Source organism: Acipenser ruthenus, chromosome 46, assembly GCF_902713425.1.
Source record: "Acipenser ruthenus chromosome 46, fAciRut3.2 maternal haplotype, whole genome shotgun sequence".
In the NCBI taxonomy this organism is placed as follows: Eukaryota; Metazoa; Chordata; class Actinopteri; order Acipenseriformes; family Acipenseridae; genus Acipenser; species Acipenser ruthenus.
The window spans coordinates 1208936-1330831 of NC_081234.1; the positions used below are offsets into that span (position 1 = coordinate 1208936).

Sequence of the window (121896 nt, forward strand, 5' to 3'; positions counted from 1 at the left end):
GGTCAGTGGCAGAGCTTGGTTTAAACAAGTTAATATTTTATTCATTCAGTTTGTGAATAACAGAAATCACCTTGTACAGTGAGTGACACTACATACAATCCATTATATTATTATGTTTAGTTTCCTTATTCAAAAACAGAATAGAATAGGCATGCTCCAGCAGTAACAGGCTCTAGCAATATAGCAGGTTAGAAATGCTTAAGTGGACTCTTATGCACTGATGACATCTGCATGTCTGTCCAATAAAGAGTTAACAATCGGCACAGCAATCGCAATAACCCAGGGATGGAAATGAGGCTCCCGTTGCACAGCAGTTTGATCCATTCCTGGTTTTACTAGGAGTTTAATCAGACACTCCTGAGCTGGTTACCTATACAGTGGGGCTGATCAAGTTCGTATCAAAGTCTTATTGCCATCTCCGTCAATGGCTTGATTGATCATGTTCTCCTGTAGCCCGTCCACATCGATCTTTGGTATAAATATATGCTGTTGATTTCACACAGATGTTCACTTTGAGGAGCCAGTGTCTGTGCTTGCGCAGGTTAGATGCGTCTTTAAACACAGGCAGCATTTTAACAGGTTTGTCCATCAGCACAGTTCGGGAAACTCGATTATGTTAACACTTTCTCTTCTCTCCATCCCCCTAAAATCTGTTCTGCGAAATGCAATCAAATCGCCCGAGCTGCATTTTTAAACTAATTACTTTGTTGAGTAATTAAATTAAGGGAAGAGAGAAAGAAAGTGAAGGAGAGAACAGAAAGAAAAAAAAAAACACTGGGTTACAATAACATCTAAATGTCAAGTGACCCTGCTGGGCTAATTCCTTAATCTGCTTTTTATTTTCTGCAGCATTCCATTTTCTCTCTCTCTACACATGAACTTTGAGGAAAGGTTAAAATAGTTAAATCTCTTCAGCCTAGGAAAAAAAAAGAGTGGACTTGATTGAAGTCTATATAATCCCAACTGGTCTAGATAGTTACCCCAAAACACGACTTCAGATTTAGCACAGAGAGAGAAGAACGAGAGGGAATAAATGCAAGCGGAGTAAAAATATGTTTAGAAGAGAAGGGAGGAAGCACTTTTTACACAGAGAATTATAAATGCATGGACTAGCCTACCAGGTGATGCATCTAAAATACTGGGAACATTAAAATACAATTCGATTCTGTCCTGCGCTGGCTTCCGGTTCAATTCAGGATTGATTTTAACATTCTGCTTACTGCCTGGAAGACCCTTCACGGCTCTGGGTCTTTATATTTACAGGCACTGTTGCACCTCATGCTCCTGGTCACACCTTGAGATCAGTGAATGCTGAACTTCATGTAGATCTCAGAAGTTTAAATTAGGAGGGGTGAGGACCTTTAGTTGCTCTGCTCCCTGCCTTTGGATCTCCGTCCCGAGTCACATCAGGAACGCTGGCACAGTCGAATCAAATCAAGTTTAAAACCAGGATTAGTTTGCTTTGGCTTATTCTTGAGCTGGATTGAATGGCCAATGGCTTTGAGTTTTCATTGCAAAGCATCCTGGGATGCCCTGCTTCAAGATCGCTATATACAAGCAAACTGCATTGCATGTTCCTTTTCCTCCCTCTCTCCTCCTTTGCTCCCCTTTCTCTCCCTGTTATATATATCCTGAATGTCTGTGATGAGTAATGACCTGTAATCTATTCTTAGTGGTAACAGACAGGGGAGAGATAGAGAGATGCGTAATAGAGCTGGCTTATTGTAGTGAAAGGCCAGGTCTCCTTATCTCTCCATCTTCTAATAAGGGGGCTGCCTGCTTACTGATGTTTTCCACACAGAGAGCAGGTGCTGGTGAGTCAGTGATGGCGAGAGGCCGGGAGAGTGCGTCTGGAAGGGGGGGGGGGGGGGGGGGGGGGTAATAGAAATCAAACACAAAGCTCCAGTCTCAGTCCAGGATTACAGCTTAATAATAAAACACAATTAAAATTGAGATTTTAAGGTGTAGCAAGCAGTGTTTGTTCACTCAAGAGATTTTGTATACTTTATTTTGCTTAAACATTTTGAAGAGAATAGCGGTATGCATTTGGGGTGCATTTACTGTATTGCTGCCGCGGACGAAGGATTTCAAACAATTCGTGAAAACAGCACACTTAGAACTTCGTTTTGCTCCCCGGAGTTTAAACAGGAATTCCAAACAGCATGGTGTTGATACCTTAACCTCCTTCTGCTGCACGAAGATGGAGGTTTCGCTTTAGCTTTTAGGAGGGTAGCAGCTAAGGCCCTGTCCACACTACATACCCGATCTTGAGAACCATACCCATGAATCCAGCTCTAAAGCGCCCACACTGAAGTACCGTTTCGTGTTCGGTCAGTATTACTGCGGACAGATGCTATTAAAACAGTTCAGTTACAGTTCATAGCAGCACAATGGACAGCGGGACTTAATACGATAGTATCCCACCATGCACTGTATTTTATGTTTACAACCCCGTCAATTTGGAGCCCGTGCCGATGGAAGACAGAGCCTCTTAGCATGAACGTTCTGGCTTTGTTTCTTAAACACACAAGGTATCACAGCAATGGAGAGACCAGCAATGGTCTCGCCATCAGCAGGCTTGTATCAGCTGTTTGAACACGCCATAAATATACTGAGCATCAAAAGAAACGGATCACTTATATTTGAGCATCAAAAGAAACGGATCACTTGTATTTGGATACAATTCACTAGATGTGATTGAAAAATGACAAACTCCATTTTAGAGCAGGTGTAGTGACTTTTTATTGTGCTGATTAACAATTGACATCACAAAGACGCTGCAAAATGATCTGTGGATCTTGGGCAGGTGTTGTGACTCTTGGTCTCCCAGTTCATGGCCTGTCATTGACAGAGTGAGTCTGGTTATACCGTCTCGCCAGGTTTGAAATTGCTGGCTGTGAGCACCCAAGACAGCGAGCCACAGCACGCTGCCCTAGTCCAGCCTCCAACATGCCGATCGCACGAAGGCGCTGCTCTCTTGACAGACGTGGCATATTGGGTTTTTTCTGTGATTTTCTGTATTGCTTTTATTCAAGCTTGCAATTCAACAGCTGAAATCACTCCATATCCAGCGTCCAATCAACTGTCTCACTAATTAGGTGAGACGGGCAGCAGTGTGGGCTCTGGACTCTTGACTGGAGGGTCGTGGGTTCAATCCCAGGTAGTGGACACTGCTGCTGTACCCTTGAGCAAGGTACTTTACCTAGATTGCTCCAGTAAAAACCCAGCTGTATAAATGGATAACTGTATGTAAAAATAAATGTGTAAAAAAATAATGTAATTGTATGTAAAAAATAATGTGATATCTTGTAACAATTGTAAGTCGCCCTGGATAAGGGCGTCTGCTAAGAAATAAATAATAATAATAATAAAAATAAATAATAAATATGCTTCAGTCATAGTCATTCAAGCGTGTCATGGTCAGGGATGACTGATCGAGTGATTAAAAAGAAAGCAAAAACATTTCGTCAGTGTCCATCATTTATATACCTTATTTTTTTCCGAATATAAAAACGTGTTATAATAGTGATAAGTTTCTTTGATGCTTGGTATATATGAATTTGATGCTACAAAATACGCTTCTTTGGGCTTGTGTTACGATTAGCCCTGTCGAGCGATCCATTTGGGTTAAGCCAAGAGCAGGTGTGTGGGGAGGATTTGCAATGTCCATGCGGCAAACATCAAGAGAGCATTTTGGGATATTGGAGGATACACAGAACATGCAGTTCAGTATTACATAATCCACACTTCTGACAAACCGCACTACCTGATCCAATTTAGAACCGGACTTGAGACTGGATAGGGTCTAAAACTACCCAATGTAAACTAACAGGTAAGTAAACAATGTCTGGGAGCACATTAGGCTAAACTCTGGCATCATATTTTACAGTGAAATTGAACTGTGGCACCACAAAGGGTTAAGACCAAAGCTACTATTAAAATACTTCTTACCATTGCAGTATGAAACCTGTCTAACCCAGCCCCTCTACAAACTGCTATTCTGTAACAGTCTGCATAACATTTGGGTCCCGACCAAATCCCCATTGAAATGAACGGTGTGCTCCCCTCTGCAAGCTGTTCTGGAACCGGTATGGCTTGCAAGTCTTGTCTGCCTAGTTTACAAATCAGGGATTCACATAACTTAACATTAGGTTCTCATGCAAGTACCAGCAGAAATTATTTGGTACCAAAATTAGGGGTCATTATCCAAGTCACTGTGTATCTCCACCCCCTCCTCCGGCAGTTCACATGATTGGGATGGCCATGTCAGAGACCACAACAATAGTTTATGAAAGTTTAAGTCCAGATTGCTGGTTAATATAATTAACAAGCCATCACGCATTCTCTATTTATTTCAAACTCCTACCACCCTATTGCCACCCTGGGCATTCAAAAGCAAAACCCCAAACACTTTGTCACTTTATTAGTGTTTTTGAACATATACATTAAGAAAAATGGTTAAATGTATATTTTTTTTGAAACTCGCATTTAAATGTAACAGCTTTCTAACAAATCGACACCTCGTCTCACCTCCGCTCAGTTTGGGAAGCGAAGCGTGAGTGAGCTTGCTTAATGCCACTCCCTGTAACTGCATCCCTCTTCTCTGATTGGACGGCTTACAGAGCCCTGCTATCATTGGTTGTTCCATTAAAAGAAAAGCTCTTATGAACTGAAGTGGTTCCACCTATCACTCTCCATTTTTTTTTTAATAAACACTTGAAGCAGCCAACAATAGCGCTAGCAGGAAGGGGCTGTAGTTAATTTGGAACTCTCCTGAGATCATGACAAAACTCGGAGATCCTGAGTCCTGAGAAAAATCCAGGAGGTTAGGCAGGTACGGCTCACCTTGCACGCATGTGCACCCTCGCTGCCTTTATGAAAAACGCTTTCCTGTTAAATTTACTGACGCTATGCCTTAAACAATATGGGAGTCCACATTTTACTTTATTGGTTCACATGCGTACCTGCGTACCAGTTACATGAACCCCTGTTTATAATGTATAATGTGGGTATGGCACATCCATGAACTAATACTGTATGAAGCAGAACAGACTTTTTAAAGTGCCTGTCGTTTGTACCTTGTGATGACGGATTAGACAGCTTTTACTGTACAAATTATAATTTTTTACATTCCTTCTGCTAAATTCACTGCTGGTTTCCCCTGATTGGCTGGTGGGCCCGCCAGTCATTCAAGGCCCCTCCCTCCCCCATAGAGTTAGGCTGTGCTGTGTGGTTCGTTACAGAATGCACTTCACTGTCAGCCATGCTGGCTCTGAATGCTCCATGCTGTACTGCACAGAGCCACAATGGCCCCAGCTGCACTCCTCTCTATAGCTGGGCTCAGCTGTGCTGGCCTGCTTGTGCTTCCTGAAGCACAGGAAGTGGAGGAGGAAGGGAGAGCAGTGACCCTGACCCATTTGGAACAGAGAGCAGTGTTTACAGCATGTGAACCCATTCTAGAAATGTGCCACAGATAGAACACACAGGCAGAGTGCATACTTGTACTGTCTCAGTTATTTAAAACTATATTCTTTACATTAAAAAAAAGAAACACATGGATGTGAACTACATATATACATACTCATACAGGGATGGAAATAAGACTCCTATTGCATAGCAATTTAACCCGTTCCAGGTTTTAATACAAGCTAGTTAAGCCATAGTGTTTATGTAACAAGCTCAGGTGTGTCTTATTAAACTCCTAGTAAAACCAAAAGCGCCATGCAATGGGAGTCTTATTTCCATCTCTGTTATAATTAACTTTATAAAATACTCCTCCACAAGTAAGACAGAAAGTAGTCAACCTAATCTATTTGAGTTTTTGATTGTGCAACGGTTGAAAAAAAGAAGAAGTGACAATTGATAAGGAGAGAGGGACAGAGAGAGAGAAGGAGGGAGGAACGAGAGTGGGACAGGTGGGAGGGAGAGAAGAGGGTACAGGAAATTAAAAAAAGAGCAGACTGGCTGTGTGATACTGTGGTGAACTGGAGAGAGAGAGAGACTGAGGTCAAACCTAGAGAAACGACACAGGAGGGAGGGAGGCAATGAGAGCGAGAGCGAGCCCAGAGCAAGACAAGAAGGCATCATTACAGCAGGGAGGGAGAGAGCGAGAGCGAGAGCGAGGCAGGGATGAAGACAGAGAGGGCAGGTTTGGAGGGAGGAAGGGAGGTATAAAGGTGAGCAGGGAGAGAGTGGGGGGAGCGAAGGAGGTCTTTACTCACAGGATAGAACGACTCCGACTGTTTTGATTCGTCGTCGTACTTCCCGTCGGCCCCGCCCCCTGCCTCCGCAGACTTGGTGTTCTTGCCGACGCCCATCGCTCAGTCCGTCTCTCCGAGCTCGGGTACGAAGCGGCTCGGAGTGGGTGAACCCTGCCTGCCTGCCTCCTCACTCTCTCTGCTGCTGGAAGAGGAAACCTGTCACCGGGCAGTCCACTGTCACATGATCCCAGAACTACACACCTCTCAGGAGGGAAACACGCCCTGATGGAGAGAAAACAAATCCATTACATTAGAGATCAGTCCTGGGGTCAATTACAACGACAGCAGGACTGTTTGCTGTCATTGGCAACTACAATGCTATTGCGGTCAATTACAATTACAATTAGGCAGCAGTAATTACAAATTACACTAAAAAGTTACATAAAACAACTACACACATTAACATGTTACTCTGTGTATTCAATAACAAACAATAAGCACAGGTGCAAATACAGAAACATAATAGGCAGGCTAAGTCAAGCGTCCCCATCATGCACGTTCCAGCTGGACTACACCATTGCACCCATAGGAGTTACCGCAGCACAGAATAAAGAGAGCGCAGTTATTGGAGAGGTCTTTCAAACCCCTACACCAGCCTAGCTGTATTTACCAGAATTATAAAGCACGGTTAATTCAGAGCGTGTTCCCCAAAGACACCAGCTGCAAAACACTGGAATACCCCCCCAAAACTTGAACTGTTCGCAGGGGGACACCTGCTGTGATGTCACAAAGCCAGGCCACGTGTCAGAGCTCCGGTGACATCACACACTGCTCAGTCACCGTGACAGAGATTCCAAATATAAGGACCCAGCTCACGGCTATGAAAAACGAAGGGAGTCTGGAGAGTCCAGCCTTGCCCCAGAGCTTGGCACATTCCCCGCCACAAAAACAAAACCAACCAACAACCCAACATTCATCAGAACTTATCCTTAATAATAACATGACCGCAATCCTGCAGGGATCACCAGAAGGGTTACTTTTCATAAAAGTGCTTACAGTTGAAAATAAGCCTACTGGAGAATGTTTTAATAAATACACTTTACATTTTTGAAAAATAAAAAATAATTCACTACTTTGTAATGAAACCTAGTAGCTACTAGAAGCCTGCTATACCAGACCAGGGGATTTTAGGATTAGGGTTTCAGGTTAAATGCACACAGGTGCCTCTCTCTGTCAGTAATCCTGTCTCCAAAGTGCATTATTCTCCAGCCTAGACCATTATCCCCGGAGATGAGTCCTTATTTATCTGTGTCCCAGCTCTCAATACTGCTCCCTGCTGCAGCGCTGAGTCCAGCCAAAGCTCATAGAGCAAAAAAGTGGCCCCATTGGAGGTTCAAACACGGGCAGCGCTGCACAAAAAAACTGCAAGGAGCCTGGAGCGAAGATGGCACAGGATGGAAAACAGTTTCATAACCCAGATATATAACTTGCACCCCGTGACTGTTGCATCATAGAGGAGGAATGACCTCCTTCTCTTCCCACCCCGCTTTCAAGAGCAGCTCGGCACGGGTGTCGAATATCACGCGCTGTGGTATTATTCTTCTGGTTTAGATTCACTTTGTTTTTTCCTGTTTTGGTTGGCATCACATCCTGTGTACTATTTCATTTCTTTAAACTGCAGAAGTTTAAAAGCTCTTACCGGTTACACTCGTTGAGATGAAGGCTGCTTTCAGATGCCCTTGCAGGTTGGGCAGGATTCTGAGAGCTCGGGGGCTCTTTAAAACGCCTCTGTTCTTTCAGCGTCAACTGGCAGCTTCTTCTTTTAAGTTAAATATCCCTTTGAATAAAAAACACTGATAACTGTTGGCTGATAGTTGGCAGGCAGGAGGAGGTGTCAGATACAAAGTTAGCTGAAGCCCTTCTGCACTGCAATGAGCAGACATTACAATACTGAAAATAGCTGAAAAAAAGGAGTCTTTCCCATTGCCTTATATAGGGAAAATATGGCATCCTCATATGAGGGCATCATGCATTTGCTTGCTAGTCTTCCACATGTACCTGTATATATATACAGACTGGGGTCAACTATGGTTGTAATTGTGCAATTGTGAAGGTATTGCTATTACAATGTAATTGTGCTATTACAATGTAATTGTAAATGACCCTTGGCACACCTGCAAAATTGTAATTACACCACATTACAGTTCAATTACACATGCTTGTCATTCGATTATCATCATCATTCTTGTATTTTCAACCACTTTTAGTGACCCCATTGAGAAAAAAATAATAAGTTAGAGTGAATTTCTGTGTTTGTAGCTGCGATTTCTGCTGGGTTGTTTAGAATAAAGAGAGGAAGCATGTCACTTTGTATTCTAATTGCCATTCTAATTCAAATTGCTGCAGCATAATTGTAACTAAATTGCAACTGAACAAAATTGCATTGTAACTGTAAATTGCATTTTCAACAAACATGTCTGCTGTAACTGAAAGGCGCGTGCGTGTGAAAATGCACGAGTGATGTATGGACAGGTTCCTGCATGTATCCACCGCAGTCTCTCAATTGTAGGTGGTAACCAAGTTGCGTGACATTTGGGAAAAACAGTTCTGTAGATGCACGTAAAGACAACACACACACACACACACACACACACACACACACACACACACACACACACACACACACACACACACACACACAGTAATTGGGGTTCCTGAGCCACTGTGTATTGGATATTACACAACCACTCTTGAAAGGTCTGGCACTAAACAACTTTATATTCGGTGCTGCCGGGAAAATTAATGTTTCTCTCATTTCTGGATTGGCATTCATTTAAATCCAATGCCAGCCTGACTGGGCAGAGAACAGCAAATTAGGCTGGGCTGCTACACATATACCAGGGTTGGGAATAAGACTCCTGTTGCATAGCAGTTTCACCCATTCCTGGTTTTACCACGAGCTGGATCAGCCACAGTGTGTCAGTAACAAGCTTTAGTTTCATCATCATCATTATTATTATTAATATTTACAGGGCTCCAGTCTGCAAATGTGGCAAAAAAATAAATAAATTGTAAGCAGCTTTTTCGGGGTTAGGCGCATTGGTTTCAGGCCTCTCCCTTCAAAAGCACGTGTCAATATTTACGAATGCGCCATGACGTCGGTCTGTACAGGGGAAAAAACGCAGATCACGTGTTTTAATAAACTGAAGTGTGAGAAGGACGGTAATAAATAAACTAACAACAACAACTTCACCGAATACAAATGCTTGTGTAGCGCAGATAGGTGCTGTATTAACACCAGTAGAATATGGTAACCCCAGTTTCATGAAACAGTTGCGACGGAGACCAAACGTGAGCGAGTGTTTAGTATGTCAATTCAGTATGCAGTATCGTAAACAGCAGAACCAATTTAAACTTGCTTTTACTACAAAATAAACGGTAACATGTAATCATAAGAGCCGTCTGTGTTACAAGCGGTCAGACTTCACTAACACGGAGCACGGGCGCTGCAGCGTGCGGTACAACTGTACACAATCACAGGTGCGGCCACCAATTACACACAACACTTGCAAAATATTGAAACTAGAAACATGCCGAGTTCATTTCAGTTCTCAGCTGCAAAGATTTAACCACTCAGCAGAATGAGGCAACAAATGAGTACAGACATGATGTTACTGTTTTCGCATCACTTTAGTGTCTCAGCAAGTTATTGTACTTTAAGCAGTTGAATATGATAGCAACCAACTCGCTCCTGAAGTGGCTCTAGCAATTGGATTTGGCGACCTTTTTTTTCGGCCTGTGAGCCATTGGCTCCTAAGGCAAAAACTTTGTCTGCAGCGCTGATTTGTAATTTTGTTTTAAATACATTTATTTTAAAAGAATAAACAGGAAACAAAAGCAAAACATGCTGTGAAGCTTACTTGACCAAAAGTGCTTTACCAATGCTGTTGCAAACATTTGCATAAGCAAATGAGACACTTGTAATTTTGTATCATGCTTCATTTCCTGTTTCGTGATATGTATCGTATGGCGACCCTCGTATCGCGATGCGTATCGCGATACTGCCGATACCCAGCCCTACTGCAGGTGAACCACACCACAGAAATCCGGGGATGTTGCTAAGGTGACGATTGCAAAACAACGGTCGGATTTCAGTGCCTAAGTTAAACACAAGCGTTGGCTGCATGTTCAGGTTCTTCTGAAAAGGACAAAGCAAGACTGACTGCTCTCTTAGACACCGACATTGTTCAAACACAAAAGCAACTGAATCGATCCTGAATCCGGAACACAAGTCCGTGTTTTACCTCCAGGTAACATATTCAATGGCAGTTAACCCTATCCTGGCCAGCTATTTGTGACGGATTCACACACTTTATTAGGAAATACATTAGACGCTACAGCTAACTGTTCAAGGTCTTAAAAACTGCACCTTTTTTCTTGTGCAAACTGGATTTTGTAGCAAAAGGTCCCGTTGAACCTAGCACGTGATCGCATGTGTAGTATAGAAGTCTTTCAGCTGTTAGCTGGCTGTAAAATGATCTGAAGCAATTACTGGAGTTCTATAGAGGATTGTTATGCAAAGGAACCAGACTAAGGGGCATGTCAAGCCATCTACCGCGTAGTACATAAGGCCTTGAGCGGTTAGTTGGCAGCCTTCATAAGGTTTATCGAGTGGAGAATGGGTGTATCCCAGAATGCAACTGAAACATCCTGCAAATGTAATTCTAAACGCTACCCCAGGAATAGGATACGAACTAAAAACAGTATAGAGAAAGATAACGTTCTTGCACCCTCTGTATTTCCTAAGGATACACTGATGTCACGATAAATATCACGATATGCAGGTCGTCATGCATGTGCTGGTCCGGATGGCCGTGTACAACACACAGTAAGATCAATTGATCATATAATGATGGAACCATTCGTTCAGAGACTAATTAAATAGGGCAGGGAGACACACAGCAGATTTTTTTTTTTCTATTTTCAATGTAAGCGAACGAGAAATGCACCTCAAACCAGCGGCCACAAATACCTACTCCAGTTGAGGCGTGAAATGATTCGCTTCGAAAGCAATTTGTGAAACTATGAGGGAAGCACCTAAAGCTACAGCTTCCTCTTTCTGGATTTCCCTGTATTTGATTTGATTTCCGACAGTCTTTGCGATTGCTGCCTGGCAGGATATATCTAGATATTCAGGTGCTACAGCATTAAGAAATTACATCCGGAAACCAAAGGCAATTAAGCAATCAATCAATCTTTATTTTATATAGCGCCTTTCATCGCGGACCACCATCACAAAGCGCTTTACAAGATGCAGTAACAACAAGAAAACCCATAATACTTTAAATACAGAGAAATGCAGAATACATGATATACAGTAAAAAAACACTCCTCACACGGTTGCGCAAACTTATTGGAAACCGACCAAATCCACGAAAAAAAAGTCAACGTTTCAAGGTCCATACATGAATTAAATGTGTTAGTTTAGTCTGGGTAAGGATAATAAGGTTACGATTGACAATAACTTACCCCCCCACCTCTCGACAATCAATCTAGTGACCCCCCCACACCCCTCCAAAATAAAAACAAAATCGATGTGTTTCAGCTCAATGCTGTTTCGTTTAAGCCGGTTTTATTATGACGTGTCCTGTACTTTATAATGCTTAGGTAATCGCTTCTTATTACAGTGTATATCGGTCTAAAATAAAACAACCGCATCCCCCTTTAAATAAATATATACCTATTCACTGTAAATATAGTTTACGCACTGCACCTGAACACGACAGATGGTCAAAAGCGTGACATGTGGTGATGAATTATAAAATACAATAAACTCCACCATTTTTAGGACATACAAAAATATCCGCGCTTCTCTCTCGCCAAGTCTATAGAGGATCAGTATGAAACAGTCATAAAATCAAAAACGACCTCTGATCCGTCTATCGCGTCAGTGTGCTGTTTTAAAAACACAGTTAACTTGAAATTACTTTTTTAAAAAGCGAATTATATACCGGGCGGCTTTTACATGTTAGCACACACATGGAACCACATTCTTTTCCGCCATACCGTATGCTGATGGTATGAGTTTTACTGTGTATGGTCGTTATGTACAATATGATGTAACTTATATAATGTTTTCACAGTGCGTATCAAAGCGGCTACACGACACGATTACATCTACTCTGATCTCAGAATGATATCACTCAGTTTCCTGACTAGGGCCAATTCATATTACAAACAGTACAAGGGACTTGGTATACAGACACATTTATGAAGAACACTACAAAGGAACGTTAGATACGTATACACACATTATCTATCTATCTATCTATCTATAATTTTAAAACGGCCCTCCTTTTTCCATCCGGCTGAAGGACTTGTAGTCTTAAATATATAATACATATTACATATAACACATAATGTGTGTTTTATATATAACACGTATTATGTACAGTGTGTTTATATAAATACGTATCTAGCGCTCCATTGTATTATTCTACATCAAGGTAGATGACATAACACGCTTATAAAACACATACCATAGCTGTGGGCAAAACAAAATAACGTGCGGGGGGGATTCAACCGTGCTCCCTCCACACAGCAATCGTACTGTAAATACGAGTCCAAAACCACAACACACGCGTCGAACCCACGCACACATCGGGTCGGGATCCAGCCTCTAGACTCTCAATCCCCCGAATTACAATGAAATACATAAACACTCTGCGTTTCGATAATATTAATAGATAAATTAGTCGTTTTTAAAATGAGCAACACAGGGAAAAAGAGAGAGACAGGCAGCACATATAATCTAGTGGTGTTGACCCTTATGTAAAAGAATTAATCGGCACATGCCTTCGTTTCCTATATACTCTGCTTACGCAATCGCACACAGTGCATCGCATTTCTCTGCATTGTGTTTTTTTTTTCCGTATGCTTTTATTTTTGAAGAATGAGATCAAGTCAATGCCCGTTTCGCCGTGCTACATTATATACTGCAACACTCGCACAGCCTCACCATTGTTCAAAGACAGCGAGAGCCCTTTAGCCAAAATAATATAAACACACATTAAAAACATATCAAATAAAAACACTACAGCAACAAACATCTTACCTGTATTCTACAACAACGACAAAAGAGTCGCTTGTGCAATCCGCAGCCTCTGTGTCCGCCTCCTGCCTGTATGGTTGTAGAGAATATTATCACGATGATGCCAGGCTGCCTGCGTTTGGAAATGCAGCCTTCAGCGACACACTAGCAGCACTGCCTGTGTGAGCGTGTCTGCGTGCGAGCGTCACAGCAACTGTGCAGCCAGCGCAGGGAGGTGCGCGTCTCGAAGCGGAATGCTTACACAGACACTGCAGGAGCTGCTCACTCATATAACGGGTTGCTCGGGTTTAGTGCACCGCCCACCTCCCTCCGTGAGCCACCGGATAGCATCACGAGATCCGCCCGTCCTCTTTTTTTTGTCGCCCTAAAGTGAGCGACGTATTTTTTCCTCTCACCCTCTTCCTCTGAAAATTAAAACAAAAAACTATGGCGTCTTTATTTTTTTTTCTTTTCCTCGACCCTTGCACGTTTCGCCATCTAGTGGACTTTATAATAATACAGCCCCACACAGCAGCTGACCCAATAAAACCATTTTTTAATTAATCTGCCCCACAACTACGTAACATCCCACAGTAACATGTGTTTTGTCCCCGATAGGGTTAACCTAACAGTAGTTTTACACTAACGCATGATTCATTAACACCTTGACTTTGGGGTTAACAAAATTAGAGTAGGTTATCATAACAACATAGTAAAAGAGAACGTTTAAATAACAGGTAAATGCCAGTTAAAAACGCGCCAAAAAAATGACACAGTTAATGAGGACAACGGGGCACTTCATGAGTTCAATCCCCTAAACTCCATCGGCGCGCATTGAATTCAATTTGGCGCCACCTAGTGGCGAATTTATCCAAACGCAGGCAAGCCAACCAGAAGTGTGTCGGTTCACGGTGGTGTACTTTTGAAGCATAAATTTGACAGCGCTTCTTATGGGTTGTTTACTACTGTAGTGCAGCGCTGTAGGATCACCACTGCATAGTAGAATCAAACGTTTAATGCGGTCAAAAGAAAAAAAAATAATCACCCGTTTGCGTTAATGCAAAAATAGTTTACCACAAGCGTTTATATAGCTGATAATCTGTAACATTTCACATCTGTTGGTGTGCAGTCTGTATGCAGCACATCTGTCGTATATATATACGATTCAAAAAAAAAATTAATTGAATTAAAATAAAAAAATTGGCGCCTTTTGATTCCCCTCCTCCCTCCCTCCCTCCCTCCGTCCGTCCGTCCGTCCCTCCCTCCCTCCCTCTCTCTCTCTCCCTCCCCCTCCCTCCCTCCCTCCCTCCAAACCTCCTTGTTCAGCCGCTGTCAACAGCAAGGCGTATAACAGTAGTGAAACCGGCGACATTTTGGCTCTAACCTCCAACAAGAACCTATAGAGCAACCGGAGCCAAAATGGCCTCCTCAGGGAAACAGTTTCATTCATAAAGGGAGGCGCGTCCGTGACGTCAGGAAACTCATTAAATAACACGAGGGCGCGCGCGCGCCGGGCTCAATTCTTTTGGCGCGAGAAGTAGAAGGAGATGGGAGTGAGAAAGCCAGCGCGAGCCTCTCAGTCAGTCACTTTCTCATCCTCTGCAGCAGATAACGCGATCAGCAGTGTTATTATTATTGTTATTATTATTATTTCTCGTTAAGTTTTAAAGTTACACCCCGTGCAAAGATGTTCGAGGCTCGGCTGGTGCAGGGTTCGATCCTGAAGAAGGTTTTGGAGGCGCTGAAGGACCTCATCACGGAGGCTTGCTGGGACATCAGCTCCAGCGGCATCTCTCTGCAGAGCATGGACTCGTCTCACGTCTCGCTGGTGCAGCTCACGCTCCGCAGCGACGGCTTCGACTCGTACCGCTGCGACCGCAACCTGGCCATGGGGGTCAATCTGAGCAGGTACGAGGCTGTGAGGAGAAAATAACAACACACTGACTGCTGGCGCCTGCACACGCTGCAGTGCACGCACGGTGCCGGGCTGGGGCGAGGGAGAAGCGGGTTTACGGGGACTGATGCACCGGGAGACCAAGTGCTGTTACAGCGGGAGATAGAGAATCAATCCTGGGTGGGGCTGGAGCTGGGGGGGGGGCAAGATAAGGCCGGAGTTCAGTCTGCTTTGGAGAGAATGGGATGCATGTGGTTAATGTCTTATTTCTGTGACCCAAGTTAGTATTAATAACAATATTATGACGATTTAAGTCCCGGTTTCTAGAATTGTGCTATATATATATGCTTTGTTCAGCTGGCTTAAGTTACGCACACATGTCTGAGCATTCAAAGCAGTAAGAGCAGTATTCGGCCCATGCTTTGCACAGAACAGAGTGGTGCTGATGTTGCTCTGTTTAACACAGGGAACTATAATTGCAGTAATATATCATACGTGTATAAAGAACGCGTTTGGTGTGGGACAGGTTTGTTTTGCGTGGTTCATTTTAGCTGCGTAACAAATGCAGGCAGGAAGTGGGGTCCTTTTTCAAAAGCTCGAGCCGACTGCGCTAGAAAACCGCCTGCAATTTTAAATACGTAAGCTTTTGTAAATAATCGTATTTCTGATAGCCTTACAAATTCGCGCCTTTTAAAATCCATTTTGCGACTTCCGCCTTGCGGAGGATATCAATTTTTTCCTGCCACCGGCCGAACTGTACAGGCATAAAGAAAAGGGCGCCAGTCAAACTTGCTGTCTTACGTCATTTCGGCGCGAAAGGAACAAAAGGGCGCTGGTGGCGGGAAATCACAAACACTGAGTCTGTGCGCACTGTACTGCAACAGGGCCCGAACTTGGGGGTGGTGTCAGCATGTTTTATAACGGTGAAAGTGCTTTTTCTTTAAATGCAAAGGACCGCGTACGTGCCTTTTTATTCCAAGTTTACACACGTACATTTTACTCTGATATTTTACTGCAGATATAGGACTAATGTATAAGTAACAATGCATTGCAATGTGAGAAATAAATAAATCTGGTCATCCAGTCCTTGTGAAAAACAGCTGATGCAGGAACCTCTAGTGCTGATACTGGGGGGGGGGGGATATATGATCCGGAATAACTTCAATCAAACAAATTCTCTCAAATACTCTCCTGCTTCGCTGTCTGACTTGAACATACAAAAATAGATTGGTGAACTGTAAATATATAACACATGTAGTGGCATGTGTTAGGGCAGCAGTGTGGAGTAGTGGTTAGGGCTCTGGACTCTTGACCGGAGGGTCATGGGTTCAATCCCCGGTGGAGGACACTGCTGTTGTACCCTTGAGCAAGGAACTTTACTTAGATTGCTCCAGTAAAAACCCAACTGTATAAATGGGGAATTGTATGTAAAAATAATATGATATCTTGTAACAATTGTAAGTCGCCCTGGATAAGGGCGTCTGCTAAGAAATAAATAATTATAATTAATTAATTAATTAATTAACTGTGAATGTGGCCAAACTGTGTTTTAACCAGACTTGTGAAATAAAGCCAGCACAATTTCGAAAAAAATATCTGAAATTGCACACGTTAACCTGTTTGGTTTGCACCTTTTTGTCTTTTGCAAAAACTCCTTCCACTAGTTCTGTTATCTAGCTGTAGAATTAGTCACAAGCTGGCTGAGATCGTGACCCTCTCTCTCTCTCTCTCTCACTCTCTCTCTCTCTCTCTCATATCCTGTGTTCCCTGCAGCATGTCCAAGATCCTGAAGTGCGCAGGCAATGAAGACATCATCACTCTGCGCGCGGAGGACAACGCGGACACACTGGCGCTGGTGTTTGAGACGATCAGTGAGTTCATACCGGGGCGGGAGGCACACCTTACAGCACTGTTCACACTACCTATACAATGCATGACAGGGATGGAAATGTGACCCCCATTGCATAGCAGTTGGATCCATTCCTGGTTTCACTATGGGTTTAATAAGACACACCTGAGCTTGATCACATGTCTAATGTGGATCAGGTTTAAAGCCATTTTCTGTGTTCCCTCTTTCCAGACCAGGAGAAAGTGTCTGACTACGAGATGAAACTGATGGACCTGGATGTGGAGCAGCTTGGAATCCCAGTAAGTACCAGTTCAGGCTTTCAAACTGGACCTGGTCAGCAGACCAGTCACTTACCCCGAATGAGTATCGGACGCATACTAATCAGTAATCTGCATTGAGAACACTAGTATTCAAAAGCAAACCGGTACTAATCAATCTGCATTTGAGAAAACTAGTATTCAAAAGCAAAGAGCTAATCGGTTTATTAATTTATTGAAGCTCATAAAATAAGACATGGCGATCACTAAATGTAGTAACGGTTGCATCTCTAGTGGCAGCCAGTCCTCTGGGTGAAGGGATTGTGGATCTGTGTGGCTGGGCAGCAGAATGTCCAAAATCTTTGGGGCACAGACTCCAAACTTTCCAGAACCAAAGGCTTAATATTTCTATTTCACTTGGAATCTGATGAGAGGTTCGATGAGCTGTGTAAGAAACAGCTAAGGAGGAAGGTTTCCGGTAACAGCTGATGATCCTGTTGGCTCCCAAAGAATTACAGCTGAAAGAATCTTCAGGTCCCAACCAGATCCTGCCGCGCACGTTGTGTGCGAGTGTGGAGCCCTGCTGCGTGCTTCCTGACCCCCTCCCTCTTCCCCCTCCCTCCGCAGGAGCAGGAATACAGCTGCGTGGTGAAGATGCCCTCTGGGGAGTTTGCGCGGATCTGCCGGGACCTGTCCCAGATCGGAGACGCCGTCATGATCTCCTGCGCCAAGGATGGGGTCAAGTTCTCCGCCAGCGGGGAGCTGGGCACGGGCAACGTGAAGCTGTCCCAGACCAGCAACGTGGACAAAGAGGAGGAGGCTGTGAGTGTCTGTGTGTGCTTCCCAGTCTGTGTCCATGTTCCCAGTGTGTGTTTGTGTCCCAGTCTCACTTTGTGTGTCCACAAATTGTAATGCTTGCGTTCCCACCTGAAGAAGTCCATTTACTTTTTTTGTGCATACACACATATAAACATAGATCTAAAAAAATTCTAATGTCAAATTATTATGGCTAGGTCATTGAGGACTGGTTTCGGAGACCCCGATTTTAGCGGGCGTCTCAGACAATCTCCACTGTTGATTGAGGTAAGGGAGTCTGTGAAACCAGCCTGCAAGACGACCGCAATCCTGTGTGTGTGTGCTGTGTATAGAATGAGCTGCCCCTTGTGTGCACAGACAGCAGGGCAGCGTTGCTGCTTTTCATCATGCTGATGGGTCCCGTGTTGTATTTGCAGCTGTGGAGCAGGGCATGCATGTTACTGCCGTTAGTGACAGGCTTGTTTAGTTTAGTGAAGGGTGAGGGACTGTGGCTCAGAGCGTCCCAGTGAGCATGTCCTGACCCCCGCTCCTCCTCCTCCCTGCAGGTGACGATCGAGATGAACGAGCCGGTCCAGCTCATCTTCGCGCTCAACTACCTGAACTTCTTCACCAAGGCCACGCCTCTGTCCAAGACTGTCATCCTGAGCATGTCCCCTGACGTACCCCTGGGTAAGACCTGCGAACAGGCTGGAGACAAGACTCCCCGTGCAGGACACTTTGATCCATTCCTGCGCACAGGGATGGAGACAAGACTCCCCGTGCAGGGCGCTTTGATCCATTCCTGCGCACAGGGATTGAGGCAAGACTCTCCCTACAGGACGCTTTGATCCATTCTTGTGCACAGGCTGGAGGCAAGACTCTCCGTGCAGGATGCTTCAGTCCATTCCTGGTTTCACTATGAGTTTAATAAGACACACCTGAGATTGCTACTCAAGCTGGTAGTAAAACCTGGAATTGGTGAAGTTAGGAATTATATGCATGGGAATCGCTGTCTTTCACAAAAAAATACATCTTGATAATTTCTTGCTATTTTTATTGATTTCAGTTTGATCTCTTGTTTTGCAGTGGTGGAATACAAGATCGCAGACATGGGACATGTGAAATACTACCTTGCCCCAAAAATCGACGAGGAGGCGTCATAACCCGGCTCTCGCAGCAGTGTGTGCTCTGGTTACCTCTGTGTGACCCAACAGCATTGAAAGGAGTCTCTTGTACATTCATCCCCCCCCCCCCCCCAGTATGCCTCAGTATTTCCTTACCCAGTATGCCTCAGTATATCCACTATGAGAATTGCACTCTTCCTGTTTTCTATGGAGTGGGCATGTTGAACATAGTGGGGGGGAAATATATAGGCTTTTCAGTCCATCCCAGTTCTTTTGTGAAACCAGTTGCTAACCAGTCAGTCTCAAAAAAGTGCAAACACAGTGAGTGGTCTTTGTGAATGAATTGTTTTTAGAATCCAGTGTTCTACACAAATGCTCAGATGAGTGTTTGCTACCATTTTAAAGGCACTTAAACTGTATGTCACTGATCCTGGATTCCCCTGCCTAGATTAACATTGGATAGTCCCAGATTATCGGGGTCTGAAACCAGCTGGTGGTGTTACCATGTAGAGCAGGTGGGACCACTTTAACTGAAGCAATATTAGCTGGTCCACAGATATTAGTGAAATCAGGCATTTATGAGATCTACAGGGGAGGACAATGTACGTGTGATGATTTTATAAATTGAGATTATTCAAGAAACGTTTGCTGGACTTGCATACAAGCAGCTATTCATTCATTTTGCTCCTGCATCTCAGTACACAATGCATTTCACCCCTAGCTTTCCCAGTGTACAGGGTCCCTGACACTGACTCCTCAGCTGTCTGCTTTCGACAGCACTTCTGAAGATGTTTCTTGTGGGTGCTTTAGTCCCAGCTTGTAGATAAATTTTTTTTTTTTTCTGTAAATATGTTTTCCAATTTTGTTATGCAGGATATAAATTTCTCCTTTTTTTTGTTTTGTATTTTCAAGCCCAATAAACATTTAAATAAAAAAATGGAGTGTTTTGCAAGCCTGAAACATTTATTCTGGTGATGCCGTGGAACACTCGAATGGGAAAACTATATCTGTTGTCATGGCAGTGCTCAAACCAATATCCATTCATCCATCCATTATCATTAACCGCTTACTCCTTTACAGGGTCGCGGTGAGCCGGAGCCTAACCCGGCATACACAGGGCGCAAGGCGAGACTACACCCTGAACGGGACACTAGTCCATCACAGGGCACCACACACGCACACACTCACACAGAGGGCAATTTAGAGTGACCAATCAACCTGGACAGCATGTCTTTGGACTGTGGGAACATGCAAACTACCCTAGGCCGGATTCGAACCTAGGACCCTGGCGCTGTGAGGCAGCATGTCATTGTAATATTCTGTTTTGAATTGCCACAGTGTCTTTGTCTACTGGGTTAGCTGAGAGGGATTTCCCAACCTGCATATCTGCTCAAGACCAGAAGAGGTTGCTAATGTACCACAGTGCTTCACTGACCCACCTTATTCATCATTTAGCAGATGCTTTTATCCAAAGTGACTTGAGACTAGGGCTGAATTATGCATCACAATTGCTGCTGCAGTCACTTGAAAGGTCTTTGTTTTTACATCTCATCCAAAGGACAGAGCGCGAGGTTAAGTGACTTGCTCAGGGTCACACAGTGGCTGGGTTTGACAGTGTGATGGGAGGGTCGGGGTTAGGGTGAGGAACAGGTGATGGTTTTGGGGTTGGAGTACGGGTCAGGTCTGCTCACGGAAGGTGATGGGAGGGTCGGGGTTAGGGTGAGGAACAGGTGATGGTTTTGGGGTTGGAGTACGGGTCAGGTCTGCTCACGGAAGGTGATGGGAGGGTCGGGGTTAGGGTGAGGAACAGGTGATGGGTTTGGGGTCGGAGTACAGGTCAGGTCTGCTCACGGAAGGTGATGGGAGGGTCGGGGTTAGGGTGAGGAACAGGTGATGGGTTTGGAGTACGGGTCAGGTCTGCTCACAAGGTGATGGGAGGGTTAGGGTAAGGAACAGGTGATGGGTTTGGGGTCGGATTACGGGTCAGGTCTGCTCACGGAAGGTGATGGGAGGGTGGGGTTGGGTCTGTACTCACTGGGATTGAACCTGGCACCTCCTGGTAACAAGCCCCTTTAATCGCTGGACCCCCAAGCCTCCTTACTGCTATCATGAGGACTGCTTGAGTGTTGCACTATTCTACCAGCAAATGCAGCGCTTCCCAGTGACACCACCAGTGTCTCAAGAAAACTACACACTGGTGCTAAAAATGCAGAGACACTAACAGATCCTGCAGAGCTGCACAACTACTTTTTCAGTTAAACTTTGGTCAAATAAAATAATCATAATAGTCGTTATGGGTTTTTATTTGCATTTAAACACTGATTTTCAGGTATTATTTTTCTTTAAGAGAAGCTTGATCCGGGTATGGAACATTAGTTCTCAACCAATGTACAGCTCTGGCCAAAAGTTTTCCATCTCCTAGAATTTAAGGATTGAGACATAATTTTAAAAAAATGAACATAATTTAGATATTTTCTTTAACATCATGTACTCAAAGAAACTACAAAATGATATCGCACAAGTCTACCGGAAGCCATAGTAGTAGTACAGTATTTCATGTTAGATTTGCAAATGTAATAAAAATAAGAAAAATGTCAGTTTTTCATTAAGTATATGGACAACTACAAAGCGGAGTGCAATTCAATATGTTAACATTATTCAGCAGGTTACATTCGACTTTATGAAGCAAAATTATAATTCTATAGGGTGATGCCGCTGCTTCTGTAGTTTTGATTTGTTGTTCAGATGAAATCAAACCACTGTAACTGGAAATCTTGGAAAAGTGTAAAAATAAGCAAAATTAGTGATTGTCTAATTTAATTGATGACTTTAGTAAGATAAAAGGAACACACAGATACAAGTGGAAAAATGCAGGAGGCTTTTTAGAAGTTGTTTAAGATGCCTGATTAAAGCACAAAGCGGACTGACATTTTCACACGTGAGTGCCTATTGTTTCTACTGACGGAACATTGAAGGTTTCCACACATTTGCACACCGTTGTATTTTAAAGGGAAAGTGTATTTAATACTATTTCTTTTTTACAAAGTACCTTCTGTCTGCTTTTTAAAGATTATAAACTCATTTTGTTATCATTTGAATGGTTGTATTTTAAAGGGGTATTTTATCATCTTACTAATTTCTCAGAATGGTCTGGTATGCTGTTCAAATTGCAGTTGTTTTTATCTGTAAAGCGCTTTGAGACGATTCCTCTTGAAAGGTGCTATATAAGATATCAAATTGATTGATTGATTTTGACTCTGCATCAGTCTACTCCAGTCATCACATCCGGGTGGCTTTTTAAAAACTCAGTTGCTTTTTAAATACCTTCACAATCACACTGCTAGGAGTGGCACAGTCATTCCTCTCAGTCTGCGGCTGAGTGTGTGTGTGTGTTTGTCATCTCCCTGGCAGCAGACCTAGGCTCAATTACAATTGAGCAGATCCTAATTACACTGTAAATGTAATTGCATTGAACATGGGCACACTTGCGTAATTGTAATTAAACCATATAATTGATCAAATACAGTTCAATTACGCATTTCTTTGTCATTCGATCATATTGTATTTTTAACCACTTTTCATGACCCCATTTATAAGATCCTAAGTATAAGAACATAAGAACATAAGAACATAAAAACATAAGAACATAAGAAAGTTTACAAACGAGAGGAGGCCATTTGGCCCATCTTGCTCGTTTGGTTGTTAGTAGCTTATTGATCCCAGAATCTCATCAAGCAGCTTCTTGAAGGATCCCAGGGTGTTGGCTTCAACAACATTACTGGGGAGTTGGTTCCAGACCCTCACAATTCTCTGTGTAAAAAAGTGCCTCCTATTTTCTGTTCTGAATGGCCTCCTCTCGTTTGTAAACTTTCTTATGTTCTTATGTTCTTATGACTCTCTTCCATCTCCCTGGTGGCTTTCAGTCTGCTAGGGGTGCAGACTTCCATGAATTGTGGGTGTGTCAGCTCCTCAAGCTCCTGTTGCTGTCTCATTTCCTCCAGCTCCATTTCAAACAGACTTACTCATTGAAGCAAGTCCTGGATCGTGCAGCACTTTACACACACTTGGTTGAGCTCTGTTGGTTTTTCTCAGATTTCCCACGTCATGCAGTTGTCACAGATTACTGGCTTGAAGACCATGTTTTATGTATTTATGTTTTTTTGGAAGTTCAGGTTAGCTTCTGCAGCTGTCAACCTGCTTTCAAACTGCTTCTAACTGCGCTGTACTTGTCCACTCGTACTTCTCCCACGCTGTCGCCTCACTCGCTATCGCAGTGAACACTGGCTGCCTTTTGTTTGTCGTTTTGCTGGCTCCGCCCCTCCCCCGTGTCTCAGAACGGCGCGGAATTTTGATATGTGTCTGTACTTGTACCTGTGAGTAGTGCTGAGTCATTTCAGATAGAGTAAACATGTTAATATGTTGTTCATGTTACTCTTTTAGTATAACTGTAATTATACTCGTAACTAGAAGTTGCAAGCAACTTTACGGCTTCCAAGGAGTTATTGTGAAATGTAATCATTTTGATTGGTTGCCATTCAGTCAGTCGTAGACATCAGCGTCCATATGGGTTCCTATCTGTGTTCCACAATAACCATGACCCTATCTACACTCTGTAATGAGTTATAAGCCAGTTTTACATTTGACCTTAAGGGGAGGTCAAAGGTCAAGGTATTTTTTTTTAATAGAGCATACATTAATTCCCATTGGCCTCCACTACTCTGTGAAGTTTCAAGAGTTTTTGTTCAACGGTGTTCATTTTATGCGCAATATAAGCAAATAGAGCAATGTTGAAATTTGATTGGCCCTCGGCAGCCATGTTTTTTACTGTGGCAACTTCGTTTATGCCAAGTTTTGCTTCGATCAGATTAGCGGTTTTGGAGAAGAAGACATTTGTGTGTTAATTAGGTTATCCAACATGGCCGCCATACCACTGAACCAATCAGCTTCATGCATCTTGGACAATCCCTGACCATGCATACCAAGTTTCAGAACTCTGCGATAAGTGGTTTCCGACAAGAAGATGTTTGTAAATTGTCCAAAATTTGTCGTAAAATCCAATATGGATGCCAAACCATGTGACCAATCGCATTCATTCAGCTGCAGACATTAGTTCCCATTGGCATCTACAACTCTGTGAAATTCCAAGAGTTTTCATGCAACGGTTTTCATTTTATGCAACTTTTAAAGTTTTGTTGGCAGAAAGAAAAATAATAATAATCTTAACAAGAACAATAGGCTTCTCAGCCTAATTACTGTCCCATAATTGTAACTGTGATTGTAATTAAACAAAATAACACTGCAATTGAAATTTCAGCAAACAATTCTGCTGTCATCGTGATTGGATTTCACCCCAGTTTGAACTGCACTCTCTCATCTGCTCGGCTTTGCGCTGTAATCCGGTCCTGAGCATCTGGTTGACCTCTGAACTTCATCGTCCAGCCTGAAGAGAACACAAACCCATCACTTACATAATGCACTCCGCGGCGCAGGACTGTATTAGTTCTAATAGACCTGCTGATCTGTAATACTCCAATGTCCTTCAACTCACATTGCTCTTGGGAGTGTTCCACAACTGCACGGTGCTTCAGTGTGGTGCAGATTCTATTTTGCATTTGCAGAGTAAAATACATTGGTAATCATATGAGACAAAGCGTGTTGGTAATCATGAGAGAGGAAATGTATTGATAATCATGAGCGAGGAAATGTATTGATAATCATGAGCGAGGAAATGTATTGATAATCATGAGCGAGGAAATGTATTGGTAATGTTAAACCAGTTTGTTGGAGGGGACGTTTGCACAAGCAGAGTTACTAAGGTTTAAAAACTACACCAGTACTGCACACTACAATACAACATCAACGTATACAACACTATACAGTACAGCAGGACACAATATAACACAGCATATAGACTCCACGCGCTGAGAGAAATAAAAGAAAAGGATGCACAGTCCTCCACTTGACGCTAGGAACCACAGACACTCACACGTGACAGAACGGCTAACAATAACCATAGAGTCCACCAGGGCAGAGGGCCAGAGCAGCAAGCTGGGAGGACTACACTGTGGGACAAGGAGAGACAGACAGACTACATGCAAGAGAAGGGAGGTGGGGAGGCTGATAGACATGAACCAGGGGGAGAAGAGAACACAAAATAGTTAACTTGCTTGAACTGCTACTGAAGAAAGTTAGTTTTATCACTGTAAAGCTTTCAAAGCAGCGCTCTGCGGGTCTTATCATTAAGAGTTTCAGTTTTATATGCAGCGGGGAATCGTGCAGCAACAAAGAGATAAGAAGTAATTAAAAAAGAAATTAACAGCTTTGGAAAATGAACTGACCCCGGCTCCTCGCGTCTTCCAGTTTGGAGTGTTCTCGGAGCTCCAGGGAGCTGTGGGTGAGTCGTGGTCCCCATCGGAAGCTGATAAATGCTGAGTTGTTCTAATTAAGCCATCATTCAGGGCTGTCAGAGTGCGCTCCTCCTGGGGCTCCTGCCTCTCCTCACTCTCTCTGAGCCTGTCATTGAGATCTGACCCCAGAATTATCATTCTGCTGCGCTTCAGGAAAACAAAACTGAGTTGCATAAAATGTCTTCTGAAGGTGATCTGTCAAACTGCAATATTATGCGAGCAATTATGATAGGATCCGAACCTGCAACCGTCAGCCCCCCGATCTTACATGCTGCAACCCAGCGCTTTCTCTACTAAAACCCACTGCCCTCCACACTGCAGCCCAGCGCTTTCTCTAACCACTGAGCTACTCAAACCCACTGCCTTCCACACAGCAGCCCAGCGCTTTCTCTAACTACTGAGCTGCTCAAACACATTACCTTCCTCGCAGTGGGTTTGAGTAGCTCAGTGGTTAGAGAAAGCGCTGGGCTGCAGTGTGGAAGGCAGTGGGTTTGTGTAGTTCAGTGGTTAGAGTGCTGGGCTGCTGTGTGGAAGGCAGTGGGTTTGAGTAGCTCAGTGGTTAGAGTGCTGGGCTGCAGTGTGGAAGGCAGTGGGTTTGAGTAGCTCAGTGGTTAGAGAAAGAGCTGGGCTGCAGTGTGGAAGGCAGTGGGTAAATAATAGACAGCATAGCCAGTACATTGCTTCTGCAGCGTATACTGTACTGTACTGTATGATGTATAGCGTGGATTCATAGATTATTCCGAAGTTATTTTTGCACGTGTTACATAACGGATAGCATCACCCCTTCGCCCTGCATGCTGTGTAATGAATTATTCAGTGAAGGGGATGGTATCGCGAGCACCAGCTCACATGGTGGATGCCCTTGCAAGCTTGTGCGTGCGGAATGTGAACAAACCCATTCAACCACCTGGTCATTTCACTGGAGCAACCCTCCCTGAGCACTGCATTTCAGCTCACAGCTCAGCAATATGCTGGGCAGTCACTCTGATTCAAAGAGAGAGAGACACCCCTGAGAAAAATGTCCGACAGTAAAAACATAGCAGAGTGTAACAGAGCACAATGAAAGCATTGTGAAGCACAGAGAGGTCTGGTAAAGCATATTACAAATAAGAAAAAAAAAACATAGTAAACTGTGCTAAATGCATTGTATACCATAGGACAACTGCCAAAATACTGTGAAAAGGTAATGTGGTAAACTTGTGTAGGGGACCTGCCATAACACTGTCAATAGCCTGTCAGAAAGCCAGAGGAAATTGAACCTGGAAAGAAACTCAAGGGGGCAAAAGTTTCGTCCCTTCATCATATGAAGCGCCTTCGGTAAAAGAAAGCTGACCTCATTAGCGGTGTGTATTTTCAGCATGTCACTTTCTGACTTTGAAAAGCTTTTATATACTACAGAATGCATGGCAGGGATGCTGTTTGAGGGAGAGGGAAAGAGACAGGGAGCGAGGGGGGTAGAGAGAGATAGTATCGAGGAAGGGGTAAAGGGTGAGAGAGGGGGTAGGATGGACTGAAGGAGGAAAGGAGAGGAAGAGAGACAGGAGAGGAATGAGAGAGGGAAGGGAAGATGGAGAGAGAGAGGGGTAGGAGAGGAAGAGAGACAGAGGAATGAGAGAGGGGGATGGAGGATGGAGAGAGAGATGGGGTAGGATGGAGTGAGGGATGGAAAGAAGGAGGGAGGGAGATAGAGCAGGAAAGACAGCTGAAGAGCCTGAGAGAGGGGTGGGAGGTATATACTCTGCTGCTGCTGTCCCAGGGTCCCAGTGCAATCACTGTCAAAAACTTACGAGAGCAAACTAGTCCACAAAGCAAGAAGGAAAACAGAAAACATGCAGCCTCCTGGGAGCCCAGGACCGGGCTGAGTTAATTTATTTATAGAGCAACTAAATACACAGATCCGTCCGTCCTGCCTCCCTGCAGACAACAAGGCCAAAGCATCTCTCAGTGTCAGGAAACATACAGGCCAGGACAACTCATTATTCGCATTAAAACACAATACAGTACAATACAATACAGTAGAGTACAGCACAGCACACCGCATTACAATACAATACAATAGAGTACAGCACAGCACACCACATTACAACACAATACAGTACAATGCAATACAATACAGTAGAGTACAGCACACCGCATTACAACACAATACAGTACAATGCAATACAATACAGTACAATACAGTACAGCACACCGCATTACAACACAATACAGTACAATGCAACGCAATACAATACAATACAGTACAGTACAGTACAGCACACCGCATTACAATACAATACAGTACAGTACAGCACACCGCATTACAACACAATACAGTACAGTACAGCACACCGCATTACAACACAATACAGTACAGTACAGCACACCGCATTACAACACAATACAGTACAATGCAATACATTACAATACAATACAGCACACCACATTACAATACAATACAGTACAATGCAATACAATATAGTAGAGTACAGCACACTGTATTACAATACAGTACAGTACAGCACACTACATTACAATACAATACAGTACAATGCAATACAATACAGTACAGTACAGCACACCATATTACAACACAATACAGTACAGTACAGCACACCACATTACAATACAATACAGTACAATGCAATACAATATAGTAGAGTACAGCACACTGTATTACAATACAGTACAGTACAGCACACTGCATTACAATACAATACAGTACAGTACAGCACACTGCATTACAATACAATACAGTACAGCACACTACATTACAATACAATACAGTACAATGCAATACAATGCAATACAATACAGTACAGTACAGCACACCATATTACAACACAATACAGTACAGTACAGCACACCATATTACAACACAATACAGTACAGTACAGCACACCATATTACAACACAATACAGTACAGTACAGCACACCATATTACAACACAATACAGTACAGTACAGCACACTGCATTACAATACAATACAGTACAGCACAGTACACTGCATTACAATACAGTACAGTACAGCACAAGTATACAATACAATCAAATTTAACACAACTCAGTATAATACAGTACAGTACAACATGTTGCAATACAATATAATGGAGCACTGCAGACTACAACACAATACAACACAACACATTACAATACAATACAACATAACACAATATAATGCATCACTACACAATACTGCCCACAACAACACAATACCACACAACACAACAAAATAAATATATAACACAACATAACACAACAAAATACAATATATAATACAATACAACACAGCACAATACAATATAATGCAGCACTACACAATACTGCACACCAAACTACAACACAGCACAACAACACAACACAACACTATACAGCAAACCATGAAGCAATAGAACACAGATTTAGAATATAAACTAGCTCACTCCTCACGTCGAGAGAAAGAACATTCAAAAATGAAAATAAAAAAAAAAACCTAAGAAAAATCATGGGGTCAGTTGCAGTGTACCAGTGATTTAAAATGTTGACTAGAAAATCCTGCAAATCTGTACTAAACTAATCCTGATTGCAGCGCACCAAACACACAATCACGGGAATTAGTTTAACTGATCGGAACAAGAGGAACAAGTTAGACCGATAATGAGGACTAACCTGCAACTCAGGACAAACGTTTTGCATCGCCCTCTAGAAATGACACGCTGTGCTTCATAAAGTCGAGTGAAACTTGGAGAATAATGTTTTGTTAATACAGCTAGTTTTCTATATACTTAAGGAAAAACTGACAAAAATACAACATATCATACTGTAGCCTACAACTATTATGGCTTCCGGTAGACTTTTGCGATATCATTTTGTAGTTTATTTGATTACATAGAAAATAATAGATGGGTTTCAGTGAGTTACAGGAAAATAATTCCATCTAGGGTTTCTGTGACGTCATAAACTACAAGACCGCCAGGTCGAGTTATAAACTGTCACAGGAACCCGAGATAGAATTATTTTCCTGTAACTCACTGAAGCCCATCTATTATTCCTTATAATACATGGATATTAGTATCTGTAATTAAAAAAAAGACAATAAACGGGTGTTAAGGTTCAAATTGCAACTGAATTTAATTAATAATAATAATGTAAATTAAGACAAAATTAAAGAATCTTAAATATAATTTTCTTTTTGATAATTCAGGAATGGTGAATTTTTAAGGGAGAGGTGTTTCAATGGGGTATGCTTTTTTTGTTTCTTAGTCGCTGTCAGAGTCAAAGATTATTTTTCTCTCTCGCTTGTTTGGTGCTCCCGTTGGTGGAGGATGATTGTAAATGTGGAGAAGGAGCGGGCTCTGGAGGCGGGGGAGTGGAGGGGGGTACAGCTAGTCTGTCAGAGGTGGAGGAGCGGAGGGGGCGAGAGGGGGTGTAGGGAGAAATGATAGTCTGGAGATAGGAGGGAGCAGAAAGGTCAAGACAGCGATAGGCGAGTACAAGAGTTTTGAATTGGATGCGAGCAGCGATAGGGAGCCAGTGCAGAGAGCGGAGCAGTGGTGTAGTGTGGGAAAAATGAGGAAGGGAAAAGACAAGGCGAGACGCAGTAGTCAATGCGGGACAGTACCAGGGCCTGAACTAGGAGCTGAGTGGAGTTGTCGGTGAGGAAGGGGTGAATTCTGCATATGTTGCTGAGGAAGAAGCGACAGGAGCGTGCCAGAGTAGAGATGTGCTGAGAGTAGGAGAGGGAGGGGTTGAGGGAGACACAGGGGAGGGAGAGAGAGTGGAGGATTCAAGAGGAATAGAGATAGAGAGATCAGCTGTGGGGGAGGAAGAGAGTGCAAGAAAAGGAGGTCTGATTTGGAGAGGTTGAGTTTGAGATGATGCAAGTGCATCCGGGAGGAGATGGCCGAGAGGCAGGTAGAGATATGGGAGGAAATGTCAGAGTGAGAAGTGGGAAAGGAGAGGAAGATCTGGGCGTCATCAGTATAGAGGTGATATAAGAAGCCATGGGAGGAGATGAGAGGACCCAGGGAGCGGGTGTACAGGGAAAACAGGAGGGGTGGCAGAGGGTGAGCCACGCCAGGACACCGGGTACGTGCGATCAGTGAGGTAGGAGGAGAACCAGGCAAGAGCAGTGCTGGAGAGTCCCAGGTCAGCGAGGGAGGACAGGAGAGTAGAGTGGTCAACTGTGTCAAAGGCAGCAGAGGGGTCAAGGAGAATTAGGAGAGAGGAGAGGGAGGCGACACAAGCAGAAAGTAGAGAGTTTGTGATAGAGAGAAGAGCAGTTTCAGTGGAGTGTGCTGGGTGAAAGCCAGATTGGAGGGGGTCGAGCAGAGAATGTGTCGACAGGAAAGCAGAGAGCTGGCGGTGTACTGCTCGCTCGAGGGTTTTAGAGAGGAACGGGAGGAGGGAGACAGGACGGTAGTCCTGGAGGGATGAGGGATCAAGGGAGGGTTTTTTAAGATGGGGGTGATGCAGGCTTGTTTGTGCGATACTTTACTCTCACAGATCTGTACAGAATTGTACAGAATACAGTTTTCAGATGTACGTGTCATTTCAGGGGAAGAATGCAACTGTCTCTGCAAAACATTGTCAGCAGTAAATGCATAGGACAAGCAAGCATACTGAGTTAGTCTCATCCTTCACAGTACTGAGAGTTAATCCACTTGAACAGGATCATCAGGAATCTGATTTGGCACACTGCTGCAATCAGGATCTTGTTTAGTCTGATTTAGGAGATAATCCACCTGTGATGATTCACTTCTGGTACGCTGCAATCGGGATTAGCAGGTCTACTAACTCCAATCAAGTGGACTAAACCTGCTTAATCCACTAGTTAGACACATCAAGTGGACTCAGTTTGGTACGCTGCACTTACTACACTGTGCGGGACAGGGAGACAGACAGACAGACAGGCAGGTGGGTAGACTGATAGGTATTTCTGGTTCCTCTTTGCTGGACTCTCTCCAGGGACACAATGTCCTTACGATAACGGAGAGACCTGCTAGACAAACAGGAAGGTCAATATCAATTTCAATTTTATTTATATAGCGTCTTTCATACCACGGTATCTCAAAGCGCTTTACATGTCGGCTAAAATAGAAAGATGCCTGCAATATCAAGAGACAGTAAACATTACAAAATAATAATAATAATAATAATAATAATAATAATAATAATAATAATAATAATAATAATAATAATAATAAAACAATTGAAGACAACAGGAAATGAATATAAGCATTTTTATTATTAAAATAATAAGCAAATAAAATAAATAAAAAAAAACACAATTATATTTGCAAGTCATTATAAAAAGTCTAAACTATAAAAGCTAGTCTTTAATCTTGAGTTAAAAACATTGCCTGAAGCAGCATCTCTGATAGAAAAGGGCAGTGAGTTGCACAGTCTGGAAAAGGCAGTCGCTCGTGTCTCCTATGAGTCAGGAGGTGGGCTGACCTCCCGGGAAAGGGTTAAGTCCGCACAGCAGCTCTGCCTAGCAGGTAAGGTGACCTTGGTCTCCTGTGTTTGCCGGCTGGCATCTCTCAACGCTGAGCACTCCAGAGAGCTGGGGCTGCAGCGCTCTAATCCGGGAGTGGCAGAGCGCCAGGGAGGGGGGTTCACTTCTCCATCGTCCAGCACTTCAAATACAGAACATGAGTGAAGTGCAAACCACATAGTCTGTGCAAGAATCAGATATTCAGTTTATTAAGGAATCAGCTGTATTCAAAACAGTTTTCACCTTCTAATGCAACAATAAATAGCCAACTATACAAAAGAAAGGGACCAGAAAAATGTAGCCTTTACAGGGGGTGTCCTTAATACTGATGGTACCGAAATATTTGTCGAACAATGTTACTGCTAAGATGTTATTTATTTTAGTCTTCTACGATGCGAACGGCTCTGAGTTGGTAGTTTACAACACATTTAACAGGGGCTTGATATGCTTGGGAAAGTAGACAGTGGGTTTAATAAAATCTATTATTCCCCAGACCCACGTGTTGTTCTTGTTATTTGATCCCCGTTCCCATCTTGTTTCTGGTTTTGGTCATGTCTTTCATTTTTAAAGTGTTGCGCTCCCTCCAATCCAGTCCAGGGCAGGCTTGAGGCATGAAGACTGGACTGCTCCCTCCCTCAGCCCCTAAGAGAAAGGGTGCTCCCTCCAGTCCAGGGCAGGCTTGAGGCATGGAGACTGGGCTGCTCCCTCTCTCCCTCCCTCCCTCACCCCCCTAAGAGAAAGGGTGCTCCCTCCAGTCCAGGGCAGGCTTGAGGCATGAAGACTGGACTGCTCCCTCCCTCAGCCCCTAAGAGAAAGGGTGCTCCCTCCAGTCCAGGGCAGGCTTGAGGCATGGAGACTGGGCTGCTCCCTCTCTCCCTCCCTCCCTCACCCCCCTAAGAGAAAGGGTGCTCCCTCCAGTCCAGGGCAGGCTTGAGGCATGAAGACTGGACTGCTCCCTTCCTCAGCCCCTAAGAGAAAGGGTGCTCCCTCCAGTCCAGGGCAGGCTTGAGGCATGGAGACTGGGCTGCTCCCTCTCTCCCTCTCTCCCTCACCCCCCTAAGAGAAAGGGTGCTCCATCCAGTCCAGGGCAGGCTTGAGGCATGGAGACTGGACTGCTCCCTCCCTCCCTCAGCCCCTAAGAGAAAGGGTGCTCCCTCCAGTCCAGTCCAGGGCAGACTTTAGTCATGGAGACTGAACTGCTCCCTCCCTCCCTCACCCCCTAAGAGAAAGGGTGCTCCCTCCAGTCCAGGGCAGGCTTGAGGCATGGAGACTGGACTGCTCCCTCCCTCCCTCAGCCCCTAAGAGAAAGGGTGCTCCCTCCAGTCCAGTCCAGGGCAGACTTTAGGCATGGAGACTGAACTGCTCCCTCCCTCCCTCACCCCCTAAGAGAAAGGGTGCTCCCTCCAGTCCAGGGCAGGCTTGAGGCATGGAGACTGAACTGCTCCCTCCCTCCCTCACCCCTTAAGAGAAAGGCTTGGAGACAGGAATACTGAAGTTATTTATAAAGTTCATCTTTAAGTGTCAATTCCAGGACCGCAGTAACAGCATAAAGTGGAAGTGAGTGATTTTATTTGAACATTTCTGTCTGCAGTTCCTCTTACTGGGGATGTTGCCCGGCTGTACAGCAGATGGTGAAGATGAAAATAGCCACGCTCCATCAGAGACACTAAGCCCTGTGATGAGCAAGTCAAAATGATTATACACATTAGAGCACAAGCGGGACCCTGCAATCACATCATATACGAGGATATCTCTAATACAATTGCAATAAGAGACAACCCCCAAGGAGCTATACACTTATCTACAGCTACTGTACAATTATAGATGAACACACTTTGTATCACATCGGCTAATGCAGGTGTTCATCCCAGATCCCGTTCCCTTTTGGCTGACAGATGAGAGTTCTACAGTTTGCAAATGAAGAACCGCATGAAAAAAAGAAAAAAAAATGTTAAGAACATAAGAACATAAGAAAGTTTACAAACGAGAGGAGGCCATTCGGCCCATCTTGCTCGTTTGGTTGTTAGTAGCTTATTGATCCCAGAATCTCATCAAGCAGCTTCTTGAAGGATCCCAGGGTGTCAGCTTCAACAACATTACTGGGGAGTTGGTTCCAGACCCTCACAATTCTCTGTGTAAAAAAAGTGCCTCCTATTTTCTGTTCTGAATGCCCCTTTATCTAATCTCCATTTGCGACCCCTGGTCCTTGTTTCTTTTCAGGTCAAAGAAGTCCCCTGGGTCGACATTGTCAATACCTTTTAGGATTTTGAATGCTTGATCAGATCACCGCGTAGTCTTCTTTGTTCAAGACTGAATAAACTCAATTTTTTTAAGCCTGTCTGCATACGACATGCCTTTTAAACCCGGGATAATTCTGGTCGCTCTTCTTTGCACTCTTTCTAGAGTACAAAGAGAATTTTGTATACATAACATGTACAATAAAAAAAATTGCCTATTCTGTGAATTGATTGATAAAAGTGTACTGTAATACCGTGCAAAGATCCCACTGCAAACTTTTATAAGGGTAACTGCACAGTCAGGTCATAAACGGTGATGTCACAATCAGACACCGATCTCAGCCTCTTAACGGTAGACTCTTCATAGACCTGGTCTGTCTTTTCAATGCTGATTAAATGAAGGCGGGTCATGAACAGAAAACAAACAGAGCTGGGTTTTGTAAAGCAGTATATGACAGAGATGTAGGACATATTCCCTCCTATGCACATGTTCACCGTTCTATATAACTAGCCTGCAGTACAGCAGGCAAGCAGTTTTCTGAATTGACTGGCTGCTGATCTAATTGCCCTCCCTTTTCAGTCTTTAGAGATTCTATTATTTCTTTATCAGGCATAATTCTGTTTCACTTGCACACCCGCTGCCTTCACTCTCGTTTCTCTTCTTTCTCCTATCTCCCTTTCTCTCTTTTCCTCCACTTTCTCCCCTCTCTCTATCATTCTGTCTCTCTGCTTTTCTTTTTCCCTTGTTTTTGCTCCCTCCCTCTCTCTTCTATCACCTCTTTTTCTTTCGAATAGAGCTACCCTCTCCCCCTCTCCCTGCCTCTCTGCCTTGTTTTCCTGTCTCTTTCTCTGCAATCCTTTCTCCCCCTCTTTCCCTTCCTCTCACGTCTCTCCACCACTCTTTCTCCCATCTCTAAACCCTCCTCCTTCCCTATCCCCCATTCCTCCCTTCTCTCTTTCTCCCTTCCTCTCCACCTCTCTCACTTTTCCCCAGCCCTCTCTGCACTATCCTTATTTAAACCCCTTTTTCTCCCTCCATCACCACCCCACACTCCCATTCCCACTCCTTCTCTGTCAGCATCCTTCACTTTGTTGCTAAGTGACAGTTGCCCTAGTTACCTATCCTCTGTCTTGCTCTCTTTTCCTGGGACAAAGTGATCACACTGCACTGTCACTGTGCCCCCCCCTTATTGAGGATTTCCCAGAAAGGATTGGGGGCTTTAGAGCAGGAGCAAAGGCTGAAATCACACAGGATACAGAACACTCTTTGCATTTAATTAATTATATATGTGTGTATGTTGGTATGTATGAATGGACCATTATGCATCTATGAGGGTATAGGCACGTGAAAGCAAAACCGTATTGAATCCAATCCAAGTGTAATGCATTGCAAAGCACAGTCAAATTGGTAAAGCATGCTATAAACTATACTCAGATATAAATACATTAATACATTTTATTTTTGTTTGTTTTTGCTTTGTATTTTGGTGTTTTAACCCCTATTAACAGCAACATGAATTATTAGCATAAGAGCTTGGGAATAAAGTTAAACTGCATAAATCACTGTGCAAATGTGCATCTGTCAGCCTTTAAAAAGAGTTCCATTGATCTGATTGCAAATAAGAAATACAGAGTTTTCTATAGAACTGTACTGGGGAAATGAAAGACCGAGCGACTCCAAGACAGGCAGCACATAGAACAACAGATAATTACGTCTGTATGTATATTTACTGCTAATTAATCTTTCAGCCCAGTCGGTAACTGGTGTCTTGCCTTGATCAATGGCAGAGGGAAAAATCAATCTGGGCTGCTTGTTTTCTGATGAGAGCCCTGGAGCTTCAGTAAAGAAACACAAAAACAATCCTGCTGCAATCTCGCAGCTGGCAGGCAGCCTTGCGGAGCTGCTCTGGTTAGCTCTGAGAGGCTAAGCAACACGGGGGCTGGTCAATACCCTGGCTTTCCATGTTTTATCTTTAATATGCTTTCTATACCTCTCTGTGCTTTACAATGCTTCCCTATGCTTTACCAGACCTCTCTGTGCTTTACAGTGCTTCCCTATGCTTTACCAGACCTCTCTGAGCTTTACAATGCTTCCCTATGCTTTACCAGACCTCTCTGTGCTTTACAATGCTCCCCTATGCTTTACCAGACCTCTCTGTGCTTTACAATGCTTCCCTATGCTTTACCACACCTCTCTGTGCTTCACAATGCTTGCCTATGCTTTACCACACCTCTCTGTGCTTTACAATGCTTGCCTATGCTTTACCACACCTCTCTGTGCTTCACAATGCTTCCCTATGCTTTACCACACCTCTCTGTGCTTCACAATGCTTCCCTATGCTTTACCAGACCTCTCTGTGCTTCACAATGCTTCCCTATGCTTTACCAGACCTCTCTGTGCTTTACAATGCTCCCCTATGCTTTACCAGACCTCTCTGTGCTTTACAATGCTTCCCTATGCTTTACCAGACCTCTCTGTGCTTTACAATGCTTCCCTATGCTTTACCAGACCTCTCTGTGCTTTACAATGCTCCCCTATGCTTTACCACACCTCTCTGTGCTTCACAATGCTTGCCTATGCTTTACCAGACCTCTCTGTTCTTTACAATGCTTCCCTATGCTTTACCACACCTCTCTGTGCTTTACAATGCTTCCCTATGCTTTACCACACCTCTCTGTGCTTCACAATGCTTCCCTATGCTTTACCAGACCTCTCTGTGCTTCACAATGCTTGCCTATGCTTTACCATGCTTCCACGTTGCTGTATTACTTTGCTATGTGTTTACTGTGTATAAGGGAGTAGGGTAGTAACAGGTGCCTCTCTTTTCTCTCCGCATTTCAATTGGTCTTTCATGGTCTTGGTCCATCTGAACTTCATCAGCAACACTGCACCATATAACGCCTATCAAGACCAGGCCCCCTGTGACACCTGTGTCTGTGATCCGTGTAAGACACGCTTTACAGAACCGCTCTCCACAGTAGACAGTATTTCAGGTTCACCGAGGCTTTATTTCAATGATAACCCCGATGCCCTCAAACTCATGAAAGGTTTTAACTGCCTTGCCCCGTTATCTGGTAGGCGCGTGCGCTGCTACCTCTTTAATGAATGTCATTTTAAATTCGTTTGTCGACGGTCGAATAATGTTGAAGAACTGACCGTTTCTATTGAGAGTAGATCTAGAAGCGCACTCAAACAAACCGAACCGCTGTGTCATGTATTATTGACCTGTGTTGAGGTTTATAAATAGACTTACTGGATCTGTAGCGTCAATGGAGGGAGCGTTGCATTGGTTACGCGCTAAACTCTATTCTAACTCTATTCACAATGCCATTACGAATTTAAACTTTTATAAATAATTATTATCATTAAAAAGAAATGTCATAAAACAAACACGAAGGGGTCTTAACTTCAAAAACTCCCACATTTAATACGTGTCTATTATTAAGCTATTATACTCCGTTTTGAAGTTTACTTACTAATATTTTGTCAGTAATTTTAGGGTACGGTACTCAAACATAACTAATCGAATCGTAATTATTGCAATTAGCAGCAGTTGCTAGTTCTCACAAGGTATTGGGCTTGTTTAAGCGTTTCTTTATTATTATTATTATTATTATTATTATTATTATTATTATTATTATTATTATTATTATTATTATTATTATTATTATATTTCAGTTTCTGATAGTTTAAGGACAGCATTAGTGAGCAGTAGGCCCTACGAACAGACAAAATAAAAAGATACGCTGGGGTCAATCAAGAGTTAAATATTGAGGCGGGATACACTCTCCCTCTCTCTCTGTCTCTGACTTTAAAAGCCAGAGAAAAAGACTTAAAAATAAAACCGTTATCTCGCGTGCACTCAGCCGTCAAAACAGAAACGGTAAAGAAACCATTACCGGCTGCTCTCTCTCTCTCTCTCTCCCCCCCTCTCTCTCTCTCTCTCTCTCTCTCTCTCTCTCTCTCTCTCCCTCTCTCCCTCTCTCTCTCTCTCTCTCTCTCTCTCTCTCTCTCCTCTCACACACAGACTTACAGTCACAGAGACATAACACAGCTGCCGATTATTATTATTATTATTTTAATTAAAAGCCGTTGTTTTCTGCGCGTTCATCGTTCACTACATCTATATTTGGAGATAAGAATAAATCACAAGAACAACTCAACGATGCAGGTAATTAATGATCAACAATACTAGCATCATCGTTATTAATAGCTGTTAATGTATGTGTTTCTTTAATGCATTTTTATTTTGCTATTTCGTATTATTAATAAATGCATGTAGCCTGAATAATGTAGCATATATATATATATATATATATATATATATATATATGGCTGTGGTGGTGTGTACACTCAGGCTATATTTGGTATGTGGGTGTCACAGTCTTGAACGACTATATTAATAGCAACAGTGCCGTTATTTTGTGGGTGTCTTCTTTATAATTAAAAAAAGTAGCATTTCATCACCGATAGTAACTGCAAGTCATATCACATTTAGACGTGTCCCCTCCGTTAGTTAAGTTTATGACTTTTTTGAGAAACGAACTTGTTTTTCTCGGGTACGTACTGTCATATCAACGGGTGTTTATTATAACAGAGCGCGGTGTTTATTATGACAGAGCGCGGTGTTTATAATGTTTGCTACACTTTCCAAGCTGTTGTGAGTTGGGACTTTTTTGTTTTCACTGTGTTGCTGTCACTTTATCATCCGCTGTTGAAAATATGAGCTCTGTTTTTTTTTTCTATATACGTTTCCAGCAGTATAAAAACACCATTTGGAAGTAAAAAGGAAATCCCTACTCTCTCTGTGTTCTGCACTTTGATGCAGGTCCCAGGATGGAAATAATTGCACAGGAGTTTCACCCATTCCAGGTTTTACTACGAGCTTAACAGACGGAAGAAAAAAAAAACAGCAAAAATATTAACTGTGCAAAACACTGTTAAAACAAAGACGAATGTGGTTTTAACTCAAGCCCCTCACTCTCTGCAGGAAAATGACCCAGTAATGTGTCTGCCCAGGCTTATTATACCAACATTGATGAACTTGTGACCTGCCCAGCTTTGTCAGCTCCCTGCTCGGGTTCTTTACAGCAGGCAGGCTTTGTTCCTGGTCCGCTTTGTTTAACCTGCCGTTTCCACTGCCCGCCCCGCTGCTCCACCACCCCAGGGGTCTCTTGGCTCTGGCATGTAAACTGGGCGTCCCTTCCGTGTCTAGCTGCTGTTTGGCCCTTGCTAAATTATTTAAAGCAGCTTTTGCGTTTGCTTGAGCGCGGCATTGTTGACTGCGGCTGGGATTACGTTTTGATTATGGCAGTGATAGCTTTACAGCGTCTTTGTTAGAGTGCAAAATTACAGGGGCACGAAGAGTTTAAGGCTTTCACAGTTTGAAAGTCAACCAATCTGTAATGAACCACAATTATTATTATTATTATTATTAATTTCTTAGCAGACACCCTTATCCAGGGCGACTTACAAGATTGTTACAAGATATCACATTATTTTTTTTTACATACAGATACCCATTTATACAGTTGGGTTTTTACTGGAGCAATCTAGGTAAAGTACCTTGCTCAAGGGTACAGCAGCAGTGTCCCCAACCTGGGATTGAACCCACGACCCTCCGGTCAAGAGTCCAGAGCCCTAACCACTACTCCACACTGCTGTCACAATTAATATTGCTGTCGGTTTGATCCATTCCTGGTTTCACTAGGAGTTTAAAAGACACACCTGAGCTTGTTACCTCCATATTCTGTGGCTGATCAAGCCTGTATTAAAACCTGAATGGGTGAATCTGCTGTAATGGGAGTCTTATTAACATCCCTGAGGTTGCGTCCCTTGTGCTGTGAAAAGCCTCACTGTGCATCAAATTGAACCCAGGATTTATTTAGTTTCTCACAGTAAAACAGGATGATCCTGGGATAACCCAGGACAGGGGGAACCCCTAATCTCACTCCGTTAGAAACCAGTGGTGCCAGTATAGCTGACGGTTTCCAGTACACTGTATAATGCAGAGACTACATTCAGGACTGATGATCAGTGCATTTGTCTTGCAGTGGAGAACTGGTCTTGAAAACACAAGGCTTACCTTTATTGATCTATGTCAGTCGGTGTATGTGTGTATATGTATGTATACATATATAGTGTTTCTTTTTTCAGGGGACTTCTTTGACCTGAAAAAAGAAACAAGGATCAGGGGTCACAAATGGAGATTATATAAAGGGGCATTCAGAACAGAAAATAGGAGGCACTTTTTTACACAGAGAATTGTAAGGGTCTGGAACCAACTCCCCAGTAATGTTGTTGAAGCTGACACCCTGGGATCCTTCAAGAAGCTGCTTGATGAGATTCTGGGATCAATAAGCTACTAACAACCAAACGAGCAAGATGGGCTGAATGGCCTCCTCTCGTTTGTAAACTTTCTTATGTTCTTATGTTCTTATCCTAAAAATCACAAAAAAGCTTCAACATTCACAGCATCTTTAAAATCAAAGCACATGCTTCATTAGGGCACTTTCAGTAGTGGAAAGCTCAGTAGAGTAAATAAAGAGCTTTCAAGTTAAGGTGGGAAAAAGCAGTAACTATAGAACTATGGGCAATTGGGATATGCAAATATAAGCATTACAAGAGCCAATCAAATCGCGTGAAAGTTGCCGAAAGGCTTCCACATTCACAGTGTTTTAAAAGTCAAAGCACAGTAACTGTTGACATGTTTCGCCCTGCTTAGAATGTATGTACATATAATGTCTATTCATGTGTGTATGCATATATGTACTGTATGTATGTATGACTCATTTTTATGAAGGCGGTGTGGGTGGTTGTTTATCAAAGATTTCAAAACACAATAACTACCTTCACATTTCATGAATCATCCCCAAACATGTGTCACACGTAGGCTGCTTCATAGAGACCCCCTGATACACAGTACGCTTCAGGAAGAGAGCAGGCAGGGGTGCACAAAAAGCCCTGGTTCTAAAATAGAAGAGTTACAAACTCCTTCCCAGTGAAGTTGCCACGGCAACAGATCCTCGCAGAAGGAAGGAGTTGTGTGAGAAGGATTGCCTGTCTCAGCCCAGCTGTCTGTCCATTCACATGCTTTCAATCGACTTCAAATGCCAACCTAGAACACTGCCACCATACCCGAGACTAGCTAACAGATACAGGGGCTATTAATGAACTAGACAGGGACTGATCTGAAGACAGTTACTCTTGAATCGAATTATATTTAATTATATTAATCTGTCTAGTGTGTGTATATTATATATATATATATATATATATATATATATATATATATATATATATATATATATATATATATATATATGCATGAGAGTATATGTATGTATGTTTGTATGTGGTTGCTGTTGCATAGCAGTTTGATCCATTACTGGTTTTATAATAAGACACACCTGAGCTTGTTACCTGTACACCGTGGCTAATCAAGCTCATAATAAAATCTGGGACGGGTGAAACTGCTATGCAACAGGAGTCTTATTTCCATCCCTTCTGTCAAAACGGAATCGAAATAAATTATACAGCGGCCAAACAATGTGAAAGATACAAACTTCTTTTAATGGATTCTTCACAGATGGCACTTGTGTTTTCTAGTTTTCTTTGTCAAGTTGAATGTAAGGCTTGATTTATTATTATTATTTATTTATTATTTATCCAGGGCGACTTACAATTGTTACAAGATATCACATTATTTTTACATACAATTACATTATTTTTTACACATTATTTTTACATACAATTACCCATTTATACAATTGTGTTTTTACTGGAGCAATCTAGGTAAAGTACCTTGCTCAAGGGTACAGCAGCAGTGTTCCCCACCTGGGATTGAACCCGACCCTCCGGTCAAGAGTCCAAGAGCCCTAACCAATACTCCACACTGCTGCCCCTGAAGTGATTTGCAGCCTCGCTCCCTCCCTGCACACAAACACATATCTAGAACAAGACGCAGCCCCACACTGAAGCAGGCACGACACACAGATCAGTGTTGCGTGTTCAAAACATGTTGCACCATCGTGCTCTCAAACCACAAACAAAAAAATCATTTCTTCTTTTCACACACAGAGATGTGAAACTGATCTCAGGATCTGCTACATGCAAATATGTTGAAATATGAGCTCTAGTTTTTTCTATATACATTTCTAGCTGTATAAAAACCTTTTGGATGTAAAAAGGCAATACATTATTTTTCTGTTTTCTGCACTTTGATGCAGGTCCAGGGAAATAAGACTCCTATTGCATAGCAGTTTGACCCATTCCAGGTTTTACTAGGCGCTTGATCAGCCACAGTGTACAGGTAACAAGCTTAGGTGTGTCTTAGTAAACTCGTTGTAAAACCAGGAATGGATCAAACTGCTATGCAATGGGGGTCTTATTGCCATCCCTGGGCTTTATTAAAAAGGAAGTATATCTACCCTTTTTTTGATTTCTTACAGATTTTTTTAGTTTTTAGCAACATTTTCAAGAACATTAGTTTCTTCAATTTTCACTTGAATTTGAAGGTTTTCGTGAATTTTAATTAGTGGTAGACAGGTTCTCAACTGCAGAGAAACACACGCATACATTTCATATGTGGACAGACAGACAGACAGACAGACAGACAGACAGACAGACAGACAGACATCAGATTGTCTATAACTATTAGACACTAAAAAAAAAATGTGATAAATGAAATGACTAACATTTCGACTAGAAGTCTCTCTCAATGTTTTTCATGTCAAAGTTTATTACGTTTCTTTCAGTATTTCTAAAGAGAGACAGATCGGTCGAGATCTTTTCTATTTCAATCAGCTCTGGAATCAGACAATAAACTCAGTCCACATAATATACACTTCTAGATCATCTGACTTTTCTAACAGTTCTGTCCTTTGCCCCTCGTTGGATTATGGATCTCAATGCTTTTATTTTGTCATCCTCAACATTTCAGTTGTATTTGAAAGCCATTGTGAAGAGTCTACATTGTCTCCCTTCTTTTAATAATGCATATTGACTGATATCCCTATTCACAATAGAATTCCATACACATTTCTAGTTGTGTTTGAAACCTTTTTCAATTAGCTTCTTGCTGTTGAATACTAAAGTGCTCTCGATTGTATGGATTATTTTATTGACGATGGCTCTCTGTCCGATATTGGATTAGGCTGCTGATAATTGCCCCCGTACGGGTTGATTTCAGTGACACCAGGGAGGGTTAAGGCAAAGGGGATTGGCTGGGAGAGAACGTCAGGGCGAGGTGGCTGCAGGTACAAGCCGCTCGCTCTCCTGTGGTCACTGAAGAGAGAAGAGGCTCCAGCCCCTGAGGTGAAGCTCCCAGTGCAGTGACTGAGAGGCACTGAGAGCTCTGTGAGGGAATTGAAGAGCCCTTGACTCAGTGAGATCAATCGGGGAGAGAGAGAGAACAAGTGAGGGGCCGTTCAAAGAGAAATCACCTAGAACTGAAGTGTCTGACAGCACTGAGAGCCCTGTGATAGCTGAGAAAATAGCGTGCTGGAAAATGAATGCACATGGGTGTATGTATGTATGTATGTATCTATCTATCTATCTATATATCTATGTATATACACAGCAGACATACCGCTCTGACCACATGTTTTGCTTCACCCTCTAGAATGAACACATTGTGCTTCATAAAGTCGAATGAAACCTGCTGATTAATGTTATGTTAACATATTGAATTACACACCGCTTTGTAGTTTTCCATATACTTAACGAAAAACTGACAAAAATGGAAACGTGACATTTTGAAATCTATCATGAAATACTGTATACTGTTATGCCTTCCAGTAGACTTCTGCGACATCATTTTAGGGTTTATTTGATTGTATGATAAATAAAAAAATCTAAATTTTGTTCATATAGTAAAAATAAAAGATGTCTCAATCCTAAAATTCTAGGTGATGCAAAACTTTTGGCCATAGATAGCTGTAGATAGATACGTGGAGTGTCGCAGAGTGGAGTGTCGTATGATGCAATTTTAAAGTCATTTATAAACAGAAAAAAAATGTATTGGACTTGCCTTTCCTATACTACGAGAGCTGACAGGAGCTGAGACACATACTGAGACACACACACACACACATAGCACATACACACACACACACACATAGCACACACACTGAGACACACACATGCTGACACACACATAGCACACACACACACTGACACACACATTGCACGCACACACACACTGACACACACACACTGAGACACAGACACACGCGTAGTACGCACACTGAGACACACTCGCACACTGATATACACATAGCACACACACACACACTGACACACACAGAGACACACACATAGCACTCACACACACATAGTGCACATTGATTGTCTGTTAAGTGCAGTTTAGCTAGCAGTTCTGAAATCTTAAAACAATAACAATAATAATAAAATCAATGTTGATTTCATTTCACACTTACAATGAGCATGACCGCTGTCTCTGCATTCTGAGAAAACAGGAAATAAAGACGCGTTCGTAAGGGTATGAAACCCATTTTCTTTATTAGATTCCATTCCACACCATTTCCATTCCTAATACATTTGTTCTTCTTTAAAGGTCTCTGGGGTGCAACACTATAAAGCTTCCCATCTCATACATGGTGCTCCACACCAAATAGCGCCCCCTACCCCCCTCTATTGCTAATTAGCATATTATTGCAAGTCCTGTATGCAGTGCATGGGTTTAGATACTTTACATGCCTTTTTAAATCACAACTGCTGTACAGAAACGTTTTTTTTTAAGTTGAGAAAATGTTTTTTGTACTACCACAGATTTTGCTTTTGCGCTTGCTTTAAAATAGGATCCCTGTTTTTTAAAGTGTTAAAAAATAACATCAAAAGCAGGGCAGAAGTATCTAAAGGTCTCTCAGAGGTCGGAATACGACTCCTATTGTATAGCAGTTGCACCCAGTCCAGGTTTTACTATGGGCTTGATTAGCCACAGTGTATAGGTAACAAGCTCAGGTGTGTCTTATTAAACTGGTAGCAAAACTAGGAATAGATCAAACCGCTATGCAATGGGAGTCTAATTTCCATCTCTGATTCTGCACTTACAATGAGGTGTCTGGCTGCAATATATTGTGCAGATATCTCTGCTACCTTCTTCTTTTCCCCTAAAAAGACTACATCTCTCTCTCTCTCTCTCTCTCTCTCTCTCTCTCTCTCTCTCTCTCTCTCTCTCTCTCTCTCTCTCTCTCAGGACAACGGGAAGGAAGTGGATGGCAGTCTCCTAGGAGACGCCAATGGGGTGGAGCCGAGCCCAGGGGGGCACAAGGACGGTGTGAAATGGCAGAAGCCCCGTCTCTCCAGGAAAGCGCTAATGAAATGCTGCCTGGTCAAGTGGATCATCGACAGCACCGCCTCCCAGGGGCCAGGTAGGGGGCGCTGTGGGGAGAAAGGGGGAGGGAGGTGGAAAGGTGGACGTATGCAATTTTCACTGACGTTGCAAGGTTGTGGCTCCATTCCATTACCATGGTTAAAGGCAATGCGTGGGGGCAGAGATGCTTGGCACTCAGAATCACCTTTAAAAAGTATTGATCGGCAGGTATTATATAAAGAAATACCTTTTAAAGAACAGCTGTCCTTCCCTCACCTTTACAATGCAGTACCACTCAATGGCAGTTCACTTCCGCTCTGAGTGTTTTAAAAGCCGACTGGAAGCGCATTCTCTCGTCCTGGGTGCTGGCGTATTGTAGTAATGGATGGGTTTATTTAATACCTGCAGATTTTTAAATACTTCTTGAAGCATCAGCACACCCTAATATTTATACACATGCTTTACTACAGCTATGGCCAAAAGTTTGAGACATAATTATTAAAATGATATCACAAAAGCCTACCAGAAGCTGTAATAGTAGTGCAGTATTTCATGTTAGATTTCGAAATGTCACATTTTTAAATTTTTGTCCGTATATTGAAAACTACAAAGCGCCGTGCAATTCAATATGTTAACATTATTCAGCTGGTTTCATTCGACTTCATGAAGCACAATGAGTTAATTCTATAGGGTGATGCTAAACTTTTGGCCATAGCTGTACACATTAACACAACACGTTGACTAAAGGCCAAATTAAACCTTTAAAATTAGACTTATAATAGATTTTGCTTTTAAACAGTCCTGCGTGCAAGCCCACACACCTATATTACACATACAAGCCCACTCACATTACATGAGACTCCCATTGCATAGCAGTTTGATCCATTCCTGGCTTTACTATGAATTTAATAAGACACACCCGAGCTTGTTACCTATACACACTATTACTAATCAAGCTCATAATAAAACCTGGAATGGATCAAACCGCTATGCAGAAGGACGCTTATTTCCTTCCCTTTAGCTTTAAGTCTTAAAGAGTAAGTTTAACATTTTAACCACCTCCCATTGTCCTGTGTGTTTTTTTAACTGAAATACGAATAAATAAAAAGCAGGTGGTGAAGTACAGTGTTAATGATACATTGTACTGCCCTGACCTCCCCACTCTCATTCCTCTAGAGATGATGTGTGGAGTTTTTATTACTCAGCCTGTCTTGCATTAGCATTCTGCAAGTCTTATTCCCATCCCGGTGAGCTCACGCTAATAGGAAAGACATACTAGAGCCTGGACTGTCTTAGAAAAGAGTTAGAGAACGAAAATCTCTCACAAATCCAATTCCACGGCTTTAATGAGATCCTTTATCAGTGTTCCTGTCGCCACGTCCCATTGCAGTGCACAGCAGTGCACATTCATAAGCAGCTCCTCTCCCATGCCTCTCTTCAGCCTATACCAGACACAGGCGCTGGGATTATATGTGAAACAGGGCTGTGTAATACACCGATTTGGTTCAGCGGCAGTATTGTTATTGTGTCTGTGAGTCAATCTGCTACAGATGGGTCTATCAATGCCTGTAAGTGGACACTGGTGTATAATAGTCTCAAGTGGGTGCTTATGCAGTTTAGGGGTCCACTTAACTTGGGGTTAATAGAGGTACCAGATGCTATTTTTGTTTCCAGATCTAATGTACTGCCCTTGATTTACAGCACCTCCCATATATGCTCTGGTTCCTCTGTGTGTAGATCAGGGTTTCGTGTCTTATTGCTGGTGTCAGCAGCTGCATGCCCACCTTTGCCTCGTCGTGTTTTAACATAATCTTCAGGTTTGAACAATACCAGCAGGGAGCAGACTAATCTGGTGAACAGGAGCGACCACGCTGTTGCTGTTAAAAACGTTTGGGGTGCATTAAATACATCGTTACAGTACACTTTCTGTCATTCAAGGAAAGCATTTGTTTTTTGTATTGTGCATGTTATGTATATGGAATAATTTTTTGCAACAACCAAAAAAAAAAAGGTTATTTGCAAACTGTATGATTCTCGCCTGTCAGACAAAAAGTTACCGGATCTGGAAGCACGTACTAACCCCTGCTCATACCCCAGCGTGTGCTCGGTTCATCCGGGTAAAACAAGCCCCCCCCCCACGAATAATAAAAAGTCTGATCAGACTTCAATCAATGGGATCAATCGCTGAGAAGCAGGCGGTGCTGTGCTGTGAATGGGAGCCTTTGTGACGTTTATTGTTAACTGAAACTGTATCACGTCATGTTATCATCTCAGGGTCACAGGACCTGGGATCCCTTAAAAATATGGCAGAGAGCGATTCCAGGTGTGCAATACGTACAGGTGTATAATATGGAGACGTGTCGACAGCATTCTCACTCAGGAATTCTAAAATAAAGCTATTTGACTTTTTTGTTCTTGTTTTCCCCTTGCATGTCCAGGCGAGACTGTCTCCTGTGCTGTAAGTTTGGCACTTTTGGGGGACAGCAGCACCTCTTGGTCAGGAGTAGTCTCTCTTATTCCATTAGAGACAGGGTCCACTGCACATGTTATCCATACACTGTACTGTACTGCGCTGCCTAGCTGATGTACTGCCCCTCTTCCCTCTTCCCGCCCCCTGCCCCCCCCCGTGTCTGTGTACTTCACTCTATCTTGTCAGCATCTACTAGTATATGTATTGTAGTAGGAAATAGGAATATTTGGGGATAGTTAAAGTTGCTGGCCAGTAAAAGCCATTATCATCATGTTTAGTTAGAGTCCAAGCTATTATTTTCTTTACCGTTGTGCCTATAACTGTTTAACTGTAAAGGCTACAGGTACATGTTGTACATGAAATGAATGTGCACACACTAGGCTTCCATAAAAAAAAGAGTGAAATAGTCTGAGACTCACCCTGTTTAGTACAGAGAAAATGAGACGCTTTTTATAAAGAAAAACAACAACATTATTTATTGTTTATACAATTTCTTTCAGCATGGTCAGCTCAAATCTGACAGTGTGCAATGAAACGTCAACATGTAGGGAACATGGGAAAAAATTGAACAAATTGGATAATAAATAAAGAAATTATAGCCGTATATACAAAAGGGACCAAACCAAAAAAAAAAAAAAAACTGAACAATTGAAAAATGTGCAAAAGTAAAAAAAAGATCATACTAAGAGTGTGAGGATGTCTATTTAAATAACCTTTAAAAACACTATGTTTAAATGGTTTAATTAGTCTTCTCGATTATTTAACAATGTGTCCAGGTTTGACACTTTTTATGCAGTGCTGCGGGCTCCTGGTGCAAAGACTGAACTCGATGCTCCTCATTTATTACAGCAATAGCGACAATGCCAGCAACAGAGGCAGCATTACCCATACATGCTACAAGAGCAGCAGCGCACAAATCCGTGTTTACAATGACAATGTGCAGCTCCTATGGAGAACGCAGACCCGTCAGGGCAGACCTGACCTGTCAGAAAACTATCATGGGAAAAGGCTTCCTTAAACATTACTACATCATTTGAGTATCACTTCAGACTCCCTAATGAGCCGTGAACGAGGGGATAACAAGCCACGAATTGCGTCAAATCCTCTGTTTTCAGAATCTGTGGTGTTTCATACTAAACTCTTTTGTTGTATAGTCGGTGTGTAAGAAACGTTTTGTGTATCGCAACTTTCATTATACGTGTGTTAAATGTCCCTTATTAAGACATTTCGGCACCGACAGCTTTGAGTATATAGAGCCCACTGTACTAACACATGCCTGTTACATCCTGGCTTTAATGTAGATCATTATTAAACAACTTAATTTGTTTAAACCTTATTTAAGCTCTTATCAGAAGATACAATCAGGAGTCTGTGTGGTCCAGTGGTTAAAGAAAAGGGCTTGTAACCAGGAGGTCCCTTGTTCAAATCCCACCTCAGCCACTGACTCATTGTGTGGCCCTGAGCAAGTCACTTAACCTCCTTGTGCTCCGTCTTTCGGGTGAGACGTAGTTGTAAGTGACTCTGCAGCTGATGCATAGTTCACACACCCTAGTCTCTGTAAGTCGCCTTGGATAAAGACGTCTGCTAAATAAACAAATAATAATAATCAGTTGCTCATTTTGACCCTTTCGACGACGCTGTCTATATATGAGAGACTGCGGTGTGTTCATTTGGCTTTGGCCAGTTTATCTACATTTTGTATAGGCAAACCTAACTAGTAATATGTGATTGTAATAAAGTGTGGACTGCATTTATTCTTTTTTAAATGACAGATGAATTGCTTATTAAAACGTTGCACCCTCGTTTGCATGCAGTTTCTTCGTTCTGCATACAAACACCTACATTAAACCAATTTTACTACTAAATGACTAGCAGGGATCACTCGAAATCTTAAAGGGGAAGAAAATGTCAGGGAAAAAGAGCAACCCAAACTCTAATAATAATATTCAATTTATATTTACTAACCCCTAAAAAGGAAATATTTAATATACAGTTGTAGTCAAAAGTTTACATACCCCAGTGGAAATTTGTAATTTCTACACATTTCTTGAAAACAAATAATTATAGGAAAAGTCTTGCTTTTGTAGATGAGGAAAAAAAGTTACAAGAAATAGATGTCTACAAGTATTTATTTCAGCAATTTTTTTGCAAAACTCCAAACATGCTAATTCAAAAGTATTCATACCCTGACAAGGAAAATGAAGTTAATAACTAGTTGAGGCACCTTTAGCAATAAGAACCTCTTTTAAACGATTAAGATATTTGTCAACGCAACGCAACGCAAAATTGGTCCAGTTCATTCAAATTCCGAGGACTTCTCTCGTGCACAGCCTTCTTCAACTCGTACCAAAGATTCTCAATCGGATTTAGATCGGGACTCTGACGAGGCCATTCCAGAACCTTGATTTTATTCTTCTTTAACCATTCTGAAGTAGATTTTGACGTGTCCTTTGGGTCGTTGTTTTGTTGGAACGTCCAGTTGCACTTTAAACCAAGTTTTGTAACAGAGGGTTTCGGATGATTGGTCAGTATCGCTTGGTATGCTATGGAATCCATTTGACCATGTATTGGAACTAACTTTCCTGTGCCATTAGAGGAAAAACAGCCCCATAGAAGGATAGTACCACCTCCATGCTTGACAATAGGTATGGTGTTCTTTTCTTTGTATGCCTCACCAGGCTTTCTCCATACGTTACAACGTTTAACCAGAACTCATATCCATCATTCAAATGCTGTTTTGCAAACTTCTAAGCGATTATCCTTGTGACATTTTCCCAAGAGTGGCTTTTTCCTTGGCCTGTGGCCATTGAGACCTTCACCATGCAATACTCGACCTATGGTTGAAAAGGAAACCCCAGTCTCACTTGCAGCCAATTCACTTTGAATATCTTTGGCAGTCAGTCTCGGATTGTTATTAACCTTCCTCACAATTCTTCTACTTGTTCTTGGTGAAAGAACCTTCTTTCTTCCAGACCGAGGGAGCGTTGTGACAGTACCACGAGTCTTGTACTTCTTGATAATAGAAACAATAATTGAAATTGAGAAACTCAAATGCTTGGAAATCTTCTTGTACCCTTCTCCAGCTTTATGACAATAAATCATTTTCTGCTTAAGGTCTTCAGATAGCTCTTTACTTTTTCCCATATTGACTTATTGGTAATGACAGCAATCATCCTATGCCTTTTATACTCTCTAAGAATGTTCACCTACAATCCAGCATTTTCTAGACTATTCTAGAATTAAGAACATAAGACCATAAGAAAGTTTACAAATGAGAGGAGGCCATTCGGCCCATCTTGCTCGTTTGGTTGTTAGTAGCTTATTGATCCCAGAATCTCATCAAGCAGCTTCTTGAAGGATCCCAGGGTGTCAGCTTCAACAACATTAAAATTAGGTTCTGCATTATCATATTGATATTTCTAGCATCTTGTAGACAATACTATCATAGCATCAAAGGGTATGAATACTCTTGAATTAGAATTTTTGGAGTTTTGCAAAAACATTGCTGAAATAAATAATTGTAGACATCTCATTTCTTGTAACTTTTTTTTTCCTGATCCACAAAAGCAAAATTTTTGCTGCAAAAGATTTTTCCTAAAATTCATTGTTTTTGAGAAATTTCTAGAAATTATAAATTAAGTTCTTAACTAAAGCTACTTGTTCACAGTTAAAAAAATAAACTACCCCTTAAAATGCAGCATGGTTGAGTAACTCCCTTATACACGGCTTATTTTCAAATAAAAAAATACAGAGCGTTTTATTCATTCTGCTATTTTTCAGTTTCCATTTGAAAATAAGTAATTTAATCGAGCGCATCTTTAAACAATGAAAGTAAATAGCTCAGTAAAGTCTTCTTTTTTAGGATGGCTAATTGCTGATCCAGGGGACACAGCCAAAGGCTTCAGCACTCACTGCAGAGTCTCAATAAGACATGTAAAAACAGCGAAACACATTAACAATGCTGCTCCACATTCTGCCTTGAATAAACTAACAAACTGCTTGCAACTAGCACCCGTGTAGGAGGTTAGTGACAGAAAGAGAAGGGAGAATTGAAACGAGCCATTTCCACGATGGATTGCTGGTGTGAGATCGTCAAAGACATTGTAAATGACACAAACTGAACTGATCTCAAAGACATGCAGCTGCACAGAACATGGTGCGCAGCGCTGATGAATTCAGTCCTGGGCCATGCTTTTGAATTTTGAATTTTTTTTTATTATGGTTTCTTTCAGGAAGAAGCAGGCAGGTTTTTGTAATAGTATCTGACAGGCATGCACACACAGGCATGCACACACACAGAGCATACACACACACAGAGCATAGACACACACACAGCATACACACACACACACAGCATACACACACACAGAGCATAGACACACACACAGCATAGACACACACACACACACACAGCATAGACACACACACAGCATACACACACACAGAGCATAGACACACACAGAGCATACACACACACACACAGCATACACACACAAAGAGTATAGACACACACAGAGCATAGACACACACAGCACACACACACACACAGAGCATAGACACACACAGCGTAGACACACACACACAGCATACACACACACAGAGCATAGACACACACACACAGCATAGACACACACACAGCATACACACACAGACACACACAGAGCATAGACTTACACACACAGCATACACACACACAGCATACACACACACACAGCATACACACACACAAAGAGTATAGACACACACACACACAGAGGAGTCACACACACAGAGTATAGACACAGACACACAGAGGAGACAGGAAAGGGAAGAGGAGCAAAGGACAGGGAAGTGAATGGAGAAAGAGAGGGGTTACAGTAATTTACACTTGAGTAAAAAGCTTTGAAAATCAGCCACTTGATTATAAATCTGCTCAGTCAGTGTTGTGCTGCCACCTGGTGTCAGGAATAGGAACATCAACCCCTCATGGCTAGAGAGCAGCAGAACGAAGAAAAAAGGTCTTTATCTCCCTCTAGTGGGCGATTTGTGGAACTGTTGTACTGTGGATACTTCTTCAGATGCCAGCTCCAAGAGGGAAACAGGGATACATGTGAGTTTTATCCCCTGGGCTAAAACATACCTTCTAACTAGATTCTGTGATGTTGTGCTTTTATTTACCTTTTTTGATCTCATCCCAAAATAGGGACCCTTATACACTGACCGTGTCTGTCCGTCTGTCACACTTTTACATTACATCCCGGGAGAGCATGATACCTGCCTTCATGACCACACCTGTGTCATGCACTCCTACCCAGGTGTTGAGTGAATACTGTATTGGAGAAATGTGTTTGTGATGTAGAGCATTCTGTGCAATTTACCATTTTCAGCTTAAACCAGGGATGGAAATAACTCCTGTTGCATAGCAGTTTGATCCATGTTACTATGTGTAACAGGGGAGCTCTGTGCTGACTGTCTGGCGCATACGTGGTTCAGCAGGAAGAGGGCAGTCATGGCAGTGAGACACGGAGAGGTGAGTGAGGGGTGTGGTCTCTCCCTCTCTCTGAGTGGTTGGGAGGCGGGCCTTGGGGCCTGTCGGGCCTGTCGTTCTTCTGCCCATTCAGGAAGAACGACAGCGGGAGTTCTGTTCATGAACTTGAATTGGAAAAAACAAACAAACAAACCAAAAAAAACCCTTACAGAACGGCAGTGTCCGGAGCGAGAGGAAAAGACAGACAAGCATGGCTAAAGAAGACTGCTGAAAGCTGCCATAACTGTTTGCATTTACATACCAGAGTTAGGGGGAATACCTGGGCCACCCCACAGAGTACTGTGAGGGAATACCTCAGTGTAGGTTGGAGACCCGAGCTGACCGGTTTAGCGGCAGTGGGGGACACTGCACAAAGCAGCACCTTTTATTTTGTAGTTTTATTACTGTGTTTTATTTCCCCTTTTTCTTTGTGCTTTTTGTTTTCACTATTATTTTGAGCACCTGTTTGTGTGTTACGACCTACCAACCTTTTTTACCATTGCTGGTATTAGGTTGTGCTCTGCAGCAGTACCACAGTGCCACCTTGTGGTGAAAATAAATCAGTGTGCCAAGCGGCCTTTCAAATAAAACCTTCTGTCTCCCGTGTGTGTCAGTGAATTGCCCACCACGCTTCCATACTATGCTAAATAAGACACACCTGAGCTTATTACCTATACCCAATCAAGCTTTTAGTAAAACCTGGAATGGGTGAAACTGCTATGCAGTAGGAGTCTTATTTACATCCCTGGTAAATTAATAGCAGCTCAGACAGTTAAACGGACAGACAGCCTCCACAGCCCAGATTATGATGCACTCAATAACCTGTGTTATTGAGTCCTCAGCCAGTTACAACTGGACTAGCGATTCTCTCTATATCAGTAAGTTAAAATGTAAGTGTGACATACCGACAGACAGACAGCCAGCCCTAGACTCTGATACACTCAAGACTTGTGCTAGCTGGTAGAATAGCTTTAGCAAGTTTCATCGCAGTTGGACCAGTGACTCTAGAGTACATAACTCTAAAATGGCATTCAGACAGTCGCACAAGATTGTATGCCTCTCCTTTATCGCTAGGCAGAGATATTCATTAATCATGCTCAACATGTATAGTGACTCCAATCAGAGTGTTTTGTCCTTTTTCTCCTGCACTGATGCACAGTCTCTCCGGTTCGTCAGGGAGGTGCTGTGTGCCTCTGAGTGGCACAGTATGGTGGTTGCTTTGCAGTAAATATCTATCCTGTGAGTGCTCTGGCCAGTAGCTCTGCTGCTCTATAAGAGGAGTCTGGTTGAGTAATTGCAGAGACTTCTATAAATAGCGACAAATTGCTGCTGGATCAGTTGCGGTCTGAAAGCCATGATTGTATTAGCAGGAAGCGTGAGAGAGCGCTCAGAGTGCGGTCACAGTGTGTTTGGGTTTCAGAAGCCGCGGGGAACCCCATTAGCACTGTGTTAGCGGGTATGGGAGCGAGAGAGAGCAATGTAATGCGATGTTTTAGTACCCCATATGAGAGAGAGAGAGAGAGAGAGAGACTAGAACTACCATTGCATATAGACCTTGATCTATAGAGAGAGATGGATACACAACACTCTCTTATACAATGGGATTAAACTAGCTACATACACCCTTCAGAACACGTTATTGAGAGTCTCAGAATATGGGGCTGTCTGAGACAGCAATTTCACCCGTCCCGTGTTTTATAAAACCAGCAATGGATCAAACTGCTATGCAACAGGAGTCTTCATCCCTGGACAGTAATTGGTGCATAGAGGTAGGGAGGCGATTGTGATGACAAATTGTTCAAGTTCATCCCAGACGTGCTGGATCGAGATTCAGGGATCAAAAGTCTATAAACCTCCACTGTTTGTTTTCAAATAGTGGAGGTATATATGCACACACACACACATATATATATATATATATATATATATATATATATATATATATAATTAACATTTCTTGGGGCGGGTTCTTTGTAAGGCTGGGATTACACACAGGCTTTGACAGAGGATGAGGGGCTTTGGTGTTCTTTGCAAATGTTCTTTACAAACGTTAAACAAAACAAACAAAATAGTCAATCAACCAAACAGGCAGAGGTGTTTCAGTCTCTTCGTGGGTTCAGGCCGGGTTCATTACCGTGGGTAGTTTTCATACAGAAGTATGGTCCTAGTGCCGTTCGGGTTCTCCAGTCAGTCCTAGTTCGTCGTCGTTGGGTGTTCAATCCTTGATGTAATTTTCCTTTTCTTTCTTTCTCCAAAACTCTCCTCCAAAGTATTTTCTCTCCCCCTCCTATTCCTATTCCTCTCCTCTATTCCTATTCCTATTCCTCTCCTCTATTCCTGTTCCTATTCCTATTCCTATTCCTCCATTCCTATTCCAATTCCAATTCCTCTATTCCTATTCCTCTCCTCTATTCCAATTCCTCTATTCCTATTCCTCTATTCCTATTCCTATTCCTCTATTCCTATTCCTATTCCTATTCCTATTCTTCTATTCCTATTCCTCTATTCCTATTCCTATTCCTATTCCTATTCCACTATTCCTATTCCTCTATTCCTATTCCTATTCCTATTCCTCTATTCCTATTCCTCTATTCCTATTCCTCTATTCCTATTCCTATTCCTCTATTCCTATTCCTATTCCTCTATTCCTATTCCTCTATTCCTATTCCTATTCCTATTCCTCTATTCCTATTCCTCTATTCCTATTCCTCTATTCCTATTCCTATTCCTATTCCTCTATTCCTATTCCTCTATTCCTATTCCTATTCCCCTATTACTATTCCTCTATTCCTCTCCTCTATTCCTATTCCTCTATTCCTATTCCTGTATTCCTATTCCTATTCCTCTCCTCTATTCCTATTCCTCTATTCCTATTCCTATTCCTCTATTCCTCTCCTCTCCTCTCCTCTATTCCTATTCCTATTCCTCTATTCCTATTCCTATTCCTATTCCTATTCCTATTCCTCTATTCCTCTCCTCTATTCCTATTCCTATTCCTATTCCTTCACCTGACAGGACCAAAAGACAACAAAAGAAAGCCCAGGGTGCGGTTAAGTAGAGCAACCTGATTGGCATCACCTGCCTGCAGACTTACCGTGATTACACCTGGAGACAGGTGTGGCTGTTCTGCTGCAGTGTGGAAGTTTCCACTGAGCTGTCCGTGGTCCTGACTCTGTGGAATCCTTTGTGTTGCTGTCCGTGGTCCTGGCAGAAGGCACAGATGTTGTTATCCATCCATCAACAGTCCAAAGCACCTTTGACCATTGTTCCATAATCCAGTTTGTGCATATTTGAGCCTTTTAGTCTTGTTCCCCTTTTTTAACAGAGGTATTCTTACTGCAACACATCCTTTAAGTCCTGATTTCAAGAGTCACCTTCGTACTGTTGATTTGATGGACAACGACACCTGTGACTCCTGCCAGTTCTGTTGTCAATTCAACGCTTGCCTTCTTTCTATTCCTTAAGGATATTATCTTCAAGTATTGCTCATCCTTGTTAGACAGCTTTTTGAGTCTTCCAGTCCTGGGTTTGTCAATTACAGATGATGTTTCTCTGTACTTGTTGATTATGCTTCGGATACCACACCTTGAAAATCGAGCGATGCAAGCTATTTCACTCAATATTTATACACACACTAGACAGATTAATATACAGTTAAAGAGTAACTGTCTTCAGATCAGTCCCTGTCTAGTTCATTAATAACCCCTGCATCTGTTAGCTAGTCTTGCAAAGTGAATGTAGTTTGAAACATTTGTTGAAATCTTTGATAAACAACCACCCACACCGCCTTCATAAAAATGAGTCGATTTGAACTACATACATTCATACAGTACATATATGCATACACACACGCACATGCATACACACATGTATATACATACATGTAGAGAGCACAGGTCACAGATTCTGCTTCGTTGGTGAGATCTGGTGAGAAGCTTTAGCACTGTGAATGCAGATACCCGGCTGTTTTGTGTAACTATGCATGGTTGCTGGTTCCTGTTACAAAGACACACATACAGACAACAGGGATGGGAATACGGCTCCTATTGCACAGCAGTTTCACCCATTCCAGGTTTTACTACGAGCTTGATTAGCTGCAGTGCTAATCAAGCTTGTATATATTGGCATGTATATATTGGCATTTCACGGGAGCCACTTCTCCAGTATCTAGCTATTTACCGTCTGGAGAATCACTTGTCCGGTTGTGATGAAACTTGCCAGAGATATTCTTCAGCACGTGATTGAGAGTTTCACAATATACATCTTTACATATATCTTGAGAACCACTCCTCTCATTGGAATTATTTTGCAATAAGTTTTGAAAGCCCTGTTTCTGTGTTTCCAACAGATTAGGAAAACCTGGAATGGGTGTAACTACTGTGCAATAGGAGTCTTATTAACATCCCTGTTAATTGTGAAGTGGTATTTATACTGAGATGGTTTAAAAGCTAAAGTTTATTTTTAATTTTTATGCCATACCTGAGTATGCTGCTTTTTTGTTATTTATATTCTACACACACACACACACACACACACTATCACTCTCACACACACACACACACACACACTCTCACTCTCACTCTCACACACACACAAACACACACGCACACATGCACACACACACACACACACTATCACTCTCACACACACACACAAACACACACGCACACATGCACACACATGCACACACACACACTCTCACTCTCACACACACACAAACACACACGCACACATGCACACACACACACACACACACTCTCACTCTCATACACACACAAACACACACGCACACATGCACACACACTCACTCTCACTCACGCACACAAACACACACTCACACTCTCACTCTCATACACACACAAACACACACACACATGCACACACACACACACTCACTCTCACTCTCACACACGCACAAACACACACGCACACGCACACATGCACACACACACTCTCACTCACACACACACACAAACACACACGCACACATGCACACACATGCACACACACTCACTCTCGCTCACATACACACAAACACACACACACATGCACACACACACACTCTCTCACTCACACACACAAACACACACACACATGTACACACACACACACTCACTCTCACTCTCACACACGCACAAACACACACACACACATGCACACACACACTCTCACTCTCTCACACACACACAAACACACTCTTACTCACACACACACGCATGCATGCACGCACACACACACACTCACTCTCTCTCTCACACACACACGCACGCATGCACGCACACACACACACACACACACACACTCACTCTCACTCTCACACACACACACACGCATGCACGCACACACACACACACACACTCACTCTCACTCTCTCTCTCACACACACACACATGCACACACACACTCACTCTCTCTCTCACACACACACACACACTCACTCTCACTCTCGCACACACACACACACACACGCACACACACACACACACACGCACACACACACACACACGCACACACACACACACAATTTAAGGTAATGAACACTGCTGATTTTAAAAAGCCTTTTTCCGTGGGATATAATCAGCACCAATAATTGCAAAACTAAAAAACCCGAATGGCTTATTAGGCTTCATAATCATTATGAAACACTCTAAGTGCATGTAAGAGCCTTTAGATTAGTGCTCTGGGACTGTTGCTTATTGTTTTCATTATTGCAAATTGTTTTGTGGTTTTTATTTTTTTATTTTGTATGTTTTAGTTGCAGACTGGAGAAAAAGGTTTTCTAATGAGTCTGTTACCTTGAGAAATGCAACACCATCCACCAGTCTAATAGACCTAGGCTTGCAGGTCCCTAATAGCTGCTTGAAACAGAGACAGACGGGATTTTGAACATTTGTAACAGAAGAAGATGAGAAAGTTTATTTCTGAGAGGAGGCTGTTCAGCCCATCAGAGCTCAGACAGCTCCTAGTAGCAGGTTGTGTGTGTGGCGCAGTGCTTTGCAATGGCCACTAGGTGACCCCATTGCCCTGCTTGTCGTTTACCTGACCACACTCACCTGTGGTTTACCGATAGGAGGTCTTCTTCAATTTCACTGACGCAGGCACTACCTAGACAGCTCCCTCCAGGTGCACATGCTGCAAAAACCTGCACGGACATCTCTATCGAGGACCCCAGAGACACAGGCAATGTCAGTGAGGTTACGCTGCAGCCCAGCGCTTTCTCTAACCACTGAGCTGCTCAAACCCACTGCCTTCCACACTGCAGCCCAGCGCTTTCTCTAACCACTGAGCTACTCAAACCCACTGCCTTCCACACTGGAGGCCAGCGCTTTCTCTAACCACTGAGCTACTCAAACCCACTGCCTTCCACACTGCAGCCCAGCGCTTTCTCTAACCACTCAGCTACTCAAACCCACTGCCTTCCACACTGGAGGCCAGCGCTTTCTCTAACCACTGAGCTACTCAAACCCACTGCTTTGCACACTGCAGCCCAGCGCTTTCTCTAACCACTCAGCTACTCAAACCCACTGCCTTCCACACTGGAGGCCAGCGCTTTCTCTAACCACTGAGCTACTCAAACCCACTGCTTTGCACACTGCAGCCCAGCGCTTTCTCTAACCACTGAGCTACTCAGATCTACTGGGAAATTTAGATCCATTGCTATACAGATCAATTGATCCCAATACATTTGTCGAGCCCTCTCGCCCAAGGCATTGAAAGGGTTAACCAGATTGAGTGTTGAATCGAACAGTGTCGTCCTGGCTGTATTGACAGCGCAATGCCAGACGCTCTCATTTCATTCTGATTGTTTCAAACCCTGCAAATGCAACGGGACACGCAACATGTGTTTGTCGGCTGGCACATAACTGTGATTCAGTGGCTGACATTTCCCATAAAGCAAGACTAATTGAAATGAGACAGACGGGGGAGGTGGGGGCTGATAAAGCTGATGAGAAGAAAAATGATCTAAAAATCAAAACAAAAAACAAACAAAACAGATGTATTTCTCCTGAGAGGAGGAGGAGAGAGGGGGAGAGAGAGAGAGAGAGAGAGAGAGAGAGAGAGAGAGAGAGAGAGAGAGAGGGGGGGGGAGAAATGATTGCATGCTCCCACTAGTAACTGAGAAAGAAAGGAAAGAACAGGCTTCCTTTAGCGTGCTTATTATCATTAAAGTGAGTGCTGAGCTACAACCTGCAACTGGAAAAAATACTACAGCTCATACTGGTGTTAGCGGGACTGAACTGGGTGTTAACTGGATTTGACTGGTATTTAAGTGCCATATTGGGAATCCCTCCCTGATAGGCAGAAAAAAGCAAAGTGGGCTGTACCGGTCCCCAGGCTAATGGTTTTGGAGAGATCCTGGATATTTACTGGGTGAGCCTTGTGAGGACAGACAGACAGAAACATACAAAAAAAGAAGAAAAACGAGTGGAAAACAAGAAGATTTAAATCCGAACGCTGGTAAAAAAAATAAGGTTTTTTTTTCTTGGCGTTCGTGGGTCTCTGTGGCAAGACGGGCTGTGCATTTGGGGTTTGAGAGACCCTCCTCTGGACCCTGTGGTTCTGATCAAGTCCTGACCCAGTCTGAACCCAGTTCTAGCTGACACCATGAGTACCTCTAGGGCTCGGTGCAAGAGGCAGCTGGGCAGGCTGTTGCACTGTTTCTTTGGGTTCATCACAGGGACTCTGCAACAAGGTAAGCTGCCTGCTTAGAAACTCAAAGAAAGCCAGGCGTATTTTCAAAGCGTTTCTTCCAGTCTTTCATTAACTCCTATTTTGAACGATGACAATTCAACAGTAATGTACAAAACTGAGAAACTAAGTGCTGAAGAGTCTTTCAGTGACTATAGTACTTAACTTCGATTATTGATTCTAAAATCAATAAGTGTGTTTTTTCTCCTTTCCAAAAAACAGGAGTTCATTAAAGACGGGATCAAACTCTGAAATTCAATGACGTTGACTGAATGAAGTCTTTCTCAGTGTCTTACAGTGTCGAGGTTTGATCTGTATAACCTGTATAAGTGATAACGTGTGAAGAATCTCTTAATTCTCTTATTAGGGGAATGCGCTTGTATGCTTATTTTGCACATGTTACACATTAACCTTGCACAGGAAAAAAGTCCACATTTTTCGGTTACAAAAGGTAGATAGAGATAGAGGGGGAAAAACGAGAGAATTGGAGAGAATTGGAGGTCTGGTGATGCCTTGATTGGAAAATATTTTCTTGTATAACACTGTTAGTTTATTGTGTTAATTCCAAAATGGGCTATCTGTTATTTGTTACTGTGTGTGTGTGTGTGTGTGCGTGTGTGTCTGTATGTGTGTGTGTGTGTGTGTGTGTGTGTTTCTGTATGTGTGTGTCTGTGTGTGTGTGTCTGTGTGTGTGTGCGTGTGTGCGTGTGTGTGTCTGTGTGTGTGCGTGTGTGTGTGTGTGGAGTGAGGCGCGGTCTTTGCTATCAACATATACGTAGATATAAAAAAAAACATTAATAATTTAAAAATCTACAATTTATGCAAATGCATGCGGTTATGTTTTGGGGTGTGCAACTATTCAGCAACAAGCTTGGGAAAGCAGAAGGATGACTGCACAGTGATTGTGGGTTGCCCTTTCAACTGGCTTCATGATACGATACAGTTAACCCTTTCGAAAAATAAGTGGCTGAAAAGGTCGTTTTTGACACATAATAAATATATTTTTCATTAAAAAAAAAAAAAATTCTGTTGCTTTCTATGGGGAAAGAATGGCATTCTCATATGAGATCCTCATGCATTTGCATCTTCAATATGTCCCCATATAAAGAGCAGAAGAGAGCTTTTTTTATCCATGCATGAAAGAGTTAAGACAAGTAACTAAATACACGTTTCACCTCCAGAAATGTTTTGGCAATGACACATTGTGGGGCATGCTCTTAGGGTTTGGCCCAGGACAGTATGTGTGTGTGTGTGTGTGCGTGTGTGTGTGTGTGTGTGCGTGTGTGTGTGTGTGTGTGTGCGTGTGTGTGTGTGTGTGTGCGTGTGTGTGTGTGTGTGTGTGTGTGTGTGTGTGTGTGTGTGCGTGTGTGTACGTGTGTGTGTGTGTGTGTGTGTGTGTACGTGTGTGTGTGTGTGTGTGTGTGTGTGTGTATCTTTACTACCTCTTGAGATGTATTACTAAAACGATCAGGTGCCGATTAAATTGTCACGTTATTCACTTGCTTTTTTGTTGTTCTTACCTTTAGTACGTTCTGCATCGCTACAAACATTTTCATTGCATAGATTGTGCTTCTTAGTGAGTTTCTCTCAATCAGTCAGTAAGTGTGCAGGGTATGGTTTAGTTTCTCAATCAGTCAGTAAGCATGCTGGGTATGGTTTAGTTTCTCAGTCAGTCAGTAAGCATGCTGGGTATGGTTTAGTTTCTCAGTCAGTCAGTAAGCGTGCAGGGTATGGTTTAGTTTCTCAGTCAGTCAGTAAGCATGCAGGGTATGGTTTAGTTTCTCAGTCAGTCAGTAAGCATGCAGGGTATGGTTTAGTTTCTCAGTCAGTCAGTAAGCATGCAGGGTATGGTTTAGTTTCTCAGTCAGTCAGTAAGCGTGCAGGGTATGGTTTAGTTTCTCAGTCAGTCAGTAAGCATGCAGGGTATGGTTTAGTTTCTCAGTCAGTCAGTAAGCGTGCAGGGTATGGTTTAGTTTCTCAGTCAGTCAGTAAGCATGCAGGGTATGGTTTAGTTTCTCAGTCAGTCAGTAAGCATGCAGGGTATGGTTTAGTTTCTCAGTCAGTCAGTAAGCATGCAGGGTATGGTTTAGTTTCTCAATCAGTCAGTAAGCATGCTGGGTATGGTTTAGTTTCTCAGTCAGTCAGTAAGCATGCAGGGTATGGTTTAGTTTCTCAGTCAGTCAGTAAGCGTGCAGGGTATGGTTTAGTTTCTCAATCAGTCAGTAAGCATGCAGGGTATGGTTTAGTTTCTCAGTCAGTCAGTAAGTGTGCAGGGTATGGTTTAGTTTCTCAGTCAGTCAGTAAGTGTGCAGGGTATGGTTTAGTTTCTCAGTCAGTCAGTAAGCGTGCAGGGTATGGTTTAGTTTCTCAGTCAGTCAGTAAGTGTGCAGGGTATGGTTTAGTTTCTCAATCAGTCAGTAAGCATGCAGGGTATGGTTTAGTTTCTCAGTCAGTCAGTAAGCGTGCAGGGTATGGTTTAGTTTCTCAGTCAGTCAGTAAGCATGCTGGGTATGGTTTAGTTTCTCAGTCAGTCAGTAAGCATGCAGGGTATGGTTTAGTTTCTCAGTCAGTCAGTAAGCGTGCAGGGTATGGTTTAGTTTCTCAGTCAGTCAGTAAGCATGCAGGGTATGGTTTAGTTTCTCAGTCAGTCAGTAAGCATGCTGGGTATGGTTTAGTTTCTTAGTCAGTAAGCGTGCAGGGTATGGTTTAGTTCCTGTGCAGTTTGAATCAAAGCCTGACATTTCGCCTCAAACTCCTTCCACTCACACATTTTACAGCTCGCTACCCTGGGGAGAGGAACTGGAGAAGCACACAACCTTTTCTTTTCTATTTTCCATTTTCCTTTTTAGTATTCAGAAGCTCTGCTGTGCTATTCTGAACACATAATTCTGATTTTAATTGAGTCTATCCTGTGTCGTCCTTAATTAACAAACAAAAAGAATTGCACATAATATCATCTGTGGATTTGGGTAGAGTTGGAGGCTACGCTACTTCCCTCCCTCCCAGTCCCTCCTCAGCTCTAACCACTAGAGCCACACTGCTTCCCTCCCTCCCAGTGCCTCAGCTCCAACCACTAGAGCCACACTGCTTCCCTCCCACCCAGTCTCAGCTCCAGCCACTAGAGCCACACTTCTTCCCTCCCTCCCAGTCCCTCCTCAGCTATAACCACTAGAGCCACACTGCTTCCCTCCCTCCCAGTGCCTCAGCTCCAACCACTACAGCCACACTGCTTCCCTCCCTCCCAGTTTCTCCTCAGCTCTAACCACTAGAGCCATACTGCTTCCCTCCCTCCCAGTCTCAGCTCTAGCCACTAGAGCCACACTGCTTCCCTCCCTCCCAGTCCCTCCTCAGCTCTAACCACTAGAGCCACACTGCTTCCCTCCCTCCCAGTTGCTCCTCAGCTCTAACCACTAGGGCCACACTGCTTCCCTCCCTCCCAGTCCCTCAGCTCTAACCACTAGAGCCACACTGCTTCCCTCCCTCCCAGTCTCAGCTCGAGCCACACTGCTTCCCTCCCTCCCAGTCTCAGCTCGAGCCACACTGCTTCCCTCCCTCCCAGTCCCTCCTCAGCTCTAACCACTAGAGCCACACTGCTTCCCTCCTTCCCAGTCCCTCAGCTCTAACCACTAGAGCCACACTGCTTCCCTCCCTCCCAGTCTCAGCTCGAGCCACACTGCTTCCCTCCCTCCCAGTCCCTCCTCAGCTCTAGCCACTAGAGCCACACTGCTTCCCTCCCTCCCAGTCCCTCCTCAGCTCTAACCACTAGAGCCACACTGCTTCCCTCCCTCCCAGTTGCTCCTCAGCTCTAACCACTAGGGCCACACTGCTTCCCTCCCTCCCAGTCCCTCAGCTCTAACCACTAGAGCCACACTGCTTCCCTCCCTCCCAGTCTCAGCTCGAGCCACACTGCTTCCCTCCCTCCCAGTCCCTCCTCAGCTCTAACCACTAGAGCCACACTGCTTCCCTCCCTCCCAGTCCCTCAGCTCTAACCACTAGAGCCACACTGCTTCCCTCCTTCCCAGTCGCTCCTCAGCTCCAACCACTAGAGCCACATTTACACCAACTTGGTTCCAGTCCAGACCTCATTTAGCTCTATGTGGAAAAGCAGCATGATGCCTGGTATACTCAGATGAATATCCATTAACTAAACTTAATTTGCCGTCAATTAAATAAGCCTGAAAAAGCAGGCGCCCGTGATTGCAGACTGGCATAAGGAGGGATTGATTTGCCTCCGATGTCTGCTGAGACTTTCTCTTCAGATTTAAGCAAAGGTTGAACGATGAAGTATTATGTTTTGGGGGGAAATGGCATAATTAACATTTCCAGAATTGAACTCGTTTTAAATCCTCATTATTATTATTATTATCATTATCATGAATATGACTATGGTTCTTGCCGTGAGCAATTTGAAATTGGGACGAGCCAAGCTGCCCTACAGCTCAGATTGGGTTTTACAGAGAAGAGAACAGATTAGAAAAAAAAAAAAACGTACCGGTAGGTATTAAAAGTTTTTAAAAGAGGTCAAGAGGGTCATTCTGTAATGAGCAATTGAAAAAAAGTTACATGCGATTCTAGCGGCTTGCTAGCTTCAGTTTAAAGATGAATGTAATGTGTTTGCTCCAATGTTGAGTTTTTCGCCAGGGATGGAAATAAAACTCCCATTGCATAGCAGTCTGATCCATTCCTGGTTTTGCAGTGAGTTTAATAAGACACACCTGAGCTTGTTACCTACACACTATGGCTAATCAAGTTTGTAGTAAAACCTGGAATGGGTGAACCGTTATGCAATAGGAGTCTTATTTCCATCCCTGGTACCTAAAACTCACATGGCCTTGAACTTCCTTTGAGCTTTTCTGGAGAATACTCAGATCACTAAGGGCCAGGACTTCCTTGTTCCATTCTGATCATTTTCAACGCAAGCTTTCAACCCGGATAGCCCTTACTCTCCATTCATATAGACAGAGCGGGCGGGCTGACGCATTGAAAAGCCACAGTGTCACATGATTTGAATGAGGCAGGCTGCTCAGTGCCTGGCGGTTAGGATTCTCCAGACGAGCTCAAAGCTGTTCAAAGCCGGGTTGTAGCAATTCCCATGCTACATAATGTGGGTGTAAGACTCACCCACCCGTCCCTTTAATTAGGGTCAGTAGTCTGGCCAGGTTAAAACTTCATTTCCCACAGTTCTTTGCAACCATCCTCTCTCCCCATTGGCTCATTCAAATATCCACTCCTTCAATCTCAGAGCTCCTTACAAGCCAGCACCTGTACTAAAGCTGGCTGACCAGGCCTGGAGGGTGACTCCCTTCCTCTTGAGGAATGTATGATCACAACAGCATTTTCTTGACTTAAATCTCAGTGAGTTCTTTAGCATTTTTAGATAAATGCCACTGCATCCATTAATGTTCTTTTGTTGCTGCACTTTGTTTAAATTCTTCTTTTTATTTTCACTGTTACTTGTTTAGGTTTAGCTGTTTTTCAAGGTCTGTTTAGTGTTTGTTGTTTTGTGGGTTCAGTCTCCAGTTTTTCCTGATCCCCCTGATTTTTTTCACTGTTCACCATTCAGCTCAGCACTACCAGACAGACTCATCATTTTCAATGTGCTCTGTTTTTTCATCACCCTTCCACCATCCCCATCAGTGCTGGACTCTTTTCTGGACTTCTTTATCAGTTGGTCAGATCATCCCTTTCCTGTTTGCTTGGTTTTTGTTCTACTTTATATTTGATGCTGTGTTTCCTGTATCTTTTGGTTCTGTTCTTTTTGTTACTTTGTATGGTTTTCAATTACACTGCTCGTTTAGGCTTAATTCATTTATCATCCATTGCCATCAAGATTGTCTTTGTAATTGTTTTGCATCAGTAATTGTTTCATTCATCTTTATCTGTCTGTCTGTGCATTGATTTTGGGTTTGTGTGGGTGTGTGGGGGGTGTGAGTGTGGGGGGGTGTGTTTATTTGAGGCCCTCCAGACACTCCACCTGTTTTCTCCTTTGTGTTATTTTTTGGCCTTCTGTTTTTGTTCACTTTATTTTCCTTCTTAACTGCGCTTCTCCATACTTACCTGTTCCCTGCACTTATTTGTTTTCTTATGATGATTATGATGACTGCTTTCAACCTTTCTTCTTTCTTTATCTGTTCTAAACTCATTTGTTTTTCTTTATATTTCATTTGCTGACATTATTGTTCACAACAATAAACCGGTTGTTCGTGAAATTGACACCTCTGACGTCCCTGCTTTTCCTGTCTGTCACTCTTGCTGACTTATTATTATTATTTTATTATTTGTTTATTTAGCAGGCGCTTTTATCCAAGTCGCCTTTGGATAAAAGCGTCTGCTAAATAAACAAATAATAATAAGGTGACTTAGAGACTAGGGTGTGTGAACTATGCATCAGCTGCAGAGTCACTTACAACTACGTCTCACCCGAAAGACGAAGCACAAGGAGGTGAAGTGACTTGCTCAGGGTCACACAATGAGTCAGTGGCTGAGGTGGGATTTGAACCGGGGACCTCCTGGTTACAAGCCCTTTTCTTTAACCACTGGACCACACAGCCTCCTTATGTAGTTAACGACTTATGTAGTATAGGAATAGGGCCAGTACTATCTCCTTAGGGAGGACGGTGCAGCTGCCTCTCAGTTGTGCAGAGTGACCATTATAGGGTAGAGGAAGATTTAGAGCAAAATAAGAACTCAATATTGGAGCAACAGACCCACTCTGAATGATTGCAAACAACATTAAACAGTAAAGAAAAGAAATACAATTACTGGGATCTAGCTCTCCTCAGGGAAAGGTCGCTGGTGTCGACTGGGCTGATTTACTGTTCAGAGTGAAACGAGTGAAGAAACAGCTGCTTGGGTTGGGGATGATCGCTGCTTTTCTTAGACTGTGTGGAGAACAGCAGCTCCACCCATAGCACATGACAGATACAATACAGGGTCCTTTACAATGAAAACTCAAAGCCATTGGCCAAGCAACCCAGCTCAAGAATAAGCCAAAGCAAACTAATCCTGGTTTTTAAATTTTATTTGATTCGACTGTGCCAGCGTTCCTGATGTGACTCGGGACGGAGATCCAAAGGCAGGGAGCAGAGCAACTAAAGGTCCTCACCCCTCCTGATTTTAGATCACTTTTGAGATCTACATCAAGTTCAGCATTCACTGATCTCAAGGTGTGACCAGGAGCATGAGGTGCAACAGTGCCTGTAAATATAAAGACCCAGAGCCGTGAAGGGTCTTCCAGGCAGTAAGCAGAATGTTAAAATCAATCCTGAATTGAACAGGAAGCCAGCGCAGTGGTTTAAGAGCCGGAGTGCAGTGTTGTGAACGGCGTGTGCGAGTCAGCACTCTGGCTGCAGCGTTAAACAAAAAATGAGAAGCAATGAGTGTTTGTTTGATTGTTTTATGTGAACAACAAGCCAGGTAATAAAACACATATTTATCACTCTCTCAGTGAAGCGAAGTGACACGCTGCTGCCGCTGAAAACAAACATTACAAACGCAAAACCCAAATTGACAATAATTCCCTTCGAGAGACAGGGAGGGGTGAGGTTTCTTTACAGCAAGCCAATTCAATGAAAGAATACATATCTGCAATTAACCTTTTCATGCATGACAGCCTCATATAGGCGACTGACACAAACTCTTCCAGTCTTTATATGGGGACATGTGGAAGACTAGCAAGCAAATGCATGATAGCCTCATCTGAGGATGCCATTTCCCCCCATTTTAAGTAAATGGAAACAAAATGAAAACATTTTCAATCAGAAATACATTTATTATGTGTCCAAAGCTCTTGCATATTGAATCTTGAATATTTCATGCATGAAAGGGCTGGGGTTGTCTCTATGATATTTGCTCCGAGTTTGAGTTGAATTCTTTTTTCTCTTACACATCCACTGGCTGGAATGCAGATCAATGTAATCCAGGCTGTGAAATCCTAAGCTTGTCATTGGCTTCCTCATTCCAGAACGGCATGGGAGGCTGTGAGCTTGCAACTTTCAAAGAAAAAAAACCCTGCAATAGAGAAGTGTAAGGTACTGCACGCAGGCAATAAAATTGTGCATTATAAATATCATATGGGAGATACTGAAATTGAAGAAGGAATCTATGAAAACAACCTAGGAGTTTATGTTGACTCAGAAATTTCTTCATCTAGACAATGTGGGGCAGCTATAAAAAAGACCAACAAGATGCTCAGATATATTGTGAAAACCTAGTATATTGTGTTTGGTCACCTCGTTACAAAAAGGATATTGCTGCTCTAGAAAGAGTGCAAAGAAGAGCGACCAGAATTATCCCGGGTTTAAAAGGCATGTTGTATGCAGACAGGCTAAAAGAATTGAATCTATTCAGTCTTGAACAAAGAAGACTACGTGGTGATCTGATTCAAGCATTCAAAATTCTAAAAGGTATTGACAATGTCAACCCAGGGGACTTTATTTGACCTGAAAAAAGAAACAAGGACCAGGGGTCACAAATGGAGATTAGATAAAGGGGCATTCAGAACAGAAAATAGGAGGCACTTTTTTACACAGAGGATTGTGAGGGTCTGGAACCAACTCCCCAGCAATGTTGTTGAAGCTGACACCCTGGGATCCTTCAAGAAGCTGCTTGATGAGATTCTGGGATCAATAAGCTACTAACAACCAAACGAGCAAGATGGGCCGAATGGCCTCCTCTCGTTTGTAAACTTTCTTATGTTCAAAAAAAAAAAAATCAACTCAGCTTGTAGAAGCCATACTTGATTACACTCAAAGTCAGCAAGCACAATTTACATAAACATATTTGTTTTCTCATTTCTCATCCAGTGTGTGCCGATTACAACAAAACAAACACGACAACGGAAATTGGAACGCATGACTGATGCAAATAATGACCCGATTTGCATAAACATGCATATTAATGAGGGCAGTCTTACCAGCGTCCCGAACCTTAAAGCAGCAGTGTCCCACAAAGCTGGGTGCTACAGCACTCCTGCTTCTTCTGGTGCCAGACCAGCGTTAGCTTGCCAGATAGTTTACATTATCCAACGCTAGTTTCATTTATAAATGAGTCTGAAAGCATGTGTACTGCTTGAATGGCCTCCAGCAGCAAATGCAGTGCATGCAGTTAGTGTTCCGGTGGATTAGAAACTCACACTAACTCGTCCTGCACCCAGCCCTGGGGTTCAGAACTCCCCTTGTTCAGGTGTATTATTGAAATGACCAGGTTCCAGGAATTTGAGCAGTCATACCTCTGCTACATCTGCTCTAATGAACTGATTACACTTTATTTAACAATGGCCTTATTGTTCAAACTCTTGGCTCTTGATCATTTCAATATTAATAATAATATACTTCATTGAGGGGAGTTCTGAACTCCAGGACAGGGGTCACTGGTGCGCGGTGAACCGTGGATTGCCCTGCCGACCTAAGCCCTCCCTACCCAGGCAGCGCTCGGCCAATTGCGCGGCGCCCCCTAGGAACCCCCGGTCACGGTCGGCAGTGACATAGCCTAGATTCGAACCCGCAATCTCCAGGCTATAGGGCGCATCCTGCACTCCACGCGGAGAGCCTTTACTGGATGCGCCACTCGGGAGCCCCCTTGCTCTGGCTTTTCTGTTCCGTACCATAGATTGTTATTGCTTGTTGCCAGTTTGACAATGTGGGCAATAATCCTGACACTATGAGTGCACTAAAGCAGACATTTTAAAAAGAGCTTTGAAACAGACGTATAAGTGTAAGTGCAAAAAGTTGTCAGGATCTTAACAATGAAAAGAAAAATGACAGATACAGTGATACAGTGTAGCCGCATGTGGGGACGGGCAGCGTTATATTTTTCGGAACCCGCGACTTACTCTTTAAAGATAATTATGAGTACGAGTCTCAGCGCACCCCTGCTCTCTGTAATAAAACAGCAGTATTGTTCTGTAAATGCGGTTTCAAGCTGGGCTAATCCTCATCTTTACTGCCTCCCCAGTGACTCTGGCATCTCTTTCATCGCCTACAGTCGACAGGTTCCTGAACGCTGAAGCTCAGTCCAAATTAAAAAAAGAAACAAATGCCCCCATAGATCAGAGGCCTGCCTGCCTCCCTCCCCCAGCACAGCCCCACGTCCCTCCCCAGCACAGCCCCACCTCCCTCCCCAAGCACAGCTCCACCTCCCTCCCCAGCACAGCCCCACCTCCCTCCCCAAGCACAGCTCCACCTCCCTCCCCAGCACAGCCCCACCTCCCTCCCCAAGCACAGCTCCACCTCCCTCCCCAGCACAGCACCACCTACCTCCCCCAGCACAGCTCCACCTCCCTCCCCAAGCACAGCCCCACCTCCCTCCCCAAGCACAGCTCCACCTCCCTCCCCAGCACAGCACCACCTCCCTCCCCAGCACAGCACCACCTCCCTCCCCAGCACAGCCCCACCTCCCTCCCCAAGCACAGCTCCACCTCCCTCCCCAGCACAGCCCCACCTCCCTCCCCAAGCACAGCTCCACCTCCCCAGCATAGCCCCATCTCCCTACCCAGCACAGGCCCACCTCCCTCCCCCAGCACAGCACCACCTCCCTCCCCAGCACAGCTCCACCTCCCCAGCACAGCCCCACCTCCCTCCCCAGCACAGCTCCACCTCCCAAGCCCAGCTCCACCTCCCTCCCCCAGCACAGCCCCACCTCCCTCCCCAGCACAGCTCCACCTCTCACTGCTCGCATCCAGCGCTTTTTTCCTTCACGCTGATAAACCACTTAAGCAGATTGCAAGGGCTGCTGGCTGGAGTGCCGTGTGATTACAGCAAATTAGATATTTGAGAAAAACAGAGGGACTCCTCACAGAGAGATGGGCAGTGTGATCCCAGGATCAGAGCTGAGGAGGGACTGGGAGGGAGGGAAGCAGTGTGGCTCTAGTGGTTAGATAAGAATTATTGCTCTCTCTAGTTCAGAGCAGGCTTGAGGCACAGACACTGAACTGCTCTCTCATCTAAGATAAAGGCTTTTTTTAATGAGTGCAATCTGGGGGAAACAATTTATTGCAGCACAGAGTGCTTTAGCTGAAGCGGCTGGTTCCAAGGACAGACGAGGATCCTGTCTCAGCAATAATGCGTCTTAAAATAGCACTGACTATCTGAGCTGCCTTATCAGATTCCCTTTCATGATGTATGTATTTCTGTTTTGCTGTTTGTGACATTTTCTCTAACTGCCTCTATTGATTATACAAAGCTGCATGTAAGCAAAACATTACTTGGATAAGGCACCATCTGCTGGTAGCAACGGGTATATCGCGTCGAAATTGATTGTGTGTTTAAAAGTGGCCACGAGAGGGCGTTTTGGACAAAGATTTTTTTCTTACTGTGCAACATTAATCCCAATACCGTATTCTTCCTAAAGTTGCAGTCCGACAATCTAGTTTAAATATACTGCTTTATAATACCATATATTGATGTAGGAGACTGTGTGGTCCAGTGGTTAAAGAAAAGGGGCTGGTAACAAGGAGGTCCCCGGTTCAAATCCCGGCTCACTCGCTGTGTGACCCTGAGCAAGTCAGTTAACCTCCTTGTGCTCCGTCTTTCGGGTGAGACGTAGTTGTAAGTGACTCTGCAGCTGATGCATAGTTCACACACCCTAGTCTCTGTAAGTCGCCTTGGATAAAGGCGTCTGCTAAATAAACTAATAATAATAATGTCTGTGTAACAGGGTTGAGTCCAACTGATTCACATGCAAGTGTTAAATCTTACAAATACAAGTGCAACTGTGACTTAGTCAAATGTATTCTTCAAACTATATACTGAAACTCCTCACTAATAATTGCAAAAGGAACACTTTATCTAAACATGGCAGCTTTTCTCTACCAATTCAAACTACTCCCTGTTATAACTCATTTAATACTTCAAACGCCTGGAAGTTCTCAATTAACCCTGCAATTACTGTAACAATGTATCACTAATGGATGTATCAGTAGTTGGTTAAATAGGATCACTTGATAAACGCATTTGATAGATTATGCAAATGAATTTGAAATCGAAAAAAAAAAATTATACAAACAGTATAATGTATCTGTGAACATTTACACTGGCGTCACTAACGTTGAAGCAGAATGATTGGGGGTGGGACATTTAATGCCCCTTTTATCATCCCCCCCCCCCCCCTTTACTTACTAAATATCTTGGTGCCCCCGAATAGCTCATCCTCTCCTCTTTAAATATCTGCAAAAGATTTTGATGATCAGGACATCTCGCAAGTGCAGTAGCACCCCAAAATGTTTTCCATTTTAATACCACTCGGGGCCCTTTGCTTGCTAAATATCTTGCTATCCCTGTTGTACCCCAAGTACAACAATGTGGGACAAATGTTTTACCCCAAAAACCACATGTTTCAGCAGTGATGACTACCAAGACTGGTTAGCAATGTTCAGTGTGTTTCTGTCATGGGTCTTGTTTTGTAAAAACTGCAGCAGAATTGAAGATGAAATGAAGCTGAGTGGGTGTGTCGGGCTTTTTGAGCAGTGTGGGGTCTGAAAGGTTAACGAGGGGGGTTGTACCTTCAGGGACCCCCGGATGAGCGAGGGGGGGGGCTTGTGATTTCCGTCCACGCTGTTCTGAAAGGTCAGTCTCTTTGATGTTTCAGATAAAACCCATAGCCTTCCAGCTCAGCACACCACAGAAGAGCTCTTTGAAACCGGACGGTAGATGCTGTTAGGAGACCGGCCTAAATCCCACAAACCTGTTTCAATGTTGACGCACGCTTCTTTCCATTCTTCTCTTGTGTTATACGGATTTTAAAGATCTCTTGAAACACTTTGATTTTGAAGACAAAGGGACAGACGGGAATATGCACGCAAACACGCTCTAAACGTGTTCACTAACAAAGGTCTTTTACTAATAGCTTGGAGTCGGTTATCCATCCTCATTTATTTTCATTGATAACTCTAAAGAGGCTTGCTACAAAAAAGCAGCGAGGGATTTCATTGGCTGGCACCTGGTTTTGCTGGTTTCTGATTGGCCGACAAGACGCGATGGGAGGCGTGGTCGCTGCATTCTCCCTGGAGACCCGACGTAGATTCTCCCGTAGGGGGCGCCAGATCTTCTTCTCGGAGCCACGGGAGCTCATCAACGGCAAGTACCAGCGCTCAGGTAGGCTGTGTGTGTGTGTGTGTGTGTGTGTGTGTGTGTGGAGCAGGGCTATGTGTGTGTGTGTGTGTGTGTGGAGCAGGGCTGTGTGTGTGTGTGTGTGTGTGGCGCAGGGCTGTGTGTGTGTGTGTGTGTGTGTGTGTGTGTGTGGAGCAGAGCTGTGTTTGTGTGTGTGTGTGTGTGGAGCAGGGCTGTGTGTGTGTGTGTGTGTGGTGCAGGGCTGTGTGTGTGTGTGTGTGTGTGTGTGTGTGTGTGGAGCAGAGCTGTGTGTGTGTGTGTGTGTGTGGAACAGGCCTGTGTTTGTATGTGTGTGGAGCAGGGCTGTGTGTGTGTGTGTGTGTGGGGAGCAGGACTGTGTGTGTGTGTGTGTGTGTTCGGAGCAGGGCTGCATGTGTGTGTGTGGAGCAGGGCTGTGTGTGTGTGGGGGGGGGGGAGCAGGACTGTGTGTGTGTGTGTGTGCGGAGCAGGGCTGCGTGTGTGTGTGTGGAGCAGGGCTGTGTGTGTGTTGAGCAGGGCTGTGTTTGTGTGTGTGTGGAGCAGGGCTGTGTGTGTGTAGAGCAGGGCTGTGTGTGTGTGTGTGTGGAGCAGGGCTGTGTTTGTGTGTGTGTGGAGCAGGGTTGTGTGTGTGGAGCAGGGCTGTGTGTGTGTGTGTGTGTGTTTGTGTGTGTGTGTGTGTGGAGCAGGGCTGTGTGTGTGTGTGTGTGTGTGTGTGGAGCAGGGCTGTGTGTGTGGAGCAGGGCTGTGTGTGTGTGTGTGTGTGGAGCAGGGCTGTGTGTGTGTGTGTGTGTGGAGCAGGGCTGTGTGTGTGTGTGGAGCCGGGCTGTGTGTGTGTAGAGCAGGGCTGTGTGTGTGATTGGAGCAGGACGTGTGTGACACTCATACTTGTAACCGTCTTTAAAAAGCATTTACCGGCAGGTATTAAAGAAACCAATTCATTAACATTTTGATTTCAAAACAAGAAAAGCTGTCCTTCCCTCACCTTTACAACGGAGTACCGATCAATGGCAATTAACTTAAAAGCCGACTGGAAGTGAATTTTCCTCTCATCCGGGGCGCTGACATTTACTCCATGCGGAGGTTTACTGCTATTGATCGTACTCAGTTGTAAAGGTGAGGGAAGGACAGCTTTTCTTGTTTTGAAATCAAGACAACCATATTAGGATATATTCGTTCATGAGTAAAAATGTGTTTGCGATTTAAAATAAAAGCTTAGCCGATCAGTAATCAATTTAATCGAATAATTGTCGTTTCTCTAGCAGAGGTATATCCGTGAATTCAAACCCTTGATCTTAAATTCCCCAAAAAACTATAAGAAACTCTCCCAGTGTCAGTGTAAAGACTCATGCGTTCTTCCCTCAGTGAGCTGGTTTCATCCTGTATGAAAGTGGCTGAAGCAGCTCCAGTGTGAATCCAGACAGCCTCTAGTTTATGCGTTGCTGTGGACGGCACTCATTTATTAGCACAGATTCTCACTCCATTAAAGGCGTGCGAACGAGCAGTTTAAAATCTACACTCTTATCTCACCCACCAACCCCCGGGTCGGGGGTACAGTACAGTCACCCGTACGGATTGAAAACCTTCGTCAGCACTCCCTTAACCCACTCAGTGCCATTGTCCTCATTAGAGGACAGGTTACTTTGTCATTTTTTCAGAGCATTTTTGACTGGCATCTACCTGTTATTTTAATTGTGTCTTTAACTGTCTTGTTATGATAACGTACTGTAATTGTCTTAACCACAAAAGTCAAGTGTAAATGTAGCTGTTAATTAAGAACATAAGAAGAACATAATAAAGTTTACAAACGAGAGGAGGCTCCATTCAGCCCATCTTGCTCGTTTGGTTGTTAGTAGCTTATTGATCCCAGGATCTCATCAAGCAGCTTCTTGAAGGATCCCAGGGTGTCAGCTTCAACAACATTTTTCTGCAGATACAGCCCTTCAGAAGCTTTTATGATGCCTCAATATAAGAAAGTGAAGCCTGAAAATGATGCATTTCTTGGTGTTTTCCTCCCCGCAGTGATGACAAAGCTCCAATGTCACTGCTCTGTTTACGCGTGCGTCTGACTTCACTGCTCTCAGAACAGGACGCAGCAGTTTGTAGCCAAAACAAAGGATTACTTTTTTTTTTCTGCAAAGAAATATTGATTTAAAACGTATCACATTACAGAACTCCAGCTTGGGGTCGGATTTGTTTGAAAGAAACATTTATTTGGTACTTAATGGGTTAAAGGGAGGGGTCAGCAGACTTATTCGACTCAGAGTTTCAAATGCATTTAAATACAGCAGCATCTTGCTTTTTGTTTCTTTTATTTACAGCTCTGGTATATCCCTGTGTCAAAGTATTGCATGCTTTATTACCCAGCCAGTGCAAGCCTGTCTGTTTATCTTCCAAGCTCCGTGACAGAAGCGCAGTGCCCATGATCACCACTGCGGGGAGCTGTAAACTCAGAGAGAGAGAGAGAGAGAGAGAGAGAGAGAGAGAGGGAGAGAGAGAGGGGGGGAGAGAGGGGAGAGAGAGGGAGAGAGAGAGAGGAGAGAGAGAGAGAGAGAGAGAGAGAGAGAGAGAGAGAGAGAGAGAGAGAGAGAGAGAGAGAGAGAGAGAGAGGATAAATAAGCCTGAACAAGGGACATATTTAAAAAAATCATTGCTCCTGTCCCACATTTCCAATACATGACGGACCCGGAAAAACTGTCAGTCATACTGGGAGAGGGACACACAGCCCCACTGGCTGCCCAGTATGTATCCGCCTGTCACAGCCTGAGGGACACACAGTGAGCGCTGTGCACAGGGAGGGGCACTGCTGGGGAGGGAGGGGGTTATTTAGAGCTATTTAGTATTTAATGTTTCAGTATTTAGTTCAGTGTCTTTGCCTTGTTTTGTTTTATTTACTGTTTGTATTTAAATATGTTTATAATGTTTATTGTTACTTTGTAAGTGCTTTGGCAATGCTGCCGATGTTAGTCATACCAATAAAGCACCATTGAATTGAGAGAATTGAACTGTTCTTTCTGTTTTATGGTGTTTTCAGTTAATAAGGGTTCTGTTGCTCCAGTATTGAGGTATTTGTCTCAAAATCTGCCAGACTTTTAGCTGCTTTGAGCTTGTCTGGAGAATTGTAACTGCCGGGTACCGAAGAGCCTTCCTGTGACAACGTGACCTTTCAGCTATAGAAATATAGGTGGGGCTTTCAGAGTTGAAAGGTCACATGGTCACATGATTCCTATACCTGGCAGTTAGGATTCTCCAGACAAGCTCAAAGCCCAAAATTTGAACAACTCCACAGTGGAACAGAACCCAGAACTCAGAATGATCTCAAGCACCCAAAAAATAGTAAGTGAAATTGAAAACGTTTTGGACGGTAGTGTGTGTATGCACTAAGCAATAACGAGTAAAACTATTGAAAAGTTTTATTAGTATAGATTATAATTCGTCCAAAAAAAAACATCCTGTTACGTTCTTCAAAATAAGGGCCGTCCTCTACACTTGACCATTATCTCCCCAACGTGCTGGCTGACTGACAGTGTGCAGAGTACGGAACGGTTATCACAGGAGGGCTAGCGATACGACATCATAATGCTGCGTTGTGTCTTGTCAGCAGTGGAGCGCAGGGCTTTTAAAAGGCTGTTAGTGTTTTAATGGGATTGAGGTAATGGGCTTTAGGAGACGCTGGTCTGTATGCTGCCGAAGACTTTTTAAAAACTCGTCTTTCATATTTTATACCCGTTTGACTTCGTTGTGATGGATGACCGTGTTTTTTTGCAGCAGCAGTGAAAACGGACTCCTCCCCTCCCATCCTCATAGACCCTGATTTCGGTGCAATATGAATGGGGTTGGTAGGGTTCATTAGGGGTCTAGCAATGTCCTGATATGATGTGTATCACGATACAGTACCTACCACGATGCTTGCGATGGCCCTTACTTATGATGCATAATAAGATAATGATCATGTAAAGATGGACAGTTTTGTCAAAAGTTCAAGAGAGTATGTATGCATACCAACTTTAAAACCCACATTCAAGAGTAGCTAAACTGCAGTGAGCTGTGCTGTTGTGCTTTTGTCCTTGTATCACAGTGCTAGCGGTGTGTTCCAGCACGCAGAGAAAGGATCGCAGTTCATCTCTACACAGGGAATAGTTACACCCTCAAGGGTTATGGCTTGGAGTTTATTGTGTGTGACCATTTGATCGCGTTATGCATCATACCTGAAGCCAGTCGGAACCGTCACAATATCGTGATACATATCACATCGCGACCTGCACATCCCGATACGCATCGTGACGTTAGTGTATCATTACAACCCTAATAATAATGCTGGTAGTAGTAGTTGTATTATTTCATTATCATAATAAGAGTCAAAGTTGGTGTGTTTATTAAATACAGGTGGCCCTTCTTTCATCCATAACTATTGTACACTTAATAGCACTGACTTAAGAAATGCTTAAAGAAACTCATTGACGACTACAGGTCTTTTTCAACAGCATGTCTATCCAAAGAGCTTTTCAGAGAGTTTGACTTTGCTAAGTTTCTCTTGGTATCAATACTAAGCTGTGTTGAACTGTGCATTGTATCTGTGTAGTGTCTTATGATGCCGGAGCCCAATGCAAGTTTGTAATGCAGTAACGAGGAACGAGAAAAGCCGCTGTGGATATCGACGAGCCCTCCTCACACAGCCCCAGGGCAGCCCTTCCTGCAACAGAGGAAAGCAGCACATATTATACATCACGCTGGAGGAGTTCTGCAGATATTATACATCACGCTGGAGGATTTCTGCAGATATTATAGATCACGCTGGAGGATTTCTGCAGATATTATACATCACGCTGGAGGAGTTCTGCAGATATTATAGATCACGCTGGAGGATTTCTGCAGATATTATACATCACGCTGGAGGATTTCTGCAGATATTATAGATCACGCTGGAGGAGTTTTGCAGATATTATAGATCACGCTGGAGGAGTTTTGCAGATATTATACATCACGCTGGAGGAGTTCTGCAGATATTATACATCACGCTGGAGGATTTCTGCAGATATTACAGATCACGCTGGAGGATTTCTGCAGATATTATAGATCACGCTGGAGGAGTTCTGCAGATATTATACATCACGCTGGAGGAGTTTTGCAGATATTATACATCACGCTGGAGGAGTTCTGCAGATATTATACATCACGCTGGAGGATTTCTGCAGATATTACAGATCACGCTGGAGGATTTCTGCAGATATTATAGATCACGCTGGAGGAGTTCTGCAGATATTATACATCACGCTGGAGGATTTCTGCAGATATTATACATCACGCTGGAGGATTTCTGCAGATATTATACATCACGCTGGAGGATTTCTGCAGATATTATAGATCACGCTGGAGGAGTTTTGCAGATATTATACATCACGCTGGAGGAGTTTTGCAGATATTATACATCACGCTGGAGGAGTTCTGCAGATATTATACATCACGCTGGAGGATTTCTGCAGATATTACAGATCACGCTGGAGGATTTCTGCAGATATTATAGATCACGCTGGAGGATTTCTGCAGATATTATACATCACGCTGGAGGATTTCTGCAGATATTATACATCACGCTGGAGGATTTCTGCAGATATTATAGATCACGCTGGAGGATTTCTGCAGATACTATACATCACGCTGGAGGATTTCTGCAGATATTATAGATCACGCTGGAGGAGTTCTGCAGATATTATACATCACGCTGGAGGAGTTCTGCAGATATTATACATCACACTGGAGGAGTTCTGCTTATAGATCACGCTGGAGGAGTTCTGCAGATATTATAGATCACGCTGGAGGAGTTCTGCAGATATTATACATCATGCTGGAGGATTTCTGCAGATATTACAGATCATGCTGGAGGAGTTCTGCAGATATTATAGATCACTCAGGAGGATTTCTGCAGATATTATAGTTCACGCTGGAGGATTTCTGCAGATATTATAGATCACGCTGGAGGATTTCTGCAGATATTATAGATCACGCTGGAGGAGTTCTGCAGATATTATACATCACGCTGGAGGATTTCTGCAGATATTATACATCACGCTGGAGGATTTCTGCAGATATTATAGATCACGCTGGAGGATTTCTGCAGATATTATACATCACGCTGGAGGATTTCTGCAGATATTATAGATCACGCTGGAGGATTTCTGCAGATATTATACATCACGCTGGAGGAGTTCTGCAGATATTATAGATCACGCTGGAGGAGTTCTGCAGATATTACAGATCACGCTGGAGGAGTTCTGCAGATATTATACATCACGCTGGAGGATTTCTGCAGATATTATACATCACGCTGGAGGATTTCTGCAGATATTATACATCACGCTGGAGGATTTCTGCAGATATTATACATCACGCTGGAGGATTTCTGCAGATATTATACATAACGCTGGAGGATTTCTGCAGATATTATACATCACGCTGGAGGATTTCTGCAGATATTATACATCACGCTGGAGGAGTTCTGCAGATATTATACATCACACTGGAGGAGTTCTGCAGATATTATAGATCACGCTGGAGGAGTTCTGCAGATATTATAGATCACGCTGGAGGATTTCTGCAGATATTATACATCACGCTGGAGGAGTTTTGCAGATATTATACATCACACTGGAGGAGTTTTGCAGATATTATACATCATGCTGGAGAATTTCTGCAGATATTATAGATCACGCTGGAGGATTTCTGCAGATATTATACATCACGCTGGAGGATTTCTGCAGATATTATAGATCACGCTGGAGGAGTTCTGCAGATATTATAGATCACGCTGGAGGATTTCTGCAGATATTATACATCACGCTGGAGGAGTTCTGCAGATATTATACATCACGCTGGAGGATTTCTGCAGATATTATAGATCACGCTGGATTTCTGCAGATATTATAGACCACACTGGAGGAGTTCTGCAGATATTACAGATCACGCTGGAGGAGTTCTGCAGATATTACAGATCATGCTGGAGGATTTCTGCAGATATTATACATCACGCTGGAGGATTTCTGCAGATATTACAGATCACGCTGGAGGAGTTCTGCAGATATTATAAATCACGCTGGAGGAGTTCTGCAGATATTACAGAACACGCTGGAGGATTTCTGCAGATATTATAGATCACACTGGAGGAGTTCTGCAGATATTACAGATCACGCTGGAGGATTTCTGCAGATATTACAGAACACGCTGGAGGATTTCTGCAGATATTACAGATCACGCTGGAGGAGTTCTGCAGATATTATAGATCACGCTGGAGGATTTCTGCAGATATTATACATCACGCTGGATTTCTGCAGATATTATACATCACGCTGGAGGAGTTCTGCAGATATTATACATCACGCTGGATTTCTGCAGATGTTATAGATCATGCTGGAGGAGTTCTGCAGATATTATAGATCACGCTGCAGGAGTTCTGCAGATATAGATCGCTTTGCATTTCTGCAGATATTATAGATCATGTTGGATTTCTGCAGATGTTATAGATCATGCTGGAGGAGTTCTGCAGATATTCTAGATCATGCTGGGTTTCTGCAGATCTTATAGATCGCACTGGAGGATTTTTGCAGATATTATAGATCACGCTGGAGGAGTTCTGCAGATATTATAGATCACCCTGGATTTCTGCAGATATTATAGATCACGCTGGAGGATTTCTGCAGATATTATAGATCACTCTGGAGAATTTCTCCTCCTTGTGGTTTTGTGTCTTTGTTTGCAGTCCAGATGCACTCTGTTACCTGAGCACAGGCCCCGGCTGCTGCTGCTGCACTTAGCGCTGAGCGGAGGAACTCACAGCATTCTATCAGAGTGCTGTCTCAACAGGACACAGCCCAGGCAGGCCTGTCAGAGTCTTACTAAGTTTCTTTAGGTATTACTGTGTATTCTACCACTAAACATTTTTTTATAGTTATGATATCAGGTAACATTTTGCATTGTGTCTCTACTTATTCTGTATTTACATAGTGGTTACTTAATAAAGACTGTGCATTTGTACTTGCACATGATTGCAATGTTATTATGCACAGTTACAATGTACTTAATGTGTACATCTTTTTGTACAATATATTTAAGTACACAATAGTATCAGAAAAGGACTGGGGTTAGCGTTATGTTGTGCAAAAAGATTGACACATTATGTACATCGTAACTATGCATAAAAACATTGTAATTATGTACAAGTACACATGTATTTACTAAGTAAAGTTATGTAAGTACATACTAATTAGAGACACTTAATGTAAAGTGTTAAGCAGAAAATCCAGGTTGTTCACATCAACCCATTTAGTTTTATAATATTGACGGGTGCAGAATTTGTCTTCCACTGGATTGTAGCGAATGCATAGTCAATATTGTGCAAAAATGCCATGGTTAACTTTCTATAAGCGATCACAGCGTGTATCTCAATATTGTTGCTCAGGCCGGCCCTTGGGAGCGCTCAGTAAAGTGCATGGCTGGCCAGCACCCAGCCCATTCTCACCCAGCCACAGAGCTCCAAGCACAGCCAGTGTGGGGAGAGCAGAAACCAGCCCCCGCCTTTATCGACCCCCCCACCCCCTCGATCATCCTTTACATGGTGCATTAGTAACTGCTTAGTCATCGCTTATTAAAAAGAAATCAAAGTACCCCCCCATCTCCCCTCCCTTTTGTTCTTTAATTATTCAGACTAATTGTCTTGACAGAGCAGCACTTAAAACCCAGAAGCTGTCTGTGTGTGCGTGTGCGTGTGCGTGTGTGTGTGTAAGCGCGTCTGTGTGTGTAAGCGCGTCTGTGTGTGTAAGCATGTGTGTGTGTGTCAGTGTGCGTGCGTGTGTGTGTGTAAGCGTGTGTGTGTGTGTGCACGTGCGTGTGCTTGCGTGCATGTGGTGTGCATGTAGCCGAGCCTCACTGCAGTCTCAACCCTGCAGTGTTCAGGGTAGGGGAGTCCAGTGGCTACTGAAACCACAACTACCAGGGGCATCAAACACACTTTACCAGGTTTTACTATGAGCTTGATTAGCCCCGGTGTTTAGGTAGCAAGCTCATGTGGCTCTTATTAAACTCATAGTTCACGGGACAGGAGCAAGGGCAGCGTGGAGGAAGAACCTCAGGAAGTGCAACAGGAGAGCCATGCTTTGTGACTTAGGAAAGAGGATATGATTTCCCCTTGGCTCGCGGAGAGTCACCCTGGCAGAGGGGAGACCGAACCGATCGACCTCCAAGGGTGTGAAGCAAGCGTTACCTCCCCCAAGGGGAACCTAGAGGGTAGAGAGTCGGAACACGAAAGAGAGTTAGGATAGATTCGGCCGGGGGTCCCATCTGGCTCACGGAGGACGAGCGTCACTTACATCCAGAGGGAGATGCAGAGGTGGAGGAAAAGCAAGAGAGAGAATAAGGGTATGACTTAGGGTTTAATTCAATATTATTGGCGGGACAGAACAGGGGAGGAGCCCTTGCTCCTGCCCCCTGAACCACACACAATGTTACAATAACATTACAATAATGTTACAATAGGGCAGCGTGTGGAGTAGTGGTTAGGGCTCTGGACTCTTGACCAGAGGGTTGTGGGTTCAATCCCCAGTGGAGGACACTGCTGCTGTACCCTTGAACAAGGTACTTTACCTAGATTGCTCCAGAAAAAAACCCAACTGTATAAATGGGTAATTGTATGTAAAAAATAATGTGTAAAAAAATAATGCAATTGAATGTAAAAAATAATGTGATATCTTGTAACAATTGTAAGTCGCCCTGGGTAAGGGCGTCTGCTAAGAAATTAATAATAATAATAAAACCAGGAATGGATCAAACTGCTGTGCAATGGGAGTCGTATTTCCATCCCTGTGTTATATATTTAAGATTTGACACTGTTAATAAAATGAACAATGATATATTTAAATCGGTTAATCTAATAAACATTATTTTTAGATTAACAACGATTTTAAAAGCACTCATTTTATTTTTACCGTGAATTAACAATGGTATACAATCATATAGCATATCTGTGTAATCGTTAATCTAATAAACAGTATTTTAAAATCTATTTTTTGCTATTACCTAGATCAATGCAGCAAAAAAATACCTATTTTTCTATATGTTTTGTGTTGCTTCCTCTCTGTCTATTCAATTGACAGTTTGAAGACAGATCCCTTATATAAGTTTACTATGGCAAAATCATAAGAAAATGTAATAAAGCACATTGACAGCATGGTGAAGCATATAGCATTGTAAAGCACAGAGAGGTGTGGTAAAGCATATTAAAAAACATAGCAAACCAGGGTAAATGCAAAGTATAACCAATGGAAAAGCATAGATAATCACTGTGCAATCTTATGGTGGTAAACTTTTAGAATGGTCATTACTTCACTACTTACACCATTCCCCCCCTGTTCTACAGCCCTTGGTACAGTTTTCATACAACGCCATTAAAGGGTTAACGTTGATGACACATCACTTATAACACCTGGCTTAGTCTGCCTGGCTAGTTTCCAGCCCCCTCCACATCACTGTCAATAGCCACTCTGAACCTGTCAGTTACCCTTGACTGCCTCCCTCCCTGCTCTCTCTGGAAAGGGTGGAGCAGTGATGGATGGGGAGGGTGTGAGGGAGGGAGCTGGAAAGAGATGCATGTCTGTGCCTCCTCCAGACCGCATCACATTGACAGCTTTCCATCCCAGCTGGTCAACTTTGCACAGGTGATTGTGGCTGATGTGCACAGAGCAGAGCAGAGGCAGAGCAGGGCAGAGCAGGGCAGAGCGCAGCAGGGCAGAGCAGAGCAGGGCAGGGCAGAGCAGGGCAGAGCAGAGCAGAGCAGGGCAGAGCAGGGCAGAGCAGAGCAGGGCAGAGAGCAGGGCAGGGCAGGGCAGAGCAGGGCAGGGCAGGGCAGGGTAGAGCAGAGCAGGGCAGGGCAGAGCAGAGCAGGGCAGAGCAGAGCAGAGCAGAGCAGAGCAGGCAGGGCAGAGCAGGGCAGGGCAGAGCAGAGCAGGGCAGGGCAGAGCAGAGCAGAGCAGAGCAGGGCAGGGCAGAGCAGAGCAGGGCAGGGCAGAGCAGGGCAGAGCAGAGCAGGGCAGGGCAGAGCAGGGCAGAGCAGGGCAGGGCAGAGCAGGGCAGGGCAGAGCAGAGCAGAGCAGAGCAGGGCAGGGCAGAGCAGAGCAGAGCAGGCAGAGCAGGGCAGGGCAGAGCAGGGCAGGGCAGGGCAGGGCAGAGCAGGGCAGGGCAGGGCAGAGCGTGTCTTAATGTATGAGAGATGTCATCCCATGCAGTTTGGGAGAGAGGACTGACAAGTGAAGCTGATGGGAGACTCCCTACGCATGACATGTTATTATAAATCACACAAGTAAAGACTGTACTCAGGAGTAGCTTCAAAACAATATACTGTATGGAATCAACTGCCACAGTCCCTGTAAAACTGCAGAATGCGGGCCGGTCTAAATGTCTTGTCAATGCTCAATATGAATACTGGCAGAGTGCAGCACAGCCCTGTGAAAATGCCTCCCCTCTTAGCGGAGTGCGATCTAGCTAATGGACCTGGACCAGATTCTGCTGAATTGTGTGAAGGGAGGGAGGGAGGGAGGGAGGACAGCACTTCAATCCATAACTTGACTTTTATCAGCAAGTAACTGTACAGAAAGACACCCTTAATACACAGGGATGTCTGTTTGTCAAACTTGCATTGTTTTCACGTATATCTAGAGAAGCGCCTATCCAGTCGTGATGAAACTTGGTAAGATTTCTGAAGTTATTGAGAGAATCTGAAAATGATATGTATGTAGTTACCATGGCATCAAAAGCCTATAAGTACCTCCTTAAAAAAATCACTTATATCAGGACGTTTTGCACTACAAGTCCTTATCAAACTGTGTGAGAGAGCGTGGCCATCTGGAGTTTCTATAAACAGGGATGGAAATAAGACTCCCGTTGCATAGCAGCTTGATCCATTCCTGGTTTTACTATGAGTTTAATAAGACACAGCTGGAATGGGTGTAACTGCTATGCAACAGGAGTCTTATTTCCATCCCTGTACAAAAAGGTTGTTCTTGATAAAGGATTCACAACTTTTTCGCTGCGTCGTGCAAACTGGTGACTCCCTGAAGTTACACCAGCTCAGCTGTTTCTAAAAGAGAAACACCCCCCCCCCCCCCCCCCCCCCCCCCCCACAGACACACACCTCTCCCATTAATAATGCAGATGATACTGCATTATGATGGTGATGAGAGAAGTAGTCTTGAGAGATCTAGTGTTTAAAAACCTGTGGTTATTTCATTCGAAAGGAAGACTGTAAACGGACAATATTAGTTATTCCACCATCTTCATACGTCATGGTGTATCCTCTATATACTCTTTTCCAACAAACGCAGGGATGGAAATGACTCTTACTGCAAAGTCGTTTCACCCGTTCCAGGTTTTACAGGGTGCTTGATTAGCCACAGTGTGTCGGTAACAAGCTCAGGTGTGTCTTATTAAACTCATAGCAAAACCAGGAATGGATCACACTGCTATGCAATGGGGGTCTTATTTCCACCCCTGAAACGCTGTTGAAATGAACCGTTAACAGGACGTACTGTAACACTTTATTTAAACCAAAAAGACATTGTGAAAAAAATCACTTCAGCTCTTGTGCAGTAAGCCTGGCTGCACTGCACTGTTTTGAGCACGAAGTACCTTAACAAAAAAACAAGCCTACTGGGGTCTCCTTATCTATCCTCCTTTATGCACGTCCGGGATAAGCAACAGCTGTATTTTACAGCACTGGGGAATCATCAACGGGGATGGAAATAAGATTCCTGTTGCAGAGCAGTCTGATCCATTCCTGGTTTTACTAGGAGTTTAATAAGACACGCCTGAGCCTGTTACCTGTACACTGGGGCTAATCAAGCGTGTTATAAAACGTGAAATGGGTGACAACTGCTATGCAATAGGCTTTTTTTTTCTTGTTATCCCAGCAAGGTATAAGTTGATCAAATCAACCCCTAAGCTTTTCCCATCTCTCTCTCTCTCTCTCTCTCTCTCTCTCTCTCTCTCTCTCTCTCTCTCTCTCTCTCTCTCTCTCTCTCTCTCTCTGTGTTTTCCCTTGCTTGTCGGGTCTCATCTTTCCTCTCCAGAGTTGTAATAGATACCCTGGCTATCTGGCCCAAAAAGGGGTGGGGAACGTGCTTTTAAAATAAATAAAATAAAATAAACGAGCGCTCTGTAAAAACCACAGGCCTGCTGACGCAAGACTTTCTCTCTCGTTATTTATTTATTTATTTCCCAGAGCCAAAACTTTCACAACATTGTCTCTGGGAACTGCTTTCATTTCAATCAATGCTGTCAGGTCTAAGTGTAATGAGAGAGGGAAAAGAGAGAGGGGGGGGGTTGAAAGAGACAGAGAGGTGGAGAGGTAAGTGAAAATAAAAAAAAAACAATACAAATGAAAGAATATGACAGAATGAGAGGAGGGGGGTTCCAAGTGGGAACTGATAAAGAGAAAGTTGGAGAATTGGGGAGGAAGAGAGGGTGGAATGGAATGAAAGTGCAGAGGGAGGGAGGGAAGTCTGTGCCAAGTAGTACATCACTGCAGGACAGAGAGAGAGAGAGAGAGAGAGAGAGAGATAGAAACAGAGAGAGAGAGAACACAGACATACAGGAAAAAAGATAGTGTGTGAGGTGAAAGAGGAGAGCTAGAAAGAAAGTCGAAAAAGGAAGGAGAGACGGAAAGAGAGAGAGGGAAACACAAGGAGGGGGAATTCAGCTTCAAGGAAAAATCTCACGGGACAGAGAGATAGTGAGGTGAAAAAAGAGAGAGAAAGAAAGGGAGGGGGGAGCGTGACACAGGAGAGAGAGAGAGAGAGAGAGAGAGAGAGAGAGAGAGAGAGAGAGAGAGAGAGAGAGAGAGAGAGAGAGAGAGAGAGAGAGAGAGAGCAGACCAAAGCCTGGCTCCCAAGTTCAGTCCCATTCAATGGAAAGCAGTGCAGAGGCAGCGTGCAGAGGGAGAGAAGGCTGCAGGACACCTAGCCACCAGACCTCTACCCTGGGACTGCGGAAGCAGCTCTGACCAGCCCCAGCCCCTGAGCACTGCCTGCCAGGGTCACGTTACCCAGAGGAGCCTTAAGAAGCAGCTTTCAGAACCGAGACTGGCTGGAGAGAGCGGACCAGACAAGAGCCCATTATTACAGCAGGGATCATACAGTCTGTCGGCTGCGTTATGTAACTAGAACTAACATTATTAGTGTTCTTATTTTTAATAGTGCGTTAGTCGTTAAATTATTTTAAAAAATTTAAATATTTACTTTGAATATATTTATATCTTTTTTGATTGCAAATACTTCGATTGTCACTGGTGGATAAGAATGTTTGGGCAACTTGATTGAGGAACTACATTTAAAGTACTGGGCTGAGCAAAATATTTTCTAGTTGCCAAAACTAATACTCGATAAGGAGAAGAAAACCAACAGCAATCCTGGTTTTTGTTTTGTTTTCTAAAAAAATACAGATGGTTTTTGTTTTCAAAACTCAAAAAGGTTTTTTTTTTCCAACAGAGGAAACAAATTAAAACAATATAATATATTTTTAAAAGTCAAATGAATGTATTTTCAATGAATCCTGACCCAACAGTCAGACACCACCAGGCACTGCATGCTTGTGTGTGCTTGTAGTAATTCAGGCTTGTAGTTAATTAAATCTATTTTCATTAACCAGCACTGGGAAAAAACAAAACAAAACAGTGCTTAAAAAAATTCCGCTTTCTACCCTGTACCAGCAGATTACCATCGTCCTGACTTAAGACCGTCATTCTTCATTTTTTGTTTTGTTCAGTTGCCTGGGATCTGTGTGCCATACCCCTACAGCCCAAGACAAAACTCTCTTTCCAGGACGTTTCAAGAAACTTCATAAGAACTTTTACAGAAGCTTGAGAACGCGCTCAGAGTTGTGCGATGGGGCGCTGAGTAGTGTTTTTAGAAGCCTTGTGGATTACTGTTGGACTCCCTTGGAAAGACAGAGAGACAGAGAGGGAGAGGGAGCGTGCGAGGGGTCGCGGGGGAGCTCTGAATGAGCACCGACCCACGGCGTTCGGGATGGGGATTCAAGGCATGGAGATCCTCGCGGTGGGGGTGGTCCTCTTTATGTTTATGGCCGTCCTCAAGCAGTTCGGGGTCCTTGAACCCATGGAAGGTAAGGGGGCTGGGGGACAGACCCCTTTAACTGGCTACAACCTTCTGAACTCCCCTGTGACAGGGTGCTTGTCTTGTGGCTCTTTCATACTGGTAAGCCCCTCACCTAAATGAGTGTTATTTTCTGCATTGACCCGGGATAATTCAGTCAATACAACAAGAGTACGTAAGTTCAATACTTAATACTTTATTAAACTTAGACTAACAGTAAGCATTGCAGGAAAGGTAGAAGGCTTGCTATCTACCAATCCTGGAGATGCACAGCGTAGCAGTGTCCTCTTGCTCTGATCTACAGCGGACTCTATCTGTGCTCCATTTGCAACCCTGTCTTGTTTCTGACATTCTTTTTTAACAGCTCGTTGTACCAGTTCTCTAAGTTTGGTTTAACAGGTGCCTCTTTTTAAATTCTACTTCCCCTGTTCATTGCTCAGAATCTTCCCGTTCTTTGCAAAGCAGCCTCGCACTCAATCACACAAATCCTGCAAGCAGACATTTCAATACAAACTACGCAGTCTGTCTCCTTCTCAGTAAATTCTCCCTCCTGCTCATACTTAGGTATATTGTTACATTGTAGAATGTCACCGAAAATTCTTGTCTTGACCGCATCCTTAAAGAGAGCGTAGCAGGGTTCTGAAAAATATAGCATTACACGTCCCCACGTGCTGCTACAACTGTTTAAATAACACACCTGGAATTTTCTTTTTATTGTTAACATGCTGACAACTTTTTACACTTATAACTTTAAAGTCTGTTTCAAAGCTCTTTTCCAAATGTCCGCTCTAGTGCACTGATAGCATCAGGATTATTTCCCACATTGTCAAACAGGTAACAGCAATACCAATCCATGATGTGGTACGGAACAGAAAAGCCAGAGCACTTGTCATGTTTTTTGTTTTTTTTTTAATCGCTCTTCCTGCAGTGATTTAAAGGACAGATCTCAAACCCCAGTGCACCAGAGCGGACATTTTGAAAAGAGCTTTGAAACAGACTTTAAAGTTATAAGTGTAAAAAGTTGTCAGGATGTTAACAATGAAAAGAAAAATGACAGGTACATTATTTAAACAGTTGTAGCAGCACGTGGGGACGGGTAACGCTATATTTTTCGAAAACCCTGCTGCTTACTCTTTATGTTCAAACAATATACCCAAATGATGCTGGCATAGCAGCACAGAAAACTTTGAAACAGTATCTTATTCAAGCTGTGTAAAATGAGTTACATCGAGACCAGGAGAGAAATTATATCAGGATCCAGACATTTCCAAACCGGTACGTCGACATTACAAGATTATTTATTTTGAGATCTCGACATAACAGATTTCTGGAATAGACTGCAAAGATCCGCGAGTGGGTATCCCCGCTCGATGGTATGTTGTGATCCAGTGTGTGTTATCTAGCATTCGCTGCGGTTATTCTTCTGCTTAGATTGTTATTTATCAAGCTTCCAAAAGCTGAATTGTGGTTCGTCAGTTGACCACTAGGGGTGCACAGCTATAATTTCTGCCCCCTCTGAAACTGATTTTTGTATAGATAGTGGTACTGAGGACAGAAATTGCAGCTGCGCATCCACTAAACAGAAAGGCAATGTATTTCTGGAATACTTAGTAAGTCTGGTAAGCAATGTTCTGAGCAGAAATGACAACAGAAGATTATTATTATTATTATTATTATTATTATTATTATTATTATTATTATTATTATTATTTATTTTTAAGCAGATGCACTTACCCAGGGTGACTTACAGTTGTATACAAAAAATACATATCAAGAATTACAGTACAATTAAGAGCAAGGTACAAAATACAATGACTTCAGTCCTAATAAGAGCAAATACAAAACACAGTACGATTTGATATCAGGGCAGTTCAAGAGCAGATAACAGTGTTGATAGATTATTGAGAAGGTACGTAATAGTTTTTTAAAAATGTATACGTTCTATTAGCATACAGTGGCAATATTCTCAAAATGGTAGAAGTTAACTTCCTTCCTGTGTTACGGTTAATAAGATCCCACCTGAAACTTGCACTGGTGCACATAGGAAGCTAAGTGGGGTTCTATTACCGGGGAACAGAATTGAAGGAGGAAAGGAAAGTTAATGCAGTGAACCTCATTGAATTTGTTTTGTTATGTTCTGTATAATACATGCATAACTTCAAGCATCGGAAACGCAGAGCTAATGACAGCATTAACCAGAAACGTTTGTCTACAATGGGAAATGTCAAAAGCGTTTAACTGCAGTGTTTAATTAAAAACCTGTTCATTTCACACAGCTATAACCAACCAAATGAAACTGCATGCTCACACTTTATAAAACATGCAGCCAGTTCAGAAGATGATTGGGAACAAAGTAAATAGGAATGATACGAGGGTCCGTTGATGGTGCATGTTTTAGGCAGAGTGGATGAGGGGGGGTAAGTAATATAGTAAGCACTACAATTCAAGGTCAATTATTTGTAACATTTTTTTTTTACTTTCATTTGATAAAAACTCATTCTGGACGGGAGCAGTCGATTGGATATTGAGTTTGTTGCAGTCTTTTGTCCTCTGTCCTGGTAAGAATGACCTCGTCATGGCATTCTCTGTTTCAGATTGGTATCGTGATTGATTGATCCTTTCTGGATCCAGCAGTCTTGATCTGTTCTTCCATCAGCAATTACAAATGGAAGCGGTCGGACTGCCCCCTGGCCTGAGAGCAGTGTGTTTGGCGGTGTGCTGCAGAGAGTGGGCTGTGCTACTGTCATTCACACTGAGGAAAGTCACACTTTTGCAATCCCCAAATTTGACGTTGTTTTTTTAATGTTTTTTTTGGCAGGTCTGAAAGCTCAGCGGAACATAATACACACTAATATCCACTCGGCGTACCACTGCCCTACTTTTGAAATCCATTTTCCTTCTGGCTTCTCAGCAACCATATTGTTGTTTTACTTTTTGTTTTAACTGTAGCTTTCTAATTCAATTCTAGTTATAGATTTGTAATTTCCTGTGCTGTAGGTCAGGTTCACTCCCTGTTCATGTTTTTTGTTGTGCTTCAGCACACGTTACATGAGGTACTGTAACCTCGGGTATGTGAAGGATGTCTGTCTGTCTGTACGGACGCTCTTTCTCTATGTTACTTAAATGTTTTTCTTGTCTAGAGAGCAGCTTGTCCGATTGTGATGAAAGTTGCTGGATCTTCTTAAGCAGAAGTGATTGTGTATCATAATCTGGGCTATATGGAGGCTGTCTGTTTGACTGCTTGTCTGTATTTTACATTTACTGTATGGAGTAGTGGTTAGGGCTCTGGATTCTTGACCGGAGGGTTGTGGGTCCAATCCCAGGTGGGGGGACACTGCTGCTGTACCCTTAAGCAAGGTACTTTACCTAGATTGCTACAGTAAAAACCCAACTGTATAAATGGGTAATTGTATGTAAAAATAATGTGACATCTTGTAACAATTGTAAGTCGTCCTGGATAAGGGCGTCTGCTAAGAAATAAATAATAATCTTTACGTTGTTTTACATAGCTAATTTTTTTTTAATTTATGGCCAATTCTTCCACGTACTGTATCTGGATAACTATTCAGTCTTGATGAAGCTTGCTAAGGGCACTCTTTAGCACAATTTCTGCACTGTATCACCGTGTCTCAGGGTCATGCAGGCAGCTCCCTGTATTTCTTCCCTTTTTGCCCGTGCACACAGTGGGTGATGAGTGCTGTGATTCAGCTCTTGTCACGGACAAGCTTGTTTTTAAGGTGTGTTCCTGAATTCCTTTGTGTTTCCAATGCAGATTTTCTGTGCTTTGTGAACTTCTCTCTTTCTCCCTCCCTCCCTCCCTCCTGCTCTCTTATTGTAAAAAATCTGGGACCACAGGATTGTCTTGCATTACCCTGCATTAATAATAGAGCAGGTATTGAACGGGTTTCCTTTCTCAGCGGCTAAATATGGACTCGACTTCTTGAGGAAAAGTGAAGGACATGCACCATATATATATATATATATATATATATATATATATATATATATATATATATATATATATATATATATATATATATATATACACATATATATATATGTGTGGGTGTTCCCTGTGCTCGAACCTTCCTCGCTCCTTCCATCGAAGTCCTTCAGCTCTAATCACTAGAGCCACACTGCTTCCATCCCTCCCAGTCCCTCCTCAGCTCTAACCACTAGAGCCACACTGCTTCTCTCCCTCCCAGTCCCTCCTCAGCTCTGATCCTGGGATCACACTGCCCATCTCTCTGTGAGGAGTCCCTCTGTTTTTCTCAAATATCTAATTTGCTGTAATCACACGGCACTCCAGCCAGCAGCCCTTGCAATCTGCTTAAGTGGTTTATCAGCGTGAAGGAAAAAAGCGCTGGATGCGAGCAGTGAGAGGTGGGGCTGTGCTGGGGAGGGAGGTGGAGCTGCGCTGGGGAGGGAGGTGGGGCTGTGCTGGGGAGGGAGGTGGGGCTGTGCTGGGGAGGGAGGTGGAGCTGTGCTGGGGAGGGAGGTGGAGCTGTGCTGGGGAGGGAGGTGGTGCTGTGCTGGGGAGGGAGGTGGGGCTGTGCTGGGGAGGGAGGTGGAGCTGTGCTGGGGGGGGGAGGTGGAGCTGTGCTGGGGGAGGGAGGTGGAGCTGTGCTGGGGGAGGGAGGTGGGGCTGTGCTGGGGAGGGAGGTGGTGCTGTGCTGGGGAGGGAGGTGGGGCTGTGCTGGGGGGGGGAGGTGGAGCTGGGCTGGGGAGGTGGAGCTGTGCTGGGGAGGGAGGTGGTGCTGTGCTGGGGAGGGAGGTGGAGCTGTGCTGGGGGGGGGAGGTGGAGCTGGGCTGGGGAGGTGGAGCTGTGCTGGGGAGGGAGGTGGTGCTGTGCTGGGGAGGGAGGTGGAGCTGTGCTGGGGAGGTGGAGCTGTGCTGGGGGAGGGAGGTGGAGCTGGGCTGGGGAGGTGGAGCTGTGCTGGGGAGGGAGGTGGTGCTGTGCTGGGGAGGGAGGTGGAGCTGTGCTGGGGAGGGAGGTGGGGCTGTGCTGGGGAGGTGGAGCTGTGCTGGGGAGGGAGGTGGTGCTGTGCTGGGGAGGGAGGTGGAGCTGGGCTGGGGAGGGAGGTGGGGCTGTGCTGGGGAGGGAGGTGGGGCTGTGCTGGGGGAGGGAGGTGGGGCTGTGCTGGGGAGAGAGGTGGGGCTGTGCTGGGGGAGGGAGGTGGAGCTGTGCTGGGGAGGGAGGTGGAGCTGTGCTGGGGGAGGTGGAGCTGTGCTGGGGAGGGAGGTGGAGCTGTCCTGGGGGAGGGAGGTGGGGCTGTGCTGGGGAGGGAGGTGGAGCTGTGCTGGGGGAGGGAGGTGGGGCTGTGCTTGGGTGGATGATGGAGCTGTGCTGGGAAGGGAGGTGGGGCTGTGCTGGGGAGGGAGGTGGGGCTGTGCTGGGGGGGAGGTGGAGCTGTGCTGGGGAGGGAGGTGGAGCTGTCCTGGGGGAGGGAGGTGGGGCTGTGCTGGGGTGGATGATGGAGCTGTGCTGGGGGAGGGAGGTGGAGCTGTGCTGGGGAGGGAGGTGGGGCTGTGCTGGGGGAGGGAGGTGGAGCTGTGCTGGGGAGGGAGGTGGGGCTGTGCTGGGGGAGCTGTGCTGCAGTCTGTTTATAAGAATCACTGATATAAGAATCAACTGCATACAGTGATCAAAACCACTGGGACCAAATCATTCCTATACCAACCATGCTAAAATACTCTGCTTGTTAGAATCAAGCAATCCACTTATAAGAATCATTTCGGGGCAAACTGACTACATGTAATACAGTACTTGATCAAGTGAAATGACATGTACAGCCAATAAAGCTGGTTTTGAATTTGAATTTGATCACATCGCGCGTGATTAGGCACGTACGCAACGTGGATCGTGCAATAATGCAGCTAACACTGTGCCACTGCATTGTGCAAGTATGTTTTTTGTGTTATCTGTTAGTGAAAATTTGTTTCAATAAAGTGAATACACGTTCATTGAATACATAGTGAGTACAGCAGTGTTATTGTGTGATATGCATGTAGAGGGAGTGGGATTGCGGCGCGGTGCGGTGAAGAGGAGGATGGGGGGGGTGGGGGGGGGGGGTTGCAGAGCTTTGCATCTCCGCTTAATGAATAACTGTGAGATTTGCATCGCAACAGAAAATAAGTAAGCAACAGATCCTTAAATGCAGTGCTAGTCCTGACAGTAAAATACTGTACTGTAATGCCATTTTAATTAAAAGGCCATTACACGTAACACTGCACGGCAGTTAAACTAGGCACCCTCGCAAGACGATCGTTTCTCAAGTATACTGCAGTAAAATAGGATTCTGCAGCCTTGAGTAAACATAATCGTGTAAACATAATCGTGCTCATATGCAAGCTGCTTACCCACGAGGACTTGTTTTGATGTATTGTCCTCAGTGATTGAGCACCATTGACATCTGTATACTGTATTTAAACTGCTGATGGCACGCTTTTGCTAATTGTAATGTGACAGAGTGGCCGAGGACAGTGTAAATTATCAGGTTGGAGTCGGTGTTGGTTTTATTTTTCTTACACTGCGGTGGCGAAACAACCGCTAATAAAACAAACCAAATAATCCTAGCTCTCAGCTGGAGCTCTAACTAACAGTACTTCATGTGGAATAAACACTAGATCTCTTACTCAAGTTCTGGTTTCTACTTCTGCTCCCTTACGCCTCTATACACCCATCACAAAGCTATCAGCTAAGCCATTTCTAACAAGCAGTTAACCAATTGACTATTATCCATAATTCGTTAATGATTTTTCATGGGCGTGCATACATGTGGGAACTCATGACATCTAGTGGTCAACCCATCACACTGCAGCCAGGCAACAAGCTCTTCTCGTTCTCATACTAAGTTTGATTCTGCACCACAGTAATCATATCCGTCCGCTTTTAAGAATCATCTGCTTATAAGGATCAAAACACCCGTGATGGATGTGATTCTTATAAACGGACTGCACAGTACTTTTTTCTGACTTCCTGGTGATTGTAAAAGCTCTGCGGTAAACGGCAGACTCGGTGGGCCTCCAGGATGATTAACTCAATCAAATCCCCCGGCATGGATCACGTTTAATCTGACCAGCCCCCGTCCACAGAGCTTGTGTCATTTCAGACCTATCACAGCTCAGCGACTCTATGGCCCAGCCCGCCTTCACTTGAAAGTGCAGTGGGGGTGGGTTTTAATATCAAATACATTTTGTTCACAAATAAACACTAGATTTAGACACACCTGCAGTTTATAAAGTTATAATACAAAAATGAAGCTGGACAAACATTCCAATTACTATTCATAATTGCATAAACATTAATAAAGACTAGTCACTTATTAAAATGTTGCACCATCATTTTCTCGTTCCGCTTTTAAATGTGAAAATAAGGACTTGGGGGATTTAAAAGCTCATTTAGTTGTTTCACAGCAAAACACTGTAAATTACACTGATTTTGTTACTACTATTGTTGTAGTATTATTAAGACAAACATAAACAAATTGAAATTTCAATGATCTAAGATTAAAGACACTAAGGGCGTTCTAATAGTAAAACCAGACTGTGATATAAATAAAAGGTATACTGTAATAACAATACTGTAATAATAATAGTGCAATCAGTTTAATTTACGCAGTTTGGCTGTGAAACAATTATATGGGCTTTCAAATCCTCCACGTCCTTTCTCATCTAAATGAGGAATGAAGAACGAGAATACGTGACAATGTATTGATGTTAATACAATTATGAATAGTGATTGTAATAAAGTGTATCCATCTTTAAAATATATATTATAACTTTATTAAAGATCAGACGCTGTCCCAGCTGCACTGTATCCTGGTAGAACCTGCGGCACGCTCAGCGCTACAATATTGAAACGACCCGGCGATTTCCATTGTTTGCAGGACTTATTGACTGTCCTGTTTGTTTGTCTTTTATGTTTCTGTATTACATAATGCATTTGTACCCCTAGAATGCTGGCGGGAGATTGGGGTTTGAATGGCTTGTCCAGGATTGGTGTATGTGGAAGGAAGGGGAGGCTCAGCAAAAAAAAGTGTGGGAACCCCGGCACTGGAGCCACGCTGCTTCCCTCCTTCCCAGTCCCTCCTAGAGTAGTTTCTCTTGCACAGAGTGCGCGAGAATATTACTTAGAAACATACAGTACAGGGATGGGCATAAGGCTGCCATTGCATAGCAGTTTGATCCATTCCTGGATTTACTAGGAGTTTAATAACCTGAGCTTGTTGCCTATACACGGCGGCTGATCAAGCCTGTATTAAAACCTGGAATGGGTGAAGCAGCTCTGCAATAGGAGTCTCATTCCCATCCCTGCAGTGCAGAGCCGGTGTTGGGAGAGGTTAGCGGTCTGGTGCTGCTCTGTGATGGGAGAGGTGTAGGAGTCTGAGATTGACTTCCTAATGATTTCACATCTCCTCTCCCAGCTCCCAGACACCATCCCAAGCTCTTTACAGGCAGAACAGAACTGTGTCTTTACTGTAAATAATTTAGCTGTTCAATCAGGTCAGGTTTTCTTGAAAAAACAAACAAGCAAAGAAGCCGCCTTGTTATTGACACCTCAGGGCTCTGATATACTTTTTTGGGGGTAAAAGTTTATCCATCAGCAGGAAACACTCAATAGCGCTGAATTAAAATCTAAAATCTATATTTTTTTCAGTGTTGAAATTAGTTTTGATTTATAACTTGAAATGCCATGTGGTAGCCGTCCTATCGGCAGCGCTAGTGTCTCCAGGAAACAGGATCGTGGCTTTTCTGGATCCTGTTTTTTTTCAAGGTCTCTGCCTCAGAATCAAATTGTTTTTCTTTCTAGTAACAAACAACAATTTTTTGAACACTAACAGTTTTGTTTCACTGGCTTTACCTGACTTTCGGCTTGTCTGGGTGTAAGGTTCGTTTTCTTCTTAAAAATAATCAGCCAGTCTTCTTCAGGTAAGGTTTAATCAAAAGAGTTTCATTCAGGAACAAAGCAAATCCAAAGACAGCACAGCAGGACACAATCGCAACAGCACTGCAAGCAAACCTACAGGCCTCGGCAGGTGGTATTCAAGCCACGAAATATCTTTTACAAGCATTGATATACTCAAATGAATAACCTCCACCCAGAGGGAGTGGACTTCCCCCGCCTTCACCAATGAACAGAGCTGGCCCTGCTTTACTGGAGGTGTGTTAGTGAGCGCTCCGTGACGCGGTAAGTATAGCGGAGCAGAGGTTTGTGGTCTGGAACCAGTTTTAGCTGGGTTTGCACATTTGATCAAAAACAGCTTTTTAAGCAAAGACAACTCATGCTAAAACAGGTGGGTTTTATCATCCGTCCGAGGTCAAAGCTGCACTCCGAGTTATGAAAAAACAGTTACACCCTCCCCCATTTACAAGAATGCTGAAGACAGTCACATGTATGTAAATAGAAAGGCTGGCACAGGTGTAGAGGCAGAGGTTACCGGAGTGCATTTTTACACAGGGAATCAGAAATGCCAGCCTTTCCTCAACCCATTCAAATGGGTGGTGACAATGTAACCTTTCAACTCTGCCAGCCCCGCCTCTCTCCATCACTATATCTACAGCTCTGGCCAAAAGGATTGCATCACCCGGTAGAATGAACTCATTTTGCTTCATAAAGTCGAATGAAATCTGCTGAATAATGTTGTTAACATATTGAATTACCACTGCTTTGTAGTTTTCCATATACTTATATATATATATATATATATATATATATATATATATATATATATATATATATATATATATATATATATATATATATATATATATATATATATATATATATATATATATATATATATGGAAAACTACAGTGGTAAAAGAGGCTGTGTGATCCAGTGGTTAAAGAAAAGGGCTTATAACCAGGAGGTCTCCGGTTCAAATCCCACCTCAGCCACTGACTCATTGTGTGACCCTGAGCAAGTCACTTAACCTCCTTGTGCTCTGTCTTTCGGGTGAGACGTAGTTGTAAGTGACTCTACAGCTGATGCATAGTTCATACACCCTAGTCTCTGTAAGTCGCCTTGGATAAAGGCGTCTGCTAAATAAACAAATAATATATATTTATATATAAAATCAATTAAAATTATGTCGCAATCCTAAGATTCTAGGTGCTGAAAAACTTTTGGCCACAGCTGCAGAGTAGGTGTGACTATCACAGTTGGAACTTCCTGTTTCCCTTTTTAAAATATGATTTCATAAATCAGTCCCCTTGTGCGTCACTTTCTGTGTGTGTTTTTCTTCAAGAAATATAAATAAACACAAACATTCAATGACAAAATTTCAACTGGAGGTCTTTTTCAATTGACTGAATTTGACTTTCTGTTAGTGTTTCTAAATGCAGTGCTCTTGAGTATTGAATAGTTGTGGATGCTTTGTATTTTCTTGGGCTTTGGTTTCCTTTATCAGACAGTGACCGGTCAGCTGGGGTTGTTGTCAAGAGAATTGCCTCTATTTTTATCTTGGGAGCATCTATAAAAATTCAGCAGTGATGCAGCGCCAATGTAACCAGAGCCCTGCCGCGCTGAGGGGTGAGTGATGGAAAACAGAGGCCGGATCAATACCTGACCCATTTAGGCTTCACCGCGGTACACATTCATCAGAGCACTGACGTCAGGCTTTTTAGAAGGGAGCTTTAAATGTATATTCTTCTTCTTCTTCTTCTTCTTCTTCTTCTTCTTCTTCTTCTTCTTCTTCTTCTTCTTCTTCTTCTTCTTCTTCTTCTTCTTATTATTATTATTATTATTATTATTATTATTTTGCTATTCGTCGGAGTGTTTCAGAGTTGTTCCAGTTTTGCATTACTAGAATTTTCCTCTAAATCTGCTTTTTCTTGGCTTTGAGCTTGCCTGGAGAGTCCTAACTGCTGGATTTCCTCGTTCTAATCAAGTCATGTGATAGCGTGACCTTTCAGTTCCTCCACGTGCTCTCTCTGCCACGTGATGTCATCAGAATGAGGAAGGCTCTTCAGTGCTGGCAGATTCTTCAGACAAGCTCAAAGCCATTTGAAGCTAAACACGATCTTATTTTTCTTTGGTTTTTCTTCTGTTTTTGTACTTGCAGGAAATTAAATGTCAAATTGCTAAAAAGGGTACCAGTGCCTTTACCATCATTAATTACACCGTGTAACAATTTTTTTTTTTTTTTTTTTTTGGTTCCTGGGTAGTAAGTGTTATTTCCTAATTGCTTATGCCTCAAAAGTATAGAAAATGGCTATTATTCCCCACAAACTTTGCTTTTGTGACCAGGACAGTGATATTTTGAAATTTACCTATTTTCCACAACATTCCAGATAGATTCAGTGCTGAGTAAACTTGGAGTAACTTCTAGAACTTATTGTCACCAAAGGGATCTAATTAAGAACTAGATTTTGAGACGAAATCGGGTTTAAACACTAGTTTAAAAAAAATTAATTTGGGGGTCATTTTAAAATGTGGTAAAGCCTTACGATCCTGTAATCAAAGTGTGTGTTTTGGGATAACCTCTGCATGTATTATTTATTTCTTAGCAGATGCCCTTATCCAGGGCAACTTACAATTGTTACAAGATATCACATTATTTTTACAAACAATTACCCATTTATACAGTTGGGTTTTTACTGGAGCAATCTAGATAAAGTACCTTGCTCAAGAGTACAGCAGCAGTGTCCCCCACCTGGGATTGAACCCACGACCCTCCGGTCAAGAGTCCAGAGCCCTAACCACTACTCCACACTGCTGCCCAGTGTGATGGCTGTCAGAACCATATCATTCTGTAATTTTTCCTTCTCTAGTTGCTGCATACTGTATGTATTTCTTGCATGACTTGTTATAAAGTGTAGACAACTTGCAATACCCAGTCAAACCACTAGATGGTGCTCAATCCAAAGTTGTATTTTTAAAAATCTAATGGTACAGTACATTTCCTTCCAGTCTTTACAGGGATGGAAATAAGACTCCCATTGCATAGCAGTTTGATCCATTCCTGGTTTTACTACGAATTTAATAAGACACACCTGAGCTTGTTACCTATACACACTATGACTAATCAAGCTCATAATAAAACCTGGAATGGATCAAACCGCTATGCAGAAGGAAGCTTATTTCCATCCCTGCTTTATATTGGTTACATTGGTTGTGCTCCGCTCAGAAAAAAAGTGCCAACGAATTTAGCTTTAAATTATTTGTTTATTTAGCAGACGCCTTTATTAAAGGTGACTTACAGAGACTATAGTGTGTGAACTATTCATCAGCTGCAGAGTCGCTTACAACAGCGTCTCACCCGAAGGAGCACAAGGAGGTTAAGTGACTTGCTCAGGGTCACACAATGAGTCAGTGAGTGAGCTGGGATTTGAACCGGGGACCTCCTGGTTACAAGCTCATTTCTTTAACCACCGGATCTCCTATCTTAAAGGGTAACTGTAACATTTTGACCACCCCTCTCCCTTGTCCTGTTTTTTTTTTTTTTTTTTTAGCTGAAATAGATGCCATTCCTACGAATGAATGAATAAAAAGCAGGCGGTGAATGAAAGTGTTAGTGATACATTGTTGTACTGCCCCGGCCTCCCCTCTCTCATCCCTCCGGGATATTGCATGGTTTGCATTACTCTGCCTGTCTGCAATTAGCGCTCTGCGGCTTCACTGAGGGAATCCATACCGCTTCGCACCAACACGGAGCTCCGGCCCCTGTCTTGTGTGTGCTTGAAGGATGGCAGCTATTGATGCATTGCTCCGGTTTTTTTTAATAGCATGCTTTAGATTCTTGCATATTGCTGTGGAAGAATGCGATGCTGATCACTGGAGGAGCGCATGCTCACCGCCTTCGCGCGAGCCACAACCAAATTACGTCATTTAATTTTTATCAGAGCTTCAGTTCCTCGCGCAGGGCCGACTCAAGCAATTTGGGGGGCCCCTGCCAAAAAAAAAGGGCGCCCCCTTTTTACATACATTATTACCAAAAAAAAAGCTGTTTGTCTGCAGGTGTGTGCCAGTGTAGAGGCTCCTGAGGGAAGGGGGGCGTCTTTTTAAAAGGGGCAGTGAGGCGCCAGAGAATATTTTAAACACCGGGTTTTAAATTCACAACCTAGAACTATACATGAACATAATAAAACCCCCATTGCATGGCAATATGACTGCTATGTTTATGTATAGTTCTACATATTCAGGGAACATGAATCTAGCCACAGACAACACACATGTGGCACAAATAAACCTGCTCAATAAACGTGTTTTAAAACAAAAATATCTGGAATCAGAATAGCTACACACTGCAAATCCAAAATTGTTCGTGAGATTTATGTTACGCAATTTTTCGACTGAAAAAAAATCACAAGCACTAATATTATCCCGCTGTTTTCCATAATTTTATAACACCGCACGATACTGATGTGGGGGTAATAGTACCGCTAATATGGTTCACGGTGCAACTACACTCGCTGTATGTGGTTATAATGTATTTGGTGTAAATTTACTCGGAGTCCTGCAATTTATAAAAAAATAAACCATTTCACGAAACGAACTCGGGGCAGGAAGAACACGCATTTCATTTGACTTTCCCACAGACTGACTTTAGATTCGTGACTGCATTGTTTCAAACAATACTCGTACACGCGCGGTGTATGGGAGGGTTAAAACACTGCTCCGATGCTTGTTGGATTTCAAATCAAGAGCTAAAAAAAGAGGTTATTTTGGTATTTCCGCGCTTCACAGCTCCAGTATACACAGCCTTTTCTATTTTTACCCCGTACCGTTTGGAGTTGTGATAGCTTGACATACTGTCTGAATCTGCAGTTGTTCACGCATATCACCTACTGGCGTTTGAAACGGGGTAATCTTTTACACAGCTTACATTTATATTGCGCTTTATCATGCCATGGCATCTCAAAGCACTTCACAAAACAGCAAGAAAATAAACAGACGGCAGTGGCAGCATCTTTCTCCTAGCCTGTTGTTAATATTAGCGTCCATAGAGCCATGCCTCTCCTGTGTGCTTCAATTATTATTATTATTTATTTCTTAGCAGACGCCCTTATCCAGGGCGATTTACAATTGTTACAAGATAACACTTTATTTTTACATACAATTACCCATTTACACAGTTGGATTTTTAACTGGAGCAAGAATCTAGGTAAAGTACATTGCTCAAGGGTACAGCAGCAGTGTCCCCGACTGGGGATTGAACCCAAACCCTCCGGTTAAGAGTCCAGAGCCCTGACCACTACTCCACACTGCTACCCTCGATGGAATACCTGTATTCTGGGATTGTGCGCTTAGCGGCTAATAGCTATCAGCACGACACCGCGCTAATATTACTAGAGTAAAACATGGTCTTTTTTTAATCAGTTCGCCAGATATTTTGGACGTAGATATTTATGGAGTTACAGTAATTGCAGTCATTTTTTACAGTGATGTATTTGATACAACCCTCCCGTGACACAAGTGAAACTGAAATCAAATCAGTTGGTCTGATCTCCATTCATGGTCTATATATTTGACACAGTTTGTAACTCAGTCGTGTCCGCCAGTGTAGTCTGTATGTAAGCTGCACAGGTACATATGTGAATATGATGTCACTGCATGGACCGGTTCGCGGACCGTACGATACAGCCTTAGCAACACAATCATCAACTCGGCTTATTTCTAATGCTTTCATATTTCTTAAAACCTAAAATAGAAAAAAACTTGTATTTTGCTATTATATAACTGGTCACTTTACGCTGTCACTGGATACATAAGCCCTCCTACGCTGCTGGCTAAGCAAGCCTAAAACATAAACGCCAGGTATAATGTATTCGTGTGAATAAAGTATTTTAAATACTCATTTTAATTAGGGTGACCAGATTTCCAAAGCTCAAAACCGGGACACATTATTAAATAATTGATGAGACTAGTCATATAATTTATATATAGTTTTTTTTTAAATAGTTATTTAAATAGCCATCCTCGTTTTAATAATGTATTATTTGTATTTTATTTATTTTTAACAGCTTTCTAACGCCGCACAATTTCAGTACACTCCCGAGTATATCTGTGGTTAAGTTTCACTGCCAATTGTATTGTTTTTATTGCTGGTAATTGTAGGATAATTTAATATAAACGAAATTAAACCGCATTGCAATAAGCATGTACGTGTATGCCTGTGTTAATCACTTTATATAAATAATGTTCTTGAGTACCCAAGTATTTTTTTGTTTAATTATTATTTAGTTTTCAACTTGCCAGTTATGTAAGATGCTGTTCATGTTATTTTGACAAAAGGAAGCCTAGAGTGAGTCGCGCTAAAGGAAGTGGCTAAAAACCGGGACTTTTTTAAGATTTTCAGAAACATGTCGGGACACCGGGGCCTTTAATAGAAACAGGGTCTGTCCCAGCTAAACCAGGACGTCTGGTCGCCCTAATTTTAATACATGTACAACAAAAACACGTGTCCTAACACCTACCGGTAAACTCTCCACTGCCGCCTTCGCCTCATGAGAGCAGACTGAGCCAATCACGGTGGCACCAGGTCGGTCACGTGACATAACTAGCTGCTGGGCTTTTAGGCAGGCACTAAAAAAAATGATTTCACCTCCTGAAGCTTAGGGCATCCGGGGGCCCCTCAACAACCGCCCCCCCCCCCCCCCCCAACGGAGGTGGGGTTTGTGGGAGCCTAGAGCTGGCTCTGTCCTTGCATTGTCTGTGTAGTTCCCAGAGACATTTCGTTTTTTGGTCTACTTGTTTCTTTGGAATATGAAGTAAACTACGTGCAAAATGTTGTATTCCTCGTTTCCTATGAGCAAAAAGGACCAAAAAGTCCAGCAGTTGTGTTTCATTGGTTCAATTAGATTTAAAGCAGGGTTGGAACAAAGACCAGGTGTGGTGGGGACAACTGAACGGACCCAGTGTGAACACAGCCTGTCATGGGAAGTTCTGCTCACAGGGCAGTGAAAGGCGTCCTGAAAAGATGAATGGATGGTGAAACCTCAGGGACGGGGGGACGGGCCCCCCCTCAGCCACACTGTGTTTCCGGCAGCCCTCTCTCGCTCCCCTCCCAGACTTAATTAAAATGAGAGAGCTGGAGGGAGGTATAGATCTCTCCACACAGCCCTGCCTGATGACACACTGCCGCCAGCCTCCGCTCACTCACACTCGGGGGGCCAGTTTGCTTCGCTTCCTGGTACTTTTTTTTACATTTTCTTTCTTTCTCTCTTTTTTTTCACCAGAAGCAAAATGCGACTTGTTCCTTTTAACAGTCGGTATGGGGAGAGAGAGAGGGAGAGTGGGAGAGGGGGAGAGGGAGAGAGAGAGGGAGAGGAAGAGAGGAGGAGAGGGAGAGAGGGAGAGGGGGGAGGGAGGGGGAAGAGAGAGAGGGAGAGGGAGAGAGGGAGAGGGGGAGGGAGAGAGAGGGAGAGGAGGAGAGGAGGAGAGGGAGAGAGAGAGGGAGGGGGAGAGGGAGAGAGAGAGGGAGAGGAAGAGAGGAGGAGAGGGAGAGAGAGAGGGAGAGAGGGAGAGGGGGAGAGGGAGAGAGAGGGAGAGGAAGAGAGGAGGAGAGGGAGAGAGAGAGGGAGAGGGGGGAGGGAGGGGGAGAGAGAGAGAGGGAGAGAGGGAGGGAGAGGGGAGTGGGAGAAGGAGAGAGAGACCCCCCCAGCATACACACATTACACACTCCCACCCCCAATGACGCAGCTAGGAAAATTTGGGAGGTGCAAATTCATTCCTTTGAGGATGAATTTCGTCAGAAGTGACTTCATTTCCAATATTTCCATATTTTCAAAACGTTTACTCCTCTCTTTAATTAACAAAATTCCACGTCACTCTGCGAGGCTTCGTGCTTCTCTGTTCTCCAGCCCCCCTGTGTAGAGCTCTCAGAATCACGTCTAACCCCCCAGTACAGCAGGTACACCCGAGTGTAACCATTAACCTGCTCCCTGGATGCAACAAACACCACATTTGTTCCACGTGGCATTTCTAGCTGATGCATCTCTTACATCCACTAGGGGCATTTATCATCTCTTTATTAACTGTTACTAACTAGCTTACTAAACAGAGTTTATTTTTTGGTTAATTGTTAGTTAATAAAGGCCAGCTAAAACAACAAAGATCATATTCCTAGTTTGGTAACGATGGTAAACTATTGAAAATGAATAGTATAACTATGGGGAAAGTGCGTGGGGAATTTGTTTAAGTGATCAACCATTTTATTATTATTATTATTATTATTATTTATTTCTTAGCAGACGCCCTTATCCAGGGCGACTTACAATTGTTACAAGATATCACATTATTTTTACATACAATTCCCATTTATACAGTTGGGTTTTTTTACTGGAGCAATCTAGGTAAAGTACCTTGCTCAAGGGTACAGCAGCAGTGTCCCCCCTACCTAGGATTGAACCCACAACCCTCTGGTCAAGAGTCCAGAGACCTAACCACTACTCCACACTGCTGCCCTACACTGCTGCTACATTTCTTGTGAGTTTTTCCTTTTGAAGTTGTGAATGAATCAGGCTCAGTGGTGGGCTGAACTCTGAATGTTGTTCCGTCTCAGACAGTCAGCACAGAGGCATTGAATTGATAAATACACAACTTAGAAAAATAAGGAACAGAAACTGCAATATATTTTAAACCGCTCAGTCCAGAGGGCAACAGGATAGATGAATGTTGTGGAGAAGTTCACCACTGTATTTTTGCAGTTTTCTCCCATGCTTTCTCCATGGTTATACCATGCATTTACCAGAGTTTACCCTGGTTTGCCATGTATATTATTATAATTTACCATACCTCACTATTCTTTGCAATGCTTACCTGTGCTTCACCATGCTTTCACTGTGCTTTATTACACTTTGCTGTGCTTTTACTATGGGAAACTTTTATAAGGGTTACATGAGGTACATTGTAACTGTGCTTAATAACAGTGTAATAATGTGTAAGTACACATGTATTTGTAATGCTGTCTCCCTTGTTTGTTCCAACATGTTCCCCTTAGTCTCTGTGACAGAGAGAGCGAGGAAGGGAGAGAGAGAGAGAGAGAGAGAGACAGGAGGAGGGAGGGAGGGAGGGAGGGGGATATTAATGCGGTGTCCCTTGTTTGTTCCAACATGTTGCTGTGTTCCCCTTAGTCTCTGCGTGACATAGAGAGCGAGGAAGGGAGAGAGAGAGAGAGAGAGTCCTTCTTTTTATATTTTCATCATTTTCCTTTTTTTCTGGACATATAACCCTCCTACTTTTCGTTTTCTTCTCCTTCTGTTTTTTTTTGTTATTCCCCCCCACGTTTTTCTGGGGTGGGGTAGGGGGGGGGATAGCCGTGTTCTTGACTGGGAAAGGGGTGTCCCGTCTGCAATCCTGGGGTGTGAGTGCACAGTTTTGGGGAGCTGGGATGGTGGGCAGTGGCAGCTTTGAGTTCGAAGGCTTGCAGACCATAGGGATTGTGTGTCTGGTCTGCATGTTTCTGAAGCTCATGCATCTTCTGGGGCTAATCAACTTCACGGACGAAGGTAGGACAGTCAGAGAAGCAACATACGTCTTTAATATTACTTTACTGTCGTGGGTTTTTACAGCCATGGAAATAAGACTCCTATTGCAGAGCTGTTTTACCCATTCCAGGTTTTACTAGGAGCTTGATTAGCCGCAGCATATAGGTGATAAGCCCAGCAGAGTCTTATTAAACTCATAGTGAAACCAGGAATGGATCAAACTGCTGTGCAATGGGAGTCTTATTCCCATCTCTGTTTTGAAAGGTATTGGGTACACCACATGCCTCAAACAGAGCTCTGAGTGGTACAACTCTATAGAAAGAAATGAAGAAAGAACGTGTCGCATCTTCAGTGTGTTTCCTCCAGTCACTGAATTGTTTTCACTCCTTTATTTTGAAGAGAAGCAAAGGGGTCCCTGAATTATATGACTTGGCTTGATGAAACTTGTGGCAGCTATTTTGGAGCATTTTACAGCACTGGGCATTCCCCTTGGCTTATTAGTGTCCTGCAGCGGTACTGTTTCACCCTGTCTGGGGTTTGTGCTGCACCCAAGCCACGCTCTGTGTTTCTGTGTTCTTGTCTCCAAAGACACTGGGGCTGGTTTCAAAGCCCTTTCCTCCAAGTAGTCAATGACTTATTTGTTTCTTATTTTAAATTTAGAAATATGAAAACAGCAGTTTTTTTTCTCTCTCATCCTGTAACTTGAAAGGCAGGTTCCTGCGTTCCTGTCTCCACACAGACAGCAGTACAAGTGACCTGGAGCTGTTCTGTATTGTACTGTGTGGCCTGTGTGCTGAAACACATCTCTATGTCCATATTCAAGTTCAGCACAGTATTGTTACAGTTGCAGTTTCCATGCATTTACCATAGTTTGCCCTGGTTTGCACGTTTATCAATATACTTTACCATACCTTGCAATTCTTTACAATGCTTTCCTATGCTTTACCATGCTTTCACTGGGCTTTATTACACCTTACTGGGCTTTTAGTGTTGGACACTTTTCGAAGAGTAACTCACATCTCACATACTTGCCAACATTTGGAAACTGTTCAGCGGGACGCTCGTCCGTGGGGGGGGGGGTTCGCATCATACACATGGGAGGGGTCATACGCAAAAAGTACTCGTTATCATATAATATACGTATCCTCCCCCCCCCCCCCCCCCCCCCCCGCCCCAACTCAACACGACAATCATGACATTCAAAATAGACACAATGAAGCGTTCTTCCCTTTGTATACGTTAGTGATCAGCAGATGTGTCAGCCGCACGATGAACAAAACGATGTGGTTTTCACTAACTCTGCCGTGCAGAATAAATTATATTTTTTTTTTCTATGGGTAAATATCGGGACGCGGGACATTTGCTAGGAAATCGGGACTGTTGGCAAACATGAACTCATGCTGTTCCTGTCCTCTTGTCTACACGCAGACAGCAGTAAAAATGATGCTACAGGCAGCGGTCCAGATAAGCTGCGTATTTGCCGTTTTTAGGCATTAAAAATCTGAAATACGCACTAAATATAAATTTAATGCGTAAAATACGTATTGCAATTTTGTAGCACAGCTTGTCTGCTTCCCTCCCCTAAAACTTCCACTAAACAACTACATCTCCCAGAATACAATGTCTTCCGTTATTTGGGAACTGTACACAAGTAAAAACAACGGAACAAGCAAGATCCGACCCAACCTCTGTTTAGACCTGTTGTCTTTTCAACCAATCACAGTAAGAATAGGAAAGATTCGCAGCTACGCAGGTTGAAGCGTAAACACCCCAGTCCAGCTACAAATCCAACTGGAACCGTCATCACAAGAGGCAAACGCTGAAAAAAAGGTGTCTATTAAACGAAGTATTTTGTAAGTTATTAATGCATTTCCATATTTTATTTATCTGTATGGCTTTATATTGACGTTTTAACATTATTATTTATTTCTTAGCAGACGCCCTTATCCAGGGCGACTTACAATTGTTACAAGATATCACATTATACATTATACAGATTATTTAATTATTTTTTACATACAATTACCCATTTATGCAGTTGGGTTTTTACTGGAGCAATCTAGGTAAAGTACCTTGCTCAAGGGTACAACAGCAGTGTCCCCCACTGGGGATTGAACCCACAACCCTCTGGTCAAGAGTCCAGAGCCCTAACCACTACTCCACACTGCTGCCACATGTTCCCTGAGTTTAAGAATTTAATGTTAAAATATACCTAACATAATTTTTGTTAACTCCAATATACCAGTCAAATCGTAGAGTGCCTAGCTATAGTTTTGAGTAACACAAACAGGTTTTGTTAGTCTGTTGTATCTTCTTTAGCAGCCTCAACTATCCCAGATATAATTCGGTCACTTTGTTTACCGTCAGGAGGCATAGACATACTTGGGACTAATTAGGAAGTGTACTGCTGATAAAAAAATTAAATAAATAAATAAATAAAAACGGTACCATGCAATCATAAGAGCTTTGCGTGTTACATGCTGTCAGATCAGGACAGGATGAGCTTGGGAGCTGCAGCATGCTGTTTCCATATTACTGCACACAATTAAAGGGGCCGTCACCAATTCCACACACATTTTCAACCAGTCTTGAATTGCAGGGGCCTTGATGCTCCAAAAGTCAGTTGTTGTTCTCGTTGATCTTGCCTTGCTGTGATCAGTGCTGAAATAAAACTCCTTCATTGCACTAATGGAGTACTTTATCAGACCCCACAAGCAGACCACTACTAGTCTAGCACATGCTTGATGCAAAATTGCACCAGAATGCACCATTTGAATCCGTTTTTTAAAAAATGTGGGGGGGGGGGAAGAGACACCCCCACACTCTCCCCCATCGACCCTACGCGCCACAATCACATCGGTGCCCCCTCCTGCCTTGTAAGTGCCACATACCTTAAAACTAATTGGAACCCCTGAGTTATGCAGTAGTTCAGAGTAACATTGCAGTTAAAATGGAAGGCTCTTTTTTAATGCCTACCCCATTACCATTAAAGACCGTGCAGTATTTATTGAGATTACTCATGACTTCAAGGTAAGGTTGTATTTTACCCCCTGAAAATACATTTTACTCTCTCAGTGTTAATTAGAGGGTAAGTTACTCCCAGACCCAAAACGCTGGCTACAGTACTTGCAATTAAAATTACACTAAAAAGTAACCAGTAGCTCCACACATTAGCATGTGTACTCTGTTTATGCTACCAAGCAGAAATCGCAGGTACAAACACAGAAACACACTACAGAACGATTTCACAAACAAATGCTTTTTCACTCAAAGTGAAAATACAATTCGTCCATGTAACACACAACATGAGAATGATTCAGCTTGGAATAACTACAAATACAATTACGCAGATGTCAACAGCAATTCCAATTATATTACAATTGCAATGAATTACAAATGACACAATTCCTATTGTAATGGATCCCAGGTCTACCTACAGCTGTGCTGTATTGTACTGTGTCTGTGCTGAATCAGGTCCCTCTAACGTGCCCTGTTCTTGTCTCCTCACAGACAGCAGTGAAAGTGATCTGGAGCTGTCGACAGTGAGGCACCAGCCGGAGGGTCTGGATCAGCTGCAGGCGCAGACCAAATTCACCAAGAAGGAGCTGCAGTCTCTGTACAGGGGCTTCAAAAACGTGAGTGCGGACAAACGACCCGACAGAGTTAACCCAGACCGACTGTGCTGTGCTGCGCTGCACTGTCCTGTATGCCAGCTTTACACATGCTAGTCCCAGCCCCGACCCCTTGAGACCACAGTGTCAGTGATAAGAGAGTCTCTTACCACAAGACAGATATACCTAATGTAGTGCAGACATTCACGAGAGACTGGACAGACACACTCTGTTAGTGAGAATGTGTCATCTTATGGTTAGTGGTATTATACTTTGAGAGCTGGGTAAGCTGGCTATATTGTAACAGGCCTAACAGTGGATTAACCAAGTGAGTGAATTAGTGAATTATCCAACGGTGTATATCGAGGTGTCCAGGGAGTCTGTACAGCATAGGCTGATGTTTTAGGTCATTGCGGTGGACTCCCTTTGACTTCAGAGCAGACTCTCTTCCCATCCTCGCTCTCTCCCTCTCTCTGTCTCAATTCAATTCAATTCAAATAAAAAAAAGAGCTTTATTGGCATGACAAGTTTCACAGGTTTTGCCAAAGCATATATATTTAAAATAAAATACAAATATGAAAGAAACTGACATTTATAGAGCGTTTCTTATTTAACACGTATACACAGTGTGGAGGGTGGTTATTTATGTTGTGTCTCTAATTTTGTGGCAGGTTGTTATTTATTCAGCTGCTAGTTCAGCAGTGTCTCCAAATTCCCCTAAAACTGTTCTTAGTTTGGCCTCTCTGTCTAGCTGCAGAAAGTCTGGCACCTGGCTGGTGAATTGGGGGTATATTGGACAGTCCAGAGTGAAGTGTATTTCTGCTTCTATTTCCCAGGATATCTCTCTCTCTCTCTCTCTCTCTCTCTCTCTCTCTCTCTCTCTCTCTCTCTCTCTCTCTCATTCTCTCTCTCTCTCTCAATCTCTCTCTGTTGTTCTGTCTCTTTCTGTCTCTATCTTTCTGTATCTCTCTCTCTCTGTCTCCATCTCTGTTGCGCCCACTCTGTCTCTCTCTCTCTCCCTCCCTTTCTCCCTCCCCTCTCCCTCCCCTCTCTCTCTCTCCCTCCTCCCTCTCTCTCCCCCTGTCTGTCTCTCCCCCTCCCCCTCTCTCTCCCTCCCCCCTCTCTCTCTGTGTCTATCCTGCCCTCTCTCTCTCCCTCCCCCCCTCTCTCTCCCCTTGTCTGTCTCTCTCCCTCCCCCTCTCTCTCTCCCTCCCCCTCTCTCTCTGTCTCTATCCTGCCCCCTCTCTCCCCCTCCCCCCCTCTCTCTCTCCCTCCCCCTCTCTCCCCCCCCCTCTCTCTCCCCCCCTCTCTCTCACTCTCTCACTCTCTCTCACCTCCCTGTCTCTTTCCAGGAGTGCCCCAGTGGTCTGGTGGATGAGGAGACCTTCAAGATGATCTACTCTCAGTTCTTCCCACAAGGAGGTAAGCAGGATGGAGATGGATTGCATCACGGATGGGAGCAGCGAAGGGGAGGAAACTAATACGATGTCTATAAATGAGTGCGCGCAATAGCAATTGATGTGTTAGTAAGTGTCCTCTATTGATTCCAATACTCAAAAGTTACACATATTGCTAAACATTATCAATAGACTAGTTAGAAACAGAAATCCAGCAGTGATCGCTTACCCAATCTCTGGGAGTAGCATCGGACACGGTGATGATCACGCGGTCAGGAGAGGGTTCAGGTCTCAAATGCACCTCCGAGTGCCTGCTCTTTTATACAGTGTTTTACACACGCTTGCCTGCAAAGCTAGTTGCTAGCTGGCTTATGTCTGTGCGTCAGTAATATTTTGACCAGACCACTTGTTGCTGCACCAGCTCAGGTCAAGGTCATTTCTGCTCAGTTTATGGCCGCTTTCTCAGGCAATAAAACATCGTCCCCGGAGTTTGCACAGACAGTCTTACTTTGCACAGCTGCCCTCAGAATCTGAACAGAAATATTCTCATGAATCCTTTGCTATCGTCACAAAGGGGAGGGGAGCAGGAGGGGGAGGGTGGTAGAGGAGAGGAGAGGGGAGGGGGTATGGGAGAGGGGATGGGAAGGGTAGAGGGAGAGGGGAGGGGGGAGGGGATATGGGAGAGGAATTGGAGGGGGGGCAGGAGGGAAGAGGAGAGGGAGAGGGGGAGGGAGAGGGGATATGGGATGGGGGAGGGGGCAGGAGGGAAGAGGAAGAGGGAGAAGGGACATGGGATGGGAAGGGGATGGGGAGGGAAGGGGGATCATTTGGCCTTATCACACTCCAGATGATTTGTGAGGTGTTGGAGTCCCACTCTTTGGACACCCCTGTTGTATTATCTCCAGTATGGATAAAATATGCAGACTCTCTCACGAGCACACACACAGACACACACAGACACCACACGCACACAGACACACACAGACACACACACAGACACACACAGACACCACACGCACACAGACACACACACAGACACACACACAGACACACAGACACACACAGACACACACACACACACACACACACACAGACACACACACACAGACACACACACACACGCACACAGACACACACAGACACACACAGACACCACACGCACACAGACACACACAGACACACACACACAGACACACACACACACAGACACACACACGCACACAGTGTATTTTTAACTGCTGGCACCGCTAGTCAGTCCTGCAGATAAAAATGGATTCAAAAGAAATGCGTCTGCTTTATAAACAAAGTAGTGAAGGCCTGGCTAGTGCAATCTGTGCTGGATACAGGAACTTGATAACTTTATATAGAACTATAGAACACAAACACGCTTGTCCTCCCCTTGTCCTGTTCCAGTGTATTTCACTGTCCCGCCCATAACGATGAGACAACAGGGCTACTTCTAGAACAGAAGAAATGTTTCGGAATGAGAAAAGCCCATTCAACCCATCAAAGCCCGTCCCATGTTAGCACCCCACTCTCCTCTACTGGGGAGATCTCATTTAAAAGCACAGAATTTCGTCTTTTTTAATGTTCCCAGTGTTTTTAATCCTAGTGGGCTATTCTGTGCATTTCTAACTCTCTGTGTAAAAAAGTTCTTCCTCCCTTCTGTTCTAAACATACTTTTACTCCGCTTGCATTTATTCCCTCGTTCTTCTCTATCTGCCTTGTCGTGTCTTGGGTTCACTTCATCTAGACCATTTATTGATTTTGTAGATTTCAATCAAGTTCCCTCTTTCCCTTCTTTTTTCTAGGCTGAAAAGAACAATCTTCTTTAGCTTCTTTTGTATTTAATTTGACCGTCACAGCAGTTCGTCTTGACTAGCTGGGACCCATGTGTTCAGGGGGGAACGTACAAACAGTAACGCACTTCCTGTCTCCACAGACGCCACCACCTACGCCCACTTCCTGTTCAATGCCTTCGACATCGACAGGACCGGCTCCATCCGCTTCGAGGTGAGGGTCGGAGGGCAGTGATTGTTGTTGTTGTCTTTTTCAAAATTTCTATTTATTTTTATTTTTTAATGAAGCTACCTCTCATGACACAGCCATGTTGTCATGTTCACAAAAAATAAATAAATATATATAAAGACCAAACATAACATGAATGACCTAAAATTCGTAGTTTTAGAAAAAATTAAACTAGACAACGCACAATATAGAAGACAAAAGGATAAATAAACCATTATTATTATTTATTTCTTAGCAGACGCCCTTATCCAGGGCGACTTACAATTGTTACAAGATATCACATTATTTTTACATACAATTACCCATTTATACAGTTGGGTTTTTACTGGAGCAATCGCTGTAAAGTACCTTGCTAAAAGGGTACAGCAGCAGTGTCCCCCACCTGGGATTGAACCCACAACCCTCCGGTCAAGAGTCCAGAGCCCTAACCACTACTCCACACCGCTACCCTGTAACCATGTACCATGATGCCTGAAGGTTTAAATAGAAAGGAATAGTAGATCATCAACTACAGTATGTGGTGAATGACATCACAATCACATTCATAGATTTAAATAGAAATAAATGAGTGTAGTTGCCATGACATCCAAAGCCTAGAAGTACCTCCACTGTTTGTTTTCAAACACACTTTCCCTTGACAAAGGCATGAAAACAAACTGAAACGTTGAGAAGTTGGTTCTTTTGAGCAAATATATAAACACTATTTTTTTTTTTATCTGTGTTTCTTTTACAAACACTTCAGTACAAGCAAACGTTCTATTTTTAATTGTCAAGTTACAGGGTAATTTATGACCAAATCCCAATTGGAAGCATAGTTTATAGATGTGTGCTTTCAGCATCTTGGTTACCTTATTACACCGTTAGAATGACAGTAACAATAGCAATGACAATGTGAGGACCAGGGCTGGGGTCAATTCCTTTTTAAATTCCCAATTCCAGTTTCCCTTCCCTTTTAATCACCTCCAACTCTGGAATTGGAATTGGAAATGGAAAACAAGAATTGACCCTGACCCAGCCTGGAACTCACACTGGCTCTGCTGCACCAAGCCTGGGCTGGGATGCACCAGCTGTGTTGAAGTTCTTACTTAGCTTAGTTAAAGCTGAAGTAGTTACTGTCGTTGATTTTACACATTGCTAACTTTTCACGGGTTGCACCAGCTATGAGAGTTATAACGTAAGACTAGATGTTGGTTAAGATTTCCGCACACCTTTAGGGAGGTGTAAGCTGTTCGTAAAATCAAAATACAACATGACACAGTAACTTTTCCTCGTCCGTGAATCCTGCGAGACCGCGTACATCCTCTTGATAATTATAGGATATCCTTCTATTATTAATATTATTTATTTATTAGCAGACACCCTCATCCAGGGCGACTTACAATTGTTACAAGATATCACATTATACATTATACAGATATCACATTATTTTTACATACAATTACCATTTATACAGTTGGGTTTTTACTGGAGCAATCTAGGTAAAGTACCTTGCTCAAGGGTACAGCAGCAGTGTCCCCCACCTGGGATTGAACCCACGACCCTCCGGTCAAAGCCCTAACCACTACTCCACAATCCTATTAGATTCTAAAGTTTTAATTTTATTAGATTTAATAGGATAAAAAAAAACCTTATAGGATTAATTGTAAAGTTCCTATATGATCTGATAGGAATTTTCAATTTCTGAAGCATTCCTATAAGATTTCCTATATGATTTCCTATAGGATTTGTTCACCAGGGTTATATTTTACTGTATGATGAAATATGTAGATTTATTATTTGTAATGGATCACTTTCCTAAAACTTGGTTTTAAATTTCAATATTTTATACCATATATATGTAATGACATACCTGTGATTCCCAGTACAAAATATTCTTGAATTAGCTTTTCTTGTCAGCTTGTCTGTCAGAGGCGACAGGGAAGTGTGAAGGTTTAAGATATGAAGTACCAACAAATAAATCTCTTAAACTAAACATTCTTAACATTCCCATGAAGTTATATGTTTATTTCGATAGTTTAAAGGTGCTGTCCGTACGTGTTTCTTCAGTGGGGGTTTCAATCTGTATCACTGACCAAGCCCTCTGAAATAGCCTCACTTCTAATTGGCTACCAAGCAGTGATGACATCACTGACAGTATGAACCGCTCTTAGTTATAAACTAACTAGTAACAACTAAGGACTTAGTAAAGACTTTATGTTCTAACTTACAAATGAACTTATGTATAGCTGCTGCACCCAGTCCTGGGGTTCAGAGCTCCCCTCAATGAAGTCTATTATTATTAATATTGAAATGATCAGGAGCCAGGAGTTTGAGCAGGGTTAGAAACTCACACTAGCCCTGCTGCTGCTGCTACTGCACCCAGTCCTGGGGTTCAGAGCTCCCCTCAATGAAGTCTATTATTATTAATATTGAAATGATCAGGAGCCAGGAGTTTGAGCAGGGTTACAAACTCACACTAGCCCTGCTGCTGCTGCTGCTGCACCCAGTCCTGGGGTTTAGAGCTCCCCTCAATGAAGTCTATTATTATCAATATTGAAATGATCAGGAGCCAGGAGTTTGGGTTAGAAACTCACACTAGCCCGTTTTGTTTTGGATCAGGACTTTGTCATCGGACTCTCAGTGCTGCTTCGAGGCTCAGTCCACGAGAAACTGAAATGGGCCTTCAACCTCTATGACATCAACAAGGACGGCTACATCACCAAGGAGGTGAGAGGAACTTAGGGGCCGGGTCTAAACTACAGACTACATCACCAAGGAGGTGAGAGGAGTTTAGGGGCCGGGTCTAAACTACAGACTACATCACCAAGGAGGTGAGAGGAGTTTAGGGGCCGGGTCTAAACTACAGACTACATCACCAAGGAGGTGAGGGGCTTAGGGGCCGGGACTAAACTACAGACTACATCACCAAGGAGGTGAGAGGGGCTTAGGGGCCGGGTCTAAACTACAGACTACATCACCAAGGAGGTGAGGGGCTTAGGGGCTGGGTCTAAACTACAGACTACATCACCAAGGAGGTGAGAGGGGCTTAGGGGCCGGGTCTAAACTACAGACTACATCACCAAGGAGGTGAGAGGAGTTTCTGGGCCGGGTCTAAACTACAGACTACATCACCAAGGAGGTGAGGGGCTTAGGGGCCGGGGCTAAACTACAGACTACATCACCAAGGAGGTGAGAGGGGCTTGGGGGCCGGGTCTAAACTACAGACTACATCATCAAGGAGGTGAGAGGAGCTTAGGGGCCGGGTCTAAACTACAGACTACATCACCAAGGAGGTGAGGGGCTTAGGGGCCGGGTCTAAACTACAGACTACATCACCAAGGAGGTGAGGGGCTTAGGGGCCGGGACTAAACTACAGACTACATCACCAAGGAGGTGAGAGGGGCTTAGGGGCCGGGTCTAAACTACAGACTACATCACCAAGGAGGTGAGGGGCTTAGGGGCTGGGTCTAAACTACAGACTACATCACCAAGGAGGTGAGAGGGGCTTAGGGGCCGGGTCTAAACTACAGACTACATCACCAAGGAGGTGAGAGGAGTTTCTGGGCCGGGTCTAAACTACAGACTACATCACCAAGGAGGTGAGGGGCTTAGGGGCCGGGGCTAAACTACAGACTACATCACCAAGGAGGTGAGAGGGGCTTGGGGGCCGGGTCTAAACTACAGACTACATCATCAAGGAGGTGAGAGGAGCTTAGGGGCCGGGTCTAAACTACAGACTACATCACCAAGGAGGTGAGGGGCTTAGGGGCCGGGACTAAACTACAGACTACATCACCAAGGAGGTGAGGGGCTTAGGGGCCGGGTCTAAACTACAGACTACATCACCAAGGAGGTGAGGGGGGCTTAGGGGCCGGGTCTAAACTACAGACTACATCATCAAGGAGGTGAGAGGAGCTTAGGGGCCGGGTCTAAACTACAGACTACATCACCAAGGAGGTGAGGGGCTTAGGGGCTGGGTCTAAACTACAGACTACATCACCAAGGAGGTGAGGGGGGCTTAGGGGCCGGGTCTAAACTACAGACTACATCACCAAGGAGGTGAGAGGAGTTTCTGGGCCGGGTCTAAACTACAGACTACATCACCAAGGAGGTGAGGGGCTTAGGGGCCGGGGCTAAACTACAGACTACATCACCAAGGAGGTGAGAGGGGCTTGGGGGCCGGGTCTAAACTACAGACTACATCATCAAGGAGGTGAGAGGAGCTTAGGGGCCGGGTCTAAACTACAGACTACATCACCAAGGAGGTGAGGGGCTTAGGGGCCGGGACTAAACTACAGACTACATCACCAAGGAGGTGAGGGGCTTAGGGGCCGGGTCTAAACTACAGACTACATCACCAAGGAGGTGAGGGGTTTAGGGGCCGGGTCTAAACTACAGACTACATCACCAAGGAGGTGAGAGGTTTAGGGGCCGGGTCTAAACTGGAGAGACATGACACTTCAGGTCTGATTTAAACATACCACAGCTGTCTGACTTTGTATTAATCCAGGAGGGGTTCATTGACTTTTTAAAGCATGGAAGTGAATTTTCCTCTAGCCCGGGGCGCTGGCATTTTTACTGCTGTAGTGCCGTACCAAGGCTGTAAGCTGACAGTGAATATTATCAGTAAGCCAGTAAAAAAATCAGCATCCCTGCTGTTAAATACCTCGTAAAGGCAATTCTGAGAATATCAGCACACCGCTAATATTCACTTATTAAAATTACTGCATACAATAAAAATACAGTTAATAAGGTATAACCATGACTTTAATTCATTTTTAAAATTCATTGATATCAATGATACACATTATATCATGGCAGATTCTGTTAAGCATGCTCTCTCTCTCTCTCTCCCTGTCCCTCTCTCTCTGCCTCTCTCCCTCTCCCTCTCCTTCTCTCTCTGTGTCTCTCCTTCTCGCTCTCCCTCTCCCTGCCTCCCTCCCTCCCTCTCTCCCTGTCCCTCTCTCTCTGGCTCTATCCCCCTCCCTCCCTCTCTCCCTGTCACTCTCTCTCTGCCTCTCTCTCTCTCCCTCTCTCTCTCTCCCTCTCTCTCTCTCTCTCTCCTTCTCCCTCTCCTGTGCTTGCTCGCTGCCAGACTGCATACAGGCATTCAAAAGGGGCGGAGCATATATACATCAGCACTCTTAAAGGGGCCGCACCCTGCTACCCCAGAATCATGACACGCTTATTAACCCTTTGTCTCCTGGGCCCCCAGGAGATGCTGGCGATCATGAAGTCCATCTACGACATGATGGGGAACTACACGTACCCCTCGGTGAGAGAGGACACCCCCTTCGAGCACGTTGAGAAGTTCTTCCAGGTAAGAGAGCCGGTGGGGGGCGGGGGGCATAAACAAGAGATCCACCCTAAACTGCAGAGCACTAGCACAGAAACAAGAAAAATATATACAGCAAATCAAATCCTCGAAAAAGAGGATCTATACCAACTGAGGATGGGGATAAATTCAACACGTTCACCGCACACCAGCGACCCCTGTGGCTGATAGGGAGCCTGCGGGTCTGCAGTGGAGCCATTCAGATCTGTGTTGTCCTCCGGCACTATAGGTCTGGAGGCTTCACTGTGGATCCGCAGTGTGAAAAAAGACGGTTTAGCAGGAGCACGTTTCGGAGGACGCGTATGTCAGCCGCCGTTTCCCGAGTAGCCGGGGGGTTGCAGTGGTGAACTGGGATTAATAATAACACAATTGGCGATTGCAAACTGGGGAGAAAAATGATACTGGTGAAGCCAAATGAGTGTGTTTGTATCTGAGAGTTTGTATCAAATTCTTATTTAACTACAGTATATATTTTAGAAAATATAATATGAAATGCTGTATCTGCTTAGCTGCTGCTAAACATTCCTTTCTAAACATTCCTTTCATGCATTTTTTCTTACAGAAGATGGACAGAAACCAGGATGGAGTGGTGACGATTGATGAGTTCATGGAGACTTGTCAAAAGGTTTGCTTCTCTCTCTCTCTCTCTCTCTCTCTCTCTCTCTCCCTCTCCCTCTCTCTCTCTCTCTCTCTCTCTCTCTCCCTCTCCCTCTCTCTCTCTCTCTCTCTCTCTCTCTCTCTCTCTGTCTCTCTCCCTCTCTCTCTCTCTCTCTCTCTCTCTCTCTCTCTCTCCCTCTCCCTCTCTCTCTCTCTCTCTCTCTCTCTCTCTCTCTCTCTCTCTCTCTCCCTCCGTCTCTCTCTCTCTCTCTGTCTCTCTCTCTCTCTCTCTCTCTCTCCCTCTCTCTCTCTCCCTCTCTCTCTCCCTCTCTCTCACACGGACACACACACTCATATTTATGTTTTTCTTCCCTCTCTCAGGATGAAAACATCATGAGCTCCATGCAGCTGTTCGAGAATGTGATCTAGAACTCCCCGGAACAATCCAGAACGTCTGCATCCATCGCCTGCCGTCACCCACCCACCCAGCTATTCCTGTGTCAACAAGACTGAACTTTTTATATAGAAACATATGGTGAATATATATAAACATATACAAACAACATGTACACTACCCACAGAGACAAGATTGCTGTTTCCTAGTAACGAAACTCTTGAAAGAACAATGGTCCAGTTATACAATAATAATAATAACAATAAAAATAAAAATAATAATAATAATAATAATAATAATAATAATAATAATAATAATAATAAAACAAGGACTTGACAGTATAAGATTGCCAGGAAAAATACAGTAATACAGTAGGCCTCAACTCGAGCCTCACACTTTCCTGAACTTGGATGCCCTTCATCTACATACTTGCGGGGGGGAGCTGGGAGGAAATCGTTCTCTCTTTGCGCACACAAAAGAGCACAACACACCACAGTGAGAGAAGGAGGGAGAGAGAAAGAGGAAAAAAAAATATCCTCCCCCTTGTGGACCACAGGGATTCTCAAGCACTGCTGCTGGCA

The 121896-nt window shown here is 43.5% G+C and overlaps 3 protein-coding genes across 6 annotated transcripts in view; 2 read left to right on the forward strand and 1 right to left on the reverse strand.

Moving 5' to 3' along the window:
• The window catches only part of LOC117966468 (solute carrier family 23 member 2-like), a 53647-nt gene extending 40086 nt beyond the window's left edge, over window positions 1-13561 (reverse strand). The window contains exons 1-3 of the mRNA XM_059013805.1: window positions 13315-13561; window positions 7900-8037; window positions 6222-6482 (exon numbers count right to left, since the gene is read on the reverse strand). Of these exons, the coding sequence (XP_058869788.1) occupies window positions 6222-6317 (96 nt within the window). The 5' untranslated portion in view covers window positions 6318-6482; window positions 7900-8037; window positions 13315-13561. The remainder of the gene's footprint in view (window positions 1-6221; window positions 6483-7899; window positions 8038-13314) is intronic.
• Window positions 13562-14794: 1233 nt separating this feature from the next.
• Window positions 14795-20050, forward strand: LOC131720984 (proliferating cell nuclear antigen). Its single transcript, XM_059013649.1, has 6 exons — window positions 14795-15198; window positions 16958-17055; window positions 17265-17332; window positions 17918-18112; window positions 18652-18775; window positions 19172-20050. The coding sequence occupies exons 1-6, from the start codon at window positions 14978-14980 to the stop codon at window positions 19246-19248; spliced, it is 783 nt and encodes a 260-aa protein (XP_058869632.1). The 5' UTR covers window positions 14795-14977; the 3' UTR covers window positions 19249-20050.
• Window positions 20051-38235: 18185 nt separating this feature from the next.
• On the forward strand, window positions 38236-121554 carry LOC117397691 (calsenilin-like). Of its 4 annotated transcripts, XM_059013535.1 has the most exons (9): window positions 38236-38481; window positions 45529-45703; window positions 111485-111609; window positions 112938-113007; window positions 114925-114995; window positions 117609-117716; window positions 120205-120309; window positions 120887-120949; window positions 121303-121554. In XM_059013535.1, exons 1-9 carry the CDS (start codon window positions 38476-38478, stop codon window positions 121348-121350), a joined length of 771 nt encoding a protein of 256 aa, XP_058869518.1. In that variant the 5' UTR covers window positions 38236-38475; the 3' UTR covers window positions 121351-121554. The 4 variants fall into 4 exon arrangements, with proteins under 4 accessions (XP_058869518.1, XP_058869521.1, XP_058869520.1 ...); XM_059013538.1 differs by lacking the exons at window positions 38236-38481; window positions 45529-45703 and adding an exon at window positions 60772-61314; XM_059013537.1 differs by lacking the exons at window positions 38236-38481; window positions 45529-45703 and adding an exon at window positions 88299-89551.
• Window positions 121555-121896: the final 342 nt, after the last annotated feature.

Bases quoted from the DNA above. Each gene is read 5' to 3' on its own strand.
- LOC131720984 (XM_059013649.1), top strand. From the start codon at position 14,978: ATGTTCGAGGCTCGGCTGGTGCAGGGTTCGATCCTGAAGAAGGTTTTG. The intron at 18,113-18,651 runs GTGAGTGTCTGT...TCCTCCCTGCAG, and splicing joins TGGACAAAGAGGAGGAGGCT to GTGACGATCGAGATGAACGA. The intron at 18,776-19,171 runs GTAAGACCTGCG...CTTGTTTTGCAG, and splicing joins GTCCCCTGACGTACCCCTGG to TGGTGGAATACAAGATCGCA.
- LOC117397691 (XM_059013535.1), top strand. The intron at 111,610-112,937 runs GTGAGTGCGGAC...GTCTCTTTCCAG, and splicing joins TGTACAGGGGCTTCAAAAAC to GAGTGCCCCAGTGGTCTGGT. The intron at 117,717-120,204 runs GTGAGAGGAACT...CTGGGCCCCCAG, and splicing joins ACGGCTACATCACCAAGGAG to GAGATGCTGGCGATCATGAA.